General features: G+C 35.6%; 2 protein-coding genes and 1 long non-coding RNA gene across 7 annotated transcripts; 1 reads left to right on the forward strand and 2 right to left on the reverse strand.

The window, feature by feature from the left end:
• Positions 1–76176: 76176 nt before the first annotated feature.
• On the reverse strand, positions 76177–86368 carry LOC137490650 (uncharacterized). 4 transcript variants are annotated; one of them, XR_015944787.1, is made up of 6 exons: positions 85847–86368; positions 85665–85719; positions 85127–85193; positions 84276–84328; positions 78780–78895; positions 76177–78006 (listed from the first exon to the last, which is right to left on the reverse strand). It is a non-coding gene; the product is annotated as an uncharacterized LOC137490650 (long non-coding RNA). The 4 variants fall into 4 exon arrangements; XR_015944788.1 differs by lacking the exon at positions 85665–85719; XR_015944790.1 differs by lacking the exon at positions 85665–85719 and having other exon boundaries at positions 76776–78006; positions 84276–84323.
• A 5315-nt stretch (positions 86369–91683) lies between these two features.
• LOC147842305 (uncharacterized) lies at positions 91684–99185 on the reverse strand. 2 transcript variants are annotated; one of them, XM_087267649.1, is made up of 12 exons: positions 99129–99185; positions 98952–98997; positions 97336–97428; positions 97097–97261; positions 96533–96684; positions 96301–96437; positions 96135–96228; positions 95649–95972; positions 95179–95347; positions 94924–95045; positions 94753–94798; positions 91684–94502 (listed from the first exon to the last, which is right to left on the reverse strand). In XM_087267649.1, the coding sequence occupies exons 3-12, from the start codon at positions 97418–97420 to the stop codon at positions 94486–94488; spliced, it is 1311 nt and encodes a 436-aa protein (XP_087123775.1). In that variant the 5' UTR covers positions 97421–97428; positions 98952–98997; positions 99129–99185; the 3' UTR covers positions 91684–94485. The 2 variants fall into 2 exon arrangements, with proteins under 2 accessions (XP_087123775.1, XP_087123774.1); XM_087267648.1 differs by lacking the exon at positions 94753–94798.
• A 33991-nt stretch (positions 99186–133176) lies between these two features.
• znfl1b (zinc finger-like gene 1b) lies at positions 133177–137787 on the forward strand. The gene is given in 2 exon segments (NM_001113633.2): positions 133177–133564; positions 134800–137787. A coding segment is annotated over 1 exon segment (1518 nt). The 5' UTR covers positions 133177–133564; positions 134800–134819; the 3' UTR covers positions 136338–137787.
• Positions 137788–144179: the final 6392 nt, after the last annotated feature.

A 144179-nucleotide genomic window follows, 5' to 3' on the forward strand; every position in this document is an offset into this window, starting at 1 on the left:
GGACCTTGAAAATGAGCTTTTCCCAGCCAGCAGAGAGGTCAAATCAAGCAGTAATGCAAACTCAGTCAGAGACACAGATTTTCACTTGCAACTTGCTTTAACATGTTTAACAGTGCATGAAATGTTATCTAAAATAAAAAGAATGATGATTTTAAGTGGCTGAGAATGTTTTTATTACTTTCTGTATTGGACCTTGAAAATGAGCTTTTCTCAGCCAGCAGAGAGGTCAAAATAAGCAGTAATTCAAACTCAGTCAGAGACAAAGATTTTCACTTGCAACTTGCTTTAACATGTTTAACAATGCATGAAATGTTGTCTAAAATAAAAATAATGATGATTTTTAGTGGCTGAGAGTGTTTTTATCACTTTCTGTATTGGACCTTGAAAATGAGCTTTTCTCAGCCAGCAAAGAGATCAAAATAAGCAGTAATGCAAACTCAGTCAGAGACACAGATTTTCACTTGCAACTTGCTTTAACATGTTTAACAGTGCATGAAAAGTTGTCTAAAATAAAAAGAATGATGATTTTTAGTGGCTGAGGCTGTTTTATTACTTTCTGTATTGGACCTAGAAAATAAGCTTTTCCCAGCCAGCAGAGAGGTCTAATCAAGCAGTAATGCAAACTGAGTGAGAGACACAGATTTTCACTTGCAACTTGCTTTAACATGTTTAACAGTGCATGAAATGTTATCTAAAATAAAAAGAATGATGATTTTAAGTGGCTGAGACTGTTTTTATTACTTTCTGTATTTTACCTTAAAAATGAGCTTTTCCCAGCCAGCAGAGAGGTCAAATCAAGCAGTAATGCAAACTTAGTCAGAGACACAGATTTTTACTTGCAACTTGCTTTAACATGTTTAACTGTGCATGACTTGTTATCTAAAATAAAAAGAATGATGATTTTTAGTGGCTGAGACTGTTTTTATTACTTTCTGTATTGGACCTTGAAAATGAGCTTTTCTCAGCCAGCAGAGAGGTCAAAATAAGCAGTAATTCAAACTCAGTCAGAGACAAAGATTTTCACTTGCAACTTGCGTTAACATGTTTAACAATGCATGAAATGTTGTCTAAAATAAAAATAATGATGATTTTTAGTGGCTGAGAGTGTTTTTATCACTTTCTGTATTGGACCTTGAAAATGAGCTTTTCTCAGCCAGCAAAGAGATCAAAATAAGCAGTAATGCAAACTCAGTCAGAGACACAGATTTTCACTTGCAACTTGCTTTAACATGTTTAACAGTGCATGAAAAGTTGTCTAAAATAAAAAGAATGATGATTTTTAGTGGCTGAGGCTGTTTTATTACTTTCTGTATTGGACCTTGAAAATAAGCTTTTCCCAGCCAGCAGAGAGGTCAAATCAAGCAGTTATGCAAACACAGGCAGAGACACAGATTTTCACTTGCAACTTGCTTTAACGTGTTTAACAGTGCATGAAATGTTGTCTAAAATAAAAAGAATGATGATTTTTAGTGGCTGCGACTGTTTTTATCACTTTCTGGATTGGACCTTGAAAATGAGCTTTTCTCAGCCAGCAGAGAGGTCAAAATAAGCAGTAATGCAAACTCAGTCAGAGACAAAGATTTTCACTTGCAACTTGCTTTAACATGTTTATCAGTGCATGAAATGTTGTCTAAAATAAAAAGAATGATGATTTTTAGTAGCTGAGACTTTTTATCACTTTCTGTATTGGACCTTGAAAATGAGCTATTCCCTGCCAGCAGAGAGGTCAAAATAAGCAGTAATGCAAACTCAGTCAGAGACACAGATTTTCACTTGCAACTTGCTTTAACATGTTTAACAGTGCATGAAATGTTGTCTAAAATAAAAAGAATGATGTTTTTAGTGGCTGAGACTGTTTTTATTACTTTCTGTATTGGACCTTTAAAATAAGCTTTTCCCAGCCAGCAGAGAGGTCAAATCAAGCAGTAATGCAAACTGAGTGAGAGACAAAGATTTTCACTTGCAAATTGCTTTACATATTTAACAGTTCATGAAATGTTGTCTAAAATAAAAAGAATGATGATTTTTATTGGCTGAGACTGTTTTTATCACTTTCTTTATTGGACCTTGAAAATGAGCTTTTCTCAGCCAGCAGAGAGGTCAAATCAAGCAGTAATGCAAACTCAGTTAGAGACACAGATTTTCACTTGCAACTTGCTTTAACATGTTTAACAGTACATGAAATGTTGTCTAAAATAAAAAGAATGATGATTTTAAGTGGCTGAGACTGTTTTTATAACTTTCTGTATTGGACCTTGAAAATGAGCTTTTCTCAGCCAGCAAAGAGATCAAAATAAGCAGTAATGCAAACTCAGTTAGAGACACAGATTTTCACTTGCAACTTGCTTTAACATGTTTAACAGTGCATGAAATGTTGTCTAAAATAAAAAGAATGATGATTTTTAGTGGCTGAGGGTGTTTTATTACTTTCTGTATTGGACCTTGAAAATAAGCTTTTCCCAGCCAGCAGAGAGGTCAAATCAAGCAGTAATGCAAACACAGGCAGAGACACAGATTTTCACTTGCAACTTGCTTTAACGAGTTTACCAGTGCATGAAATGTTGTCTAAAATAAAAAGAATGATGATTTTTAGTGGCTGAGACTGTTTTTATCACTTTCTGTATTGGACCTTGAAAATGAGCTTTTCTCAGCCAGCAGAGAGGTCAAATCAAGCAGTAATGCAAACTCAGTCAGAGACACAGATTTTCACTTGCAACTTGCTTTAACATGTTTAACAGTGCATGAAATGTTGTCTTAAATAAAAATAATGATGACTTTTAGTGGCTGAGAATGTTTTTATTACTTTCTGTATTGGACCTTGAAAATGAGCTTTTCCCAGCCAGCAGAGAGGTCAAATCAAGCAGTAATGCAAACTCAGTCAGAGACACAGATTTTCACTTGCAACTTGCTTTAACATGTTTAACAGTGCATGAAATGTTATCTAAAATAAAAAGAATGATGATTTTAAGTGGCTGAGACTGTTTTTATTACTTTCTGTATTTTACCTTAAAAATTAGCTTTTCCCAGCCAGCAGAGAGGTCAAAACAAGCAGTAATGCAAACTCAGTCAGAGACACAGATTTTTACTTGCAACTTGCTTTAACGTGTTTACCAGTGCATGAAATGTTGTCTAAAATAAAAAGAATGATGATTTTTAGTGGCTGAGACTGTTTTTATCACTTTCTGTATTGGACCTTGAAAATGAGCTTTTCTCAGCCAGCAGAGAGGTCAAATCAAGCAGTAATGCAAACTCAGTTAGAGACACAGATTTTCACTTGCAACTTGCTTTAACATGTTTAACAGTACATGAAATGTTGTCTAAAATAAAAAGAATGATGATTTTAAGTGGCTGAGACTGTTTTTATAACTTTCTGTATTGGACCTTGAAAATGAGCTTTTCCCAGCCAGCAGAGAGGTCAAATCAAGCAGTAATGCAAACACAGGCAGAGACACAGATTTTCACTTGCAACTTGCTTTAACGTGTTAACCAGTGCATGAAATGTTGTCTAAAATAAAAAGAATGATGATTTTTAGTGGCTGAGACTGTTTTTATCACTTTCTGTATTGGACCTTGAAAATGAGCTTTTCTCAGCCAGCAGAGAGGTCAAAATGAACTGTAGTGCAAATTCAGTCAGAGACACAGATTTTCACATGCAACTTGCTTTAACATGTTTAACAATGCATGAAATGTTGTCTAAAATAAAAACAATGATGATTTTTAGTGGCTGAGACTGTTTTTATCACTTTCTGTATTGGACCTTGAAAATGAGCTTTTCTCAGCCAGCAGAGAGGTTAAAATAAGCAGTAATGCAAACTCAGTCAGAGACACAAATTTTCACTTGCAACTTGCTTTAACATGTTTAACGATGCATGAAATGTAATCTAAAATAAAAAGAATGATGATTTTTAGTGGCTGAGACTGTTTTTATCACTTTCTGTATTGGACCTTGAAAATGAGCTTTTCTCAGCCAGCAGAGAGGTCAAATCAAGCAGTAATGCAAACTCAGTTAGAGACACAGATTTTCACTTGCAACTTGCTTTAACATGTTTAACAGTACATGAAATGTTGTCTAAAATAAAAAGAATGATGATTTTAAGTGGCTGAGACTGTTTTTATAACTTTCTGTATTGGACCTTGAAAATGAGCTTTTCCCAGCCAGCAGAGAGGTCAAATCAAGCAGTAATGCAAACACAGGCAGAGACACAGATTTTCACTTGCAACTTGCTTTAACGTGTTTACCAGTGCATGAAATGTTGTCTAAAATAAAAAGAATGATGATTTTTAGTGGCTGAGACTGTTTTTATTACTTTGTGTACTGGACCTTGAAAATGAGCTTTTCTCAGCCAGCAGAGAGGTCAAAATAAGCAGTAATGCAAACTCAGTCAGAGACACAGATTTTCACTTGCAACTTGCTTTAACATGTTTAACAGTGCATGAAAAGTTGTCTAAAATAAAAAGAATGATGATCTTTAGTGGCTGAGGCTGTTTTATTACTTTCTGTATTGGACCTTGAAAATAAGCTTTTCCCAGCCAGCAGAGAGGTCAAATCAAGCAGTTATGCAAACACAGGCAGAGACACAGATTTTCACTTGCAACTTGCTTTAACGTGTTTAACAGTGCATGAAATGTTGTCTAAAATAAAAAGAATGATGATTTTTAGTGGCTGAGACTGTTTTTATCACTTTCTGGATTGGACCTTGAAAATGAGCTTTTCTCAGCCAGCAGAGAGGTCAAAATAAGCAGTAATGCAAACTCAGTCAGAGACAAAGATTTTCACTTGCAACTTGCTTTAACATGTTTATCAGTGCATGAAATGTTGTCTAAAATAAAAAGAATGATGATTTTTAGTAGCTGAGACTTTTTATCACTTTCTGTATTGTCCCTTGAAAATGAGCTATTCCCTGCCAGCAGAGAGGTCAAAATAAGCAGTAATGCAAACTCAGTCAGAGACACAGATTTTCACTTGCAACTTGCTTTAAAATGTTTAACAGTGCATGAAATGTTGTCTAAAATAAAAAGAATGATGTTTTTAGTGGCTGAAACTGTTTTTATTACTTTCTGTATTGGACCTTTAAAATAAGCTTTTCCCAGCCAGCAGAGAGGTCAAATCAAGCAGTAATGCAAACTGAGTGAGAGACAAAGATTTTCACTTGCAAATTGCTTTACATATTTAACAGTGCATGAAATGTTGTCTAAAATAAAAAGAATGATGATTTTTATTGGCTGAGACTGTTTTTATCACTTTCTTTATTGGACCTTGAAAATGAGCTTTTCTCAGCCAGCAGAGAGGTCAAATCAAGCAGTAATGCAAACTCAGTTAGAGACACAGATTTTCACTTGCAACTTGCTTTAACATGTTTAACAGTACATGAAATGTTGTCTAAAATAAAAAGAATGATGATTTTAAGTGGCTGAGACTGTTTTTATAACTTTCTGTATTGGACCTTGAAAATGAGCTTTTCTCAGCCAGCAAAGAGATCAAAATAAGCAGTAATGCAAACTCAGTCAGAGACACAGATTTTCACTTGCAACTTGCTTTAACATGTTTAACAGTGCATGAAATGTTGTCTAAAATAAAAAGAATGATGATTTTTAGTGGCTGAGGGTGTTTTATTACTTTCTGTATTGGACCTTGAAAATAAGCTTTTCCCAGCCAGCAGAGAGGTCAAATCAAGCAGTAATGCAAACACAGGCAGAGACACAGATTTTCACTTGCAACTTGCTTTAACGTGTTTACCAGTGCATGAAATGTTGTCTAAAATAAAAAGAATGATGATTTTTAGTGGCTGAGACTGTTTTTATCACTTTCTGTATTGGACCTTGAAAATGAGCTTTTCTCAGCCAGCAGAGAGGTCAAATCAAGCAGTAATGCAAACTCAGTCAGAGACACAGATTTTCACTTGCAACTTGCTTTAACATGTTTAACAGTGCATGAAATGTTGTCTTAAATAAAAATAATGATGACTTTTAGTGGCTGATAATGTTTTTATTACTTTCTGTATTGGACCTTGAAAATGAGCTTTTCCCAGCCAGCAGAGAGGTCAAATCAAGCAGTAATGCAAACTCAGTCAGAGACACAGATTTTCACTTGCAACTTGCTTTAACATGTTTAACAGTGCATGAAATGTTATCTAAAATAAAAAGAATGATGATTTTAAGTGGCTGAGACTGTTTTTATTACTTTCTGTATTTTACCTTAAAAATGAGCTTTTCCCAGCCAGCAGAGAGGTCAAGTCAAGCAGTAATGCAAACTCAGTCAGAGACACAGATTTTTACTTGCAACTTGCTTTAACGTGTTTACCAGTGCATGAAATGTTGTCTAAAATAAAAAGAATGATGATTTTTAGTGGCTGAGACTGTTTTTATCACTTTCTGTATTGGACCTTGAAAATGAGCTTTTCTCAGCCAGCAGAGAGGTCAAATCAAGCAGTAATGCAAACTCAGTTAGAGACACAGATTTTCACTTGCAACTTGCTTTAACATGTTTAACAGTACATGAAATGTTGTCTAAAATAAAAAGAATGATGATTTTAAGTGGCTGAGACTGTTTTTATAACTTTCTGTATTGGACCTTGAAAATGAGCTTTTCCCAGCCAGCAGAGAGGTCAAATCAAGCAGTAATGCAAACTCAGTCAGAGACACAGATTTTTACTTGCAACTTGCTTTAACACGTTTAACAGTGCATGAAATGTTATCTAAAATAAAAAAGAATGATGATTTTAGTGGCTGAGACTGTTTTTATCACTATCTGTATTGGACCTTGAAAATGAGCTTTTCTCAGCCAGCAGAGAGGTCAAATCAAGCAGTAATGCAAACTCAGTCAGAGACACAGATTTTCACTTGCAACTTGCTTTAACATGTTTAACAGTGCATGAAATGTTGTCTTAAATAAAAATAATGATGACTTTTAGTGGCTGAGAATGTTTTTATTACTTTCTGTATTGGACCTTGAAAATGAGCTTTCCCCAGCCAGCAGAGAGGTCAAATCAAGCAGTAATGCAAACTCAGTCAGAGACACAGATTTTCACTTGCAACTTGCTTTAACATGTTTAACAGTGCATGAAATGTTATCTAAAATAAAAAGAATGATGATTTTAAGTGGCTGAGACTGTTTTTATTACTTTCTGTATTTTACCTTAAAAATGAGCTTTTCCCAGCCAGCAGAGAGGTCAAATCAAGCAGTAATGCAAACTTAGTCAGAGACACAGATTTTTACTTGCAACTTGCTTTAACATGTTTAACTGTGCATGACTTGTTATCTAAAATAAAAAGAATGATGATTTTTAGTGGCTGAGACTGTTTTTATTACTTTCTGTATTGGACCTTGAAAATGAGCTTTTCTCAGCCAGCAGAGAGGTCAAAATAAGCAGTAATTCAAACTCAGTCAGAGACAAAGATTTTCACTTGCAACTTGCGTTAACATGTTTAACAATGCATGAAATGTTGTCTAAAATAAAAATAATGATGATTTTTAGTGGCTGAGAGTGTTTTTATCACTTTCTGTATTGGACCTTGAAAATGAGCTTTTCTCAGCCAGCAAAGAGATCAAAATAAGCAGTAATGCAAACTCAGTCAGAGACACAGATTTTCACTTGCAACTTGCTTTAACATGTTTAACAGTGCATGAAATGTTGTCTTAAATAAAAATAATGATGACTTTTAGTGGCTGATAATGTTTTTATTACTTTCTGTATTGGACCTTGAAAATGAGCTTTTCCCAGCCAGCAGAGAGGTCAAATCAAGCAGTAATGCAAACTCAGTCAGAGACACAGATTTTCACTTGCAACTTGCTTTAACATGTTTAACAGTGCATGAAATGTTATCTAAAATAAAAAGAATGATGATTTTAAGTGGCTGAGACTGTTTTTATTACTTTCTGTATTTTACCTTAAAAATGAGCTTTTCCCAGCCAGCAGAGAGGTCAAGTCAAGCAGTAATGCAAACTCAGTCAGAGACACAGATTTTTACTTGCAACTTGCTTTAACGTGTTTACCAGTGCATGAAATGTTGTCTAAAATAAAAAGAATGATGATTTTTAGTGGCTGAGACTGTTTTTATCACTTTCTGTATTGGACCTTGAAAATGAGCTTTTCTCAGCCAGCAGAGAGGTCAAATCAAGCAGTAATGCAAACTCAGTTAGAGACACAGATTTTCACTTGCAACTTGCTTTAACATGTTTAACAGTACATGAAATGTTGTCTAAAATAAAAAGAATGATGATTTTAAGTGGCTGAGACTGTTTTTATAACTTTCTGTATTGGACCTTGAAAATGAGCTTTTCCCAGCCAGCAGAGAGGTCAAATCAAGCAGTAATGCAAACTCAGTCAGAGACACAGATTTTTACTTGCAACTTGCTTTAACACGTTTAACAGTGCATGAAATGTTATCTAAAATAAAAAAGAATGATGATTTTAGTGGCTGAGACTGTTTTTATCACTATCTGTATTGGACCTTGAAAATGAGCTTTTCTCAGCCAGCAGAGAGGTCAAATCAAGCAGTAATGCAAACTCAGTCAGAGACACAGATTTTCACTTGCAACTTGCTTTAACATGTTTAACAGTGCATGAAATGTTGTCTTAAATAAAAATAATGATGACTTTTAGTGGCTGAGAATGTTTTTATTACTTTCTGTATTGGACCTTGAAAATGAGCTTTCCCCAGCCAGCAGAGAGGTCAAATCAAGCAGTAATGCAAACTCAGTCAGAGACACAGATTTTCACTTGCAACTTGCTTTAACATGTTTAACAGTGCATGAAATGTTATCTAAAATAAAAAGAATGATGATTTTAAGTGGCTGAGACTGTTTTTATTACTTTCTGTATTTTACCTTAAAAATGAGCTTTTCCCAGCCAGCAGAGAGGTCAAATCAAGCAGTAATGCAAACTTAGTCAGAGACACAGATTTTTACTTGCAACTTGCTTTAACATGTTTAACTGTGCATGACTTGTTATCTAAAATAAAAAGAATGATGATTTTTAGTGGCTGAGACTGTTTTTATTACTTTCTGTATTGGACCTTGAAAATGAGCTTTTCTCAGCCAGCAGAGAGGTCAAAATAAGCAGTAATTCAAACTCAGTCAGAGACAAAGATTTTCACTTGCAACTTGCGTTAACATGTTTAACAATGCATGAAATGTTGTCTAAAATAAAAATAATGATGATTTTTAGTGGCTGAGAGTGTTTTTATCACTTTCTGTATTGGACCTTGAAAATGAGCTTTTCTCAGCCAGCAAAGAGATCAAAATAAGCAGTAATGCAAACTCAGTCAGAGACACAGATTTTCACTTGCAACTTGCTTTAACATGTTTAACAGTGCATGAAAAGTTGTCTAAAATAAAAAGAATGATGATTTTTAGTGGCTGAGGCTGTTTTATTACTTTCTGTATTGGACCTTGAAAATAAGCTTTTCCCAGCCAGCAGAGAGGTCAAATCAAGCAGTTATGCAAACACAGGCAGAGACACAGATTTTCACTTGCAACTTGCTTTAACGTGTTTAACAGTGCATGAAATGTTGTCTAAAATAAAAAGAATGATGATTTTTAGTGGCTGAGACTGTTTTTATCACTTTATGGATTGGACCTTGAAAATGAGCTTTTCTCAGCCAGCAGAGAGGTCAAAATAAGCAGTAATGCAAACTCAGTCAGAGACAAAGATTTTCACTTGCAACTTGCTTTAACATGTTTATCAGTGCATGAAATGTTGTCTAAAATAAAAAGAATGATGATTTTTAGTAGCTGAGACTTTTTATCACTTTCTGTATTGGACCTTGAAAATGAGCTATTCCCTGCCAGCAGAGAGGTCAAAATAAGCAGTAATGCAAACTCAGTCAGAGACACAGATTTTCACTTGCAACTTGCTTTAACATGTTTAACAGTGCATGAAATGTTGTCTAAAATAAAAAGAATGATGTTTTTAGTGGCTGAGACTGTTTTTATTACTTTCTGTATTGGACCTTTAAAATAAGCTTTTCCCAGCCAGCAGAGAGGTCAAATCAAGCAGTAATGCAAACTGAGTGAGAGACAAAGATTTTCACTTGCAAATTGCTTTACATATTTAACAGTTCATGAAATGTTGTCTAAAATAAAAAGAATGATGATTTTTATTGGCTGAGACTGTTTTTATCACTTTCTTTATTGGACCTTGAAAATGAGCTTTTCTCAGCCAGCAGAGAGGTCAAATCAAGCAGTAATGCAAACTCAGTTAGAGACACAGATTTTCACTTGCAACTTGCTTTAACATGTTTAACAGTACATGAAATGTTGTCTAAAATAAAAAGAATGATGATTTTAAGTGGCTGAGACTGTTTTAATAACTTTCTGTATTGGACCTTGAAAATGAGCTTTTCTCAGATAGCAAAGATATCAAAATAAGCAGTAATGCAAACTCAGTTAGAGACACAGATTTTCACTTGCAACTTGCTTTAACATGTTTAACAGTGCATGAAATGTTGTCTAAAATAAAAAGAATGATGATTTTTAGTGGCTGAGGGTGTTTTATTACTTTCTGTATTGGACCTTGAAAATAAGCTTTTCCCAGCCAGCAGAGAGGTCAAATCAAGCAGTAATGCAAACTCAGTCAGAGACACAGATTTTCACTTGCAACTTGCTTTAACATGTTTAACAGTGCATGAAATGTTGTCTAAAATAAAAAGAATGATGTTTTTAGTGGCTGAGACTGTTTTTATTACTTTCTGTATTGGACCTTTAAAATAAGCTTTTCCCAGCCAGCAGAGAGGTCAAATCAAGCAGTAATGCAAACTGAGTGAGAGACAAAGATTTTCACTTGCAAATTGCTTTACATATTTAACAGTTCATGAAATGTTGTCTAAAATAAAAAGAATGATGATTTTTATTGGCTGAGACTGTTTTTATCACTTTCTTTATTGGACCTTGAAAATGAGCTTTTCTCAGCCAGCAGAGAGGTCAAATCAAGCAGTAATGCAAACTCAGTTAGAGACACAGATTTTCACTTGCAACTTGCTTTAACATGTTTAACAGTACATGAAATGTTGTCTAAAATAAAAAGAATGATGATTTTAAGTGGCTGAGACTGTTTTAATAACTTTCTGTATTGGACCTTGAAAATGAGCTTTTCTCAGATAGCAAAGATATCAAAATAAGCAGTAATGCAAACTCAGTTAGAGACACAGATTTTCACTTGCAACTTGCTTTAACATGTTTAACAGTGCATGAAATGTTGTCTAAAATAAAAAGAATGATGATTTTTAGTGGCTGAGGGTGTTTTATTACTTTCTGTATTGGACCTTGAAAATAAGCTTTTCCCAGCCAGCAGAGAGGTCAAATCAAGCAGTAATGCAAACACAGGCAGAGACACAGATTTTCACTTGCAACTTGCTTTAACGTGTTTACCAGTGCATGAAATGTTGTCTAAAATAAAAAGAATGATGATTTTTAGTGGCTGAGACTGTTTTTATCACTTTCTGTATTGGACCTTGAAAATGAGCTTTTCTCAGCCAGCAGAGAGGTCAAATCAAGCAGTAATGCAAACTCAGTCAGAGACACAGATTTTCACTTGCAACTTGCTTTAACATGTTTAACAGTGCATGAAATGTTGTCTTAAATAAAAATAATGATGACTTTTAGTGGCTGAGAATGTTTTTATTACTTTCTGTATTGGACCTTGAAAATGAGCTTTTCCCAGCCAGCAGAGAGGTCAAATCAAGCAGTAATGCAAACTCAGTCAGAGACACAGATTTTCACTTGCAACTTGCTTTAACATGTTTAACAGTGCATGAAATGTTATCTAAAATAAAAAGAATGATGATTTTAAGTGGCTGAGACTGTTTTTATTACTTTCTGTATTTTACCTTAAAAATTAGCTTTTCCCAGCCAGCAGAGAGGTCAAATCAAGCAGTAATGCAAACTCAGTCAGAGACACAGATTTTTACTTGCAACTTGCTTTAACGTGTTTACCAGTGCATGAAATGTTGTCTAAAATAAAAAGAATGATGATTTTTAGTGGCTGAGACTGTTTTTATCACTTTCTGTATTGGACCTTGAAAATGAGCTTTTCTCAGCCAGCAGAGAGGTCAAATCAAGCAGTAATGCAAACTCAGTTAGAGACACAGATTTTCACTTGCAACTTGCTTTAACATGTTTAACAGTACATGAAATGTTGTCTAAAATAAAAAGAATGATGATTTTAAGTGGCTGAGACTGTTTTTATAACTTTCTGTATTGGACCTTGAAAATGAGCTTTTCCCAGCCAGCAGAGAGGTCAAATCAAGCAGTAATGCAAACACAGGCAGAGACACAGATTTTCACTTGCAACTTGCTTTAACGTGTTAACCAGTGCATGAAATGTTGTCTAAAATAAAAAGAATGATGATTTTTAGTGGCTGAGACTGTTTTTATCACTTTCTGTATTGGACCTTGAAAATGAGCTTTTCTCAGCCAGCAGAGAGGTCAAAATGAACTGTAGTGCAAATTCAGTCAGAGACAAAGATTTTCACATGCAACTTGCTTTAACATGTTTAACAATGCATGAAATGTTGTCTAAAATAAAAACAATGATGATTTTTAGTGGCTGAGACTGTTTTTATCACTTTCTGTATTGGACCTTGAAAATGAGCTTTTCTCAGCCAGCAGAGAGTTTAAAATAAGCAGTAATGCAAACTCAGTCAGAGACACAAATTTTCACTTGCAACTTGCTTTAACATGTTTAACGATGCATGAAATGTTATCTAAAATAAAAAGAATGATGATTTTTAGTGGCTGAGACTGTTTTTATCACTTTCTGTATTGGACCTTGAAAATGAGCTTTTCTCAGCCAGCAGAGAGGTCAAATCAAGCAGTAATGCAAACTCAGCTAGAGACAGAGATTTTCACTTGCAACTTGCTTTAACATGTTTAACAGTACATGAAATGTTGTCTAAAATAAAAAGAATGATGATTTTAAGTGGCTGAGACTGTTTTTATAACTTTCTGTATTGGACCTTGAAAATGAGCTTTTCCCAGCCAGCAGAGAGGTCAAATCAAGCAGTAATGCAAACACAGGCAGAGACACAGATTTTCACTTGCAACTTGCTTTAACGTGTTTACCAGTGCATGAAATGTTGTCTAAAATAAAAAGAATGATGATTTTTAGTGGCTGAGACTGTTTTTATTACTTTGTGTACTGGACCTTGAAAATGAGCTTTTCTCAGCCAGCAGAGAGGTCAAAATAAGCAGTAATGCAAACTCAGTCAGAGACACAGATTTTCACTTGCAACTTGCTTTAACATGTTTAACAGTGCATGAAAAGTTGTCTAAAATAAAAAGAATGATGATTTTTAGTGGCTGAGGCTGTTTTATTACTTTCTGTATTGGACCTTGAAAATAAGCTTTTCCCAGCCAGCAGAGAGGTCAAATCAAGCAGTTATGCAAACACAGGCAGAGACACAGATTTTCACTTGCAACTTGCTTTAACGTGTTTAACAGTGCATGAAATGTTGTCTAAAATAAAAAGAATGATGATTTTTAGTGGCTGAGACTGTTTTTATCACTTTCTGGATTGGACCTTGAAAATGAGCTTTTCTCAGCCAGCAGAGAGGTCAAAATAAGCAGTAATGCAAACTCAGTCAGAGACAAAGATTTTCACTTGCAACTTGCTTTAACATGTTTATCAGTGCATGAAATGTTGTCTAAAATAAAAAGAATGATGATTTTTAGTAGCTGAGACTTTTTATCACTTTCTGTATTGGACCTTGAAAATGAGCTATTCCCTGCCAGCAGAGAGGTCAAAATAAGCAGTAATGCAAACTCAGTCAGAGACACAGATTTTCACTTGCAACTTGCTTTAACATGTTTAACAGTGCATGAAATGTTGTCTAAAATGAAAAGAATGATGTTTTTAGTGGCTGAGACTGTTTTTATTACTTTCTGTATTGGACCTTTAAAATAAGCTTTTCCCAGCCAGCAGAGAGGTCAAATCAAGCAGTAATGCAAACTGAGTGAGAGACAAAGATTTTCACTTGCAAATTGCTTTACATATTTAACAGTGCATGAAATGTTGTCTAAAATAAAAATAATGATGATTTTTATTGGCTGAGACTGTTTTTATCACTTTCTTTATTGGACCTTGAAAATGAGCTTTTCTCAGCCAGCAGAGAGGTCAAATCAAGCAGTAATGCAAACTCAGTTAGAGACACAGATTTTCACTTGCAACTTGCTTTAACATGTTTAACAGTACATGAAATGTTGTCTAAAATAAAAAGAATGATGATTTTAAGTGGCTGAGACTGTTTTTATAACTTTCTGTATTGGACCTTGAAAATGAGCTTTTCCCAGCCAGCAGAGAGGTCAAATCAAGCAGTAATGCAAACTCAGTCAGAGACACAGATTTTTACTTGCAACTTGCTTTAACACGTTTAACAGTGCATGAAATGTTATCTAAAATAAAAAAGAATGATGATTTTAGTGGCTGAGACTGTTTTTATCACTATCTGTATTGGACCTTGAAAATGAGCTTTTCTCAGCCAGCAGAGAGGTCAAATCAAGCAGTAATGCAAACTCAGTCAGAGACACAGATTTTCACTTGCAACTTGCTTTAACATGTTTAACAGTGCATGAAATGTTGTCTTAAATAAAAATAATGATGACTTTTAGTGGCTGAGAATGTTTTTATTACTTTCTGTATTGGACCTTGAAAATGAGCTTTCCCCAGCCAGCAGAGAGGTCAAATCAAGCAGTAATGCAAACTCAGTCAGAGACACAGATTTTCACTTGCAACTTGCTTTAACATGTTTAACAGTGCATGAAATGTTATCTAAAATAAAAAGAATGATGATTTTAAGTGGCTGAGACTGTTTTTATTACTTTCTGTATTTTACCTTAAAAATGAGCTTTTCCCAGCCAGCAGAGAGGTCAAATCAAGCAGTAATGCAAACTTAGTCAGAGACACAGATTTTTACTTGCAACTTGCTTTAACATGTTTAACTGTGCATGACTTGTTATCTAAAATAAAAAGAATGATGATTTTTAGTGGCTGAGACTGTTTTTATTACTTTCTGTATTGGACCTTGAAAATGAGCTTTTCTCAGCCAGCAGAGAGGTCAAAATAAGCAGTAATTCAAACTCAGTCAGAGACAAAGATTTTCACTTGCAACTTGCGTTAACATGTTTAACAATGCATGAAATGTTGTCTAAAATAAAAATAATGATGATTTTTAGTGGCTGAGAGTGTTTTTATCACTTTCTGTATTGGACCTTGAAAATGAGCTTTTCTCAGCCAGCAAAGAGATCAAAATAAGCAGTAATGCAAACTCAGTCAGAGACACAGATTTTCACTTGCAACTTGCTTTAACATGTTTAACAGTGCATGAAAAGTTGTCTAAAATAAAAAGAATGATGATTTTTAGTGGCTGAGGCTGTTTTATTACTTTCTGTATTGGACCTTGAAAATAAGCTTTTCCCAGCCAGCAGAGAGGTCAAATCAAGCAGTTATGCAAACACAGGCAGAGACACAGATTTTCACTTGCAACTTGCTTTACCGTGTTTAACAGTGCATGAAATGTTGTCTAAAATAAAAAGAATGATGATTTTTAGTGGCTGAGACTGTTTTTATCACTTTATGGATTGGACCTTGAAAATGAGCTTTTCTCAGCCAGCAGAGAGGTCAAAATAAGCAGTAATGCAAACTCAGTCAGAGACAAAGATTTTCACTTGCAACTTGCTTTAACATGTTTATCAGTGCATGAAATGTTGTCTAAAATAAAAAGAATGATGATTTTTAGTAGCTGAGACTTTTTATCACTTTCTGTATTGGACCTTGAAAATGAGCTATTCCCTGCCAGCAGAGAGGTCAAAATAAGCAGTAATGCAAACTCAGTCAGAGACACAGATTTTCACTTGCAACTTGCTTTAACATGTTTAACAGTGCATGAAATGTTGTCTAAAATAAAAAGAATGATGTTTTTAGTGGCTGAGACTGTTTTTATTACTTTCTGTATTGGACCTTTAAAATAAGCTTTTCCCAGCCAGCAGAGAGGTCAAATCAAGCAGTAATGCAAACTGAGTGAGAGACAAAGATTTTCACTTGCAAATTGCTTTACATATTTAACAGTTCATGAAATGTTGTCTAAAATAAAAAGAATGATGATTTTTATTGGCTGAGACTGTTTTTATCACTTTCTTTATTGGACCTTGAAAATGAGCTTTTCTCAGCCAGCAGAGAGGTCAAATCAAGCAGTAATGCAAACTCAGTTAGAGACACAGATTTTCACTTGCAACTTGCTTTAACATGTTTAACAGTACATGAAATGTTGTCTAAAATAAAAAGAATGATGATTTTAAGTGGCTGAGACTGTTTTAATAACTTTCTGTATTGGACCTTGAAAATGAGCTTTTCTCAGATAGCAAAGATATCAAAATAAGCAGTAATGCAAACTCAGTTAGAGACACAGATTTTCACTTGCAACTTGCTTTAACATGTTTAACAGTGCATGAAATGTTGTCTAAAATAAAAAGAATGATGATTTTTAGTGGCTGAGGGTGTTTTATTACTTTCTGTATTGGACCTTGAAAATAAGCTTTTCCCAGCCAGCAGAGAGGTCAAATCAAGCAGTAATGCAAACTCAGTCAGAGACACAGATTTTCACTTGCAACTTGCTTTAACATGTTTAACAGTGCATGAAATGTTGTCTAAAATAAAAAGAATGATGTTTTTAGTGGCTGAGACTGTTTTTATTACTTTCTGTATTGGACCTTTAAAATAAGCTTTTCCCAGCCAGCAGAGAGGTCAAATCAAGCAGTAATGCAAACTGAGTGAGAGACAAAGATTTTCACTTGCAAATTGCTTTACATATTTAACAGTTCATGAAATGTTGTCTAAAATAAAAAGAATGATGATTTTTATTGGCTGAGACTGTTTTTATCACTTTCTTTATTGGACCTTGAAAATGAGCTTTTCTCAGCCAGCAGAGAGGTCAAATCAAGCAGTAATGCAAACTCAGTTAGAGACACAGATTTTCACTTGCAACTTGCTTTAACATGTTTAACAGTACATGAAATGTTGTCTAAAATAAAAAGAATGATGATTTTAAGTGGCTGAGACTGTTTTAATAACTTTCTGTATTGGACCTTGAAAATGAGCTTTTCTCAGATAGCAAAGATATCAAAATAAGCAGTAATGCAAACTCAGTTAGAGACACAGATTTTCACTTGCAACTTGCTTTAACATGTTTAACAGTGCATGAAATGTTGTCTAAAATAAAAAGAATGATGATTTTTAGTGGCTGAGGGTGTTTTATTACTTTCTGTATTGGACCTTGAAAATAAGCTTTTCCCAGCCAGCAGAGAGGTCAAATCAAGCAGTAATGCAAACACAGGCAGAGACACAGATTTTCACTTGCAACTTGCTTTAACGTGTTTACCAGTGCATGAAATGTTGTCTAAAATAAAAAGAATGATGATTTTTAGTGGCTGAGACTGTTTTTATCACTTTCTGTATTGGACCTTGAAAATGAGCTTTTCTCAGCCAGCAGAGAGGTCAAATCAAGCAGTAATGCAAACTCAGTCAGAGACACAGATTTTCACTTGCAACTTGCTTTAACATGTTTAACAGTGCATGAAATGTTGTCTTAAATAAAAATAATGATGACTTTTAGTGGCTGAGAATGTTTTTATTACTTTCTGTATTGGACCTTGAAAATGAGCTTTTCCCAGCCAGCAGAGAGGTCAAATCAAGCAGTAATGCAAACTCAGTCAGAGACACAGATTTTCACTTGCAACTTGCTTTAACATGTTTAACAGTGCATGAAATGTTATCTAAAATAAAAAGAATGATGATTTTAAGTGGCTGAGACTGTTTTTATTACTTTCTGTATTTTACCTTAAAAATTAGCTTTTCCCAGCCAGCAGAGAGGTCAAATCAAGCAGTAATGCAAACTCAGTCAGAGACACAGATTTTTACTTGCAACTTGCTTTAACGTGTTTACCAGTGCATGAAATGTTGTCTAAAATAAAAAGAATGATGATTTTTAGTGGCTGAGACTGTTTTTATCACTTTCTGTATTGGACCTTGAAAATGAGCTTTTCTCAGCCAGCAGAGAGGTCAAATCAAGCAGTAATGCAAACTCAGTTAGAGACACAGATTTTCACTTGCAACTTGCTTTAACATGTTTAACAGTACATGAAATGTTGTCTAAAATAAAAAGAATGATGATTTTAAGTGGCTGAGACTGTTTTTATAACTTTCTGTATTGGACCTTGAAAATGAGCTTTTCCCAGCCAGCAGAGAGGTCAAATCAAGCAGTAATGCAAACACAGGCAGAGACACAGATTTTCACTTGCAACTTGCTTTAACGTGTTAACCAGTGCATGAAATGTTGTCTAAAATAAAAAGAATGATGATTTTTAGTGGCTGAGACTGTTTTTATCACTTTCTGTATTGGACCTTGAAAATGAGCTTTTCTCAGCCAGCAGAGAGGTCAAAATGAACTGTAGTGCAAATTCAGTCAGAGACAAAGATTTTCACATGCAACTTGCTTTAACATGTTTAACAATGCATGAAATGTTGTCTAAAATAAAAACAATGATGATTTTTAGTGGCTGAGACTGTTTTTATCACTTTCTGTATTGGACCTTGAAAATGAGCTTTTCTCAGCCAGCAGAGAGTTTAAAATAAGCAGTAATGCAAACTCAGTCAGAGACACAAATTTTCACTTGCAACTTGCTTTAACATGTTTAACGATGCATGAAATGTTATCTAAAATAAAAAGAATGATGATTTTTAGTGGCTGAGACTGTTTTTATCACTTTCTGTATTGGACCTTGAAAATGAGCTTTTCTCAGCCAGCAGAGAGGTCAAATCAAGCAGTAATGCAAACTCAGCTAGAGACAGAGATTTTCACTTGCAACTTGCTTTAACATGTTTAACAGTACATGAAATGTTGTCTAAAATAAAAAGAATGATGATTTTAAGTGGCTGAGACTGTTTTTATAACTTTCTGTATTGGACCTTGAAAATGAGCTTTTCCCAGCCAGCAGAGAGGTCAAATCAAGCAGTAATGCAAACACAGGCAGAGACACAGATTTTCACTTGCAACTTGCTTTAACGTGTTTACCAGTGCATGAAATGTTGTCTAAAATAAAAAGAATGATGATTTTTAGTGGCTGAGACTGTTTTTATTACTTTGTGTACTGGACCTTGAAAATGAGCTTTTCTCAGCCAGCAGAGAGGTCAAAATAAGCAGTAATGCAAACTCAGTCAGAGACACAGATTTTCACTTGCAACTTGCTTTAACATGTTTAACAGTGCATGAAAAGTTGTCTAAAATAAAAAGAATGATGATTTTTAGTGGCTGAGGCTGTTTTATTACTTTCTGTATTGGACCTTGAAAATAAGCTTTTCCCAGCCAGCAGAGAGGTCAAATCAAGCAGTTATGCAAACACAGGCAGAGACACAGATTTTCACTTGCAACTTGCTTTAACGTGTTTAACAGTGCATGAAATGTTGTCTAAAATAAAAAGAATGATGATTTTTAGTGGCTGAGACTGTTTTTATCACTTTCTGGATTGGACCTTGAAAATGAGCTTTTCTCAGCCAGCAGAGAGGTCAAAATAAGCAGTAATGCAAACTCAGTCAGAGACAAAGATTTTCACTTGCAACTTGCTTTAACATGTTTATCAGTGCATGAAATGTTGTCTAAAATAAAAAGAATGATGATTTTTAGTAGCTGAGACTTTTTATCACTTTCTGTATTGGACCTTGAAAATGAGCTATTCCCTGCCAGCAGAGAGGTCAAAATAAGCAGTAATGCAAACTCAGTCAGAGACACAGATTTTCACTTGCAACTTGCTTTAACATGTTTAACAGTGCATGAAATGTTGTCTAAAATGAAAAGAATGATGTTTTTAGTGGCTGAGACTGTTTTTATTACTTTCTGTATTGGACCTTTAAAATAAGCTTTTCCCAGCCAGCAGAGAGGTCAAATCAAGCAGTAATGCAAACTGAGTGAGAGACAAAGATTTTCACTTGCAAATTGCTTTACATATTTAACAGTGCATGAAATGTTGTCTAAAATAAAAATAATGATGATTTTTATTGGCTGAGACTGTTTTTATCACTTTCTTTATTGGACCTTGAAAATGAGCTTTTCTCAGCCAGCAGAGAGGTCAAATCAAGCAGTAATGCAAACTCAGTTAGAGACACAGATTTTCACTTGCAACTTGCTTTAACATGTTTAACAGTACATGAAATGTTGTCTAAAATAAAAAGAATGATGATTTTAAGTGGCTGAGACTGTTTTTATCACTTTCTGTATTGGACCTTGAAAATGAGCTTTTCTCAGCCAGCAAAGAGATCAAAATAAGCAGTAATGCAAACTCAGTCAGAGACACAGATTTTCACTTGCAACTTGCTTTAACATGTTTAACAGTGCATGAAATGTTGTCTAAAATAAAAAGAATGATGTTTTTAGTGGCTGAGACTGTTTTTATTACTTTCTGTATTGGACCTTTAAAATAAGCTTTTCCCAGCCAGCAGAGAGGTCAAATCAAGCAGTAATGCAAACTGAGTGAGAGACAAAGATTTTCACTTGCAAATTGCTTTACATATTTAACAGTGCATGAAATGTTGTCTTAAATAAAAATAATGATGACTTTTAGTGGCTGAGAATGTTTTTATTACTTTCTGTATTGGACCTTGAAAATGAGCTTTTCCCAGCCAGCAGAGAGGTCAAATCAAGCAGTAATGCAAACTCAGTCAGAGACACAGATTTTCACTTGCAACTTGCTTTAACATGTTTAACAGTGCATGAAATGTTGTCTAAAATAAAAAGAATGATGTTTTTAGTGGCTGAGACTGTTTTTATTACTTTCTGTATTGGACCTTTAAAATAAGCTTTTCCCAGCCAGCAGAGAGGTCAAATCAAGCAGTAATGCAAACTGAGTGAGAGACAAAGATTTTCACTTGCAAATTGCTTTACATATTTAACAGTGCATGAAATGTTGTCTTAAATAAAAATAATGATGACTTTTAGTGGCTGAGAATGTTTTTATTACTTTCTGTATTGGACCTTGAAAATGAGCTTTTCCCAGCCAGCAGAGAGGTCAAATCAAGCAGTAATGCAAACTCAGTCAGAGACACAGATTTTCACTTGCAACTTGCTTTAACATGTTTAACAGTGCATGAAATGTTATCTAAAATAAAAAGAATGATGATTTTAAGTGGCTGAGACTGTTTTTATTACTTTCTGTATTTTACCTTAAAAATTAGCTTTTCCCAGCCAGCAGAGAGGTCAAATCAAGCAGTAATGCAAACTCAGTCAGAGACACAGATTTTTACTTGCAACTTGCTTTAACGTGTTTACCAGTGCATGAAATGTTGTCTAAAATAAAAAGAATGATGATTTTTAGTGGCTGAGACTGTTTTTATCACTTTCTGTATTGGACCTTGAAAATGAGCTTTTCTCAGCCAGCAGAGAGGTCAAATCAAGCAGTAATGCAAACTCAGTTAGAGACACAGATTTTCACTTGCAACTTGCTTTAACATGTTTAACAGTACATGAAATGTTGTCTAAAATAAAAAGAATGATGATTTTAAGTGGCTGAGACTGTTTTTATAACTTTCTGTATTGGACCTTGAAAATGAGCTTTTCCCAGCCAGCAGAGAGGTCAAATCAAGCAGTAATGCAAACACAGGCAGAGACACAGATTTTCACTTGCAACTTGCTTTAACGTGTTAACCAGTGCATGAAATGTTGTCTAAAATAAAAAGAATGATGATTTTTAGTGGCTGAGACTGTTTTTATCACTTTCTGTATTGGACCTTGAAAATGAGCTTTTCTCAGCCAGCAGAGAGGTCAAAATGAACTGTAGTGCAAATTCAGTCAGAGACAAAGATTTTCACATGCAACTTGCTTTAACATGTTTAACAATGCATGAAATGTTGTCTAAAATAAAAACAATGATGATTTTTAGTGGCTGAGACTGTTTTTATCACTTTCTGTATTGGACCTTGAAAATGAGCTTTTCTCAGCCAGCAGAGAGGTTAAAATAAGCAGTAATGCAAACTCAGTCAGAGACACAAATTTTCACTTGCAACTTGCTTTAACATGTTTAACGATGCATGAAATGTTATCTAAAATAAAAAGAATGATGATTTTTAGTGGCTGAGACTGTTTTTATCACTTTCTGTATTGGACCTTGAAAATGAGCTTTTCTCAGCCAGCAGAGAGGTCAAATCAAGCAGTAATGCAAACTCAGTTAGAGACACAGATTTTCACTTGCAACTTGCTTTAACATGTTTAACAGTACATGAAATGTTGTCTAAAATAAAAAGAATGATGATTTTAAGTGGCTGAGACTGTTTTTATAACTTTCTGTATTGGACCTTGAAAATGAGCTTTTCCCAGCCAGCAGAGAGGTCAAATCAAGCAGTAATGCAAACACAGGCAGAGACACAGATTTTCACTTGCAACTTGCTTTAACGTGTTTACCAGTGCATGAAATGTTGTCTAAAATAAAAAGAATGATGATTTTTAGTGGCTGAGACTGTTTTTATTACTTTGTGTACTGGACCTTGAAAATGAGCTTTTCTCAGCCAGCAGAGAGGTCAAAATAAGCAGTAATGCAAACTCAGTCAGAGACACAGATTTTCACTTGCAACTTGCTTTAACATGTTTAACAGTGCATGAAAAGTTGTCTAAAATAAAAAGAATGATGATTTTTAGTGGCTGAGGCTGTTTTATTACTTTCTGTATTGGACCTTGAAAATAAGCTTTTCCCAGCCAGCAGAGAGGTCAAATCAAGCAGTTATGCAAACACAGGCAGAGACACAGATTTTCACTTGCAACTTGCTTTAACGTGTTTAACAGTGCATGAAATGTTGTCTAAAATAAAAAGAATGATGATTTTTAGTGGCTGAGACTGTTTTTATCACTTTCTGGATTGGACCTTGAAAATGAGCTTTTCTCAGCCAGCAGAGAGGTCAAAATAAGCAGTAATGCAAACTCAGTCAGAGACAAAGATTTTCACTTGCAACTTGCTTTAACATGTTTATCAGTGCATGAAATGTTGTCTAAAATAAAAAGAATGATGATTTTTAGTAGCTGAGACTTTTTATCACTTTCTGTATTGGACCTTGAAAATGAGCTATTCCCTGCCAGCAGAGAGGTCAAAATAAGCAGTAATGCAAACTCAGTCAGAGACACAGATTTTCACTTGCAACTTGCTTTAACATGTTTAACAGTGCATGAAATGTTGTCTAAAATAAAAAGAATGATGTTTTTAGTGGCTGAGACTGTTTTTATTACTTTCTGTATTGGACCTTTAAAATAAGCTTTTCCCAGCCAGCAGAGAGGTCAAATCAAGCAGTAATGCAAACTGAGTGAGAGACAAAGATTTTCACTTGCAAATTGCTTTACATATTTAACAGTGCATGAAATGTTGTCTAAAATAAAAATAATGATGATTTTTATTGGCTGAGACTGTTTTTATCACTTTCTTTATTGGACCTTGAAAATGAGCTTTTCTCAGCCAGCAGAGAGGTCAAATCAAGCAGTAATGCAAACTCAGTTAGAGACACAGATTTTCACTTGCAACTTGCTTTAACATGTTTAACAGTACATGAAATGTTGTCTAAAATAAAAAGAATGATGATTTTAAGTGGCTGAGACTGTTTTTATAACTTTCTGTATTGGACCTTGAAAATGAGCTTTTCTCAGCCAGCAAAGAGATCAAAATAAGCAGTAATGCAAACTCAGTCAGAGACACAGATTTTCACTTGCAACTTGCTTTAACATGTTTAACAGTGCATGAAATGTTGTCTAAAATAAAAAGAATGATGATTTTTAGTGGCTGAGGGTGTTTTATTACTTTCTGTATTGGACCTTGAAAATAAGCTTTTCCCAGCCAGCAGAGAGGTCAAATCAAGCAGTAATGCAAACACAGGCAGAGACACAGATTTTCACTTGCAACTTGCTTTAACGTGTTTACCAGTGCATGAAATGTTGTCTAAAATAAAAAGAATGATGATTTTTAGTGGCTGAGACTGTTTTTATCACTTTCTGTATTGGACCTTGAAAATGAGCTTTTCTCAGCCAGCAGAGAGGTCAAATCAAGCAGTAATGCAAACTCAGTCAGAGACACAGATTTTCACTTGCAACTTGCTTTAACATGTTTAACAGTGCATGAAATGTTGTCTTAAATAAAAATAATGATGACTTTTAGTGGCTGAGAATGTTTTTATTACTTTCTGTATTGGACCTTGAAAATGAGCTTTTCCCAGCCAGCAGAGAGGTCAAATCAAGCAGTAATGCAAACTCAGTCAGAGACACAGATTTTCACTTGCAACTTGCTTTAACATGTTTAACAGTGCATGAAATGTTATCTAAAATAAAAAGAATGATGATTTTAAGTGGCTGAGACTGTTTTTATTACTTTCTGTATTTTACCTTAAAAATTAGCTTTTCCCAGCCAGCAGAGAGGTCAAATCAAGCAGTAATGCAAACTCAGTCAGAGACACAGATTTTTACTTGCAACTTGCTTTAACGTGTTTACCAGTGCATGAAATGTTGTCTAAAATAAAAAGAATGATGATTTTTAGTGGCTGAGACTGTTTTTATCACTTTCTGTATTGGACCTTGAAAATGAGCTTTTCTCAGCCAGCAGAGAGGTCAAATCAAGCAGTAATGCAAACTCAGTTAGAGACACAGATTTTCACTTGCAACTTGCTTTAACATGTTTAACAGTACATGAAATGTTGTCTAAAATAAAAAGAATGATGATTTTAAGTGGCTGAGACTGTTTTTATAACTTTCTGTATTGGACCTTGAAAATGAGCTTTTCCCAGCCAGCAGAGAGGTCAAATCAAGCAGTAATGCAAACACAGGCAGAGACACAGATTTTCACTTGCAACTTGCTTTAACGTGTTTACCAGTGCATGAAATGTTGTCTAAAATAAAAAGAATGATGATTTTTAGTGGCTGAGACTGTTTTTATCACTTTCTGTATTGGACCTTGAAAATGAGCTTTTTTCAGCCAGCAGAGAGGTCAAAATGAACTGTAGTGCAAATTCAGTCAGAGACACAGATTTTCACATGCAACTTGCTTTAACATGTTTAACAATGCATGAAATGTTGTCTAAAATAAAAACAATGATGATTTTTAGTGGCTGAGATTGTTTTTATCACTTTCTGTATTGGACCTTGAAAATGAGCTTTTCTCAGCCAGCAGAGAGGTTAAAATAAGCAGTAATGCAAACTCAGTCAGAGACACAAATTTTCACTTGCAACTTGCTTTAACATGTTTAACGATGCATGAAATGTTATCTAAAATAAAAAGAATGATGATTTTTAGTGGCTGAGACTGTTTTTATCACTTTCTGTATTGGACCTTGAAAATGAGCTTTTCTCAGCCAGCAGAGAGGTCAAATCAAGCAGTAATGCAAACTCAGTTAGAGACACAGATTTTCACTTGCAACTTGCTTTAACATGTTTAACAGTACATGAAATGTTGTCTAAAATAAAAAGAATGATGATTTTTAGTGGCTGAGACTGTTTTTATCACTTTCTGTATTGGACCTTGAAAATGAGCTTTTCTCAGCCAGCAGAGAGGTCAAAATGAACTGTAGTGCAAATTCAGTCAGAGACACAGATTTTCACATGCAACTTGCTTTAACATGTTTAACAATGCATGAAATGTTGTCTAAAATCAAAACAATGATGATATTTAGTGGCTGAGACTGTTTTTATCACTTTCTGTATTGGACCTTGAAAATGAGCTTTTCTCAGCCAGCAGAGAGGTTAAAATAAGCAGTAATGCAAACTCAGTCAGAGACACAAATTTTCACTTGCAACTTGCTTTAACATGTTTAACGATGCATGAAATGTTATCTAAAATAAAAAGAATGATGATTTTTAGTGGCTGAGACTGTTTTTATCACTTTCTGTATTGGACCTTGAAAATGAGCTTTTCTCAGCCAGCAGAGAGGTCAAATCAAGCAGTAATGCAAACTCAGTTAGAGACACAGATTTTCACTTGCAACTTGCTTTAACATGTTTAACAGTACATGAAATGTTGTCTAAAATAAAAAGAATGATGATTTTAAGTGGCTGAGACTGTTTTTATAACTTTCTGTATTGGACCTTGAAAATGAGCTTTTCCCAGCCAGCAGAGAGGTCAAACCAAGCAGTAATGCAAACACAGGCAGAGACACAGATTTTCACTTGCAACTTGCTTTAACGTGTTTACCAGTGCATGAAATGTTGTCTAAAATAAAAAGAATGATGATTTTTAGTGGCTGAGACTGTTTTTATCACTTTCTGTATTGGACCTTGAAAATGAGCTTTTCTCAGCCAGCAGAGAGGTCAAAATGAACTGTAGTGCAAATTCAGTCAGAGACACAGATTTTCACATGCAACTTGCTTTAACATGTTTAACAATGCATGAAATGTTGTCTAAAATAAAAAAGAATGATGATTTTTAGTGGCTGAGAGTGTTTTTATCACTTTCTGTATTGGACCTTGAAAATGAGCTTTTCTCAGCCAGCAAAGAGATCAAAATAAGCAGTAATGCAAACACAGGCAGAGACACAGATTTTCACTTGCAACTTGCTTTAACGTGTTTAACAGTGCATGAAATGTTGTCCAAAATAAAAAGAATGATGATTTTTAGTGGCTGAGACTGTTTTTATCACTTTCTGGATTGGACCTTGAAAATGAGCTTTTCTCAGCCAGCAGAGAGGTCAAAATAAGCAGTAATGCAAACTCAGTCAGAGACAAAGATTTTCACTTGCAACTTGCTTTAACATGTTTATCAGTGCATGAAATGTTGTCTAAAATAAAAAGAATGATGATTTTTAGTAGCTGAGACTTTTTATCACTTTCTGTATTGGACCTTGAAAATGAGCTATTCCCTGCCAGCAGAGAGGTCAAATCAAGCAGTAATGCAAACTCAGTCAGAGACACAGATTTTTACTTGCAACTTGCTTTAACACGTTTAACAGTGCATGAAATGTTATCTAAAATAAAAAAGAATGATGATTTTTAGTGGCTGAGACTGTTTTTATTACTTTGTGTACTGGACCTTGAAAATGAGCTTTTCTCAGCCAGCAGAGAGGTCAAAATAAGCAGTAATGCAAACTCAGTCAGAGACACAGATTTTAACTTGCAACTTGCTTTAACATTTTTAACAGTGCATGAAATGTTATCTAAAATAAAAAGAATGATAATTTTTAGTGGCTGAGACTGTTTTTATTACTTTGTGTACTGGACCTTGAAAATGAGCTTTTCTTAGCCAGCAGAGAGGTCAAAATAAGCAGTAATGCAAACTCAGTCAGAGACACAGATTTTCACTTGCAACTTGCTTTAACATGTTTAACAGTGCATGAAATGTTATCTAAAATAAAAAGAAGGATGATTTTTAGTGGCTGAGACTGTTTTTATAACTTTCTGTATTGGACCTTGAAAATGAGCTTTTCTCAGCCAGCAGAGAGGTCAAATCAAGCAGTAATGCAAACTCAGTTAGAGACACAGATTTTCACTTGCAACTTGCTTTAACATGTTTAACAGTACATGAAATGTTGTCCAAAATAAAAAGAATGATGATTTTAAGTGGCTGAGACTGTTTTTATAACTTTCTGTATTGGACCTTGAAAATGAGCTTTTCTCAGCCAGCAGAGAGGTCAAATAAAGCAGTAATGCAAACTCAGTCAGAGACACAGATTTTTACTTGCAACTTGCCTAAACATGTTTAACAGTGCATGAAATGTTATCTAAAATAAAAAAGAAGGATGATTTTTAGTGGCTGAGACTGTTTTTATCACTTTCTGTATTGGACCTTGAAAATGAGATTTTCCCAGCCAGCAGAGAGGTCAAATTAAGCCGTAATGCAAACTCAGTCAGAGACACAGATTGTCACTTGCAACTTGCTTTAACATGTTTATCAGTGCATGAAATGTTGTCTAAAATAAAAAGAATGATGATTTTTAGTAGCTGAGACTTTTTATCACTTTCTGTATTGGACCTTGAAAATGAGCTTTCTCAGCCAGCGGAGAGGTCAAAATAAGCAGTAATGCAAACTCAGTCAGAGACAAAGATTTTTACTTGCAACTTGCTTTAACATGTTTAACAATGCATGAAATGTTGTCTAAAATAAAAAAGAAGGATGATTTTTAGTGGCTGAGACTGTTTTTATCACTTTCTGTATTGGACCTTGAAAATGAGATTTTCCCAGCCAGCAGAGAGGTCAAAATAAGCAGTAATGCAAACTCAGTCAGAGTCACAAATTTTCACTTGCAACTTGCTTTAACATGTTTAACGATGCATGAAATGTTATCTAAAATAAAAAGAATGATAATTTTTAGTGGCTGAGACTGTTTTTATTACTTTGTGTACTGGACCTTGAAAATTAGCTTTTCTCAGCCAGCAGAGAGGTCAAAATAAGCAGTAATGCAAACTCAGTCAAAGACACAGATTGTCTCTTGCAACTTGCTTTAACATGTTTAACAGTACATGAAATGTTGTCTAAAATAAAAAGAATGATGATTTTTAGTGGCTGAGACTGTTTTTATCACTTTCTGTATTGGACTTTGAAAATGAGCTTTTCTCAGCCAGCAGAGAGGTCAAAATAAACTGTAGTGCAAATTCAGTCAGAGACACAGATTTTCACATGCAACTTGCTTTAACATGTTTAACAATGCATGAAATGTTGTCTAAAATAAAAACAATGAGGATTTTTAGTGGCTGAGACTGTTTTTATCACTTTCTGTATTGGACCTTGAAAATGAGCTTTCTCAGCCAGCGGAGAGGTCAAAATAAGCAGTAATGCAAACTTAGTCAGAGACAAAGATTTTTACTTGCAACTTGCTTTAACATGTTTAACAATGCATGAAATGTTGTCTAAAATAAAAATAATGATGATTTTTAGTGGCTGAGAGTGTTTTTATCACTTTCTGTATTGGACCTTGAAAATGAGCTCTTCTCAGCCAGCAAAGAGATCAAAATAAGCAGTAATGCAAACTCAGTCAGAGACACAGATTTTCACTTGCAACTTGCTTTAACATGTTTAACAGTGAATGAAATGTTGTCTAAAATAAAAAGAATGATGATTTTTAGTGGCTGAGACTGTTTTTATCACTTTCTGTATTGGACCTTGAAAATGAGATTTTCCCAGCCAGCAGAGAGGTCAAATTAAGCCGTAATGCAAACTCAGTCAGAGACACAGATTGTCACTTGCAACTTGCTTTAACATGTTTAACAGTACATAAAATGTTGTCTAAAATAAAAAGAATGATGATTTTCAGTGGCTGAGACTGTTTTTATCACTCTCTGTATTGGACTTTGAAAATGAGCTTTTCTCAGCCAGCAGAGAGGTCAAAATAAACTGTAGTGCAAATTCAGTCAGAGACACAGATTTTCACATGCAACTTGCTTTAACATGTTTAACAGTGCATGAAATGTTGTCTAAAATAAAAACAATGATGATTTTTAGTGGCTGAGACTGTTTTTATCACTTTCTGTATTGGACCTTGAAAATGAGCTTTTCTCAGCCAGCAGAGAGGTTAAAATAAGCAGTAATGCAAACTCAGTCAGAGACACAAATTTTCACTTGCAACTTGCTTTAACATGTTTAACGATGCATGAAATGTTATCTAAAATAAAAAGAATGATGATTTTTAGTGGCTGAGACTGTTTTTATTACTTTGTGTACTGGACCTTGAAAATGAGCTTTTCTCAGCCAGCAGAGAGGTCAAAATAAGCAGTAATGCAAACTCAGTCAGAGACACAGATTTTCACTTGCAACTTGCTTTAACATGTTTAACAGTGCATGAAATGTTATCTAAAATAAAAAGAATGATGATTTTTAGTGGCTGAGACTGTTTTTATCACTTTCTGTATTGGACCTTGAAAATGAGCTTTTCTCAGCCAGCAGAGAGGTTAAAATAAGCAGTAATGCAAACTCAGTCAGAGACACAAATTTTCACTTGCAACTTGCTTTAACATGTTTAACGATGCATGAATTGTTGTCTAAAATAAAAATAATGATGATTTTTAGTGGCTGAGACTGTTTTTATCACTTTCTGTATTGGACCTTGAAAATGAGCTTTTCTCAGCCAGCAGAGAGGTCAAAATAAGCAGTAATGCAAACTCAGTCAGAGACACAGATTTTCACCTGCAACTTGCTTTAACATGTTTACCAATGCATGAAATGTTGTCTAAAATAAAAAGAATGATGATTTTTAGTGGCTGAGACTGTTTTTATCACTTTCTGTATTGGACCTTGAAAATGAGCTTTTCTCAGCCAGCAGAGAGGTCAAAATAAACAGTAATGCAAATTCAGTCAGAGACACAGATTTTCACATCCAACTTGCTTTAACATGTTTAACAATGCATGAAATGTTGTCTAAAATAAAAAGAATGATGTTTTTAGTGGCTGAGACTGTTTTTATTACTTTGTGTACTGGACCTTGAAAATGAGCTTTTCTTAGCCAGCAGAGAGGTCAAAATAAGCAGTAATGCAAACTCAGTCAGAGACACAGATTTTCACTTGCAACTTGCTTTAACATGTTTAACAGTGCATGAAATGTTATCTAAAATAAAAAGTATGATGATTTTTAGTGGCTGAGACTGTTTTTATTACTTTCTGTATTTTACCTTGAAAATGAGCTTTTCCCAGCCAGTAGAGAGGTCAAACCAAGCAGTAATGCAAACTCAGTTAGAGACACAGATTTTCACTTGCAACTTGCTTTAACATGTTTAACAGTACATGAAATGTTGTCCAAAATAAAAAGAATGATGATTTTAAGTGGCTGAGACTGTTTTTATAACTTTCTGTATTGGACCTTGAAAATGAGCTTTTCTCAGCCAGCAGAGAGGTCAAATAAAGCAGTAATGCAAACTCAGTCAGAGACACAGATTTTTACTTGCAACTTGCCTAAACATGTTTAACAGTGCATGAAATGTTATCTAAAATAAAAAAGAAGGATGATTTTTAGTGGCTGAGACTGTTTTTATCACTTTCTGTATTGGACCTTGAAAATGAGATTTTCCCAGCCAGCAGAGAGGTCAAATTAAGCCGTAATGCAAACTCAGTCAGAGACACAGATTGTCACTTGCAACTTGCTTTAACATGTTTATCAGTGCATGAAATGTTGTCTAAAATAAAAAGAATGATGATTTTTAGTAGCTGAGACTTTTTATCACTTTCTGTATTGGACCTTGAAAATGAGCTTTCTCAGCCAGCGGAGAGGTCAAAATAAGCAGTAATGCAAACTCAGTCAGAGACAAAGATTTTTACTTGCAACTTGCTTTAACATGTTTAACAATGCATGAAATGTTGTCTAAAATAAAAAAGAAGGATGATTTTTAGTGGCTGAGACTGTTTTTATCACTTTCTGTATTGGACCTTGAAAATGAGATTTTCCCAGCCAGCAGAGAGGTCAAAATAAGCAGTAATGCAAACTCAGTCAGAGTCACAAATTTTCACTTGCAACTTGCTTTAACATGTTTAACGATGCATGAAATGTTATCTAAAATAAAAAGAATGATAATTTTTAGTGGCTGAGACTGTTTTTATTACTTTGTGTACTGGACCTTGAAAATTAGCTTTTCTCAGCCAGCAGAGAGGTCAAAATAAGCAGTAATGCAAACTCAGTCAAAGACACAGATTGTCTCTTGCAACTTGCTTTAACATGTTTAACAGTACATGAAATGTTGTCTAAAATAAAAAGAATGATGATTTTTAGTGGCTGAGACTGTTTTTATCACTTTCTGTATTGGACTTTGAAAATGAGCTTTTCTCAGCCAGCAGAGAGGTCAAAATAAACTGTAGTGCAAATTCAGTCAGAGACACAGATTTTCACATGCAACTTGCTTTAACATGTTTAACAATGCATGAAATGTTGTCTAAAATAAAAACAATGAGGATTTTTAGTGGCTGAGACTGTTTTTATCACTTTCTGTATTGGACCTTGAAAATGAGCTTTCTCAGCCAGCGGAGAGGTCAAAATAAGCAGTAATGCAAACTTAGTCAGAGACAAAGATTTTTACTTGCAACTTGCTTTAACATGTTTAACAATGCATGAAATGTTGTCTAAAATAAAAATAATGATGATTTTTAGTGGCTGAGAGTGTTTTTATCACTTTCTGTATTGGACCTTGAAAATGAGCTCTTCTCAGCCAGCAAAGAGATCAAAATAAGCAGTAATGCAAACTCAGTCAGAGACACAGATTTTCACTTGCAACTTGCTTTAACATGTTTAACAGTGAATGAAATGTTGTCTAAAATAAAAAGAATGATGATTTTTAGTGGCTGAGACTGTTTTTATCACTTTCTGTATTGGACCTTGAAAATGAGATTTTCCCAGCCAGCAGAGAGGTCAAATTAAGCCGTAATGCAAACTCAGTCAGAGACACAGATTGTCACTTGCAACTTGCTTTAACATGTTTAACAGTACATAAAATGTTGTCTAAAATAAAAAGAATGATGATTTTCAGTGGCTGAGACTGTTTTTATCACTCTCTGTATTGGACTTTGAAAATGAGCTTTTCTCAGCCAGCAGAGAGGTCAAAATAAACTGTAGTGCAAATTCAGTCAGAGACACAGATTTTCACATGCAACTTGCTTTAACATGTTTAACAATGCATGAAATGTTGTCTAAAATAAAAACAATGATGATTTTTAGTGGCTGAGACTGTTTTTATCACTTTCTGTATTGGACCTTGAAAATGAGCTTTTCTCAGCCAGCAGAGAGGTTAAAATAAGCAGTAATGCAAACTCAGTCAGAGACACAAATTTTCACTTGCAACTTGCTTTAACATGTTTAACGATGCATGAAATGTTATCTAAAATAAAAAGAATGATGATTTTTAGTGGCTGAGACTGTTTTTATTACTTTGTGTACTGGACCTTGAAAATGAGCTTTTCTCAGCCAGCAGAGAGGTCAAAATAAGCAGTAATGCAAACTCAGTCAGAGACACAGATTTTCACTTGCAACTTGCTTTAACATGTTTAACAGTGCATGAAATGTTATCTAAAATAAAAAGAATGATGATTTTTAGTGGCTGAGACTGTTTTTATCACTTTCTGTATTGGACCTTGAAAATGAGCTTTTCTCAGCCAGCAGAGAGGTTAAAATAAGCAGTAATGCAAACTCAGTCAGAGACACAAATTTTCACTTGCAACTTGCTTTAACATGTTTAACGATGCATGAATTGTTGTCTAAAATAAAAATAATGATGATTTTTAGTGGCTGAGACTGTTTTTATCACTTTCTGTATTGGACCTTGAAAATGAGCTTTTCTCAGCCAGCAGAGAGGTCAAAATAAGCAGTAATGCAAACTCAGTCAGAGACACAGATTTTCACCTGCAACTTGCTTTAACATGTTTACCAATGCATGAAATGTTGTCTAAAATAAAAAGAATGATGATTTTTAGTGGCTGAGACTGTTTTTATCACTTTCTGTATTGGACCTTGAAAATGAGCTTTTCTCAGCCAGCAGAGAGGTCAAAATAAACAGTAATGCAAATTCAGTCAGAGACACAGATTTTCACATCCAACTTGCTTTAACATGTTTAACAATGCATGAAATGTTGTCTAAAATAAAAAGAATGATGTTTTTAGTGGCTGAGACTGTTTTTATTACTTTGTGTACTGGACCTTGAAAATGAGCTTTTCTTAGCCAGCAGAGAGGTCAAAATAAGCAGTAATGCAAACTCAGTCAGAGACACAGATTTTCACTTGCAACTTGCTTTAACATGTTTAACAGTGCATGAAATGTTATCTAAAATAAAAAGTATGATGATTTTTAGTGGCTGAGACTGTTTTTATTACTTTCTGTATTTTACCTTGAAAATGAGCTTTTCCCAGCCAGTAGAGAGGTCAAACCAAGCAGTATTGCAAACTCAGTCAGAGACACAGATTTTCACTTGCAACTTGCTTTAACATGTTTAACAGTGCATGAAATGTTATCTAAAATAAAAAGAATGATGATTTTTAGTGGCTAAGACTGTTTATCTAAAATAAAAATAATGATGATTTTTAGTGCCTGAGACTGTTTTTTTTACTTTGTGTACTGGACCTTAAAAATGAGCTTTTCTCAGCCAGCAGAGAGGTCAAAATAAGCAGTATTGCAAACGCAGTCAGAGACACAGATTTTCACTTGCAACTTGCTTTAACATGTTTAACAGTGCATGAAATGTTGTCTAAAATAAAAAGAATGATGTTTTTAGTGGCTGAGACTGTTTTTATTACTTTCTGTATTGGACCTTGAAAATAAGCTTTTCCCAACCAGCAGAGAGGTCAAATCAAGCAGTAATGCAAACTGAGTGAGAGACAAAGATTTTCACTTGCAACTTGCTTTACATATTTAACAGTGCATGAAATGTTGTCTAAAATAAAAAGAATGATGATTTTTATTGGCTGAGACTGTTTTTGTCACTTTCTTTATTGGACCTTGAAAATGAGCTTTTCTCAGCCAGCAGAGAGGTCAAATCAAGCAGTAATGCAAACTCAATTAGAGACACAGATTTTCACTTGCAACTTGCTTTAACATGTTTAACAGTACATGAAATGTTGTCTAAAATAAAAAGAATGATGATTTTAAGTGGCTGAGACTGTTTTTATAACTTTCTGTATTGGACCTTGAAAATGAGCTTTTCTCAGCCAGCAGAGAGGTCAAATCAAGCAGTAATGCAAACTCAGTCAGAGACACAGATTTTTACTTGCAACTTGCTTTAACATGTTTAACTGTGCATGAATTGTTATCTAAAATAAAAAGAATGATGATTTTTAGTGGCTGAGACTGTTTTTATTACTTTCTGTATTGGACCTTGAAAATGAGCTTTTCTCAGCCAGCAGAGAGGTCAAAATAAGCAGTAATGCAAACTCAGTCAGAGACAAAGATTTTCACTTGCAACTTGCTTTAACATGTTTAACAATGCATGAAATGTTGTCTAAAATAAAAATAATGATGTTTTTTTGTGGCTGAGAGTGTTTTTATCACTTTCTGTATTGGACCTTGAAAATGAGCTTTTCTCAGCCAGCAAAGAGATCAAAATAAGCAGTAATGCAAAGTCAGTCAGAGACACAGATTTTCACTTGCAACTTGCTTTAACATGTTTAACAGTGCATGAAATGTTGTCTAAAATAAAAAGAATGATGATTTTTAGTGGCTGAGGCTGTTTTATTACTTTCTGTATTGGACCTTGAAAATAAGCTTTTCCCAGCCAGCAGAGAGGTCAAATCAAGCAGTAATGCAAACACAGGAAGAGACACAGATTTTCACTTGCAACTTGCCTTAACATGTTTAACAGTGCATGAAATGTTGTCTTAAATAAAAAGAATGATGATTTTTAGTGGCTGAGACTGTTTTTATCACTTTCTGGATTGGACCTTGAAAATGAGCTTTTCTCAGCCAGCAGAGAGGTCAAATCAAGCAGTAATGCAAACTCAGTCAGAGACAAAGATTTTCACTTGCAACTTGCTTTAACATGTTTATCAGTGCATGAAATGTTGTCTAAAATAAAAAGAATGATGATTTTTAGTAGCTGAGACTTTTTATCACTTTCTGTATTGGACCTTGAAAATAAGCTATTCCCTGCCAGCAGAGAGGTCAAAATAAGCAGTAATGCAAACTCAGTCAGAGACACAGATTTTCACTTGCAACTTGCTTTAACATGTTTAACAGTGCATGAAATGTTGTCTAAAATAAAAAGAATGATGTTTTTAGTGGCTGAGACTGTTTTTATTACTTTCTGTATTGGACCTTGAAAATAAGCTTTTCCCAGCCAGCAGAGAGGTCAAATCAAGCAGTAATGCAAACTGAGTGAGAGACTAAGATTTTCACTTGCAATTTGCTTTACATATTTAACAGTGCATGAAATGTTGTCTAAAATAAAAAGAATGATGATTTTTATTGGCTGAGACTGTTTTTATCACTTTCTTTATTGGACCTTGAAAATGAGCTTTTCTCAGCCAGCAGAGAGGTCAAATCAAGCAGTAATGCAAACTCAGTTAGAGACACAGATTTTCACTTGCAACTTGCTTTAACATGTTTAACAGTACATGAAATGTTGTCTAAAATAAAAAGAATGATGATTTTAAGTGGCTGAGACTGTTTTTATAACTTTCTGTATTGGACCTTGAAAATGAGCTTTTCTCAGCCAGCAGAGAGGTCAAATCAAGCATTAATGCAAACTCAGTCAGAGACACAGATTTTTACTTGCAACTTGCTTTAACATGTTTAACTGTGCATGAATTGTTATCTAAAATAAAAAGAATGATGATTTTTAGTGGCTGAGACTGTTTTTATTACTTTCTGTATTGGACCTTGAAAATGAGCTTTTCTCAGCCAGCAGAGAGGTCAAAATAAGCAGTAATGCAAACTCAGTCAGAGACAAAGATTTTCACTTGCAACTTACTTTTTTTATATGTTTAACAATGCAAGAAATGTTGTCTAAAAAAATAATGATGATTTTTAGTGGCTGAGAGTGTTTTTATCACTTTCTGTATTGGACCTTGAAAATGAGCTTTTCTCAGCCAGCAAAGAGATCAAAATAAGCAGTAATACAAACTCAGTCAGAGACACAGATTTTCACTTGCAACTTGCTTTAACATGTTTAACAGTGCATGAAATGTTGTCTAAAATAAAAAGAATGATGATTTTTAGTGGCTGAGGCTGTTTTATTACTTTCTGTATTGGACCTTGAAAATAAGCTTTTCCCAGCCAGCAGAGAGGTCAAATCAAGCAGTAATGCAAACACAGGCAGAGACACAGATTTTCACTTGCAACTTGCTTTAACGTGTTTAACAGTGCATGAAATGTTGTCTAAAATAAAAAGAATGATGATTTTTAGTGGCTGAGACTGTTTTTATCACTTTCTGTATTGGACCTTGAAAATGAGCTTTTCTCAGCCAGCAGAGAGGTCAAAATAAGCAGTAATGCAAACTTAGTCAGAGACAAAGATTTTCACTTGCAACTTGCTTTAACAAGTTTATCAGTGCATGAAATATTTGTCTAAAATAAAAAGAATGATGATCTTTAGTAGCTGAGACTTTTTATCACTTTCTGTGTTGGACCTTGAAAATGAGCTATTCCCTGCCAGCAGAGAGGTCAAATCAAGCAGTAATGCAAACTCAGTCAGAGACACAGATTTTTACTTGCAACTTGCTTTAACACGTTTAACAGTGCATGAAATGTTATCTAAAATAAAAAAGAATGATGATTTTAGTGGCTGAGACTGTTTTTATCACTATCTGTATTGGACCTTGAAAATGAGCTTTTCTCAGCCAGCAGAGAGGTCAAATCAAGCAGTAATGCAAACTCAGTCAGAGACAAAGATTTTCACTTGCAACTTGCTTTAACATGTTTATCAGTGCATGAAATGTTGTCTAAAATAAAAAGAATGATGATTTTTAGTAGCTGAGACTTTTTATCACTTTCTGTATTGGACCTTGAAAATGAGCTTTTCTCAGCCAGCAGAGAGGTTAAAATAAGCAGTAATGCAAACTCAGTCAGAGACACAAATTTTCACTTGCAACTTGCTTTAACATGTTTACCGATGCATGAATTGTTGTCTAAAATAAAAATAATGATGATTTTTAGTGGCTGAGACTGTTTTTATCACTTTCTGTATTGGACCTTGAAAATGAGCTTTTCTCAGCCAGCAGAGAGGTCAAAATAAGCAGTAATGCAAACTCAGTCAGAGACACAGATTTTCACCTGCAACTTGCTTTAACATGTTTACCAATGCATGAAATGTTGTCTAAAATAAAAAGAATGATGATTTTTAGTGGCTGAGACTGTTTTTATCACTTTCTGTATTGGACCTTGAAAATGAGCTTTTCTCAGCCAGCAGAGAGGTCAAAATAAACAGTAATGCAAATTCAGTCAGAGACACAGATTTTCACATCCAACTTGCTTTAACATGTTTAACAATGCATGAAATGTTGTCTAAAATAAAAAGAATGATGTTTTTAGTGGCTGAGACTGTTTTTATTACTTTGTGTACTGGACCTTGAAAATGAGCTTTTCTTAGCCAGCAGAGAGGTCAAAATAAGCAGTAATGCAAACTCAGTCAGAGACACAGATTTTCACTTGCAACTTGCTTTAACATGTTTAACAGTGCATGAAATGTTATCTAAAATAAAAAGTATGATGATTTTTAGTGGCTGAGACTGTTTTTATTACTTTCTGTATTTTACCTTGAAAATGAGCTTTTCCCAGCCAGTAGAGAGGTCAAACCAAGCAGTATTGCAAACTCAGTCAGAGACACAGATTTTCACTTGCAACTTGCTTTAACATGTTTAACAGTGCATGAAATGTTATCTAAAATAAAAAGAATGATGATTTTTAGTGGCTAAGACTGTTTATCTAAAATAAAAATAATGATGATTTTTAGTGCCTGAGACTGTTTTTTTTACTTTGTGTACTGGACCTTAAAAATGAGCTTTTCTCAGCCAGCAGAGAGGTCAAAATAAGCAGTATTGCAAACGCAGTCAGAGACACAGATTTTCACTTGCAACTTGCTTTAACATGTTTAACAGTGCATGAAATGTTGTCTAAAATAAAAAGAATGATGTTTTTAGTGGCTGAGACTGTTTTTATTACTTTCTGTATTGGACCTTGAAAATAAGCTTTTCCCAACCAGCAGAGAGGTCAAATCAAGCAGTAATGCAAACTGAGTGAGAGACAAAGATTTTCACTTGCAACTTGCTTTACATATTTAACAGTGCATGAAATGTTGTCTAAAATAAAAAGAATGATGATTTTTATTGGCTGAGACTGTTTTTGTCACTTTCTTTATTGGACCTTGAAAATGAGCTTTTCTCAGCCAGCAGAGAGGTCAAATCAAGCAGTAATGCAAACTCAATTAGAGACACAGATTTTCACTTGCAACTTGCTTTAACATGTTTAACAGTACATGAAATGTTGTCTAAAATAAAAAGAATGATGATTTTAAGTGGCTGAGACTGTTTTTATAACTTTCTGTATTGGACCTTGAAAATGAGCTTTTCTCAGCCAGCAGAGAGGTCAAATCAAGCAGTAATGCAAACTCAGTCAGAGACACAGATTTTTACTTGCAACTTGCTTTAACATGTTTAACTGTGCATGAATTGTTATCTAAAATAAAAAGAATGATGTTTTTAGTGGCTGAGACTGTTTTTATTACTTTCTGTATTGGACCTTGAAAATGAGCTTTTCTCAGCCAGCAGAGAGGTCAAAATAAGCAGTAATGCAAACTCAGTCAGAGACAAAGATTTTCACTTGCAACTTGCTTTAACATGTTTAACAATGCATGAAATGTTGTCTAAAATAAAAATAATGATGTTTTTTTGTGGCTGAGAGTGTTTTTATCACTTTCTGTATTGGACCTTGAAAATGAGCTTTTCTCAGCCAGCAAAGAGATCAAAATAAGCAGTAATGCAAACTCAGTCAGAGACACAGATTTTCACTTGCAACTTGCTTTAACATGTTTAACAGTGCATGAAATGTTGTCTAAAATAAAAAGAATGATGATTTTTAGTGGCTGAGGCTGTTTTATTACTTTCTGTATTGGACCTTGAAAATAAGCTTTTCCCAGCCAGCAGAGAGGTCAAATCAAGCAGTAATGCAAACACAGGAAGAGACACAGATTTTCACTTGCAACTTGCTTTAACATGTTTAACAGTGCATGAAATGTTGTCTAAAATAAAAAGAATGATGATTTTTAGTGGCTGAGGCTGTTTTATTACTTTCTGTATTGGACCTTGAAAATAAGCTTTTCCCAGCCAGCAGAGAGGTCAAATCAAGCAGTAATGCAAACACAGGAAGAGACACATATTTTCACTTGCAACTTGCTTTAACATGTTTAACAGTGCATGAAATGTTGTCTAAAATAAAAAGAATGATGTTTTTAGTGGCTGAGACTGTTTTTATTACTTTCTGTATTGGACCTTGAAAATAAGCTTTTCCCAGCCAGCAGAGAGGTCAAATCAAGCAGTAATGCAAACTGAGTGAGAGACTAAGATTTTCACTTGCAATTTGCTTTACATATTTAACAGTGCATGAAATGTTGTCTAAAATAAAAAGAATGATGATTTTTATTGGCTGAGACTGTTTTTATCACTTTCTTTATTGGACCTTGAAAATGAGCTTTTCTCAGCCAGCAGAGAGGTCAAATCAAGCAGTAATGCAAACTCAGTTAGATACACAGATTTTCACTTGCAACTTGCTTTAACATGTTTAACAGTACATGAAATGTTGTCTAAAATAAAAAGAATGATGATTTTAAGTGGCTGAGACTGTTTTTATAACTTTCTGTATTGGACCTTGAAAATGAGCTTTTCTCAGCCAGCAGAGAGGTCAAATCAAGCATTAATGCAAACTCAGTCAGAGACACAGATTTTTACTTGCAACTTGCTTTAACATGTTTAACTGTGCATGAATTGTTATCTAAAATAAAAAGAATGATGATTTTTAGTGGCTGAGACTGTTTTTATTACTTTCTGTATTGGACCTTGAAAATGAGCTTTTCTCAGCCAGCAGAGAGGTCAAAATAAGCAGTAATGCAAACTCAGTCAGAGACAAAGATTTTCACTTGCAACTTACTTTTTTTTATATGTTTAACAATGCAAGAAATGTTGTCTAAAAAAATAATGATGATTTTTAGTGGCTGAGAGTGTTTTTATCACTTTCTGTATTGGACCTTGAAAATGAGCTTTTCTCAGCCAGCAAAGAGATCAAAATAAGCAGTAATACAAACTCAGTCAGAGACACAGATTTTCACTTGCAACTTGCTTTAACATGTTTAACAGTGCATGAAATGTTGTCTAAAATAAAAAGAATGATGATTTTTAGTGGCTGAGGCTGTTTTATTACTTTCTGTATTGGACCTTGAAAATAAGCTTTTCCCAGCCAGCAGAGAGGTCAAATCAAGCAGTAATGCAAACACAGGCAGAGACACAGATTTTCACTTGCAACTTGCTTTAACGTGTTTAACAGTGCATGAAATGTTGTCTAAAATAAAAAGAATGATGATTTTTAGTGGCTGAGACTGTTTTTATCACTTTCTGTATTGGACCTTGAAAATGAGCTTTTCTCAGCCAGCAGAGAGGTCAAAATAAGCAGTAATGCAAACTTAGTCAGAGACAAAGATTTTCACTTGCAACTTGCTTTAACAAGTTTATCAGTGCATGAAATATTTGTCTAAAATAAAAAGAATGATGATCTTTAGTAGCTGAGACTTTTTATCACTTTGTGTTGGACCTTGAAAATGAGCTATTCCCTGCCAGCAGAGAGGTCAAATCAAGCAGTAATGCAAACTCAGTCAGAGACACAGATTTTTACTTGCAACTTGCTTTAACACGTTTAACAGTGCATGAAATGTTATCTAAAATAAAAAAGAATGATGATTTTAGTGGCTGAGACTGTTTTTATCACTATCTGTATTGGACCTTGAAAATGAGCTTTTCTCAGCCAGCAGAGAGGTCAAATCAAGCAGTAATGCAAACTCAGTCAGAGACAAAGATTTTCACTTGCAACTTGCTTTAACATGTTTATCAGTGCATGAAATGTTGTCTAAAATAAAAAGAATGATGATTTTTAGTAGCTGAGACTTTTTATCACTTTCTGTATTGGACTTTGAAAATAAGCTATTCCCTGCCAGCAGAGAGGTCAAAATAAGCAGTAATGCAAACTCAGTCAGAGACACAGATTTTCACTTGCAACTTGCTTTAACATGTTTAACAGTGCATGAAATGTTGTCTAAAATAAAAAGAATGATGTTTTTAGTGGCTGAGACTGTTTTTATTACTTTCTGTATTGGACCTTGAAAATAAGCTTTTCCCAGCCAGCAGAGAGGTCAAATCAAGCAGTAATGCAAACTGAGTGAGAGACTAAGATTTTCACTTGCAATTTGCTTTACATATTTAACAGTGCATGAAATGTTGTCTAAAATAAAAAGAATGATGATTTTTATTGGCTGAGACTGATTTTATCACTTTCTTTATTGGACCTTGAAAATGAGCTTTTCTCAGCCAGCAGAGAGGTCAAATCAAGCAGTAATGCAAACTCAGTTAGAGACACAGATTTTCACTTGCAACTTGCTTTAACATGTTTAACAGTACATGAAATGTTGTCCAAAATAAAAAGAATGATGATTTTAAGTGGCTGAGACTGTTTTTATAACTTTCTGTATTGGACCTTGAAAATGAGCTTTTCTCAGCCAGCAGAGAGGTCAAATCAAGCAATAATGCAAACTCAGTCAGAGACACAGATTTTTACTTGCAACTTGCTTTAACATGTTTAACTGTGCATGAATTGTTATCTAAAATAAAAAGAATGATGATTTTTAGTGGCTGAGACTGTTTTTATTACTTTCTGTATTGGACCTTGAAAATGAGCTTTTCTCAGCCAGCAGAGAGGTCAAAATAAGCAGTAATGCAAACTCAGTCAGAGACAAAGATTTTCACTTGCAACTTGCTTTTTTTATATGTTTAACAATGCAAGAAATGTTGTCTAAAAAAATAATGATGATTTTTAGTGGCTGAGAGTGTTTTTATCACTTTCTGTATTGGACCTTGAAAATGAGCTTTTCTCAGCCAGCAAAGAGATCAAAATAAGCAGTAATACAAACTCAGTCAGAGACACAGATTTTCACTTGCAACTTGCTTTAACATGTTTAACAGTGCATGAAATGTTGTCTAAAATAAAAAGAATGATGATTTTTAGTGGCTGAGGCTGTTTTATTACTTTCTGTATTGGACCTTGAAAATAAGCTTTTCCCAGCCAGCAGAGAGGTCAAATCAAGCAGTAATGCAAACACAGGCAGAGACACAGATTTTCACTTGCAACTTGCTTTAACGTGTTTAACAGTGCATGAAATGTTGTCTAAAATAAAAAGAATGATGATTTTTAGTGGCTGAGACTGTTTTTATCACTTTCTGGATTGGACCTTGAAAATGAGCTTTTCTCAGCCAGCAGAGAGGTCAAAATAAGCAGTAATGCAAACTTAGTCAGAGACAAAGATTTTCACTTGCAACTTGCTTTGACAAGTTTATCAGTGCATGAAATATTTGTCTAAAATAAAAAGAATGATGATCTTTAGTAGCTGAGACTTTTTATCACTTTCTGTGTTGGACCTTGAAAATGAGCTATTCCCTGCCAGCAGAGAGGTCAAATCAAGCAGTAATGCAAACTCAGTCAGAGACACAGATTTTTACTTGCAACTTGCTTTAACACGTTTAACAGTGCATGAAATGTTATCTAAAATAAAAAAGAATGATGATTTTAGTGGCTGAGACTGTTTTTATCACTATCTGTATTGGACCTTGAAAATGAGCTTTTCTCAGCCAGCAGAGAGGTCAAATCAAGCAGTAATGCAAACTCAGTCAGAGACACAGATTTTCACTTGCAACTTGCTTTAACATGTTTAACAGTGCATGAAATGTTATCTAAAATAAAAAGAATGATGATTTTTAGTGGCTGAGACTGTTTTTATCACTTTCTGTATTGGACCTTGAAAATGAGCTTTTCTCAGCCAGCAGAGAGGTTAAAATAAGCAGTAATGCAAACTCAGTCAGAGACACAAATTTTCACTTGCAACTTGCTTTAACATGTTTAACGATGCATGAATTGTTGTCTAAAATAAAAATAATGATGATTTTTAGTGGCTGAGACTGTTTTTATCACTTTCTGTATTGGACCTTGAAAATGAGCTTTTCTCAGCCAGCAGAGAGGTCAAAATAAGCAGTAATGCAAACTCAGTCAGAGACACAGATTTTCACCTGCAACTTGCTTTAACATGTTTACCAATGCATGAAATGTTGTCTAAAATAAAAAGAATGATGATTTTTAGTGGCTGAGACTGTTTTTATCACTTTCTGTATTGGACCTTGAAAATGAGCTTTTCTCAGCCAGCAGAGAGGTCAAAATAAACAGTAATGCAAATTCAGTCAGAGACACAGATTTTCACATCCAACTTGCTTTAACATGTTTAACAATGCATGAAATGTTGTCTAAAATAAAAAGAATGATGTTTTTAGTGGCTGAGACTGTTTTTATTACTTTGTGTACTGGACCTTGAAAATGAGCTTTTCTTAGCCAGCAGAGAGGTCAAAATAAGCAGTAATGCAAACTCAGTCAGAGACACAGATTTTCACTTGCAACTTGCTTTAACATGTTTAACAGTGCATGAAATGTTATCTAAAATAAAAAGTATGATGATTTTTAGTGGCTGAGACTGTTTTTATTACTTTCTGTATTTTACCTTGAAAATGAGCTTTTCCCAGCCAGTAGAGAGGTCAAACCAAGCAGTATTGCAAACTCAGTCAGAGACACAGATTTTCACTTGCAACTTGCTTTAACATGTTTAACAGTGCATGAAATGTTATCTAAAATAAAAAGAATGATGATTTTTAGTGGCTAAGACTGTTTATCTAAAATAAAAATAATGATGATTTTTAGTGCCTGAGACTGTTTTTTTTACTTTGTGTACTGGACCTTAAAAATGAGCTTTTCTCAGCCAGCAGAGAGGTCAAAATAAGCAGTATTGCAAACGCAGTCAGAGACACAGATTTTCACTTGCAACTTGCTTTAACATGTTTAACAGTGCATGAAATGTTGTCTAAAATAAAAAGAATGATGTTTTTAGTGGCTGAGACTGTTTTTATTACTTTCTGTATTGGACCTTGAAAATAAGCTTTTCCCAACCAGCAGAGAGGTCAAATCAAGCAGTAATGCAAACTGAGTGAGAGACAAAGATTTTCACTTGCAACTTGCTTTACATATTTAACAGTGCATGAAATGTTGTCTAAAATAAAAAGAATGATGATTTTTATTGGCTGAGACTGTTTTTGTCACTTTCTTTATTGGACCTTGAAAATGAGCTTTTCTCAGCCAGCAGAGAGGTCAAATCAAGCAGTAATGCAAACTCAATTAGAGACACAGATTTTCACTTGCAACTTGCTTTAACATGTTTAACAGTACATGAAATGTTGTCTAAAATAAAAAGAATGATGATTTTAAGTGGCTGAGACTGTTTTTATAACTTTCTGTATTGGACCTTGAAAATGAGCTTTTCTCAGCCAGCAGAGAGGTCAAATCAAGCAGTAATGCAAACTCAGTCAGAGACACAGATTTTTACTTGCAACTTGCTTTAACATGTTTAACTGTGCATGAATTGTTATCTAAAATAAAAAGAATGATGATTTTTAGTGGCTGAGACTGTTTTTATTACTTTCTGTATTGGACCTTGAAAATGAGCTTTTCTCAGCCAGCAGAGAGGTCAAAATAAGCAGTAATGCAAACTCAGTCAGAGACAAAGATTTTCACTTGCAACTTGCTTTAACATGTTTAACAATGCATGAAATGTTGTCTAAAATAAAAATAATGATGTTTTTTTGTGGCTGAGAGTGTTTTTATCACTTTCTGTATTGGACCTTGAAAATGAGCTTTTCTCAGCCAGCAAAGAGATCAAAATAAGCAGTAATGCAAACTCAGTCAGAGACACAGATTTTCACTTGCAACTTGCTTTAACATGTTTAACAGTGCATGAAATGTTGTCTAAAATAAAAAGAATGATGATTTTTAGTGGCTGAGGCTGTTTTATTACTTTCTGTATTGGACCTTGAAAATAAGCTTTTCCCAGCCAGCAGAGAGGTCAAATCAAGCAGTAATGCAAACACAGGAAGAGACACAGATTTTCACTTGCAACTTGCCTTAACATGTTTAACAGTGCATGAAATGTTGTCTTAAATAAAAAGAATGATGATTTTTAGTGGCTGAGACTGTTTTTATCACTTTCTGGATTGGACCTTGAAAATGAGCTTTTCTCAGCCAGCAGAGAGGTCAAATCAAGCAGTAATGCAAACTCAGTCAGAGACAAAGATTTTTACTTGCAACTTGCTTTAACATGTTTATCAGTGCATGAAATGTTGTCTAAAATAAAAAGAATGATGATTTTTAGTAGCTGAGACTTTTTATCACTTTCTGTATTGGACCTTGAAAATAAGCTATTCCCTGCCAGCAGAGAGGTGAAAATAAGCAGTAATGCAAACTCAGTCAGAGACACAGATTTTCACTTGCAACTTGCTTTAACATGTTTAACAGTGCATGAAATGTTGTCTAAAATAAAAAGAATGATGTTTTTAGTGGCTGAGACTGTTTTTATTACTTTCTGTATTGGACCTTGAAAATAAGCTTTTCCCAGCCAGCAGAGAGGTCAAATCAAGCAGTAATGCAAACTGAGTGAGAGACTAAGATTTTCACTTGCAATTTGCTTTACATATTTAACAGTGCATGAAATGTTGTCTAAAATAAAAAGAATGATGATTTTTATTGGCTGAGACTGTTTTTATCACTTTCTTTATTGGACCTTGAAAATGAGCTTTTCTCAGCCAGCAGAGAGGTCAAATCAAGCAGTAATGCAAACTCAGTTAGAGACACAGATTTTCACTTGCAACTTGCTTTAACATGTTTAACAGTACATGAAATGTTGTCTAAAATAAAAAGAATGATGATTTTAAGTGGCTGAGACTGTTTTTATAACTTTCTGTATTGGACCTTGAAAATGAGCTTTTCTCAGCCAGCAGAGAGGTCAAATCAAGCATTAATGCAAACTCAGTCAGAGACACAGATTTTTACTTGCAACTTGCTTTAACATGTTTAACTGTGCATGAATTGTTATCTAAAATAAAAAGAATGATGATTTTTAGTGGCTGAGACTGTTTTTATTACTTTCTGTATTGGACCTTGAAAATGAGCTTTTCTCAGCCAGCAGAGAGGTCAAAATAAGCAGTAATGCAAACTCAGTCAGAGACAAAGATTTTCACTTGCAACTTACTTTTTTTATATGTTTAACAATGCAAGAAATGTTGTCTAAAAAAATAATGATGATTTTTAGTGGCTGAGAGTGTTTTTATCACTTTCTGTATTGGACCTTGAAAATGAGCTTTTCTCAGCCAGCAAAGAGATCAAAATAAGCAGTAATACAAACTCAGTCAGAGACACAGATTTTCACTTGCAACTTGCTTTAACATGTTTAACAGTGCATGAAATGTTGTCTAAAATAAAAAGAATGATGATTTTTAGTGGCTGAGGCTGTTTTATTACTTTCTGTATTGGACCTTGAAAATAAGCTTTTCCCAGCCAGCAGAGAGGTCAAATCAAGCAGTAATGCAAACACAGGCAGAGACACAGATTTTCACTTGCAACTTGCTTTAACGTGTTTAACAGTGCATGAAATGTTGTCTAAAATAAAAAGAATGATGATTTTTAGTGGCTGAGACTGTTTTTATCACTTTCTGTATTGGACCTTGAAAATGAGCTTTTCTCAGCCAGCAGAGAGGTCAAAATAAGCAGTAATGCAAACTTAGTCAGAGACAAAGATTTTCACTTGCAACTTGCTTTAACAAGTTTATCAGTGCATGAAATATTTGTCTAAAATAAAAAGAATGATGATCTTTAGTAGCTGAGACTTTTTATCACTTTCTGTGTTGGACCTTGAAAATGAGCTATTCCCTGCCAGCAGAGAGGTCAAATCAAGCAGTAATGCAAACTCAGTCAGAGACACAGATTTTTACTTGCAACTTGCTTTAACACGTTTAACAGTGCATGAAATGTTATCTAAAATAAAAAAGAATGATGATTTTAGTGGCTGAGACTGTTTTTATCACTATCTGTATTGGACCTTGAAAATGAGCTTTTCTCAGCCAGCAGAGAGGTCAAATCAAGCAGTAATGCAAACTCAGTCAGAGACAAAGATTTTCACTTGCAACTTGCTTTAACATGTTTATCAGTGCATGAAATGTTGTCTAAAATAAAAAGAATGATGATTTTTAGTAGCTGAGACTTTTTATCACTTTCTGTATTGGACCTTGAAAATAAGCTATTCCCTGCCAGCAGAGAGGTCAAAATAAGCAGTAATGCAAACTCAGTCAGAGACACAGATTTTCACTTGCAACTTGCTTTAACATGTTTAACAGTGCATGAAATGTTGTCTAAAATAAAAAGAATGATGTTTTTAGTGGCTGAGACTGTTTTTATTACTTTCTGTATTGGACCTTGAAAATAAGCTTTTCCCAGCCAGCAGAGAGGTCAAATCAAGCAGTAATGCAAACTGAGTGAGAGACTAAGATTTTCACTTGCAATTTGCTTTACATATTTAACAGTGCATGAAATGTTGTCTAAAATAAAAAGAATGATGATTTTTATTGGCTGAGACTGATTTTATCACTTTCTTTATTGGACCTTGAAAATGAGCTTTTCTCAGCCAGCAGAGAGGTCAAATCAAGCAGTAATGCAAACTCAGTTAGAGACACAGATTTTCACTTGCAACTTGCTTTAACATGTTTAACAGTACATGAAATGTTGTCCAAAATAAAAAGAATGATGATTTTAAGTGGCTGAGACTGTTTTTATAACTTTCTGTATTGGACCTTGAAAATGAGCTTTTCTCAGCCAGCAGAGAGGTCAAATCAAGCATTAATGCAAACTCAGTCAGAGACACAGATTTTTACTTGCAACTTGCTTTAACATGTTTAACTGTGCATGAATTGTTATCTAAAATAAAAAGAATGATGATTTTTAGTGGCTAAGACTGTTTATCTAAAATAAAAATAATGATGATTTTTAGTGCCTGAGACTGTTTTTTTTACTTTGTGTACTGGACCTTAAAAATGAGCTTTTCTCAGCCAGCAGAGAGGTCAAAATAAGCAGTATTGCAAACGCAGTCAGAGACACAGATTTTCACTTGCAACTTGCTTTAACATGTTTAACAGTGCATGAAATGTTGTCTAAAATAAAAAGAATGATGTTTTTAGTGGCTGAGACTGTTTTTATTACTTTCTGTATTGGACCTTGAAAATAAGCTTTTCCCAACCAGCAGAGAGGTCAAATCAAGCAGTAATGCAAACTGAGTGAGAGACAAAGATTTTCACTTGCAACTTGCTTTACATATTTAACAGTGCATGAAATGTTGTCTAAAATAAAAAGAATGATGATTTTTATTGGCTGAGACTGTTTTTGTCACTTTCTTTATTGGACCTTGAAAATGAGCTTTTCTCAGCCAGCAGAGAGGTCAAATCAAGCAGTAATGCAAACTCAATTAGAGACACAGATTTTCACTTGCAACTTGCTTTAACATGTTTAACAGTACATGAAATGTTGTCTAAAATAAAAAGAATGATGATTTTAAGTGGCTGAGACTGTTTTTATAACTTTCTGTATTGGACCTTGAAAATGAGCTTTTCTCAGCCAGCAGAGAGGTCAAATCAAGCAGTAATGCAAACTCAGTCAGAGACACAGATTTTTACTTGCAACTTGCTTTAACATGTTTAACTGTGCATGAATTGTTATCTAAAATAAAAAGAATGATGATTTTTAGTGGCTGAGACTGTTTTTATTACTTTCTGTATTGGACCTTGAAAATGAGCTTTTCTCAGCCAGCAGAGAGGTCAAAATAAGCAGTAATGCAAACTCAGTCAGAGACAAAGATTTTCACTTGCAACTTGCTTTAACATGTTTAACAATGCATGAAATGTTGTCTAAAATAAAAATAATGATGTTTTTTTGTGGCTGAGAGTGTTTTTATCACTTTCTGTATTGGACCTTGAAAATGAGCTTTTCTCAGCCAGCAAAGAGATCAAAATAAGCAGTAATGCAAAGTCAGTCAGAGACACAGATTTTCACTTGCAACTTGCTTTAACATGTTTAACAGTGCATGAAATGTTGTCTAAAATAAAAAGAATGATGATTTTTAGTGGCTGAGGCTGTTTTATTACTTTCTGTATTGGACCTTGAAAATAAGCTTTTCCCAGCCAGCAGAGAGGTCAAATCAAGCAGTAATGCAAACACAGGAAGAGACACAGATTTTCACTTGCAACTTGCCTTAACATGTTTAACAGTGCATGAAATGTTGTCTTAAATAAAAAGAATGATGATTTTTAGTGGCTGAGACTGTTTTTATCACTTTCTGGATTGGACCTTGAAAATGAGCTTTTCTCAGCCAGCAGAGAGGTCAAATCAAGCAGTAATGCAAACTCAGTCAGAGACAAAGATTTTCACTTGCAACTTGCTTTAACATGTTTATCAGTGCATGAAATGTTGTCTAAAATAAAAAGAATGATGATTTTTAGTAGCTGAGACTTTTTATCACTTTCTGTATTGGACCTTGAAAATAAGCTATTCCCTGCCAGCAGAGAGGTCAAAATAAGCAGTAATGCAAACTCAGTCAGAGACACAGATTTTCACTTGCAACTTGCTTTAACATGTTTAACAGTGCATGAAATGTTGTCTAAAATAAAAAGAATGATGTTTTTAGTGGCTGAGACTGTTTTTATTACTTTCTGTATTGGACCTTGAAAATAAGCTTTTCCCAGCCAGCAGAGAGGTCAAATCAAGCAGTAATGCAAACTGAGTGAGAGACTAAGATTTTCACTTGCAATTTGCTTTACATATTTAACAGTGCATGAAATGTTGTCTAAAATAAAAAGAATGATGATTTTTATTGGCTGAGACTGTTTTTATCACTTTCTTTATTGGACCTTGAAAATGAGCTTTTCTCAGCCAGCAGAGAGGTCAAATCAAGCAGTAATGCAAACTCAGTTAGAGACACAGATTTTCACTTGCAACTTGCTTTAACATGTTTAACAGTACATGAAATGTTGTCTAAAATAAAAAGAATGATGATTTTAAGTGGCTGAGACTGTTTTTATAACTTTCTGTATTGGACCTTGAAAATGAGCTTTTCTCAGCCAGCAGAGAGGTCAAATCAAGCATTAATGCAAACTCAGTCAGAGACACAGATTTTTACTTGCAACTTGCTTTAACATGTTTAACTGTGCATGAATTGTTATCTAAAATAAAAAGAATGATGATTTTTAGTGGCTGAGACTGTTTTTATTACTTTCTGTATTGGACCTTGAAAATGAGCTTTTCTCAGCCAGCAGAGAGGTCAAAATAAGCAGTAATGCAAACTCAGTCAGAGACAAAGATTTTCACTTGCAACTTACTTTTTTTATATGTTTAACAATGCAAGAAATGTTGTCTAAAAAAATAATGATGATTTTTAGTGGCTGAGAGTGTTTTTATCACTTTCTGTATTGGACCTTGAAAATGAGCTTTTCTCAGCCAGCAAAGAGATCAAAATAAGCAGTAATACAAACTCAGTCAGAGACACAGATTTTCACTTGCAACTTGCTTTAACATGTTTAACAGTGCATGAAATGTTGTCTAAAATAAAAAGAATGATGATTTTTAGTGGCTGAGGCTGTTTTATTACTTTCTGTATTGGACCTTGAAAATAAGCTTTTCCCAGCCAGCAGAGAGGTCAAATCAAGCAGTAATGCAAACACAGGCAGAGACACAGATTTTCACTTGCAACTTGCTTTAACGTGTTTAACAGTGCATGAAATGTTGTCTAAAATAAAAAGAATGATGATTTTTAGTGGCTGAGACTGTTTTTATCACTTTCTGTATTGGACCTTGAAAATGAGCTTTTCTCAGCCAGCAGAGAGGTCAAAATAAGCAGTAATGCAAACTTAGTCAGAGACAAAGATTTTCACTTGCAACTTGCTTTAACAAGTTTATCAGTGCATGAAATATTTGTCTAAAATAAAAAGAATGATGATCTTTAGTAGCTGAGACTTTTTATCACTTTCTGTGTTGGACCTTGAAAATGAGCTATTCCCTGCCAGCAGAGAGGTCAAATCAAGCAGTAATGCAAACTCAGTCAGAGACACAGATTTTTACTTGCAACTTGCTTTAACACGTTTAACAGTGCATGAAATGTTATCTAAAATAAAAAAGAATGATGATTTTAGTGGCTGAGACTGTTTTTATCACTATCTGTATTGGACCTTGAAAATGAGCTTTTCTCAGCCAGCAGAGAGGTCAAATCAAGCAGTAATGCAAACTCAGTCAGAGACAAAGATTTTCACTTGCAACTTGCTTTAACATGTTTATCAGTGCATGAAATGTTGTCTAAAATAAAAAGAATGATGATTTTTAGTAGCTGAGACTTTTTATCACTTTCTGTATTGGACCTTGAAAATGAGCTTTTCTCAGCCAGCAGAGAGGTTAAAATAAGCAGTAATGCAAACTCAGTCAGAGACACAAATTTTCACTTGCAACTTGCTTTAACATGTTTACCGATGCATGAATTGTTGTCTAAAATAAAAATAATGATGATTTTTAGTGGCTGAGACTGTTTTTATCACTTTCTGTATTGGACCTTGAAAATGAGCTTTTCTCAGCCAGCAGAGAGGTCAAAATAAGCAGTAATGCAAACTCAGTCAGAGACACAGATTTTCACCTGCAACTTGCTTTAACATGTTTACCAATGCATGAAATGTTGTCTAAAATAAAAAGAATGATGATTTTTAGTGGCTGAGACTGTTTTTATCACTTTCTGTATTGGACCTTGAAAATGAGCTTTTCTCAGCCAGCAGAGAGGTCAAAATAAACAGTAATGCAAATTCAGTCAGAGACACAGATTTTCACATCCAACTTGCTTTAACATGTTTAACAATGCATGAAATGTTGTCTAAAATAAAAAGAATGATGTTTTTAGTGGCTGAGACTGTTTTTATTACTTTGTGTACTGGACCTTGAAAATGAGCTTTTCTTAGCCAGCAGAGAGGTCAAAATAAGCAGTAATGCAAACTCAGTCAGAGACACAGATTTTCACTTGCAACTTGCTTTAACATGTTTAACAGTGCATGAAATGTTATCTAAAATAAAAAGTATGATGATTTTTAGTGGCTGAGACTGTTTTTATTACTTTCTGTATTTTACCTTGAAAATGAGCTTTTCCCAGCCAGTAGAGAGGTCAAACCAAGCAGTATTGCAAACTCAGTCAGAGACACAGATTTTCACTTGCAACTTGCTTTAACATGTTTAACAGTGCATGAAATGTTATCTAAAATAAAAAGAATGATGATTTTTAGTGGCTAAGACTGTTTATCTAAAATAAAAATAATGATGATTTTTAGTGCCTGAGACTGTTTTTTTTACTTTGTGTACTGGACCTTAAAAATGAGCTTTTCTCAGCCAGCAGAGAGGTCAAAATAAGCAGTATTGCAAACGCAGTCAGAGACACAGATTTTCACTTGCAACTTGCTTTAACATGTTTAACAGTGCATGAAATGTTGTCTAAAATAAAAAGAATGATGTTTTTAGTGGCTGAGACTGTTTTTATTACTTTCTGTATTGGACCTTGAAAATAAGCTTTTCCCAACCAGCAGAGAGGTCAAATCAAGCAGTAATGCAAACTGAGTGAGAGACAAAGATTTTCACTTGCAACTTGCTTTACATATTTAACAGTGCATGAAATGTTGTCTAAAATAAAAAGAATGATGATTTTTATTGGCTGAGACTGTTTTTGTCACTTTCTTTATTGGACCTTGAAAATGAGCTTTTCTCAGCCAGCAGAGAGGTCAAATCAAGCAGTAATGCAAACTCAATTAGAGACACAGATTTTCACTTGCAACTTGCTTTAACATGTTTAACAGTACATGAAATGTTGTCTAAAATAAAAAGAATGATGATTTTAAGTGGCTGAGACTGTTTTTATAACTTTCTGTATTGGACCTTGAAAATGAGCTTTTCTCAGCCAGCAGAGAGGTCAAATCAAGCAGTAATGCAAACTCAGTCAGAGACACAGATTTTTACTTGCAACTTGCTTTAACATGTTTAACTGTGCATGAATTGTTATCTAAAATAAAAAGAATGATGTTTTTAGTGGCTGAGACTGTTTTTATTACTTTCTGTATTGGACCTTGAAAATGAGCTTTTCTCAGCCAGCAGAGAGGTCAAAATAAGCAGTAATGCAAACTCAGTCAGAGACAAAGATTTTCACTTGCAACTTGCTTTAACATGTTTAACAATGCATGAAATGTTGTCTAAAATAAAAATAATGATGTTTTTTTGTGGCTGAGAGTGTTTTTATCACTTTCTGTATTGGACCTTGAAAATGAGCTTTTCTCAGCCAGCAAAGAGATCAAAATAAGCAGTAATGCAAACTCAGTCAGAGACACAGATTTTCACTTGCAACTTGCTTTAACATGTTTAACAGTGCATGAAATGTTGTCTAAAATAAAAAGAATGATGATTTTTAGTGGCTGAGGCTGTTTTATTACTTTCTGTATTGGACCTTGAAAATAAGCTTTTCCCAGCCAGCAGAGAGGTCAAATCAAGCAGTAATGCAAACACAGGAAGAGACACAGATTTTCACTTGCAACTTGCTTTAACATGTTTAACAGTGCATGAAATGTTGTCTAAAATAAAAAGAATGATGATTTTTAGTGGCTGAGGCTGTTTTATTACTTTCTGTATTGGACCTTGAAAATAAGCTTTTCCCAGCCAGCAGAGAGGTCAAATCAAGCAGTAATGCAAACACAGGAAGAGACACATATTTTCACTTGCAACTTGCTTTAACATGTTTAACAGTGCATGAAATGTTGTCTAAAATAAAAAGAATGATGTTTTTAGTGGCTGAGACTGTTTTTATTACTTTCTGTATTGGACCTTGAAAATAAGCTTTTCCCAGCCAGCAGAGAGGTCAAATCAAGCAGTAATGCAAACTGAGTGAGAGACTAAGATTTTCACTTGCAATTTGCTTTACATATTTAACAGTGCATGAAATGTTGTCTAAAATAAAAAGAATGATGATTTTTATTGGCTGAGACTGTTTTTATCACTTTCTTTATTGGACCTTGAAAATGAGCTTTTCTCAGCCAGCAGAGAGGTCAAATCAAGCAGTAATGCAAACTCAGTTAGAGACACAGATTTTCACTTGCAACTTGCTTTAACATGTTTAACAGTACATGAAATGTTGTCTAAAATAAAAAGAATGATGATTTTAAGTGGCTGAGACTGTTTTTATAACTTTCTGTATTGGACCTTGAAAATGAGCTTTTCTCAGCCAGCAGAGAGGTCAAATCAAGCATTAATGCAAACTCAGTCAGAGACACAGATTTTTACTTGCAACTTGCTTTAACATGTTTAACTGTGCATGAATTGTTATCTAAAATAAAAAGAATGATGATTTTTAGTGGCTGAGACTGTTTTTATTACTTTCTGTATTGGACCTTGAAAATGAGCTTTTCTCAGCCAGCAGAGAGGTCAAAATAAGCAGTAATGCAAACTCAGTCAGAGACAAAGATTTTCACTTGCAACTTACTTTTTTTTATATGTTTAACAATGCAAGAAATGTTGTCTAAAAAAATAATGATGATTTTTAGTGGCTGAGAGTGTTTTTATCACTTTCTGTATTGGACCTTGAAAATGAGCTTTTCTCAGCCAGCAAAGAGATCAAAATAAGCAGTAATACAAACTCAGTCAGAGACACAGATTTTCACTTGCAACTTGCTTTAACATGTTTAACAGTGCATGAAATGTTGTCTAAAATAAAAAGAATGATGATTTTTAGTGGCTGAGGCTGTTTTATTACTTTCTGTATTGGACCTTGAAAATAAGCTTTTCCCAGCCAGCAGAGAGGTCAAATCAAGCAGTAATGCAAACACAGGCAGAGACACAGATTTTCACTTGCAACTTGCTTTAACGTGTTTAACAGTGCATGAAATGTTGTCTAAAATAAAAAGAATGATGATTTTTAGTGGCTGAGACTGTTTTTATCACTTTCTGTATTGGACCTTGAAAATGAGCTTTTCTCAGCCAGCAGAGAGGTCAAAATAAGCAGTAATGCAAACTTAGTCAGAGACAAAGATTTTCACTTGCAACTTGCTTTAACAAGTTTATCAGTGCATGAAATATTTGTCTAAAATAAAAAGAATGATGATCTTTAGTAGCTGAGACTTTTTATCACTTTGTGTTGGACCTTGAAAATGAGCTATTCCCTGCCAGCAGAGAGGTCAAATCAAGCAGTAATGCAAACTCAGTCAGAGACACAGATTTTTACTTGCAACTTGCTTTAACACGTTTAACAGTGCATGAAATGTTATCTAAAATAAAAAAGAATGATGATTTTAGTGGCTGAGACTGTTTTTATCACTATCTGTATTGGACCTTGAAAATGAGCTTTTCTCAGCCAGCAGAGAGGTCAAATCAAGCAGTAATGCAAACTCAGTCAGAGACAAAGATTTTCACTTGCAACTTGCTTTAACATGTTTATCAGTGCATGAAATGTTGTCTAAAATAAAAAGAATGATGATTTTTAGTAGCTGAGACTTTTTATCACTTTCTGTATTGGACTTTGAAAATAAGCTATTCCCTGCCAGCAGAGAGGTCAAAATAAGCAGTAATGCAAACTCAGTCAGAGACACAGATTTTCACTTGCAACTTGCTTTAACATGTTTAACAGTGCATGAAATGTTGTCTAAAATAAAAAGAATGATGTTTTTAGTGGCTGAGACTGTTTTTATTACTTTCTGTATTGGACCTTGAAAATAAGCTTTTCCCAGCCAGCAGAGAGGTCAAATCAAGCAGTAATGCAAACTGAGTGAGAGACTAAGATTTTCACTTGCAATTTGCTTTACATATTTAACAGTGCATGAAATGTTGTCTAAAATAAAAAGAATGATGATTTTTATTGGCTGAGACTGATTTTATCACTTTCTTTATTGGACCTTGAAAATGAGCTTTTCTCAGCCAGCAGAGAGGTCAAATCAAGCAGTAATGCAAACTCAGTTAGAGACACAGATTTTCACTTGCAACTTGCTTTAACATGTTTAACAGTACATGAAATGTTGTCCAAAATAAAAAGAATGATGATTTTAAGTGGCTGAGACTGTTTTTATAACTTTCTGTATTGGACCTTGAAAATGAGCTTTTCTCAGCCAGCAGAGAGGTCAAATCAAGCAATAATGCAAACTCAGTCAGAGACACAGATTTTTACTTGCAACTTGCTTTAACATGTTTAACTGTGCATGAATTGTTATCTAAAATAAAAAGAATGATGATTTTTAGTGGCTGAGACTGTTTTTATTACTTTCTGTATTGGACCTTGAAAATGAGCTTTTCTCAGCCAGCAGAGAGGTCAAAATAAGCAGTAATGCAAACTCAGTCAGAGACAAAGATTTTCACTTGCAACTTGCTTTTTTTATATGTTTAACAATGCAAGAAATGTTGTCTAAAAAAATAATGATGATTTTTAGTGGCTGAGAGTGTTTTTATCACTTTCTGTATTGGACCTTGAAAATGAGCTTTTCTCAGCCAGCAAAGAGATCAAAATAAGCAGTAATACAAACTCAGTCAGAGACACAGATTTTCACTTGCAACTTGCTTTAACATGTTTAACAGTGCATGAAATGTTGTCTAAAATAAAAAGAATGATGATTTTTAGTGGCTGAGGCTGTTTTATTACTTTCTGTATTGGACCTTGAAAATAAGCTTTTCCCAGCCAGCAGAGAGGTCAAATCAAGCAGTAATGCAAACACAGGCAGAGACACAGATTTTCACTTGCAACTTGCTTTAACGTGTTTAACAGTGCATGAAATGTTGTCTAAAATAAAAAGAATGATGATTTTTAGTGGCTGAGACTGTTTTTATCACTTTCTGGATTGGACCTTGAAAATGAGCTTTTCTCAGCCAGCAGAGAGGTCAAAATAAGCAGTAATGCAAACTTAGTCAGAGACAAAGATTTTCACTTGCAACTTGCTTTGACAAGTTTATCAGTGCATGAAATATTTGTCTAAAATAAAAAGAATGATGATCTTTAGTAGCTGAGACTTTTTATCACTTTCTGTGTTGGACCTTGAAAATGAGCTATTCCCTGCCAGCAGAGAGGTCAAATCAAGCAGTAATGCAAACTCAGTCAGAGACACAGATTTTTACTTGCAACTTGCTTTAACACGTTTAACAGTGCATGAAATGTTATCTAAAATAAAAAAGAATGATGATTTTAGTGGCTGAGACTGTTTTTATCACTATCTGTATTGGACCTTGAAAATGAGCTTTTCTCAGCCAGCAGAGAGGTCAAATCAAGCAGTAATGCAAACTCAGTCAGAGACACAGATTTTCACTTGCAACTTGCTTTAACATGTTTAACAGTGCATGAAATGTTATCTAAAATAAAAAGAATGATGATTTTTAGTGGCTGAGACTGTTTTTATCACTTTCTGTATTGGACCTTGAAAATGAGCTTTTCTCAGCCAGCAGAGAGGTTAAAATAAGCAGTAATGCAAACTCAGTCAGAGACACAAATTTTCACTTGCAACTTGCTTTAACATGTTTAACGATGCATGAATTGTTGTCTAAAATAAAAATAATGATGATTTTTAGTGGCTGAGACTGTTTTTATCACTTTCTGTATTGGACCTTGAAAATGAGCTTTTCTCAGCCAGCAGAGAGGTCAAAATAAGCAGTAATGCAAACTCAGTCAGAGACACAGATTTTCACCTGCAACTTGCTTTAACATGTTTACCAATGCATGAAATGTTGTCTAAAATAAAAAGAATGATGATTTTTAGTGGCTGAGACTGTTTTTATCACTTTCTGTATTGGACCTTGAAAATGAGCTTTTCTCAGCCAGCAGAGAGGTCAAAATAAACAGTAATGCAAATTCAGTCAGAGACACAGATTTTCACATCCAACTTGCTTTAACATGTTTAACAATGCATGAAATGTTGTCTAAAATAAAAAGAATGATGTTTTTAGTGGCTGAGACTGTTTTTATTACTTTGTGTACTGGACCTTGAAAATGAGCTTTTCTTAGCCAGCAGAGAGGTCAAAATAAGCAGTAATGCAAACTCAGTCAGAGACACAGATTTTCACTTGCAACTTGCTTTAACATGTTTAACAGTGCATGAAATGTTATCTAAAATAAAAAGTATGATGATTTTTAGTGGCTGAGACTGTTTTTATTACTTTCTGTATTTTACCTTGAAAATGAGCTTTTCCCAGCCAGTAGAGAGGTCAAACCAAGCAGTATTGCAAACTCAGTCAGAGACACAGATTTTCACTTGCAACTTGCTTTAACATGTTTAACAGTGCATGAAATGTTATCTAAAATAAAAAGAATGATGATTTTTAGTGGCTAAGACTGTTTATCTAAAATAAAAATAATGATGATTTTTAGTGCCTGAGACTGTTTTTTTTACTTTGTGTACTGGACCTTAAAAATGAGCTTTTCTCAGCCAGCAGAGAGGTCAAAATAAGCAGTATTGCAAACGCAGTCAGAGACACAGATTTTCACTTGCAACTTGCTTTAACATGTTTAACAGTGCATGAAATGTTGTCTAAAATAAAAAGAATGATGTTTTTAGTGGCTGAGACTGTTTTTATTACTTTCTGTATTGGACCTTGAAAATAAGCTTTTCCCAACCAGCAGAGAGGTCAAATCAAGCAGTAATGCAAACTGAGTGAGAGACAAAGATTTTCACTTGCAACTTGCTTTACATATTTAACAGTGCATGAAATGTTGTCTAAAATAAAAAGAATGATGATTTTTATTGGCTGAGACTGTTTTTGTCACTTTCTTTATTGGACCTTGAAAATGAGCTTTTCTCAGCCAGCAGAGAGGTCAAATCAAGCAGTAATGCAAACTCAATTAGAGACACAGATTTTCACTTGCAACTTGCTTTAACATGTTTAACAGTACATGAAATGTTGTCTAAAATAAAAAGAATGATGATTTTAAGTGGCTGAGACTGTTTTTATAACTTTCTGTATTGGACCTTGAAAATGAGCTTTTCTCAGCCAGCAGAGAGGTCAAATCAAGCAGTAATGCAAACTCAGTCAGAGACACAGATTTTTACTTGCAACTTGCTTTAACATGTTTAACTGTGCATGAATTGTTATCTAAAATAAAAAGAATGATGATTTTTAGTGGCTGAGACTGTTTTTATTACTTTCTGTATTGGACCTTGAAAATGAGCTTTTCTCAGCCAGCAGAGAGGTCAAAATAAGCAGTAATGCAAACTCAGTCAGAGACAAAGATTTTCACTTGCAACTTGCTTTAACATGTTTAACAATGCATGAAATGTTGTCTAAAATAAAAATAATGATGTTTTTTTGTGGCTGAGAGTGTTTTTATCACTTTCTGTATTGGACCTTGAAAATGAGCTTTTCTCAGCCAGCAAAGAGATCAAAATAAGCAGTAATGCAAACTCAGTCAGAGACACAGATTTTCACTTGCAACTTGCTTTAACATGTTTAACAGTGCATGAAATGTTGTCTAAAATAAAAAGAATGATGATTTTTAGTGGCTGAGGCTGTTTTATTACTTTCTGTATTGGACCTTGAAAATAAGCTTTTCCCAGCCAGCAGAGAGGTCAAATCAAGCAGTAATGCAAACACAGGAAGAGACACAGATTTTCACTTGCAACTTGCCTTAACATGTTTAACAGTGCATGAAATGTTGTCTTAAATAAAAAGAATGATGATTTTTAGTGGCTGAGACTGTTTTTATCACTTTCTGGATTGGACCTTGAAAATGAGCTTTTCTCAGCCAGCAGAGAGGTCAAATCAAGCAGTAATGCAAACTCAGTCAGAGACAAAGATTTTTACTTGCAACTTGCTTTAACATGTTTATCAGTGCATGAAATGTTGTCTAAAATAAAAAGAATGATGATTTTTAGTAGCTGAGACTTTTTATCACTTTCTGTATTGGACCTTGAAAATAAGCTATTCCCTGCCAGCAGAGAGGTGAAAATAAGCAGTAATGCAAACTCAGTCAGAGACACAGATTTTCACTTGCAACTTGCTTTAACATGTTTAACAGTGCATGAAATGTTGTCTAAAATAAAAAGAATGATGTTTTTAGTGGCTGAGACTGTTTTTTATTACTTTCTGTATTGGACCTTGAAAATAAGCTTTTCCCAGCCAGCAGAGAGGTCAAATCAAGCAGTAATGCAAACTGAGTGAGAGACTAAGATTTTCACTTGCAATTTGCTTTACATATTTAACAGTGCATGAAATGTTGTCTAAAATAAAAAGAATGATGATTTTTATTGGCTGAGACTGTTTTTATCACTTTCTTTATTGGACCTTGAAAATGAGCTTTTCTCAGCCAGCAGAGAGGTCAAATCAAGCAGTAATGCAAACTCAGTTAGAGACACAGATTTTCACTTGCAACTTGCTTTAACATGTTTAACAGTACATGAAATGTTGTCTAAAATAAAAAGAATGATGATTTTAAGTGGCTGAGACTGTTTTTATAACTTTCTGTATTGGACCTTGAAAATGAGCTTTTCTCAGCCAGCAGAGAGGTCAAATCAAGCATTAATGCAAACTCAGTCAGAGACACAGATTTTTACTTGCAACTTGCTTTAACATGTTTAACTGTGCATGAATTGTTATCTAAAATAAAAAGAATGATGATTTTTAGTGGCTGAGACTGTTTTTATTACTTTCTGTATTGGACCTTGAAAATGAGCTTTTCTCAGCCAGCAGAGAGGTCAAAATAAGCAGTAATGCAAACTCAGTCAGAGACAAAGATTTTCACTTGCAACTTACTTTTTTTATATGTTTAACAATGCAAGAAATGTTGTCTAAAAAAATAATGATGATTTTTAGTGGCTGAGAGTGTTTTTATCACTTTCTGTATTGGACCTTGAAAATGAGCTTTTCTCAGCCAGCAAAGAGATCAAAATAAGCAGTAATACAAACTCAGTCAGAGACACAGATTTTCACTTGCAACTTGCTTTAACATGTTTAACAGTGCATGAAATGTTGTCTAAAATAAAAAGAATGATGATTTTTAGTGGCTGAGGCTGTTTTATTACTTTCTGTATTGGACCTTGAAAATAAGCTTTTCCCAGCCAGCAGAGAGGTCAAATCAAGCAGTAATGCAAACACAGGCAGAGACACAGATTTTCACTTGCAACTTGCTTTAACGTGTTTAACAGTGCATGAAATGTTGTCTAAAATAAAAAGAATGATGATTTTTAGTGGCTGAGACTGTTTTTATCACTTTCTGTATTGGACCTTGAAAATGAGCTTTTCTCAGCCAGCAGAGAGGTCAAAATAAGCAGTAATGCAAACTTAGTCAGAGACAAAGATTTTCACTTGCAACTTGCTTTAACAAGTTTATCAGTGCATGAAATATTTGTCTAAAATAAAAAGAATGATGATCTTTAGTAGCTGAGACTTTTTATCACTTTCTGTGTTGGACCTTGAAAATGAGCTATTCCCTGCCAGCAGAGAGGTCAAATCAAGCAGTAATGCAAACTCAGTCAGAGACACAGATTTTTACTTGCAACTTGCTTTAACACGTTTAACAGTGCATGAAATGTTATCTAAAATAAAAAAGAATGATGATTTTAGTGGCTGAGACTGTTTTTATCACTATCTGTATTGGACCTTGAAAATGAGCTTTTCTCAGCCAGCAGAGAGGTCAAATCAAGCAGTAATGCAAACTCAGTCAGAGACAAAGATTTTCACTTGCAACTTGCTTTAACATGTTTATCAGTGCATGAAATGTTGTCTAAAATAAAAAGAATGATGATTTTTAGTAGCTGAGACTTTTTATCACTTTCTGTATTGGACCTTGAAAATAAGCTATTCCCTGCCAGCAGAGAGGTCAAAATAAGCAGTAATGCAAACTCAGTCAGAGACACAGATTTTCACTTGCAACTTGCTTTAACATGTTTAACAGTGCATGAAATGTTGTCTAAAATAAAAAGAATGATGTTTTTAGTGGCTGAGACTGTTTTTATTACTTTCTGTATTGGACCTTGAAAATAAGCTTTTCCCAGCCAGCAGAGAGGTCAAATCAAGCAGTAATGCAAACTGAGTGAGAGACTAAGATTTTCACTTGCAATTTGCTTTACATATTTAACAGTGCATGAAATGTTGTCTAAAATAAAAAGAATGATGATTTTTATTGGCTGAGACTGATTTTATCACTTTCTTTATTGGACCTTGAAAATGAGCTTTTCTCAGCCAGCAGAGAGGTCAAATCAAGCAGTAATGCAAACTCAGTTAGAGACACAGATTTTCACTTGCAACTTGCTTTAACATGTTTAACAGTACATGAAATGTTGTCCAAAATAAAAAGAATGATGATTTTAAGTGGCTGAGACTGTTTTTATAACTTTCTGTATTGGACCTTGAAAATGAGCTTTTCTCAGCCAGCAGAGAGGTCAAATCAAGCATTAATGCAAACTCAGTCAGAGACACAGATTTTTACTTGCAACTTGCTTTAACATGTTTAACTGTGCATGAATTGTTATCTAAAATAAAAAGAATGATGATTTTTAGTGGCTGAGACTGTTTTTATTACTTTCTGTAATGGACCTTGAAAATGAGCTTTTCTCAGCCAGCAGAGAGGTCAAAATAAGCAGTAATGCAAACTCAGTCAGAGACAAAGATTTTCACTTGCAACTTGCTTTTTTTATATGTTTAACAATGCAAGAAATGTTGTCTAAAAAAATAATGATGATTTTTAGTGGCTGAGAGTGTTTTTATCACTTTCTGTATTGGACCTTGAAAATGAGCTTTTCTCAGCCAGCAAAGAGATCAAAATAAGCAGTAATACAAACTCAGTCAGAGACACAGATTTTCACTTGCAACTTGCTTTAACATGTTTAACAGTGCATGAAATGTTGTCTAAAATAAAAAGAATGATGATTTTTAGTGGCTGAGGCTGTTTTATTACTTTCTGTATTGGACCTTGAAAATAAGCTTTTCCCAGCCAGCAGAGAGGTCAAATCAAGCAGTAATGCAAACACAGGCAGAGACACAGATTTTCACTTGCAACTTGCTTTAACGTGTTTAACAGTGCATGAAATGTTGTCTAAAATAAAAAGAATGATGATTTTTAGTGGCTGAGACTGTTTTTATCACTTTCTGGATTGGACCTTGAAAATGAGCTTTTCTCAGCCAGCAGAGAGGTCAAAATAAGCAGTAATGCAAACTTAGTCAGAGACAAAGATTTTCACTTGCAACTTGCTTTGACAAGTTTATCAGTGCATGAAATATTTGTCTAAAATAAAAAGAATGATGATCTTTAGTAGCTGAGACTTTTTATCACTTTCTGTGTTGGACCTTGAAAATGAGCTATTCCCTGCCAGCAGAGAGGTCAAATCAAGCAGTAATGCAAACTCAGTCAGAGACACAGATTTTTACTTGCAACTTGCTTTAACACGTTTAACAGTGCATGAAATGTTATCTAAAATAAAAAAGAATGATGATTTTAGTGGCTGAGACTGTTTTTATCACTATCTGTATTGGACCTTGAAAATGAGCTTTTCTCAGCCAGCAGAGAGGTCAAATCAAGCAGTAATGCAAACTCAGTCAGAGACACAGATTTTCACTTGCAACTTGCTTTAACATGTTTAACAGTGCATGAAATGTTGTCTTAAATAAAAATAATGATGACTTTTAGTGGCTGAGAGTGTTTTTATTACTTTCTGTATTGGACCTTGAAAATGAGCTTTTCCCAGCCAGCAGAGAGGTCAAATCAAGCAGTAATGCAAACTCAGTCAGAGACACAGATTTTCACTTGCAACTTGCTTTAACATGTTTAACAGTGCATGAAATGTTATCTAAAATAAAAAGAATGATGATTTTAAGTGGCTGGGACTGTTTTTATTACTTTCTGTATTTTACCTTAAAAATGAGCTTTTCCCAGCCAGCAGAGAGGTCAAATCAAGCAGTAATGCAAACTCAGTCAGAGACACAGATTTTCACTTGCAACTTGCTTTAACATGTTTAACTGTGCATGAATTGTTATCTAAAATAAAAAGAATGATGATTTTTAGTGGCTGAGGCTGTTTTATTACTTTCTGTATTGGACCTTGAAAATAAGCTTTTCCCAGCCAGCAGAGAGGTCAAATCAAGCAGTAATGCAAACACAGGCAGAGACACAGATTTTCACTTGCAACTTGCTTTAACGTGTTTAACAGTGCATGAAATGTTGTCTAAAATAAAAAGAATGATGTTTTTAGTGGCTGAGACTGTTTTTATTACTTTCTGTATTGGACCTTGAAAATAAGCTTTTCCCAGCCAGCAGAGAGGTCAAAATAAGCAGTAATGCAAACTCAGTCAGAGACACAGATTGTCACTTGCAACTTGCTTTAACATGTTTAACAGTGCATGAAATGTTATCTAAAATAAAAAAGAATGATGATTTTTAGTGGCTGAGACTGTTTTTATTACTTTCTGTATTTTACCTTGAAAATGAGCTTTTCCCAGCCAAAAGAGAGGTCAAATCAAGCAGTAATGCAAACTCAGTCAGAGACACAGATTTTTACCTGCAACTTGCTTTAACATGTTTAACAGTGCATAAAATGTTATCTAAAATAAAAAGAATGATGATTTTTAGTGGCTGAGAATGTTTTTATCACTTTCTATATTGGACCTTGAAAATGAGATTTTCCCAGCCAGCAGAGAGGTCAAATCAAGCAGTAATGCAAACTCAGTCAGAGACACAGATTGTCACTTGCAACTTGCTTTAACATGTTTAACAGTACATGTAATGTTGTCAAAAATAAAAAGAATGATGATTTTTAGTGGCTGAGACTGTTTTTATCACTTTCTGGATTGGACCTTGAAAATGAGCTTTTCTCAGCCAGCAGAGCGGTCAAAATAAGCAGTAATGCAAACTCAGTCAGAGACAAAGATTTTCACTTGCAACTTGCTTTAACATGTTTATCAGTGCATGAAATGTTGTCTAAAATAAAAAGAATGATGATTTTTAGTAGCTGAGACTTTTTATCACTTTCTGTATTGGACCTTGAAAATGAGCTATTCCCTGCCAGCAGAGAGGTCAAAATAAGCAGTAATGCAAACTCAGTCAGAGACACAGATTTTCACTTGCAACTTGCTTTAACATGTTTAACAGTGCATGAAATGTTGTCTAAAATAAAAAGAATGATGTTTTTAGTGGCTGAGACTGTTTTTATTACTTTCTGTATTGGACCTTGAAAATAAGCTTTTCCCAGCCAGCAGAGAGGTCAAATCAAGCAGTAATGCAAACTGAGTGAGAGACAAAGATTTTCACTTGCAACTTGCTTTACATATTTAACAGTGCATGAAATGTTGTCTAAAATAAAAAGAATGATGATTTTTATTGGCTGAGACTGTTGTTATCACTTTCTTTATTGGACCTTGAAAATGAGCTTTTCTCAGCCAGCAGAGAGGTCAAATCAAGCAGTAATGCAAACTCAGTTAGAGACACAGATTTTCACTTGCAACTTGCTTTAACATGTTTAACAGTACATGAAATGTTGTCTAAAATAAAAAGAATGACGATTTTAAGTGGCTGAGACTGTTTTTATATCTTTCTGTATTGGACCTTGAAAATGAGCTTTTCTCAGCCAGCAGAGAGGTCAAATCAAGCAGTAATGCAAACTCAGTCAGAGACACAGATTTTTACTTGCAACTTGCTTTAACATGTTTAACTGTGCATGAATTGTTATCTAAAATAAAAAGAATGATGATTTTTAGTGGCTGAGACTGTTTTTATTACTTTCTGTATTGGACCTTGAAAATGAGCTTTTCTCTGCCAGCAGAGAGGTCAAAATAAGCAGTAATGCAAACTCAGTCAGAGACAAAGATTTTCACTTGCAACTTGCTTTAACATGTTTAACAATGCATGAAATGTTGTCTAAAATAAAAATAATGATGATTTTTAGTGGCTGAGAGTGTTTTTATCACTTTCTGTATTGGACCTTGAAAATGAGCTTTTCTCAGCCAGCAAAGAGATCAAAATAAGCAGTAATGCAAACTCAGTCAGAGACACAGATTTTTACGTGCAACTTGCTTTAACATGTTTAACAGTGCATGAAACGTTGTCTTCAATAAAAATAATGATGATTTTTAGTGGCTGAGAATGTTTTTATTACTTTCTGTATTGGACCTTGAAAATTAGCTTTTCCCAGCCAGCAGAGAGGTCAAAATAAGAAGTAATGCAAACTCAGTCAGATACAAAGATTTTCACTTGCAACTTGCTTTAACATGTTTAACAGTGCATAAAATTTTATCTAAAACAAAAAGAATGATGATTTTTAGTGGCTGAGACTGTTTTTATTACTTTCTGTATTTTACCTTGAAAATTAGCTTTTCCCAGCCAGTAGAGAGGTCAAATCAAGCAGTAATGCAAACTCAGTCAGAGACACAGATTTTCACTTACAACTTGCTTTAACATGTTTAACAGTGCATAAAATTTTATCTAAAACAAAAAGAATGATGATTTTTAGTGGCTGAGACTGTTTTTATTACTTTCTGTATTAGACCTTGAACATGAGCTTTTCCCAGCCAGCAGAGAGGCCAAATCAAGCAGTAATGCAAACTCAGTCAGAGACACAGATTTTCACTTGCAACTTGCTTTAACATGTTTAACAATGCATGAAATGTTGTCTAAAATAAAAATAATGATGATTTTTAGTGGCTGAGACTGTTTTTATTACTTTCTGTACTGGACGTTGAAAATGAGCTTTTTTCAGCTAGCAGAGAGGTCAAATCAAGCAGTAATGCAAACTCAGTCAGAGACACAGATTTTCACTTGTAACTTGCTTTAACATGTTTAACAGTGCATGAATTGTTATCTAAAATAAAAAGAATGATGATTTTTAGTGGCTGAGACTGTTTTTATTACTTTCTGTATTTTACCATGAAAATGAGCTTTTCCCAGCCAGTAGAGAGGTCAAATCAAGCAGTAATGCAAACTCAGTCATAGACACAGATTTTTACTTGCAACTTGCTTTAACATGTTTAACAGTGCATGAAAATTTATCTAAAATAAAAAGAATGATGATTTTTAGTGGCTGAGAGTGTTTTTATAACTTTCTGTATTGGACCTTGAAAATGAGATTTTCCCAGCCAGCAGAGAGTTTAAATCAAGCAGTAATGCAAACTCAGTCAGAGACACAGATTTTCACTTGCAACTTGCTTTAACATGTTTAACAGTACATGAAATGTTGTCTAAAATAAAAATAATGATGATTTTTAGTGGCTGAGACTGTTTATCTAAAATAAAAAGAATGATTATTTTTAGTGGCTGAGACTGTTTTCGTTACTTTCTGTATTTTATCTTGAAAATGAGCTTTTCCCAGCCAGTAGAGAGGTCAAATCAAGCAGTAATGCAAACTCAGTCAGAGACACAGATGTTTACATGCAACTTGCTTTAACATGTTTAACAGTGCATGAAATGTTATCTAAAATAAAAAGAATGATGATTTTTAGTGGCTGAGAGTGTTTTTATCTCTTTCTGTATTGGACCTTGAAAATGAGATTTTCCCAGCCAGCAGAGAGGTCAAATCAAGCAGTAATGCAAACTCAGTCAGAGACACAGATTTTCACTTGCAACTTGCTTTAACATGTTTAACAGTGCATGAAATGTTATCTAAAATAAAAAGAATGATGATTTTTAGCGGCTGAGAGTGTTTTTATCTCTTTCTGTATTGGACCTTGAAAATGAGATTTTCCCAGCCAGCAGAGAGGTCAAATCAAGCAGTAATGCAAACTCAGTCAGAGACACAGATTTTCACTTGCAACTTGCTTTAACATGTTTAACAGTACATGAAATGTTGTCTAAAATAAAAAGAATGATGATTTTTAGTGGCTGAGACTGTTTTTATCACTTTCTGTATTGGACCTTGAAAATGAGCTTTTCTCAGCCAGCAGAGATGTCAAAATAAACAGTAATGCAAATTCAGTCAGAGACACAGATTTTCACATGCAACTTGCTTTAACATGTTTAACAATGCATGAAATGTTGTCTAAAATAAAAATAATGATGATTTTTAGTGGCTGAGACTGTTTTTATCACTTTCTGTATTGGACCTTGAAAAAGAGCTTTTCTCAGCCAGCAGAGATGTCAAAATAAGCAGTAATGCAAACTCAGTCAGAGACACAGATTTTCACCTGCAACTTGCTTTAACATGTTTACCAATGCATGAAATGTTGTCTAAAATAAAAATAATGATGATTTTTAGTGGCTGAGACTGTTTTTATCACTTTCTGTATTGGACCTTGAAAATTAGCTTTTCTCAGCCAGCAGAGAGGTCAAAATAAGAAGTAATGCAAACTCAGTCAGATACAAAGATTTTCACTTGCAACTTGCTTTAACATGTTTAACAGTGCATAAAATTTTATCTAAAACAAAAAGAATGATGATTTTTAGTGGCTGAGAGTGTTTTTATTACTTTCTGTATTTTACCTTGAAAATTAGCTTTTCCCAGCCAGTAGAGAGGTCAAATCAAGCAGTAATGCAAACTCAGTCAGAGACACAGATTTTCACTTACAACTTGCTTTAACATGTTTAACAGTACATGAAATGTTATCTAAAATAAAAAGAATGATGATTTTAGTGGCTGAGACTGTTTTTATCACTTTCTGTAATGGACCTTTAAAAAAAAGCTTTTCTCAGCCAGCAGAGAGGTGAAAATAAACAGTAATGCAAACTCAGTCAGAGACACAGATTTTCACTTGCAACTTGCTTTAACATGTTTAACAGTGCATGAAATGTTATCTAAAACAAAAAGAATGATGATTTTTAGTGGCTGAGACTGTTTTTATCACTTTCTGTATTGGACCTTGAAAATGAGTTTTTTTCAGCCAGCAGAGAGGTCAAATCAAGCAGTAATGCAAACTTAGTAAGAGACACAGATTTTCACTTGCTACTTGCTTTAACGTGTTTAACTGTGGATGAAATGTTATCTAAAATAAAAAGAACGATGATTTTTAGTGGCTGAGACTGTTTTTATTACTTTCTGTATTAGACCTTGAACATGAGCTTTTCCCAGCCAGCAGAGAGGCCAAATCAAGCAGTAATGCAAACTCAGTCAGAGACACAGATTTTCACTTGCAACTTGCTTTAACATGTTTAACAATGCATGAAATGTTGTCTAAAATAAAAATAATGATGATTTTTAGTGGCTGAGACTGTTTTTATTACTTTCTGTACTGGACGTTGAAAATGAGCTTTTTTCAGCTAGCAGAGAGGTCAAATCAAGCAGTAATGCAAACTCAGTCAGAGACACAGATTTTCACTTGTAACTTGCTTTAACATGTTTAACAGTGCATGAAATGTTATCTAAAATAAAAAGAATGATGATTTTTAGTGGCTGAGACTGTTTTTATTACTTTCTGTATTTTACCTTGAAAATGAGCTTTTCCCAGCCAGTAGAGAGGTCAAATCAAGCAGTAATGCAAACTCAGTCATAGACACAGATTTTTACTTGCAACTTGCTTTAACATGTTTAACAGTACATGAAATGTTGTCTAAAATAAAAAGAATGATGATTTTTACTGGCTGAGACTGTTTATCTAAAATAAAAAGAATGATGATTTTTAGTGGCTGAGACTGTTTTTGTTACTTTCTGTATTTTATCTTGAAAATGAGCTTTTCCCAGCCAGTAGAGAGGTCAAATCAAGCAGTAATGCAAACTCAATCAGAGACACAGATTTTTACTTGCAACTTGCTTTAACATGTTTAACAGTGCATGAAATGTTATCTAAAATAAAAAGAATGATGATTTTTAGTGGCTGAGAGTGTTTTTATCTCTTTCTGTATTGGACCTTGAAAATGAGATTTTCCCAGCCAGCAGAGAGGTCAAATCAAGCAGTAATGCAAACTCAGTCAGAGACACAGATTTTCACTTGCAACTTGCTTTAACATGTTTAACAGTGCATGAAATGTTATCTAAAATAAAAAGAATGATGATTTTTAGTGGCTGAGACTGTTTATCTAAAATCAAAAGAATGATGATTTTTAGTGGCTGAGACTGTTTTTATTACTTTCTGTATTTTACCTTGAAAATGAGCTTTTCCCAGCCAGTAGAGAGGTCAAATCAAGCATTAATGCAAACTCAGTCAGAGACACAGATTTTCACTTGCAAGTTTCTTTAACATGTTTAACAATGCATGAAATGTTGTCTAAAATAAAAATAATGATGATTTTTAGTGGCTGAGACTGTTTTTAACACTTTCTGTATTGGACCTTGAAAATGAGTTTTTTTCAGCCAGCAGAGAGGTCAAAATATGCAGTAATGCAAACTCAATCAGAGACACAGATTTTCACTTGCAACTTGCTTTAACATGTTTAACAGTGCATGAAATGTTATCTAAAATAAAAATAATGATGATTTTTAGTGGCTGAGTCTGTTTTTAACACTTTCTGTATTGGACCTTGAAAATGAGTTTTTTTCAGCCAGCAGAGAGGTCAAAATATGCAGTAATGCAAACTCAGTCAGAGACACAGATTTTCACTTGCAACTTGCTTTAACATGTTTAACAGTGCATGAAATGTTATCTAAAATAAAAAGAATGATGATTTTTAGTGGCTGAGACTGTTTTTATCACTTTCTGTAATGGACCTTGAAAAAAAGCTTTTCTCAGCCAGCAGAGAGGTCAAAATAAACAGTAATGCAAACTCAGTCAGAGACACAGATTTTCACTTGCAACTTGCTTTAACATGTTTAACAGTGCATGAAATGTTATCTAAAATAAAAAGAATGATGATTTTTAGTGGCTGAGACTGTTTTTATCACTTTCTGTATTGGAACTTGAAAATTAGTTTTTTTTCAGCCAGCAGAGAGGTCAAATCAAGCAGTAATGCAAACTTAGTCAGAGACACAGATTTTCACTTGCTACTTGCTTTAACGTGTTTAACTGTGCATGAAATGTTATCTAAAATAAAAAGAATGATGATTTTTAGTGGCTGAGACTGTTTTTATTACTTTCTGTATTGGACCTTGAACATGAGCTTTTCCCAGCCAGCAGAGAGGCCAAATTAAGCAGTAATGCAAACTCAGTCAGAGACACAGATTTTCACTTGCAACTTGCTTTAACATGTTTAACAGTGCATGAAGTGTTATCTAAAATAAAAGGAATGATGATTTTTATTGGCTGAGACTGTTTTTATCACTTTCTGTATTGGACCTTGAAAATTAGTTTTTTTCAGCCAGCAGAAAGGTCAAATCAAGCAGTAATGCAAACTTAGTCAGAGACACAGATTTTCACTTGCTACTTGCTTTAACGTGTTTAACTGTGCATGAAATGTTATCTAAAATAAAAAGAATGATGATTTTTAGTGGCTGAGACTGTTTTCATCATTTTCTGTATTGGACCTTGAAAATGAGCTTTTCTCAGCCAGCAGAGAGGTCAAAATAAGCAGTAATGCAAACTCAGTCAGAGACACAGATTTTCACTTGCAACTTGCTTTAACATGTTTAACAGTGCATGAAATGTTGTCTAAAATAAAAAGAATGATGATTTTTAGTGGCTGAGACTGTTTTTATTACTTTCTGTACTGGACGTTGAAAATGAGCTTTTTTCAGCTAGCAGAGAGGTCAAATCAAGCAGTAATGCAAACTCAGTCAGAGACACAGATTTTTACTTGCAACTTGCTTTAACATGTTTAACAATGCATGAAATGTTGTCTAAAATAAAAATAGTGATGATTTTTAGTGGCTGAGACTGTTTTTATTACTTTCTGTACTGGACGTTGAAAATGAGCTTTTTTCAGCTAGCAGAGAGGTCAAATCAAGCAGTAATGCAAACTTAGTCAGAGACACAGATTTTCACTTGTAACTTGCTTTAACATGTTTAACAGTGCATGAAATGCTATCTAAAATCAAAAGAATGATGATTTTTAGTGGCTGAGACTGTTTTTATTACTTTCTGTATTGGACCTTGAACATGAGCTTTTCCCAGCCAGCAGAGAGGCCAAATCAAGCAGTAATGCAAACTCAGTCAGAGACACAGATTTTCACTTGCAACTTGCTTTAACATGTTTAACAATGCATGAAATGTTGTCTAAAATAAAAATAATGATGATTTTTAGTGGCTGAGACCGTTTTTATTACTTTGTGTACTGGACCTTGAAAATGAGCTTTTCTCAGCCAGCAGAGAGGTTAAAATAAGCAGTAATGCAAACTCAGTCAGAGACACAGATTTTCACTTGCAACTTGCTTTAACATGTTTAACAGTACATGAAATGTTGTCTAAAATAAAAGGAATGATGATTTTTAGTGGCTGAGACTGTTTTTATCATTTTCTGTATTGGACCTTGAAAATGAGCTTTTCTCAGCCAGGAGAGAGGTTAAAATAAACAGTAATGCAAATTCAGTCAGAGACACAGATTTTCACATGCAACTTGCTTTAACATGTTTAACAATGCATGAAATGTTGTCTAAAATAAAAATAATGATGATTTTTAGTGGCTTAGACTGTTTTTAACACTTTCTGTATTGGGCCTTGAAAATGAGCTTTTCTCAGCCAGTAGAGAGGTCAAAATAAGCAGTAATGCAAACTCAGTCAGATACACAGATTTTCACTTGCAACTTGCTTTAACATGTTTAACAGTGCATGAAATGTTGTCTAAAATAAAAAGAATGATGTTTTTAGTGGCTGGGACTGTTTTTATTACTTTCTGTATTGGACATTGAAAATAAGCTTTTCCCAGCCAGCAGAGAGGTCAAATCAAGCAGTAATGCAAACTGAGTGAGAGACAAAGATTTTCACTTGCAACTTGCTTTACATATTTAACAATGCATGAAATGTTGTCTAAAATAAAAAGAATGATGATTTTTATTGGCTGAGACTGTTTTTATCACTTTCTTTATTGGACCTTGAAAATGAGCTTTTCTCAGCCAGCAGAGAGGTCAAATCAAGCAGTAATGCAAACACAGTCAGAGACACAGATTTTCACTTGCAACTTGCTTTAACATGTTTAACTGTGCATGAAATGTTGTCTAAAATAAAAAGAATGATGATTTTTATTATCTGAGACTGTTTTTATCACTTTCTTTATTGGACCTTGAAAATGAGCTTTTCTCAGCCAGCAGAGAGTTCAAATCAAGCAGTAATGCAAACTCAGTTAGAGACACAGATTTTCACTTGCAACTTGCTTTAACATGTTTAACAGTACATGAAATGTTGTCTAAAATAAAAAGAATGATGATTTTTAGTCATCATATGAGACTGAGACATGAGACTGTTTATCTAAAATAAAAAGAATGATGATTTTTAGTGGCTGAGACTGTTTTTGTTACTTTCTGTATTTTATCTTGAAAATGAGCTTTTCCCAGCCAGTAGAGAGGTCAAATCAAGCAGTAATGCAAACTCAGTCAGAGACACAGATTTTTACTTGCAACTTGCTTTAACATGTTTAACAGTGCATGAAATGTTATCTAAAATAAAAAGAATGATGATTTTTAGTGGCTGAGAGTGTTTTTATCTCTTTCTGTATTGGACCTTGAAAATGAGATTTTCCCAGCCAGCAGAGAGGTCAAATCAAGCAGTAATGCAAACTCAGTCAGAGACACAGATTTTCACTTGCAACTTGCTTTAACATGTTTAACAGTGCATGAAATGTTATCTAAAATAAAAAGAATGACGATTTTTAGTGGCTGAGACTGTTTATCTAAAATCAAAAGAATGATGATTTTTAGTGGCTGAGACTGTTTTTATTACTTTCTGTATTTTACCTTGAAAATGAGCTTTTCCCAGCCAGTAGAGAGGTCAAATCAAGCATTAATGCAAACTCAGTCAGAGACACAGATTTTCACTTGCAAGTTGCTTTAACATGTTTAACAATGCATGAAATGTTGTCTAAAATAAAAATAATGATGATTTTTAGTGGCTGAAACTGTTTTTATCACTTTTTGTATTGGACCTTGAAAATAAGCTTTTCTCAGCCAGCAGAGAGTTCAAAATATGCAGTAATGCAAACTCAGTCAGAGACACAGATTTTCACTTCCAACTTGCTTTAACATGTTTAACAGTGCATGAAATGTTATCTAAAATAAAAAGAATGATGATTTTTAGTGGCTGAGACTGTTTTTATCACTTTCTGTATTGGACCTTGAAAATGAGTTTTTTTCAGCCAGCAGAGAGGTCAAATCAAGCAGTAATGCAAACTCAGTCAGAGACACAGATTTTCACTTGCTACTTGCTTTAACGTGTTTAACAGTACATGAAATGTTGTCTAAAATAAAAAGAATGATGATTTTTAGTGGTTGAGACTGTTTTTATCACTTTCTGTATTGGACCTTGAACATGAGCTTTTCCCAGCCAGCAGAGAGGTCAAATTAAGCAGTAATGCAAACTCAGTCAGAGACACAGATTTTCACTTGCAACTTGCTTTAACATGTTTAACAATGCATGAAATGTTGTCTAAAATAAAAATAATGATGATTTTTAGTGGCTGAGACTGTTTTTATTACTTTCTGTACTGGACCTTGAAAATGAGCTTTTTTTCAGCTAGCAGAGAGGTCAAATCAAGCAGTAATGCAAATTCAGTCAGAGACACAGATTTTCACTTGCTACTTGCTTTAACGTGTTTAACTGTGCATGAAATGTTATCTAAAATAAAAAGAATGATGATTTTTAGTGGCTGAGACTGTTTTTATTACTTTCTGTATTGGACCTTGAACATGAGCTTTTCCCAGCCAGCAGAGAGGCCAAATCAAGCAGTAATGCAAACTCAGTCAGAGACACAGATTTTCACTTGCAACTTGCTTTAACATGTTTAACAATGCATGAAATGTTGTCTAAAATAAAAATAATGATGATTTTTAGTGGCTGAGACCGTTTTTATTACTTTGTGTACTGGACCTTGAAAATGAGCTTTTCTCAGCCAGCAGAGAGGTCAAAATAAGCAGTAATGCAAACTCAGTCAGAGACAGATTTTCACTTGCAACTTGCTTTAACATGTTTAACAGTACATGAAATGTTGTCTAAAATAAAAAGAATGATGATTTTTAGTGGCTGAGACTGTTTTTATCATTTTCTGTATTGGACCTTGAAAATGAGCTTTTCTCAGCCAGGAGAGAGGTCAAAATAAACAGTAATGCAAATTCAGTCAGAGACACAGATTTTCACATGCAACTTGCTTTAACATGTTTAACAATGCATGAAATGTTGTCTAAAATAAAAATAATGATGATTTTTAGTGGCTGAGACTGTTTTTAACACTTTCTGTATTGGACCTTGAAAATGAGCTTTTCTCAGCCAGTAGAGAGGTCAAAATAAGCAGTAATGCAAACTCAGTCAGAGACAGATTTTCACTTGCAACTTGCTTTAACATGTTTAACAGTGCATGAAATGTTGTCTAAAATAAAAAGAATGATGTTTTTAGTGGCTGGGACTGTTTTTATTACACTCTAAAAACTGCTGGGTTGAAAACAACCCAATTTGGGTTGTTTTGGTAACCCAGCGCTGGGTAAAAAAGGGACAAACCCAACGCTGGGTTACAAGTTTAACCCAGCATGCTGGGTTGTGATTTTAACCCAACTATTAGTTAAAAATTACTACACTGCTGGGTTGAATGTAACCCAAAATGGGTCAGAAATTTAATCTAGAAACTGATGATTAAAATCACTAAAATAAAAACAATTCTACAGCAATACATAGTTGTTCAGTAATGGAATTTTATTTATGACAAAAGATAAAATGTGTCCAAATGAATTTGAGATTTTTCCCATCTGTACCTCAGCATTAACCCTTTGACTGCCTGCTCTACCAAATGGTTGACCTCGTTTTTACTGTTTTAAATAATGACTGTTAAAGTCATAAGAAAAAAGATGATTTAGTGTTCAAAATATTTCTTTTAAATATATATATATATATATATATATATATATATATATATATATATATATATATATATATATATATATATATATATATATATATATATATATATATAATTTTTTTTTTTTAACTGGTCTTACACATAATTTTTCAGATTTTTCATAATTCTGGTACTTTTACCATAAACATACATATCAATCATTTGGTAGAGGTTGATATTTTAGAAGTTATAACATGTGTTAAAATGTACTGATTGTGTTCAATAGCGACATTAGCAGTTGAGAAATGCAATCCAATTTTTTTTCTTGAAAGGGTAGTTAAAGGGTTAAGACGATTTCTGTGAAAATTTATCAAACTGTATCACAGAAACACTGACTAAAGTTCAGTAACAATGCATCAGACTGAAATCAGACAAATTACCTTAAGAAAATGCATATTTGAAATACATTCAAAAACATTTGCATCATTTATAAATCAGGAATCATCAGTAAGGCAATTGCAATGTTATTGCAGAGTAGAGAAAAACAATAGTATAAGGAAGTAATAATGAAAATGCATCTAAATGACTGAAGTCAGAAAGTAATTTGAGCACAAACATCAACATATTCTCATATAAATCATCAACTGCAATGCAGAAAAAAATATGTGAAAGTAATCATGAAAAGGCATCAAACAGCTTGAAAAAACAAAACAAACAATAAAAACTAAGAAAATACAAATTTTATATTAAGAAAAAATAAGAAAACATTTTATAACTTTCCCTTTAACAATTATATGCAAACATCAATATATGAGCTATAAAGCAATCATCAGTAAGGATGATCAAGTTCAATGTAAATGCAGTTTTGAAGAAAAAACAGATATAAAACTTAAAATGAAACCTGAGGATGGAAGCATTTTAAAACAAATTTGAAATAGGAAAACTTTTTTTAACTTTTACTCGAACAATCATGTGCAAACATCAATCCTGAGATATAAAAGAGTCTGTAAGAAACATTAGTTGCAATGTAACTGCAGTGTAGAGTGTCTTAAAAAATATCTAGTCCATTATTATGTGCCGTCATCATAGCAAAGAGAAAAGAAATCAGTTATTAGAAATGAGTTATTAAAACTATTCTTTAGAAATGGGTGTCATGGTGGCACAGTGGGTAGTATGATTGCCTCACAGCAACAAGGTCGGTGGTTTAAGCCTCAGCTGGGTCAGTTGGTGTTTCTGTGTGGAGTTTGCATGTTTTCCCCGTGTTCGTGTGGGTTTTCTCTGGGTGCTCCTTTTCCCCCACAATCCAAAGTACAAGTTAAAGAACACAGAATCCAAGGAAGCAGTGAGGTCACAGTATTAATGATTACTGTTTGTCAGCAAAAATTAATGCTAGCAGAACCCTTACTGCTAGTGTCTCCTCCCCAGGATGTCCATAAACCACAGTCTGCCACACCAGGGAACACTGCTTGGGGTAGTTCACACCAAAGATGTAGAATGCTTTATAGCAAACGTCCACTTTGGCAAGTAATGTACTTTGCAATAATAAATAGCACAACACGTGAGCAAAGGCTTGAAAGAAGTGGTGGTCTCCAAGGATGAGAACATGAGGAAACTCAATAGATTCTTGAATTCAATGGATGAAGATACTCAGCAATATTGGTCCCAATCTGAAAAAATAAATAGAATTAGGATTTATTAAAAACTCAAAAGTGTAAAAGTTAAATATCTTTAGAGTTAACTTTAGAACACCTAAAATACCTTTAGAAGCAATTAAGGCCATAACACACCAAGCTATCAGCCAGTGTTGGCATTAGTTAACCACTGACCATGGCACCATGCTGCAATTTTTTGGCCCGAGTGAAGATGACAATGCAACAACAGGTTTGCCTAAGGAACTTTTTTTAATAAGTAATAGTAAGGCAAGATGAGCATTTGAAATTATTAAGTATTTAATTGTGTTTTCTTAATGAGAATAGATAAGACCCTTCTTCCTGAGCTGGGACTGTTTGCAACCGTATTTGTATCATTTGAAGCCGCATTTAAATTTTCTTTAAAAACTTCAAAAATGAGGCACAATCTCAGTTCAAGATGGATAAAATTGCTGAAATATTTTCCTAAAAAAAAAAAAATCTTTCTGACTGAAGAAAGAATGACATGAACATCTTGGGTGACAAGGGGGTGAGTACATTATGTGTGAATCTTTTGTTGGAAGTGGACTTCTCCTTAAATGAAAATAATTGGCTTACAGGCCATTTAGAGTTTGTTGCATTCACTATCTATATAAAGCATCTTATCACTAAAAATTTGAGAAACCATAGCTGTGACCAAATCACAACTTTCACAAAACCGTCATCTTTTTATGTTTTACGCAGCAGATGCTCTTTCAACTGCAACCCATCACACTCTCATTTACACACACACTATGGACAATTCAGCTTACCCAATTCAGCTACACCGCATGTCATTGGACTGTGGAGGGGAAACCCATCCAAGGCTCAAACCAGCGACCATCTTGCTGTGAGGCGACAGCACTACCCACTGCGCCCCCATGCCACCCTAATAACAAACATAAAAATAACATTCCCCTTCTAGGGAACTTCAACACTGCGTCTAACCAGAACGCTAGGGGAACACCTCTTTTATACGCGTCTTGAAGCACATGTGAAATCAATCTAATGTAATTAAGCAGGTGTCGTCAGACCAGAGAGTATAAAAGCCTGTACTGAGCATTCAGTATCAACTTCTTTGCTTTCAAGAAGCACGCACGTGAAAATACACCCTCTTTCTGTGATCTTTCATTACTGATTTGCATACACAAAATACAAAAAAACTGACAACTTACTTTTTTATTTTGGTATGGCAGAGAAAAACTTTAAACGTTGTGTGCCTCCATGCCCTCGCTTTATTACGGCTGGTGACTCACATGATTTGTGTTTAGAGTGTTTGGGAGAAGAGCATGCCCTGGTAGCATTTGAGAATGCTGACTGTGGACACTGTGACGTTCTCTCCCGTAAAGAGCTGCGCAGTCGGAGAGAGTTCTTTAATAAAGCTTCCGTGGCGCACGCTCCTCGCGGTTCGGGTCCCGCTCGTGCTGAGGCTGAGCGTCGACTTCGGTCGTGGGGTTCGCAGCTAGATCTGGCGGATGAGATGGAGACGGACTCTGTCCTTTCTCTCTCTGGATCCGTGAGATCTAATCCTCCTTCGGGAGCGTCAGAAGCACGCTCTGCGGTTTCTTCTGCGCCTCGTGAGAGGGCGGCGTCCTCCGTTTCCGAGGAAACCGAGGCGCCGCAGCAACAAATAAAAAGAGGGTCGGGGAATCTGCCGCCCCAGTCAGCGGAATATGAGGAGTTAGTGGAGGTGATTTCACGTGCTGCTGACCGGTTCGATGTAATAGATTGGCAGCCAGCACGTGAGCAGCAGCAGCTGCGTCTGACAGGAATGCTGGATGAGAGAGAATTACCCAGCAGAGTAGATCCTCCACTAAGGGACCTCCCCTTTTGTCCCGAGCTACATGATGCGGTTTCTAAATCATGGAAAAATCCGTATTCAGCATGGTTAATGACACCAAAAACAGCTATTTATTCAGCAGTTCGTGGGCTAGGGGAAAAGGCATGTACAGTAATGCCAATGATAGAAGAGGACTTAGCGTGTCATCGTAGTTCAGATCTAAAATCTGCAAGGGTCCCTCCTTTGTTGTCGAGACCATTAAGATTAACATCGGGTCTAGTCAGTAAAGCATATATGACGGCTGGTCAGTCTGTTGGATGCCTGCACACCATGTCAGTGCTGCAGGCATATCAGGCTGACCTAATTAAAGAGTGCCTAGATGGTGGGGGAGCAACACCCGAACAGCTTCGAGAAGCTCTTCGGGCGTCAGATCTAGCTTTAAGAGCTACTAAAGAGGCAGCCTCTAGTTTGGGGCGATCTATGGCTACCCTGGTGGCTACTGAGCGGCACCTCTGGCTGACACAAGCAGAAGTGTCAGAAACCGATAGAGCTATTCTTATGGACGCTCCAATATCGAGCTCAGGGCTCTTCGGTGACGCCGTTGATCGCGTCACCGAATCCCTCGACAGAGTTAAAAAACGCTCTAGCTCCCTCGGGGACTTTCTCCCCCCAAGATCAAAAAGTCTGGGCCAGCCGTCAACCAGCTCCTCATATCATGAAGTTCAAAGGATAAAACAAAGTCCTGACGTGTTGGGAGTCAGGCTTTCCAGGGCCCCCCCTGGACGCCGAGAGCACCATTCAGCGCTCTCACTGAACCAGGGTCCGCGGAGAAAGGGAGAGACCACCTCACCACGTATGCTGGTGGGGGGCTCTGTGTCTCCCGGGGTGGGCGTTCCTCAGTGTCTGAGGGCATTGGGGGCCCCACCCCCTCTGCAGGGGGGTCAAAGAACAACCAGAGGCCAGTCTCGAGAGGCTGGTACCCCTAGCACATTTTTTGGCAGCGTGGAAACACCTGCCGATGGTGTCCCAGTGGGTCCTGTTCACAGTAGAACACGGCTACAAAATACAGTTTTGTGCACGCCCACCTCGCTTCAACGGTATTGCACCCACCATAGTGAAGCCAGAACAGGCTCTGGTTATGGAACAGGAAGTACTGGCCTTATTAATAAAAGGCGCAATAGAGCGTGTTCTCCCACTCGACAAAGAGTCAGGGTTTTACAGCCGGTATTTTATAGTTCCCAAAAAGGATGGGGGATTGCGTCCCATATTAGATCTGAGAAATCTAAATCGGTCCGTCGAGGCCCTCAGGTTCAGGATGTTAACCATCAAAAACGTGGTGTCACAAATTCAGTCCGAGGACTGGTTTGTGACGATAGACCTGAAAGACGCATACTTCCATATTTCCATCCTTCCCCAACACAGGAAATACCTGAGGTTCGCTTGCGGGGGCGAAGCGTTCCAGTATCGGGTTCTTCCATTCGGCCTAGCTCTGTCACCTCGAACCTTTACCAAAATAGTCGAAGCGGCACTAGCTCCACTTCGTATGCAGGGGATACGTATCCTAAACTGCATAGACGATTGGCTAATTCTAGCTCAGACTCAAGATATGGCAGTTCGGCATCGAGATGTCGTTCTCACCCATATCAGAAGGTTGGGGTTTCGGTTAAACACCGCAAGAAGTGTGCTTGTTCCAGCCAGGACGACCATTTCTTTAGGTGTGCTATGGGACTCCATGACGATGCGAGCACGTCTGTCCCCGCCATGAATCGAATCGATTCAGTCAACCGTACACAGAGTCAAACTAGGCCAGTTCATCACTGTGAAACACTTTCAGAGGTTGTTGGGTCTCAGGGCAGCAGCAGCCAGCTTGATTCCGTTCGGTCTGCTGTACATGAGACCCCTGCAGTGGTGGCTCAAATCCAGGAGGTTTTCCCTCAAGGGGAATCCTTTCCGCATGATCAAGGTCTCGCGGCACTGCCTTCGAGCCTTAAGTATGTGGAAAATACCCTGGTTCCTGTCCCAGAGCCCAGTGTTGGGGGCTGTCTGTCATCGCGTCATGCCTATGACAAATGCTTCTCTGACGGGCTAGGGAGCAACGGGCTTGATCCGCATGATCAAGGTCTCGCGGCGCTGCCTTCGAGCCTTAAGTATGTGGAAAATGCCCTAGTATCTGTCCCAGGGCCTAGTGTTGGGGGCTGTCTGTCATCGCGTCATGCTTATGACAGATGCTTCTCTAACGGGCTGGGGAGCAACCCTGAGGGGGCTTCCCGCAGCGGGACGATGGGGAGAACATCATCGTTACTGGCACATAAACTGCCTGGAGATGATGGCCGTGTTTCTGGCCTTAAAACACTTTCTCCCAGATCTAAGGGGCCATCATGTTTTAGTCTGCACAAACAACACATTGGTGGTCGCTTACATCAACCAGCAGGGGGGTCTGAAGTCTCGAATGCTATGCAAACTAGCACATCGGATCCTCCTGTGGGCCCAGAACAAAATCCTGTCCATCAGGGCAATGTATGTCCCGGGCCATCTGAACATGGGAGCAGATCTCCTGTCGAGGCAGGGGGTGATATCCAGGGAATGGAAACTTCTTCACCCCGAGGTGGTGGAGTCCATTTGGGAAAGATTAAGGAAAGCGCAGGTAGACCTGTTTGCTTCCCAAGAGACCACGCATTGCGTACTATGAGTTTCTCTCTCGCATCCAGCCCCTCCGTGACTGGTTGCCATGGTTCAGACATAGCCGAGGCTACGTCTGTATGCTTTTCCCCTGATCGCTCTGCTCCCAGGAGTCCTGGAGAGGGTCCGTCAAGACTGAGTACGGTCACTGCTGGTAGCCCCGGTTTGGCCTACCAGGATTTGGTTATCGGACCTCATAGCCCTGCTGGCGGGTCTCTCGTGGGAGATCCCCATCAGCAGGGACCTTCTGTCCCAGGGGGGAGGAATGATACTTCATCCCCTACCCGACCTGTGGAAACTGTGGGTGTGGCCTCTGAGGGGGCCCACCTCATAGAGTATGGACTGTCAACCGAGGTTGCTCAGACCATTCTAAGCTCCAGGGCTCCCTCCACAAGGAAGCTTTATGCCCTAAAATGGGCTCTCTTTTCAGCTTGGTGCAGAGAACACCAGCTGAACCCAGTCAGCTGCCAGGTAGCCTCAGTGCTGGAATTTCTCCAAGATCGCCTGTCTGCTGGGTTAGCTGCATCCACTCTGAGAGTGTACGTGTCAGCTATAGCGGCCTACCGTTCTCCCCTAGATGATGAGTCACTAGGACAGGATCCGCTAATTCGTCGCTTCCTTCGTGGAGCCATAAGGCTAAGGCCTGTCAGCACACACAGGGTACCGACATGGGATTTAACATTGGTGCTCGAGGGCATCTCTGTTCCCCCATTTGAGCCACTGCAGGAGGCGTCAGATAAGTTTCTGACACTAAAAACAGCTTTCTTATTAGCTATTTCTTCCTTAAAAAGGGTTGGTGACCTCCAGGCTTTGTCGGTTGCACCTTCATTTCTGGAGTTTGCTCCAGGCATGTCCAAAGCCTTTCTTTATCCCAGACCGGGGTACGTGCCTAAGGTGCCCACTCATGTGGCGAGACCTGCTGTGCTACAGGCCTTTAACCCGCCCCCATTTCAGTCGTCGGACCAAGAGAAGTTAAACTTACTCTGCCCAGTTAGAGCTCTGAATACATATGTTAACCGGGTTATCAACTGGAGAAAGAGTGAACAGTTACTGGTCTGCTTCGGACCCTCAAAAAGGGGGAGTCCGGCAAATAAGCAGACAATAAGTAATTGGATAGTTGAGACTATCTCATTTACCTATCAGGCTGCTGGACGCCCTGCACCTAAATTTGTTAAGGCCCACTCCACAAGGGCTGTCGGGGCCTCCAAAGCTTCTATTTCGGGCTCAGCCCTTTCTGACATTTGTTTGGCGGCAGGATGGTCGACTCCACATACATTTGTGCGTCACTATCAACTCGATGTAGACCCCTCACCAGGGTCCTCTATTCTCACTGCGTAGTGTGCGTTCACAGTCAGCAGTGAGTCTGGCCTAGTGGGTATTGCGTTCCCCTAGCGTTCTGGTTAGACGCAGTGTTGAAGTTCCCTAGAAGGGGAACGTCTCGGGTTACGTATGTAACCATAGTTCCCCGAGAGGGAACGAGACACTGCGTATTCCGCCATACTCTCTTCTGCCTGTTACTTCTTTCAAGCAAATTCGAAGTTGATACTGAATGCTCAGTACAGGCTTTTATACTCTCTGGTCTGACGACACCTGCTTAATTACATTAGATTGATTTCACATGTGCTTCAAGACGCGTATAAAAGAGGTGTTCCCCTAGCGTTCTGGTTAGACGCAGTGTCTCGTTCCCTCTCGGGGAACTATGGTTACATACGTAACCCGAGACGTTTTCATTGTTAATAAAATAACTAAGACAATCATTATGCATTAAATGCATCATTATGCATCGAGAAACCTTTAATTGAATCCTTACCCTCTGAATTGTATTCAAATTGACCTAAAAACGAGGAAAGGTTCGCTCCTGTGCTAAAAATAAAACAAGAGAATGTCACTGGTTGCATGAACAGCAGATTTTAAAAAATAACCAGACAAAAACAAATTGGCATTAGAGTTTAATCTCTCAGTTTAAAGTGTTGAAGTGGCTAATGATTACTAGGGCTGCCCCCTAATAATTGAATAACCATTAGTCAACTAAAAATTTATTATTCATTCATTCATTTTCTTATTAGCTTTGTCGCTTTATTAATCTGGGGTAACCACAATGGAATGAACCACCAACATATCCAGCATAAGTTTTATGCAGCGAATGCCCTTTCAGCTGCAACCCATCACTGGGAAACAAATACTCATTCACACACATACACCATTGACAATTTAGTCTACTTAATTCACCTTTACCACGTCTTTGGAAACCGGGGCACCTGGAGGAAACCCACGCGAACACGGGGAGAACATGCAAACTCCACACAGAAAGGCCTATTGACCCAGCCAAGGATCGATCAAGTGACCTTGTTGCTATGAGGCGAATGTGCTACCCACTAGTTGCAGAAAAAAAGTCCACACTGGCAAAGTCAATGTATGCTGCATGAATCCGCTGTGTAAAAAATATGCTGGATAAGTTGGCGGTTCATTCCGCTGTGGCGACCCCAGATTAATAAAGGGACTGAGTCAAAAAGAAAATGAATTAATGAATAAATGGTTTATTAATAAATCTGTAATTATTCAACTAATGCTTCAAATGAACATCACAAGTCAACCAGACAAATGTTTAGACAAGGGCAGCCCTAATGATTACAATGAACCAAGTAAAATATTATTACATACCTTCAAATGTGGGGATTAACTCCTCAAGATTGCATTCTTTTAGTTTGATTTTCACGCAATTATCCATCTGAAAAAGAATAACAGATAAAAGCGTTTAAGCAAAATTAAGTAAAAAAAGATCATGTTAGCCAAAAGTCACTATATCACAAAAATACTCCTAAATGATAATAATTATCCAGGGTGTCACATAAAACGGTGGTCAAACTTTTTCTTTTTGCAGTCGAAGATGATTAGGTTGGAATTAGCCTTAGCTCAGACATTTCCGTTAGCATGAAACGACCCTTACATACAGGATTAATTAAAGATATCTCAAATCACGTCTAGAATGTAAAATGCTCATAGTAAATTAATAACATTTGCTATTCAATGTACAGATGTACAGCTAAACAAAATGTACATGCAGAGCAGGACAATTATTGTATATATTTTGATTAAAAAAAAACATTGTTAGAAGCTGAATTCAACACTTATGCATCAAAGTATTGTCACAAAAATCCATGAACAAACTTAAGAAATACAAGAGTAAAATACTACTTACTGCTTTACAGTTAACACCCCAGAAAGATCACAGTACCGTTACTTACTGTCATCACCTAGCCAACATAAAAATCTGTGTCATTCAAAAGGCATTTTATTACAATAAAAAGCTCCTAAATTATCCTAGGTGTTGTGTTTATAAAGTGGTCATCAAACATGCTTCACGTTAGTTTCATTAGTTACCTTATACTTTTCGAGCTCCTTCCGATGCCATGCGTGCTTACCCGTCCACCGATCAACAGGCTGGGCGTGAGGCGGAGCAACAGGTCGGGCGTGAGGCGAGCACAGGTCAGGCGTTAGGCGGAGCAACAGCTCGGGCGTTAGGCGGAGAAACAGGTCCGGAGAAACAGGTCGCCGTTAGGCGGAGAAACAGGTCCGGAGAAACAGGTCCGGAGAAACAGGTCGCCGTTAGGCGGAGAAACAGATCCGGAGAAACAGGTGGCTCGTCAGGCGGACTCGGAGCAACAGTTCAGCCATAAGGCGAGCACAGGTCAGCGTGAGGCGGAGCAACAAGTCGGCCATCAGGCGGAGAAACAGAAAAAAAAGCGCGTGTATATTATACTAAGTAAACTAAGTGTGTTATTTCTTATGAAAATTGTTAAATACACACTAAATAACTTACGTCTCACACAGAATTTCACTCGCTTCCCCTCAAAGACAGCGCAAAGAAAATGGCGGTTTCTCACGTTGATGTCCCTGCATGTTGACGTGACGTGCGTGCTCTCTTTCACGTCCGCGTTCCCAACCCAGCACTGCTGGGTTATAGATAAAGATCGATTTTCAACCCAAATTGGGTTGAATCAACCCAATTTTGTTACCCAGCAGTCTCAACCCAGCATTTGGGTTAAAAAACCAACCCAGCGTTTTTTAGAGTGTACTTTCTGTATTGGACCTTGAAAATAAGCTTTTCCCAGCCAGCAGAGAGGTCAAATCAAGCAGTAATGCAAACTGAGTGAGAGACAAAGATTTTCACTTGCTTTACATATTTAACAGTGCATGAAATGTTGTCTAAAATAAAAAGAATGATGATTTTTATTGGCTGAGACTGTTTTTATCACTTTCTTTATTGGACCTTGAAAATGAGCTTTTCTCAGCCAGCAGAGAGGTCAAATCAAGCAGTAATGCAAACACAGTCAGAGACACAGATTTTCACTTGCAACTTGCTTTAACATGTTTAACTGTGCATGAAATGTTGTCTAAAATAAAAAGAATGATGATTTTTAGTCATCATATGAGACTGAGACATGAGACTGTTTATCTAAAATAAAAAGAATGATGATTTTTAGTGGCTGAGACTGTTTTTGTTACTTTCTGTATTTTATCTTGAAAATGAGCTTTTCCCAGCCAGAGAGGTCAAATCAAGCAGTAATGCAAACTCAGTCAGAGACACAGATTTTTACTTGCAACTTGCTTTAACATGTTTAACAGTGCATGAAATGTTATCTAAAATAAAAAGAATGATGATTTTTAGTGGCTGAGAGTGTTTTTATCTCTTTCTGTATTGGACCTTGAACATGAGCTGTTCCCAGCCAGCAGAGAGGTCAAATCAAGCAGTAATGCAAACTCAGTCAGAGACACAGATTTTCACTTGCAACTTGCTTTAACATGTTTAACAGTGCATGAAATGTTATCTAAAATAAAAAGAATGATGATTTTTAGTGGCTGAGACTGTTTATCTAAAATCAAAAGAATGATGATTTTTAGTGGCTGAGACTGTTTTTATTACTTTCTGTATTTTACCTTGAACATGAGCTTTTCCCAGCCAGTAGAGAGGTCAAATCAAGCATTAATGCAAACTCAGTCAGAGACACAGATTTTCACTTGCAAGTTGCTTTAACATGTTTAACAATGCATGAAATGTTGTCTAAAATAAAAATAATGATGATTTTTAGTGGCTGAAACTGTTTTTATCACTTTTTGTATTGGACCTTGAAAATAAGCTTTTCTCAGCCAGCAGAGAGGTCAAAATATGCAGTAATGCAAACTCAGTCAGAGACACAGATTTTCACTTGCAACTTGCTTTAACATGTTTAACAGTGCATGAAATGTTATCTAAAATAAAAAGAATGATGATTTTTAGTGGCTGAGACTGTTTTTATCACTTTCTGTATTGGACCTTGAAAATGAGTTTTTTTCAGCCAGCAGAGAGGTCAAATCAAGCAGTAATGCAAACTCAGTCAGAGACACAGATTTTCACTTGCTACTTGCTTTAACGTGTTTAACAGTACATGAAATGTTATCTAAAATAATAAGAATGATGATTTTTAGTGGTTGAGACTGTTTTTATCACTTTCTGTATTGGACCTTGAACATGAGCTTTTCCCAGCCAGCAGAGAGGCCAAATTAAGCAGTAATGCAAACTCAGTCAGAGACACAGATTTTCACTTGCAACTTGCTTTACATATTTAACAGTGCATGAAATGTTGTCTAAAATAAAAAGAATGATGATTTTTATTGGCTGAGACTGTTTTTATCACTTTCTTTATTGGACCTTGAAAATGAGCTTTTCTCAGCCAGCAGAGAGGTCAAATCAAGCAGTAATGCAAACACAGTCAGAGACACAGATTTTCACTTGCAACTTGCTTTAACATGTTTAACTGTGCATGAAATGTTGTCTAAAATAAAAAGAATGATGATTTTTAGTCATCATATGAGACTGAGACATGAGACTGTTTATCTAAAATAAAAAGAATGATGATTTTTAGTGGCTGAGACTGTTTTTGTTACTTTCTGTATTTTATCTTGAAAATGAGCTTTTCCCAGCCAGAGAGGTCAAATCAAGCAGTAATGCAAACTCAGTCAGAGACACAGATTTTTACTTGCAACTTGCTTTAACATGTTTAACAGTGCATGAAATGTTATCTAAAATAAAAAGAATGATGATTTTTAGTGGCTGAGAGTGTTTTTATCTCTTTCTGTATTGGACCTTGAACATGAGCTGTTCCCAGCCAGCAGAGAGGTCAAATCAAGCAGTAATGCAAACTCAGTCAGAGACACAGATTTTCACTTGCAACTTGCTTTAACATGTTTAACAGTGCATGAAATGTTATCTAAAATAAAAAGAATGATGATTTTTAGTGGCTGAGACTGTTTATCTAAAATCAAAAGAATGATGATTTTTAGTGGCTGAGACTGTTTTTATTACTTTCTGTATTTTACCTTGAACATGAGCTTTTCCCAGCCAGTAGAGAGGTCAAATCAAGCATTAATGCAAACTCAGTCAGAGACACAGATTTTCACTTGCAAGTTGCTTTAACATGTTTAACAATGCATGAAATGTTGTCTAAAATAAAAATAATGATGATTTTTAGTGGCTGAAACTGTTTTTATCACTTTTTGTATTGGACCTTGAAAATAAGCTTTTCTCAGCCAGCAGAGAGGTCAAAATATGCAGTAATGCAAACTCAGTCAGAGACACAGATTTTCACTTGCAACTTGCTTTAACATGTTTAACAGTGCATGAAATGTTATCTAAAATAAAAAGAATGATGATTTTTAGTGGCTGAGACTGTTTTTATCACTTTCTGTATTGGACCTTGAAAATGAGTTTTTTTCAGCCAGCAGAGAGGTCAAATCAAGCAGTAATGCAAACTCAGTCAGAGACACAGATTTTCACTTGCTACTTGCTTTAACGTGTTTAACAGTACATGAAATGTTATCTAAAATAATAAGAATGATGATTTTTAGTGGTTGAGACTGTTTTTATCACTTTCTGTATTGGACCTTGAACATGAGCTTTTCCCAGCCAGCAGAGAGGCCAAATTAAGCAGTAATGCAAACTCAGTCAGAGACACAGATTTTCACTTGCAACTTGCTTTAACATGTTTAACAATGCATGAAATGTTGTCTAAAATAAAAATAATGATGATTTTTAGTGGCTGAGACTGTTTTTATTACTTTCTGTACTGGACCTTGAAAATGAGCTTTTTTCAGCTAGCAGAGAGGTCAAATCAAGCAGTAATGCAAACTCAGTCAGAGACACAGATTTTCACTTGCAACTTGCTTTAACATGTTTAACAGTGCATGAAGTGTTATCTAAAATAAAAAGAATGATGATTTTTAGTGGCTGAGACTGTTTTTATCACTTTCTGTATTGGACCTTGAAAATTAGTTGTTTTCAGCCAGCAGAAAGGTCAAATCAAGCAGTAATGCAAACTTAGTCAGAGACACAGATTTTCACTTGCTACTTGCTTTAACGTGTTTAACTGTGCATGAAATGTTATCTAAAATAAAAAGAATGATGATTTTTAGTGGCTGAGACTGTTTTTATTACTTTCTGTATTGGACCTTGAACATGAGCTTTTCCCAGCCAGCAGAGAGGCCAAATCAAGCAGTAATGCAAACTCAGTCAGAGACACAGATTTTCACTTGCAACTTGCTTTAACATGTTTAACAATGCATGAAATGTTGTCTAAAATAAAAATAATGATGATTTTTAGTGGCTGAGACCGTTTTTATTACTTTGTGTACTGGACCTTGAAAATGAGCTTTTCTCAGCCAGCAGAGAGGTCAAAATAAGCAGTAATGCAAACTCAGTCAGAGACACAGATTTTCACTTGCAACTTGCTTTAACATGTTTAACAGTACATTAAATGTTGTCTAAAATAAAAAGAATGATGATTTTTAGTGGCTGAGACTGTTTTTATCATTTTCTGTATTGGACCTTGAAAATGAGCTTTTCTCAGCCAGGAGAGAGGTCAAAATAAACAGTAATGCAAATTCAGTCAGAGACACAGATTTTCACATGCAACTTGCTTTAACATGTTTAACAATGCATGAAATGTTGTCTAAAATAAAAATAATGCTGATTTTTAGTGGCTGAGACTGTTTTTAACACTTTCTGTATTGGACCTTGAAAATGAGCTTTTCTCAGCCAGTAGAGAGGTCAAAATTAGCAGTAATGCAAACTCAGTCAGAGACACAGATTTTCACTTGCAACTTGCTTTAACATGTTTAACAGTGCATGAAATGCTGTCTAAAATAAAAAGAATGATGTTTTTAGTGGCTGGGACTGTTTTTATTACTTTCTGTATTGGACATTGAAAATAAGCTTTTCCCAGCCAGCAGAGAGGTCAAATCAAGCAGTAATGCAAACTGAGTGAGAGACAAAGATTTTCACTTGCAACTTGCTTTACATATTTAACAGTGCATGAAATGTTGTCTAAAATAAAAAGAATGATGATTTTTATTGGCTGAGACTGTTTTTATCACTTTCTTTATTGGACCTTGAAAATGAGCTTTTCTCAGCCAGCAGAGAGGTCAAATCAAGCAGTAATGCAAACACAGTCAGAGACACAGATTTTCACTTGCAACTTGCTTTAACATGTTTAACTGTGCATGAAATGTTGTCTAAAATAAAAAGAATGATGATTTTTATTGGCTGAGACTGTTTTTATCACTTTCTTTATTGGACCTTGAAAATGAGCTTTTCTCAGCCAGCAGAGAGGTCAAATCAAGCAGTAATGCAAACTCAGTTAGAGACACAGATTTTCACTTGCAACTTGCTTTAACATGTTTAACAGTACATGAAATGTTGTCTAAAATAAAAAGAATGATGATTTTAAGTGGCTGAGACTGTTTTTATAACTTTCTGTATTGGACCTTGAAAATGAGCTTTTCTCAGCCAGCACACAGCAAATTTCGAAGTGTTATTTTCACTCTCAAAGTGTGAAAATTAACACTTCTTCAGTGTTTATATAGGTCCACACTAAATCGAGTTAAATTTACACTTGAAAAAGAGTAACTTTTTTACACTTGCATAGTGTTAAAAAAAAGCACTGTTAGTGTTAATTTAACACGGCGTTTTAAACTCCCCTTCCATATTTGCACGGAATTAATGTGTTAAAACTACACTCTCAGTGTTAATAGCTTAACACTAACAGTGCCCTTTTTAACAGAAATAAGGTTCATTGTAGTGTTCATATAGACTTAGGTTTTTATTTAAATGTATTTTAGCCATATAAATTGTTTTCTGCATAACAGGAGAGTGCATTGATCATTTAAAAAAAGTCAAAACAATGTACAAGTTGAATTTTTTTTATTTTTAACAATGCATCTTAAATGTAAGTTAAACCAACATAAACAAAGGTACAACATATTCACTATTATCTGATCCATATGAACTCTGCAGATCAAATGGCCTGTAGAACTTCAATTCACTTGCTTTTATAAGTTCACCCAACTCACAGTATCTCTGTACTTTAAATGCATGATGATGCTCTGAGAAATGTTCTGTCAAAAGCTTGTCAGCAATGAAATATACAGTGTTGTTAACTAAAAGTATTTTCCGAATCTGACTAAATACAGGAATTTCATTCTCAATTTCATTGCATATAAGGAGGTCCAGCCTATATTCAGTCCCATCAATCTTAACCCAGTTCATGGAACACATGCTTGTTTCTATGGGGTTTTGCATCATTCTAGCCAACTTCTCACCTTCATCAATTTCATCCCAACAGAATTTTTTCATTGGGCCACACTCAACTTGGTTTAAAGGAGTTGTTTCCCAAAGATAGCCAATTGACATCTGATGATTTTTTGCGAGAGATTTTGTAACATTTTTGAAATTTTTTAACATATTTTTAAAAACTTTGTGTTTTGCCTCAAACCTCATACTCCACATGTGCACTAACGGACCAATTTTTCGAATGCAGGCAGGGTAATGCGTCATAAAATGATGTTTGGGCAGCAAGTTTTTGTGTGGGTACAACTCTTTGAATAATTCATGGTGTTCAGATATCAAATATTTTAAAAGAACAGTCATGCCTTCTGAAATGCTAGGGGAAAACACTAGATTTAAAATCTGAAGTAAGAGCAAAAGTAAAAGCCAATTCTTGTCTCCAATAGGGACAACATCACCAAATAGTAATGGAATGTTTTTGATGAGACAAAGAGCCTGGATAGAATTAAGTCCGATGCTATTTCCGCTGTGCTCCAAGTTCACTTTTGTAGGACGATTTTTTCTCTCCAAATATCCATAGTCAAATGAATATATCCTAGACAGCAATTCACTTTGGGTTACAAATTTTTCAGACAGATTCTCAAACAGCAGTTTCATTTCAAATTGTGCAACTCCTTCAAGGAGATCATGCATCACATCAACAGAATAGTTGTGGCACACATGAAAATACCGTAAACTATTCAGTGTTGAGGTTCTTTTGAGGCCATGTGTTGACTTGAGTTGAGGGTCAGATTCCAACTCTCTGCAGTGCTGTTCATAAACAGCACGATCACGCAAAACAACCCTATGATCATCCTCACTGTAAACAAACTGCACATCATCTTTTTTAGTCAAACATAAACGACAAAAGTAGTGGCCACTAAAAGATTCTGTAAAACCAAGGATTGAGTGCATCCCCAAGTTGTCTCCAGTGACTTGACATATTGTGCCATAAACTCTTCTTGTGGACATTGGCAATTCAATACCATCTGTCTCTAGTATCTTTATGTCTCGAATCAGTGGTTCCAGGATTGGATCAAACCCATACCTTTTCAGGTCTTGTGCATGAAACAGCGCTATCAAATGTATATTCATGAGTCTTGAATTCACTTTTGGGGGCAAATTTCTCACTACAAAATAAAGAGCACCAACTTTGTGTACACCACGTTTAGAGCCTAGAGGGTTTGCGGTTTCAAATTCGTCAAAGTACACCTGGATCTGTAAGGCATTTGGATATTTAGAGAACAATGGATGATTATGGAAGTAACTTCCATCACAAAAGTCTTCAAAATGTGATGTCTGTCTTCCTGTAAATTCCTTTAGCAGTTTACATACATCTGCATTTTGACACATGAATTTCAGCGTTTCCAAAATTGGGACATAAACATATGTGTCTTTTACTGGGACCTGATCATAACATCCTGTTGTTTTGTTTCTCCTATTGTCATATCTCATGCCAAGCATAATTTCTACAGGATCTACAACACCCCATTTGTCAGTGAAATAACTAGCTCTTTTAGTTTCCGTGTTAAACAGAGTAAAGGGGTTTTCAAAGTTATCCATACTATTTTCGACTGCTGATCTGTCAGGGTTATTAAGAGGAATTACAGACATTACATCTTGACGAGTTTGGTTATGTAGTTCTGTGGTGAGTTCCTCAAGCTCTGAAACAACCGATGCTACCAAGCTATTGGCTACTCCGCTGCACTGTAGTTTGGCCACAATAGATGCACATATATCTGCCGTCTCTCTCCTTGAAACAGTGAAATTATTCTCAACAGTCTCAATGAGATCAACTTGGGAATCACTCTCTCCAACAAACAAAGAACTTGATTGATCGGGACAAACATTTTGTGCTAACATTTCACTGGAAGGTGAATTACATGCTGCACTAACATCAGTAACATGAGTGCTGTTCAAATGCTTTCGAAAACCAGAGTATGTACAGAACTGTCGACAACAGCCTTCCTGTGCACATAACAACTTAAACTTCAGTGAAGGATAAAAACTGTGTGAGAGTCTTAAATGAGAAATTAAAGAGGTGCTGCTTGCATGCAAGCTTTGGCAACAAAAACACTTTAACATTTAGTTTAAAATCTTTGCACGCAGTTCTTTTACCCTGGGTGACTCGCTGGTAAGTCCAACATCAATGTTGTAGACTGTAGTGTGCAAAAAGGTGAAGATGTTGACAAGTGCTTCCTCATACGTCAAGTTGAACACGTAGTGGATTTTAAAGAGTTCATCAACGGCACTCAAGGAGCTGGTTCCTGCACAAGGAATGAGATGTTTGTCCATAACCACATAGAAATTGTCGATCCTCCCCTTGATCCTTCCTGTTCCAAGTAGATATGGCTGGTGGCCTTCCCTCTTACTTAGATGGCCTTCAATACTGGTGCAAGACTGCATTAAAACAAAAAACAACAATAAATGCAGGAAACCAGTTAGGATATTTTCATTCAACTTTTGTTAATAAAAAAACACACTAAATATAAAACCAAACCACAAAAAAAAACTTCACCCAAAGTGCAAAAATAAAAAAAGTCTCCATATCCCTCATTGTGTAGTAGTGTGAAACGAAATTAGTTATTTTTTACCACAAAGAATTAAAAAAAGATTTGAATACACCAAGTCAATCCAAGATATAACTTACTTTCTTCATCACAATCTAAACGAAGAATTGTGTAAAAATCCAAGTGCTGCAAGTTAACAGCATTTAAGTGAATGCACACATTTTTATAAGTTTAAAAAAATGTAAGTGTGACATTATGGTTAACAAAACTAAAAATAACAATTAAAAGACTTAAAGTCTTGTGAATTTTACCTTATGGAAATGCACAAGTCTTTCAACGGCCTCTGTTGGACTAATCTTAGTCCTCTTTCTCCCTGAAGAAGGAGGTAGGAGATGCAACAGGAGTAGGACAGCTGACATATCACTATCCCAGTCTGAATTAATGATAGTAAAACAAATAAGACATTAATATTACAATACAACATGCACACATATGTTCTTAAGGCCCCCAAATACAAAAAAAAAAAAACTAAAGCAAATTTAAACTACAAAATCCTCAAATTGTACCATTTTCAGATCCTTGTCCCTCTGTTGAATTGATAAGACCACGAATTTCTGCAGTTGAAGTTAGAGATTTGGCCTCATTGATGATCTTGTGCTTAAATGAGGTCTCCCATCTCTCAAGCAACTTGTTGGATGTTTCAGCATTGAACAGCAAACCAAAGTCTTGATTTATCTATAGAAGAAGATATTAGATTAGAAGCTGACTCGTCACACTTTAGATTCTAACACCAAAGATTTTTTTGTTGCTTGATAAACTTATAAGTCATGATCATGCACAAATGTAAATGTTTTTGACGTAGTTCTGAAAACTACTACAATGATGTTTAAGGGGTAAGTGTTAGCATGTATCAAATCTGTGACTAAGGCCAAATAGTAATAATGTGCAGAATTAATTATTTACACTTGATAAAAATATATATAAACACTCATTAACACACAAACACATTTAAAACCAAAAAATAATTCATATTTACCAATCCTTTCACATCCAAAAATCTTGGAAAGATGTTGAGGATGTCAGCTGATTTTTTAGGATCATGCACCAGTTCTTGTCTATGCTTAAAGGTTTCCTTCATTTTTAGCAAAACTTCACTTTCATCAGCTGTGTGGACAAAAAAAGAAATTGCCTCCCTGCATGCATCCCCTTCAAGTTGTTGCCCAGTGTCTATCCTTCGTTTGAGACTTGGTCCTCCAACTTCAGATACCTCCAAGCGAACACGTTTTGGGTTCTTCCTTGATAAAGTTTTAAGGCGCCAGGCAATGAAACCTGTTCCCTTTTCCGGATCGTAGAAATGTTCCTGTAAGAGACAAGAAAAAACATTTAAGATGTGTATAATCTTAATATATAATACAACATTTAACTGTATGACATAAAACACTAAATAAAAAAAGCCACAAACCTTTAAATAATTAAAACAGACGAACATGTTTGTGTTAAGTATACTAAGACAAATTCTTACATAGCCTTTTGCTGAAAACGGGTCTCTCAGGCTGGGAAAGAGAGAAATAATACCCAAGGCATAAGTCTCCCGTTGCTTGCGGGTGGGAATTCTCCTAAAAATCAGTAAAATACTTGATTAAGGACAGTACTTAACCTGCTAAAACAATGTTTTAATGAAATCTTACCCATGAATCTCTGTCATGTGACTGACAACAATATTAACCAGTTGCCGTCTAGTGCTGTGCTTTAAAGTTTTTGTGGCCTTGTATTCATCAAGCACTTCATCACCACCAGATTGCTTTTCCAAAGCATCTTGGACAATCTGATAAAGTGACCACAAAATGTAATATTTGTGAAATAATAAAAGTGAATTTTTATATCACCAAATTAACTATAACAAACAACATATGCATATACCCGTTTTGCCCTTTCAGCATCTACCATCAAGCACCTGCTGGCCCTTGTCATTTGATTCTGCATTGGTTGCTCTGGATCATCATGATACGTAGAAGAGATTGAAACTGTATCAGTACATGTGCTGGCTGTTGATGATCTTGTGGGTGAAATCACTGAAAAAAAAATTATAAATTACCCTTTACAGTATATTTCTTTTATATTTCCTTAAATCAATATACCTTTTATTTCTATGTTATTAAACAGCGCTTTACAAATAGCCTTTACTGTACAATCATTCTAAATGTTTTCTTCCTTTTTAGACAGACTATTTTGACCAACTTTTCATCACTCGGCATAATGTGAACTCACTGTTAGGTTCAAATATTAAACCAGACAAATGCGTGACAATATTCAAGAAATATATAAAAACCCTTAATTTCTGTACACAATTCACTGTACAGTAGGCTCTTCTATGGGTTTTACAGTTCTCTTTTAAGTCTTTCTACTTAATTTTCCCTGTTCTAAACTATAATATTGCAAAATAGAGGGCTTTAAAGAATGTCCATAATTTAATTGAATATTTACCCTCAGGCAGGCCAGCAGACATATTTTCTTCCAAGCATCTTACAGTTAAGCATACATGTGGACTGCTTTCCATTAACTCGTGGAAGATGTCCTCTTCTACATTAGTGTCCGTGTCATCAAAAACTTGAAGATCTGCAGTTGTTGGTAATCCAAATTTGCTTTTCACTGAAATAAATAAATAAATTATAGACTCAAAACTTTAATAAGCACATTTCTGAACTGCACAATTTTAAACTTACCTTCACTGATAAAATATTGGAATGTAAAATCAGTAAGCAATTTTACATATTTTTTCACTCCTTGATATTGAACTTTCACCAACATGATGGAAGCTGTATAAAATACATATATCACTTAATTAATCAAGAGAACCCATCTCACAAACTAGACATTAGTAAAATTAAATCACTTTTATTTCAATGTGATATAGAAGCTGGTGTTATTATAATTAGTACATAGAGAACACATAAGTTTTTTAATCACATTCAATTTTTTGATTGATTTTTGTTTTAGTTTTTGTATTGAGGGTTTTGAATACAATGTATAGTTAGACATTATAGTTAGCAAAGTAGTAGTATAGAAGAATTATAAGTTACGTCTACAAAAGCACATTGATTAAAAACACGAGAATAACAATGTTAAGTCTAACTTTAAGGAGTTCTTACAGTTCTACTTACAAATGTCAGGTCTTCATACAATGTAATATTATATTGAACAGCACCACTTTTGCATATTTATACTATGCGACTACCTTAAAATCGAAAACCGGTGTCTCCCGTTCGTCTCTTCTGAGTTTAGCTGCTTCGATCGTTCTCACTGGAGCTTAGCTTCCTCTTATGGCGAAGATATCACTATTCGACTCGTGCTCATCATTATCAGTCCTTTACACAACAGTTCTGTCAGTGTATTGTTACAGTGACTGAATAAATCGAAATACTGTTTTACCTTCAACCAGACGGCGTGTCAGACAGGTTATAAAGTAAGCAATTTGTGGATTTGTGTTTACTTGAAAAAGCGAGCCGTTCAAATGATTCAGTTCGGTTAAGTGAACTGAATCGACCGGTTGAAAAGACTCATTTATGCATCATCGGCTATCCCCTCTTGCTAACAATCGAGACTAACTCTTTTACAGCGACTGTATTTTTGCGTACAAATCGAAATACAATTTTACTTTGAATCAGACAGAGTCTCAGACAGGTTATAAAGAGAGCGATTTGTGGATAAGTTTTCAATGTTACCGAATAAGCGAGCCGTTTTAAATGATTCCGTTCGATTAATTGAACTGATTCGATCGGTTCACTAATATGAGCCGGTTTAAAAGATTCATTTGTAATCCGGCTAACGTTACCCCTCTTGCTAACAATAACCTCTGTTTTTACAGCGAGTCTATTTTTACATGTTTTAAATGTAATATGAAAATCAGATCTGTTCACTTGAAACGTATATTCGCTGTTTCATGTAAAAGAACAAAAGAAAGCGAGTGCATGCTGCCCGCGACTCCATGCGGCTCGCGCCACAAATCACTGAACATGAATAATTTAGTTCATTAACTTGTTACACCGAAGCTATGAAGTTCAACTAAGCCTTCACAGACGCCGCTTTACAGCTATTTTTTTAGAAAGTTAAATTCTAAACTACATAGGTTTGGAGAATGTAAGATTAACGGTGCTAACGTTAAATGCTCATCTGGCCATTCTGCGTTCATTTCTAGCGCACGTAGGCTAGCCACAACAAAGGGAAACGCGATGACAGTTAAATTATCAGGTTAAATTAAGTATAACCGCAAATTTCTAACAACGCAAAACCCCGAATCAAATGCAAACACTGGTTCAAACTGTTAAATGTTTGTCTTTACCTTTATTTTCCTGCTAACCAACTTGTCTCGTGGCTCCCGTGATTGTCTGTCGTGTAAAAATTGACAAGTGGTTAAAATTAGAACTTGAAAACCCGGTTAAAAAATGTACAATAGCTAGTTAAACATGAAGCAAGTGTAGAATTGTATTGAATATTTGTGATTAAATAAATTGTATACCTGTTTGAAAACTGCTCTCCATGTGCTGTCCGCCATTAATCAAAAAGGAAGTAAAGTGAAGCGACCGGAAATGAAAATAGCACTTATCTAGTGTCAATTATATCAACTCGCTGTAATAACACATACTCTGACCACAGAGTTACACTGCAGGTGTTTATGCCATGTAAATCAACTCAACAAGTAACACTTTTTAACTCAAAAAATTTAACACCTTAAAAACAACTCAAAACAACACTGGAAATTTTGCTGTGCAGAGAGGTCAAATCAAGCAGTAATGCAAACTCAGTCAGAGACACAGATTTTTACTTGCAACTTGCTTTAACATGTTTAACTGTGCATGAATTGTTATCTAAAATAAAAAGAATGATGATTTTTAGTGGCTGAGACTGTTTTTATTACTTTCTGTATTGGACCTTGAAAATTAGCTTTTCTCAGAAAGCAGAGAGGTCAAAATAAGCAGTAATGCAAACTCAGTCAGAGACAAAGATTTTTACTTGCAACTTGCTTTAACATGTTTAACAATGCATGAAATGTTGTCTAAAATAAAAAGAATGATGATTTTTAGTAGCTGAGAGTGTTTTTATAACTTTCTGTATTGGACCTTGAAAATGAGCTTTTCTCAGCCAGCAAAGAGATCAAAATAAGCAGTAATGCAAACACAGGCAGAGACACAGATTTTCACTTGCAACTTGCTTTAACGTGTTTAACAGTGCATGAAATGTTGTCCAAAATAAAAAGAATGATGATTTTTAGTGGCTGAGACTGTTTTTATCACTTTCAAGATTGGACCTTGAAAATGAGCTTTTCTCAGCCAGCAGAGAGGTCAAAATAAGCAGTAATGCAAACTCAGTCAGAGACAAAGATTTTCACTTGCAACTTGCTTTAACATGTTTATCAGTGCATGAAATGTTGTCTAAAATAAAAAGAATGATGATTTTTAGTAGCTGAGACTTTTTATCACTTTCTGTATTGGACCTTGAAAATGAGCTATTCCCTGCCAGCAGAGAGGTCAAATCAAGCAGTAATGCAAACTCAGTCAGAGACACAGATTTTTACTTGCAACTTGCTTTAACACGTTTAACAGTGCATGAAATGTTATCTAAAATAAAAAAGAATGATGATTTTTAGTGGCTGAGACTGTTTTTATTACTTTGTGTACTGGACCTTGAAAATGAGCTTTTCTCAGCCAGCAGAGAGGTCAAAATAAGCAGTAATGCAAACTCAGTCAGAGACACAGATTTTAACTTGCAACTTGCTTTAACATTTTTAACAGTGCATGAAATGTTATCTAAAATAAAAAGAATGATAAGTTTTAGTGGCTGAGACTGTTTATCTAAAATAAAAAGAATGATGATTTTTAGTGGCTGAGACTGTTTTTATTACTTTGTGTACTGGACCTTGAAAATGAGCTTTTCTTAGCCAGCAGAGAGGTCAAAATAAGCAGTAATGCAAACTCAGTCAGAGACACAGATTTTCACTTGCAACTTGCTTTAACATGTTTAACAGTGCATGAAATGTTATCTAAAATAAAAAGAAGGATGATTTTTAGTGGCTGAGACTGTTTTTATAACTTTCTGTATTGGACCTTGAAAATGAGCTTTTCTCAGCCAGCAGAGAGGTCAAATCAAGCAGTAATGCAAACTCAGCTAGAGACACAGATTTTCACTTGCAACTTGCTTTAACATGTTTAACAGTACATAAAATGTTGTCTAAAATAAAAAGAATGATGATTTTAAGTGGCTGAGACTGTTTTTATAACTTTCTGTATTGGACCTTGAAAATGAGCTTTTCTCAGCCAGCAGAGAGGTCAAATCAAGCAGTAATGCAAACTCAGTCAGAGACACAGATTTTTACGTGCAACTTGCTTTAACATGTTTAACTGTGCATGAATTGTTATCTAAAATAAAAAGAATGATGATTTTTAGTGGCTGAGACTGTTTTTATCACTTTCTGGATTGGACCTTGAAAATGAGCTTTTCTCAGCCAGCAGAGAGGTCAAAATAAGCAGTAATGCAAACTCAGTCAGAGACAAAGATTTTTACTTGCAACTTGCTTTAACATGTTTATCAGTGCATGAAATGTTGTCTAAAATAAAAAGAATGATGATTTTTAGTAGCTGAGACTTTTTATCACTTTCTGTATTGGACCTTGAAAATGAGCTATTCCCTGCCAGCAAAGAGGTCAAATCCAGCAGTAATGCAAACTCAGTCAGAGACACAGATTTTTACTTGCAACTTGCTTTAACACGTTTAACAGTGCGTGAAATGTTATCTAAAATAAAAAAGAATGATGATTTTTAGTGGCTAAGACGGTTTTTATTACTTTGTGTACTGGACCTTGAAAATGAGCTTTTCTCAGCCAGGAGAGTCAAAATAAGCAGTAATGCAAACTCAGTCAGAGACACAGATTTTAACTTGCAACTTGCTTTAACATTTTTAACAGTGCATGAAATGTTATCTAAAATAAAAAGAATGATAATTTTTAGTGGCTGAGACTGTTTATCTAAAATAAAAAGAATGATGATTTTTAGTGGCTGAGACTGTTTTAATTACTTCGTGTACTGGACCTTGAAAATGAGCTTTTCTTAGCCAGCAGAGAGGTCAAAATAAGCAGTAATGCAAACTCAGTCAGAGACACAGATTTTCACTTGCAACTTGCTTTAACATGTTTAACAGTGCATGAAATGTTATCTAAAATAAAAAGAAGGATGATTTTTAGTGGCTGAGACTGTTTTTATCACTTTCTGTATTGGACCTTGAAAATGAGATTTTCCCAGCCAGCAGAGAGGTCAAATTAAGCCGTAATGCAAACTCAGTCAGAGACACAGATTGTCACTTGCAACTTGCTTTAACATGTTAAACAGTACATGAAATGTTGTCTAAAATAAAAAGAATGATGATTTTTAGTGGCTAAGACTGTTTTTATCACTTTCTGTATTGGACTTTGAAAATGAGCTTTTCTCAGCCAGCAGAGAGGTCAAAATAAACTGTAGTGCAAATTCAGTCAGAGACACAGATTTTCACATGCAACTTGCTTTAACATGTTTAACAATGCATGAAATGTTGTCTAAAATAAAAACAATGATGATTTTTAGTGGCTGAGACTGTTTTTATTACTTTGTGTACTGGACCTTGAAAATGAGCTTTTCTCAGCCAGCACAGAGGTCAAAATAAGCAGTAATGCAAACTCAGTCAGAGACACAGATTTTCACTTGCAACTTGCTTTAACATGTTTAACAGTGCATGAAATGTTATCTAAAATAAATAGAATGATGATTTTTAGTGGCTGAGACTGTTTTTATCACTTTCTGTATTGGACCTTGAAAATGAGATTTTCCCAGCCAGCAGAGAGGTCAAATTAAGCAGTAATGCAAACTCAGTCAGAGACACAGATTGTCTCTTGCAACTTGCTTTAACATGTTTAACAGTACATGAAATGTTGTCTAAAATAAAAAGAATGATGATTTTTAGTGGCTGAGACTGTTTTTATCACTTTCTGTATTGGACTTTGAAAATGAGCTTTTCTCAGCCAGCAGAGAGGTCAAAATAAACTGTAGTGCAAATTCAGTCAGAGACACAGATTTTCACATGCAACTTGCTTTAACATGTTTAACAATGCATGAAATGTTGTCTAAAAAAAAAAACAATGAGGATTTTTAGTGGCTGAGACTGTTTTTATTACTTTCTGTATTTTACCTTGAAAATGAGCTTTTCCCAGATAGTAGAGAGGTCAAATCAAGCAGTAATGCAAACTCAGTCAGAGACACAGATTTTCACTTGTAACTTGCTTTAACATGTTTAACAGTGCATGAAATGTTATCTAAAATAAAAAGAATGATGATTTTTAGTGGCTGAGACTGTTTTTATCATTTTCTGTATTGGACCTTGAAAATGAGCTTTTCTCAGCCAGCAGAGAGGTCAAAATAAACAGTAATGCAAATTCAGTCAGAGACACAGATTTTCACATGCAACTTGCTTTAACATGTTTAACAATGCATGAAATGTTGTCTAAAATAAAAATAATGATGATTTTTAGTGGCTAAGACTGTTTTTATCACTTTCTGTATTGGACTTTGAAAATGAGCTTTTCTCAGCCAGCAGAGAGGTCAAAATAAACTGTAGTGCAAATTCAGTCAGAGACACAGTTTTTCACATGCAACTTGCTTTAACATGTTTAACAATGCATGAAATGTTGTCTAAAATAAAAACAATGATGATTTTTAGTGGCTGAGACTGTTTTTATTACTTTGTGTACTGGACCTTGAAAATGAGCTTTTCTCAGCCAGCAGAGAGGTCAAAATAAGCAGTAATGCAAACTCAGTCAGAGACACAGATTTTCACTTGCAACTTGCTTTAACATGTTTAACAGTGCATGAAATGTTATCTAAAATAAATAGAATGATGATTTTTAGTGGCTGAGACTGTTTTTATCACTTTCTGTATTGGACCTTGAAAATGAGATTTTCCCAGCCAGCAGAGAGGTCAAATTAAGCAGTAATGCAAACTCAGTCAGAGACACAGATTGTCTCTTGCAACTTGCTTTAACATGTTTAACAGTACATGAAATGTTGTCTAAAATAAAAAGAATGATGATTTTTAGTGGCTGAGACTGTTTTTATCACTTTCTGTATTGGACTTTGAAAATGAGCTTTTCTCAGCCAGCAGAGAGGTCAAAATAAACTGTAGTGCAAATTCAGTCAGAGACACAGATTTTCACATGCAACTTGCTTTAACATGTTTAACAATGCATGAAATGTTGTCTAAAATAAAAACAATGAGGATTTTTAGTGGCTGAGACTGTTTTTATCACTTTCTGTATTGGACCTGGAAAATGAGCTTTTCTCAGCCAGCAGAGAGGTTAAATAAAAAAAGCAGTAATGCAAACTCAGTCAGAGACACAAATTTTCACTTGCAACTTGCTTTAACATGTTTAACAGTGCATGAAATGTTATCTAAAATAAAAAGAATGATGATTTTTAGTGGCTGAGACTGTTTTTATTACTTTCTGTATTTTACCTTGAAAATGAGCTTTTCCCAGCCAGTAGAGAGGTCAAATCAAGCAGTAATGCAAACTCAGTCAGAGACACAGATTTTCACTTGCAACTTGCTTTAACATGTTTAACAGTGCATGAAATGTTATCTAAAATAAAAAGAATGATGATTTTTAGTGGCTGAGACTGTTTATCTAAAATAAAAAGAATGATGATTTTTAGTGGCTGAGACTGTTTTTATTACTTTCTGTATTGGACCTTGAACATGAGCTTTTCCCAGCCAGCAGAGAGGCCAAATCAAGCAGTAATGCAAACTCAGTCAGAGACACAGATTTTCACTTGCAACTTGCTTTAACATGTTTAACAATGCATGAAATGTTGTCTAAAATAAAAATAATGATGATTTTTAGTGGCTGAGACCGTTTTTATTACTTTGTGTACTGGACCTTGAAAATGAGCTTTTCTCAGCCAGCAGAGAGGTCAAAGAAAGCAGTAATGCAAACTCAGTCAGAGACACAGATTTTCACTTGCAACTTGCTTTAACATGTTTAATAGTACATGAAATGTTGTCTAAAATAAAAAGAATGATGATTTTTAGTGGCTGAGACTGTTTTTATCATTTTCTGTATTGGACCTTGAAAATGAGCTTTTCTCAGCCAGCAGAGAGGTCAAAATAAACAGTAATGCAAACTCAGTCAGAGACACAGATTGTCTCTTGCAACTTGCTTTAACATGTTTAACAGTACATGAAATGTTGTCTAAAATAAAAAGAATGATGATTTTTGGTGGCTGAGACTGTTTTTATCACTTTCTGTATTGGACTTTGAAAATGAGCTTTTCTCAGCCAGCAGAGAGGTCAAATTAAACTGTAGTGCAAATTCAGTCAGAGACACAGATTTTCACATGCAACTTGCTTTAACATGTTTAACAATGCATGAAATGTTGTATAAAATAAAAACAATGAGGATTTTTAGTGGCTGAGACTGTTTTTATTACTTTCTGTATTGGACCTTGAAAATGAGCTTTTCTCAGCCAGCAGAGAGGTTAAAATAAGCAGTAATGCAAACTCAGTCAGAGACACAAATTTTCACTTGCAACTTGCTTTAACATGTTTAACAGTGCATGAAATGTTATCTTAAATAAAAAGAATGATGATTTTTAGTGGCTGAGACTGTTTTTATTACTTTCTGTATTTTACCTTGAAAATGAGCTTTTCCCAGGCAGTAGAGAGGTCAAATCAAGCAGTAATGCAAACTCAGTCAGAGACACAGATTTTCACTTGCAACTTGCTTTAACATGTTTAACAGTGCATGAAATGTTATCTAAAATAAAAAGAATGATGATTTTTAGTGGCTGAGACTGTTTATCTAAAATAAAAAGAATGATGATTTTTAGTGGCTGAGACTGTTTTTATTACTTTCTGTATTGGACCTTGAACATGAGCTTTTCCCAGCCAGCAGAGAGGCCAAATCAAGCAGTAATGCAAACTCAGTCAGAGACACAGATTTTCACTTGCAACTTGCTTTAACATGTTTAACAATGCATGAAATGTTGTCTAAAATAAAAATAATGATGATTTTTAGTGGCTGAGACCGTTTTTATTACTTTGTGTACTGGACCTTGAAAATGAGCTTTTCTCAGCCAGCAGAGAGGTCAAAATAAGCAGTAATGCAAACTCAGTCAGAGACACAGAATTTCACTTGCAACTTGCTTTAACATGTTTAATAGTACACGAAATGTTGTCTAAAATAAAAAGAATGATGATTTTTAGTGGCTGAGACTGTTTTTATCATTTTCTGTATTGGACCTTGAAAATGAGCTTTTCTCAGCCAGCAGAGAGGTCAAAATAAACAGTAATGCAAATTCAGTCAGAGACACAGATTTTCACATGCAACTTGCTTTAACATGTTTAACAATGCATGAAATGTTGTCTAAAATAAAAATAATGATGATTTTTAGTGGCTGAGACTGTTTTTAACACTTTCTGTATTGGACCTTGAAAATGAGCTTTTCTCAGCCAGTAGAGAGGTCAAAATAAGCAGTAATGCAAACTCAGTCAGAGACACAGATTTTCACTTGCAACTTGCTTTAACATGTTTAACAGTGCATGACATGTTGTCTAAAATAAAAAGAATGATGTTTTTAGTGGCTGAGACTGTTTTTATTACTTTCTGTATTGGACCTTGAAAATAAGCTTTTCCCAGCCAGCAGAGAGGTCAAATCAAGCAGTAATGCAAACTGAGTGAGAGACAAAGATTTTCACTTGCAACTTGCTTTACATATTTAACAGTGCATGAAATGTTGTCTAAAATAAAAAGAATGATGATTTTTATTGGCTGAGACTGTTTTTATCACTTTCTTTATTGGACCTTGAAAATGAGCTTTTCTCAGCCAGCAGAGGGGTCAAATCAAGCAGTAATGCAAACACAGTCAGAGACACAGATTTTCACTTGCAACTTGCTTTAACATGTTTAACTGTGCATGAAATGTTGTCTAAAATAAAAAGAATGATGATTTTTATTGGCTGAGACTGTTTTTATCACTTTCTTTATTGGACCTTGAAAATGAGCTTTTCTCAGCCAGCAGAGAGGTCAAAATAAGCAGTAATGCAAACTCAGTCAGAGACAAAGATTTTTACTTGAAACTTGCTTTAACATGTTTAACAATGCATGAAATGTTGTCTAAAATAAAAAGAATGATGATTTTTAGTGGCTGAGAGTGTTTTTATCACTTTCTGTATTGGACCTTGAAAATGAGCTTGTCTCAGCCAGCAAAGAGATCAAAATAAGCAGTAATGCAAACTCAGTCAGAGACACAGATTTTCACTTGCAACTTGCTTTAACATGTTTAACAGTGAATGAAATGTTGTCTAAAATAAAAAGAATGATGATTTTTAGTGGCTGAGGCTGTTTCATTACTTTTTGTATTGGACCTTGAAAATAAGCTTTTCCCAGCCAGCAGAGAGGTCAAATCAAGCAGTAATGCAAACACAGGCAGAGATACAGATTTTCACTTGCAACTTGCTTTAACGTGTTTAACAGTGCATGAAATGTTGTCCAAAATAAAAGGAATGATGATTTTTAGTGGCTGAGACTGTTTTTATCACTTTCTGGATTGGACCTTGAAAATGAGCTTTTCTCAGCCAGCAGAGAGGTCAAAATAAGCAGTAATGCAAACTCAGTCAGAGACAAAGATTTTCACTTGCAACTTGCTTTAACATGTTTATCAGTGCATGAAATGTTGTCTAAAATAAAAAGAATGATGATTTTTAGTAGCTGAGACTTTTTATCACTTTCTGTATTGGACCTTGAAAATGAGCTATTCCCTGCCAGCAGAGAGGTCAAAATAAGCAGTAATGCAAACTCAGTCAGAGACACAGATTTTAACTTGCAACTTGCTTTAACATTTTTAACAGTGCATGAAATGTTATCTAAAATAAAAAGAATGATAATTTTTAGTGGCTGAGACTGTTTATCTAAAATAAAAAGAATGATGATTTTTAGTGGCTGAGACTGTTTTTATTACTTTGTGTACTGGACCTTGAAAATGAGCTTTTCTTAGCCAGCAGAGAGGTCAAAATAAGCAGTAATGCAAACTCAGTCAGAGACACAGATTTTCACTTGCAACTTGCTTTAACATGTTTACCAGTGCATGAAATGTTATCTAAAATAAAAAAGAAGGATGATTTTTAGTGGCTGAGACTGTTTTTATCACTTTCTGTATTGGACCTTGAAAATGAGCTTTTCCCAGCCAGCAGAGAGGTCAAATTAAGCCGTAATGCAAACTCAGTCAGAGACACAGATTGTCACTTGCAACTTGCTTTAACATGTTTAACAGTACATGAAATGTTGTCTAAAATAAAAAGAGTGATGATTTTTAGTGGCTGAGACTGTTTTTATCCCTTTCTGTATTGGACTTTGAAAATGAGCTTTTCTCAGCCAGCACAGAGGTCAAAATAAACTGTAGTGCAAATTCAGTCAGAGACACAGATTTTCACATGCAACTTGCTTTAACATGTTTAACAATGCATGAAATGTTGTCTAAAATAAAAACAATGATGATCTTTAGTGGCTGAGACTGTTTTTATTACTTTCTGTATTGGACCTTGAAAATGAGCTTTTCTCAGCCAGCAGAGAGGTCAAATCAAGCAGTAATGCAAACTGAGTGAGAGACAAAAATTTTCACTTGCAACTTGCTTTACATATTTAACAGTGCATGAAATGTTGTCTAAAATAAAAAGAATAATGATTTTTATTGGCTGAGACTGTTTTTATCACTTTCTTTATTGGACCTTGAAAATGAGCTTTTCTCAGCCAGCAGAGAGGTCAAAATAAGCAGTAATACAAACTCAGTCAGAGACAAAGATTTTTACTTGAAACTTGCTTTAACATGTTTAACAATGCATGAAATGTTGTCTAAAATAAAAAGAATGATGATTTTTAGTGGCTGAGAGTGTTTTTATCACTTTCTGTATTGGACCTTGAAAATGAGCTTGTCTCAGCCAGCAAAGAGATCAAAATAAGCAGTAATGCAAACTCAGTCAGAGACACAGATTTTCACTTGCAACTTGCTTTAACATGTTTAACAGTGAATGAAATGTTGTCTAAAATAAAAAGAATGATGATTTTTAGTGGCTGAGGCTGTTTTATTACTTTCTGTATTGGACCTTGAAAATAAGCTTTTCCCAGCCAGCAGAGAGGTCAAATCAAGCAGTAATGCAAACACAGGCAGAGACACAGATTTTCACTTGCAACTTGCTTTAACGTGTTTAACAGTGCATGAAATGTTGTCCAAAATAAAAGGAATTATGATTTTTAGTGGCTGAGACTGTTTTTATCACTTTCTGGATTGGACCTTGAAAATGAGCTTTTCTCAGCCAGCAGAGAGGTCAAAATAAGCAGTAATGCAAACTCAGTCAGAGACAAAGATTTTCACTTGCAACTTGCTTTAACATGTTTATCAGTGCATGAAATGTTGTCTAAAATAAAAAGAATGATGATTTTTAGTAGCTGAGACTTTTTATCACTTTCTGTATTGGACCTTGAAAATGAGCTATTCCCTGCCAGCAGAGAGGTCAAAATAAGCAGTAATGCAAACTCAGTCAGAGACACAGATTTTAACTTGCAACTTGCTTTAACATTTTTAACAGTGCATGAAATGTTATCTAAAATAAAAAGAATGATAATTTTTAGTGGCTGAGACTGTTTATCTAAAATAAAAAGAATGATGATTTTTAGTGGCTGAGACTGTTTTTATTACTTTGTGTACTGGACCTTGAAAATGAGCTTTTCTTAGCCAGCAGAGAGGTCAAAATAAGCAGTAATGCAAACTCAGTCAGAGACACAGATTTTCACTTGCAACTTGCTTTAACATGTTTAACAGTGCATGAAATGTTATCTAAAATAAAAAAGAAGGATGATTTTTAGTGGCTGAGACTGTTTTTATCACTTTCTGTATTGGACCTTGAAAATGAGCTTTTCCCAGCCAGCAGAGAGGTCAAATTTAGCCGTAATGCAAACTCAGTCAGAGACACAGATTGTCACTTGCAACTTGCTTTAACATGTTTAACAGTACATGAAATGTTGTCTAAAATAAAAAAGAATGATGATTTTTAGTGGCTGAGACTGTTTTTATCCCTTTCTGTATTGGACTTTGAAAATGAGCTTTTCTTAGCCAGCAGAGAGGTCAAAATAAACTGTAGTGCAAATTCAGTCAGAGACACAGATTTTCACATGCAACTTGCTTTAACATGTTTAACAATGCATGAAATGTTGTCTAAAATAAAAACAATGATGATTTTTAGTGGCTGAGACTGTTTTTATCACTTTCTGTATTGGACCTTGAAAATGAGCTTTTCTCAGCCAGCAGAGAGGTTAAAATAAGCAGTAATGCAAACTCAGTCAGAGACACAAATTTTCACTTGCAACTTGCTTTAACATGTTTAACGATGCATGAAATGTTATCTAAAATAAAAAGAATGATGATTTTTAGTGGCTGAGACTGTTTTTATTACTTTCTGTATTTTACCTTGAAAATGAGCTTTTCCCAGCCAGTAGAGAGGTCAAATCAAGCAGTAATGCAAACTCAGTCAGAGACACAGATTTTCACTTGCAACTTGCTTTAACATGTTTAACAGTGCATGAAATGTTATCTAAAATAAAAAGAATGATGATTTTTAGTGGCTGAGAGTGTTTTTATCACTTCTGTATTGGACCTTGAAAATGAGATTTTCCCAGCCAGCAGAGAGGTCAAATCAAGCAGTAATGCAAACTCAGTCAGAGACACAGATTTTCACCTGCAACTTGCTTTAACATGTTTACCAATGCATGAAATGTTGTCTAAAATAAAAATAATGATGATTTTTAGTGGCTGAGACTGTTTTTATCACTTTCTGTATTGGACCTTGAAAATGAGCTTTTCTCAGCCAGCAGAGAGGTCAAAATAAGAAGTAATGCAAACTCAGTCAGATACAAAGACTTTCACTTGCAACTTGCTTTAACATGTTTAACAGTGCATGAAATGTTATCTAAATTAAAAAGAATGATGATTTTTAGTGGCTGAGACTATTTTTATTACTTTCTGTATTTTACCTTGAAAATGAGCTTTTCCCAGCCAGTAGAGTGGTCAAATCAAGCAGTAATGCAAACTCAGTCAGAGACACAGATTTTTACTTGCAACTTGCTGTAACATGTTTACCAATGCATGAAATGTTGTCTAAAATAAAAATAATGATGATTTTTAGTGGCTGAGACTGTTTTTATCACTTTCTGTATTGGACCTTGAAAATGAGCTTTTCTCAGCCAGCAGAGAGGTCAAAATAAGAAGTAATGCAAACTCAGTCAGATACAAAGACTTTCACTTGCAACTTGCTTTAACATGTTTAACAGTGCATGAAATGTTATCTAAAATAAAAAGAATGATGATTTTTAGTGGCTGAGACTATTTTTATTACTTTCTGTGTTTTACCTTGAAAATGAGCTTTTCCCAGCCAGTAGAGAGGTCAAATCAAGCAGTAATGCAAACTCAGTCAGATACAAAGACTTTCACTTGCAACTTGCTTTAACATGTTTAACAGTGCATGAAATGTTATCCAAAATAAAAAGAATGATGATTTTTAGTGGCTAAGACTGTTTTTATTACTTTGTGTACTGGACCTTGAAAATGAGCTTTTCTCAGCCAGCAGAGAGGTCAAAATAAGCAGTAATGCAAACTCAGTCAGAGACACAGATTTTCACTTGCAACTTGGTTTAACATTTTTAACAGTGCATGAAATGTTATCTAAAATAAAAAGAATGATGATTTTTAGTGGCTGAGACTGTTTATCTAAAATAAAAAGAATGATGATTTTTAGTGGCTGAGACTGTTTTTATTACTTTCTGTATTTTACCTTGAAAATGAGCTTTTCCCAGCCAGTAGAGTGGTCAAATCAAGCAGTAATGCAAACTCAGTCAGAGACACAGATTTTTACTTGCAACTTGCTTTAACATGTTTAATAGTGCATGAAATGTTATCTAAAATAAAAGGAATGATGATTTTTAGTGGCTGAGACTGTTTTTATCACTTTCTGTATTGGACCTTGAAAATGAGATTTTCCCAGCCAGCAGAGAGGTCAAATCAAGCAGTAATGCAAACTCAGTCAGAGACACAGATTGTCACTTGTAACTTGCTTTAACATGTTTAACAGTACATGAAATGTTGTCTAAAATAAAAAGAATGATGATTTTTAGTGGCTGAGACTGTTTTTATCACTTTCTGTATTGGACCTCGAAAATGAGCTTTTCTCAGCCAACAGAGATGTCAAATTAAACAGTAATGCAAATTCAGTCAGAGACACAGATTTTCACATGCAACTTGCTTTAACATGTTTAACAATGCATGAAATGTTGTCTAAAATAAAAATAATGATGATTTTTATTGGCTGAGACTGTTTTTATCACTTTCTGTATTGGACCTTGAAAATGAGCTTTTCTCAGCCAGCAGAGAGGTCAAAATAAGCAGTAATGCAAACTCAGTCAGAGACACAGATTTTCACCTGCAACTTGCTTTAACATGTTTACCAATGCATGAAATGTTGTCTAAAATAAAAATAATGATGATTTTTAGTGGCTGAGACTGTTTTTATCACTTTCTGTGTTGGACCTTGAAAACGTCTTGGGTTACGTATGTAACCATAGTTCCCCGAGAGGGAACGAGACACTGCGTCTAACCAGAACGCTAGGGGAACACCTCTTTTATACGCGTCTTGAAGCACATGTGAAATCAATCTAATGTAATTAAGCAGGTGTCGTCAGACCAGAGAGTATAAAAGCCTGTACTGAGCATTCAGTATCAACTTCGAATTTGCTTGAAAGAAGTAACAGGCAGAAGAGAGTATGGCGGAATACGCAGTGTCTCGTTCCCTCTCGGGGAACTATGGTTACATACGTAACCCGAGACGTTCCCCTTCTAGGGAACTTCAACACTGCGTCTAACCAGAACGCTAGGGGAACGCAATACCCACTAGGCCAGACTCACTGCTGACTGTGAACGCACACTACGCAGTGAGAATAGAGGACCCTGGTGAGGGGTCTACATCGAGTTGATAGTGACGCACAAATGTATGTGGAGTCGACCATCCTGCCGCCAAACAAATGTCAGAAAGGGCTGAGCCCGAAATAGAAGCTTTGGAGGCCCCGACAGCCCTTGTGGAGTGGGCCTTAACAAATTTAGGTGCAGGGCGTCCAGCAGCCTGATAGGTAAATGAGATAGTCTCAACTATCCAATTACTTATTGTCTGCTTATTTGCCGGACTCCCCCTTTTTGAGGGTCCGAAGCAGACCAGTAACTGTTCACTCTTTCTCCAGTTGATAACCCGGTTAACATATGTATTCAGAGCTCTAACTGGGCAGAGTAAGTTTAACTTCTCTTGGTCCGACGACTGAAATGGGGGTGGGTGAAAGGCCTGTAGCACAGCAGGTCTCGCCACATGAGTGGGCACCTTAGGCACGTACCCCGGTCTGGGATAAAGAAAGGCTTTGGACATGCCTGGAGCAAATTCCAGAAATGAAGGTGCAACCGACAAAGCCTGGAGGTCACCAACCCTTTTCAAGGAAGAAATAGCTAAAAAGAAAGCTGTTTTTAGTGTCAGAAACTTATCTGACGCCTCCTGCAGTGGCTCAAATGGGGGAACAGAGATGCCCTCGAGCACCAATGTTAAATCCCATGTCGGTACTCTGTGTGTGCCGACAGGCCTTAGCCTTATGGCTCCACGAAGGAAGCGACGAATTAGCGGATCCTGTCCTAGTGACTCATCATCTAGGGGAGAACGGTAGGCCGCTATAGCTGACACGTACACTCTCAGAGTGGATGCAGCTAACCCAGCAGACAGGCGATCTTGGAAAAATTCCAGCACTGAGGCTACCTGGCAGCTGACAGGGTTCAGCTGGTGTTCTCTGCACCAAGCTGAAAAGAGAGCCCATTTTAGGGCATAAAGCTTCCTTGTGGAGGGAGCCCTGGAGCTTAGAATGGTCTGAGCAACCTCGGTTGACAGTCCATACTCTATGAGGTGGGCCCCCTCAGAGGCCACACCCACAGTTTCCACAGGTCGGGTAGGGGATGAAGTATCATTTCTCCCGCCCGGGACAGAAGGTCCCTGCTGATGGGGATCTCCCACGAGAGACCCGCCAACAGGGCTATGAGGTCCGAAAACCAAATCCTGGTAGGCCAAACCGGGGCTACCAGCAGTAACTGTACTCAGTCTTGACGGACCCTCTCCAGGACTCCTGGGAGCAGAGCGATCGGGGGAAAAGCATACAGACGTAGCCTCGGCTATGTCTGAACCATGGCAACCAGTCCCAGAGGGGCTGGATGCGAGAGAGAAAACCATAGTACGCAATGCGGGGTCTCTTGGGAAGCAAACAGGTCTACCTGCGCTTTCCCTAATCTTTCCCAAATGGACTCCACCACCTCGGGGTGAAGAAGTTTCCATTCCCTGGATCTCACCCCCTGCCTCGACATGAGATCTGCTCCCATGTTCAGATGGCCCGGGACATACATTGCCCTGATGGACAGGATTTTGTTCTGGGCCCACAGGAGGATCCGATGTGCTAGTTTGCATAGCATTCGAGACTTCAGACCCCCCTGCTGGTTGATGTAAGCGACCACCAATGTGTTGTTCGTGCAGACTAAAACATGATGGCCCCTTAGATCTGAGAGAAAGTGTTTTAAGGCCAGAAACACGGCCATCATCTCCAGGCAGTTTATGTGCCAGTAACGATGATGTTCTCCCCATCGTCCCGCTGCGGGAAGCCCCCTCAGGGTTGCTCCCCAGCCCGTTAGAGAAGCATCTGTCATAAGCATGACGCGATGACAGACAGCCCCCAACACTAGGCCCTGGGACAGGAACCAGGGCATTTTCCACATACTTAAGGCTCGAAGGCAGCGCTGCGAGACCTTGATCATGCGGATCAATCCCGTTGCTCCCTAGCCCGTCAGAGAAGCATTTGTCATAGGCATGACGCGATGACAGACAGCCCCCAACACTGGGCCCTGGGACAGGAACCAGGGCATTTTCCACATACTTAAGGCTCGAAGGCAGCGCCGCGAGACCTTGATCATGCGGAAAGGATTCCCTTTGAGGGAAAACCCCCTGGATTTGAGCCACCACTGCAGGGGTCTCATGTACAGCAGACCGAACGGAATCACGCTGGCTGCTGCTGCCATGAGACCCAACAACCTCTGAAAGTGTTTCACAGTGATGAACTGGCCTAGTTTGACTCTGTGTACGGTTGACTGAATCGAAGCGATTCATGGCGGGGACAGACGTGCTCGCATCGTCATAGAGTCCCATAGCACACCTAAAGAAATGGTCGTCCTGGCTGGAACAAGCACACTTCTTGCGGTGTTTAACCGAAACCCCTTCTGATATGGGTGAGAACGACATCTCGATGCCGAACTGCCATATCGTGAGTCTGAGCTAGAATTAGCCAATCGTCTATGTAGTTTAGGATACGTATCCCCTGCATACGAAGTGGAGCTAGTGCCGCTTCGACTATTTTGGTAAAGGTTCGAGGTGACAGAGCTAGGCCGAATGGAAGAACCCGATACTGGAACGCTTCGCCCCCGCAAGCGAACCTCAGGTATTTCCTGTGTTGGGGAAGGATGGAAATATGGAAGTATGCGTCTTTCAGGTCTATCGTCACAAACCAGTCCTCGGACTGAATTTGTGACACCACGTTTTTGATGGTTAACATCCTGAACCTGAGGGCCCCGACGGACCGATTTAGATTTCTCAGATCTAATATGGGACGCAATCCCCCATCCTTTTTGGGAACTGTAAAATACCGGCTGTAAAACCCTGACTCTCTGTCGAGTGGGAGAACACGCTCTATTGCGCCTTTTATTAATAAGGCCAGTACTTCCTGTTCCATAACCAGAGCCTGTTCTGGCTTCACTATGGTGGGTGCAATACCGTTGAAGCGAGGTGGGCGTGCACAAAACTGTATTTTGTAGCCATGTTCTACTGTGAACAGGACCCACTGGGACACCATCGGCAGGTGTTTCCACGCTGCCAAAAAATGTGCTAGGGGTACCAGCCTCTCGAGACTGGCCTCTGGTTGTTCTTTGACCCCCCTGCAGAGGGGGTGGGGCCCCCAATGCCCTCAGACACTGAGGAACGCCCACCCCGGTAGACACAGAGCCCCCCACCAACATAAGTGGTGAGGTGGCCTCTCCCTTTCTCCACGGACCTTGGTTCAGTGAGAGCGCTGAATGGTGCTCTCGGTGTCCAGGGGGGGCCCTGGAAAGCCTGACTCCCAACACGTCAGGACTTTGTTTTATCCTTTGTATTTCATGATATGAGGAGCTGGTTGACGGCTGGGACTGTCTTTTAAAAGCCCCCTGACTTTTTGATCTTGGGGGGAGAAAGTCCCCGAGGGAGCTAGAGCGTTTTTTAACTCTGTCGAGGGATTCGGCGACGCGATCGACGGCGTCACCGAAGAGCCCTGAGCTCGATATTGGAGCGTCCATAAGAATAGCTCTATCGGTTTCTGACACTTCTGCTTGTGTCAGCCAGAGGTGCCGCTCAGTAGCCACCAGGGTAGCCATAGATCGCCCCAAACTAGAGGCTGCCTCTTTAGTAGCTCTTAAAGCTAGATCTGACGCCCGAAGAGCTTCTCGAAGCTGTTCGGGTGTTGCTCCCCCACCATCTAGGCACTCTTTAATTAGGTCAGCCTGATATGCCTGCAGCACTGACATGGTGTGCAGGCATCCAACAGACCAGCCGTCATATATGCTTTACTGACTAGACCCGATGTTACTCTTAATGGTCTCGACAACAAAGGAGGGACCCTTGCAGATTTTAGATCTGAACGACGATGACGTGCTAAGTCCTCTTCTATCATTGGCATTACTGTACATGCCTTTTCCCCTAGCCCACGAACTGCTGAATAAATAGCTGTTTTTGGTGTCATTAACTATGCTGAATACGGATTTTTCCATGATTTAGAAACCGCATCATGTAGCTCGGGACAAAAGGTGAGGTCCCTTAGTGGAGGATCTACTCTGCTGGGTAATTCTCTCTCATCCAGCATTAGTGTCAGAAGCAGCTGCTGCTGCTCACGTGCTGGCTGCCAATCTATTACTTCGAACCTGTCAGCAGCACGTGAAATCACCTCCACTAACTCCTCATATTCCACTGACCTCCCACGAGGTGCAGAAGAAACCGCAGAGCGTGCTTCTGACGCTCCCGAAGGAGGATTAGATCTCACGGATCCAAAGAGAGAAAGAACAGAGTCCGTCTCCATCTCATCCGCCAGATCTAGCTGCGAACCCCACGACCGAAGTCGACGCTCAGCCTCAGCACGAGCGGGACCCGAACCGCGAGGAGCGTGCGCCACGGGAGCTTTATTAAAGAACTCTCTCCGACTACGCAGCTTTCTACTTGCTTTAACGTGTTTAACTGTGCATGAAATGTTATCTAAAATAAAAAGAATGATGATTTTTAGTGGCTGAGACTGTTTTTATTACTTTCTGTATTGGACCTTGAACATGAGCTTTTCCCAGCCAGCAGAGAGGCCAAATCAAGCAGTAATGCAAACTCAGTCAGAGACACAGATTTTCACTTGCAACTTGCTTTAACATGTTTAGCAATGCATCAAATGTTGTCTAAAATAAAAATAATGATGATTTTTAGTGGCTGAGACTGTTTTTATTACTTTGTGTACTGGACCTTGAAAATGAGCTTTTCTCAGCCAGCAGAGAGGTCAAAATAAGCAGTAATGCAAACTCAGTCAGAGACACAGATTTTCACTTGCAACTTGCTTTAACATTTTTAACAGTGCATGAAATGTTATCTAAAATAAAAAGAATGATGATTTTAGTGGCTGAGACTGTTTTTATCACTTTCTGTAATGGACCTTTAAAAAAAAGCTTTTCTCAGCCAGCAGAGAGGTCAAAATAAACAGTAATGCAAACTCAGTCAGAGACACAGATTTTCACTTGCAACTTGCTTTAACATGTTTAACAGTGCATGAAATGTTATCTAAAACAAAAAGAATGATGATTTTTAGTGGCTGAGACTGTTTTTATCACTTTCTGTATTGGACCTTGAAAATGAGTTTTTTTCAGCCAGCAGAGAGGTCAAATCAAGCAGTAATGCAAACTTAGTAAGAGACACAGATTTTCACTTGCAACTTGCTTTAACGTGTTTAACTGTGCATGAAATGTTATCTAAAATAAAAAGAATGATGATTTTTAGTGGCTGAGACTGTTTTTATTACTTTCTGTATTAGACCTTGAACATGAGCTTTTCCCAGCCAGCAGAGAGGCCAAATCAAGCAGTAATGCAAACTCAGTCAGAGACACAGATTTTTACTTGCAACTTGCTTTAACATGTTTAACAATGCATGAAATGTTGTCTAAAATAAAAAATAATGATGATTTTTAGTGGCTGAGACTGTTTTTATTACTTTCTGTACTGGACATTGAAAATGAGCTTTTTTCAGCTAGCAGAGTGGTCAAATCAAGCAGTAATGCAAACTCAGTCAGAGACACAGATTTTCACTTGTAACTTGCTTTAACATGTTTAACAGTGCATGAAATGTTATCTAAAATAAAAAGAATGATGATTTTTAGTGGCTGAGACTGTTTTTATTACTTTCTGTATTTTACCTTGAAAATGAGCTTTTCCCAGCCAGTAGAGAGGTCAAATCAAGCAGTAATGCAAACTCAGTCATAGACACAGATTTTTACTTGCAACTTGCTTTAACATGTTTAACAGTGCATGAAATGTTATCTAAAATAAAAAAATGATGATTTTTAGTGGCTGAGAGTGTTTTTATCACTTTCTGTATTGGACCTTGAAAATGAGATTTTCCCAGCCAGCAGAGAGTTCAAATCAAGCAGTAATGCAAACTCAGTCAGAGACACAGATTTTCACTTGCAACTTGCTTTAACATGTTTAACAGTACATGAAATGTTGTCTAAAATAAAAATAATGATGATTTTTAGTGGCTGAGACGGTTTATCTAAAATCAAAAGTATGATGATTTTTAGTGGCTGAGACTGTTTTTATTACTTTCTGTATTTTACCTTGAAAATGAGCTTTTCCCAGCCAGTAGAGAGGTCAAAATAAGCAGTAATGCAAACTCAGTCTGAGACACAGATTTTCACTTGCAAGTTGCTTTAACATGTTTAACAGTGCATGAAATGTTATCTAAAATAAAAAGAATGATGATTTTTAGTGGCTGAAACTGTTTTTAGCACTTTTTGTATTGGACCTTGAAAATAAGCTTTTCTCAGCCAGCAGAGAGGTCAAAATATGCAGTAATGCAAACTCAGTCAGAGACACAGATTTTCACTTGCAACTTGCTTTAACATGTTTAACAGTGCATGAAATGTTATCTAAAATAATAAGAATGATGATTTTTAGTGGTTGAGACTGTTTTTATCACTTTCTGTATTGGACCTAGAAAATGAGCTTTTCTCAGCCAGCAGAGAGGTCAAAATAAGCAGTAATGCAAACTCAGTCAGAGACACAGATTTTCACTTGCAACTTGCTTTAACATGTTTAACAGTGCATGAAATGTTATCTAAAATAAAAAGAATGATGATTTTTAGTGGCTGAGACTGTTTTTATCACTTTCTGTAATGGACCTTGAAAAAAAGCTTTTCTCAGCCAGCAGAGAGGTCAAAATAAACAGTAATGTAAACTCAGTCAGAGACACAGATTTTTACTTGCAACTTGCTTTAACATGTTTAACAGTGCATAAAATGTTATCTAAAATAAAAAGAATGATGATTTTTAGTGGCTGAGACTGTTTATCTAAAATCAACAGTATGATGATTTTTAGTGGCTGAGACTGTTTTTATTACTTTCTGTATTTTACCTTGAAAATGAGCTTTTCCCAGCCAGTAGAGAGGTCAAATCAAGCAGTAATGCAAACTCAGTCAGAGACACAGATGTTCACTTGCAACTTGCTTTAACATGTTTAACAGTGCATGAAATGTTGTCTTAAATAAAAATAATGATGATTTTTAGTGGTTGAGACTGTTTTTATCACTTTCTGTATTGGACCTAGAAAATGAGCTTTTCTCAGCCAGCAGAGAGGTCAAAATAAGCAGTAATGCAAACTCAGTCAGAGACACAGATTTTCACTTGCAACTTGCTTTAACATGTTTAACAGTGCATGAAATGTTATCTAAAATAAAAAGAATGATGATTTTTAGTGGCTGAGACTGTTTTTATCACTTTCTGTAATGGACCTTGAAAAAAAGCTTTTCTCAGCCAGCAGAGAGGTCAAAATAAACAGTATTGCAAACTCAGTCAGAGACACAGATTTTCACTTGCAACTTGCTTTAACATGTTTAACAGTGCATGAAATGTTATCTAAAATAAAAAGAATGATGATTTTTAGTGGCTGAGACTGTTTATCTAAAATCAACAGTATGATGATTTTTAGTGGCTGAGACTGTTTTTATTACTTTCTGTATTTTACCTTGAAAATGAGCTTTTCCCAGCCAGTAGAGAGGTCAAATCAAGCAGTAATGCAAACTCAGTCAGAGACACAGATTTTCACTTTCTACTTGCTTTAACGTGTTTAACTGTGCATGAAATGTTATCTAAAATAAAAAGAATGATGATTTTTAGTGGCTGAGACTGTTTTTATTACTTTCTATATTAGACCTTGAACATGAGCTTTTCCCAGCCAGCAGAGAGGCCAAATCAAGCAGTAATGCAAACTCAGTCAGAGACACAGATTTTCACTTGCAACTTGCTTTAACATATTTAACAATGCATGAAATGTTGTCTAAAATAAAAATAATTATGATTTTTAGTGGCTGAGACTGTTTTTATTACTTTCTGTACTGGACGTTGAAAATGAGCTTTTCTCAGCCAGCAGAGAGGTCAAAATAAGCAGTAATGCAAACTCAGTCAGAGACACAGATTTTCACTTGCAACTTGCTTTAACATGTTTAACAGTGCATGAAATGTTATCTAAAACAAAAAGAATGATGATTTTTAGTGGCTGAGACTGTTTTTATCACTTTCTGTATTGGACCTTGAAAATGAGTTTTTTTCAGCCAGCAGAGAGGTCAAATCAAGCAGTAATGCAAACTTAGTAAGAGACACAGATTTTCACTTGCTACTTGCTTTAACGTGTTTAACTGTGCATGAAATGTTATCTAAAATAAAAAGAATGATGATTTTTAGTGGCTGAGACTGTTTTTATTACTTTCTGTATTAGACCTTGAACATGAGCTTTTCCCAGCCAGCAGAGAGGCCAAATCAAGCAGTAATGCAAACTCAGTCAGAGACACAGATTTTCACTTGCAACTTGCTTTAACATGTTTAACAATGCATGAAATGTTGTCTAAAATAAAAATAATGATGATTTTTAGTGGCTGAGACTGTTTTTATTACTTTCTGTACTGGACGTTGAAAATGAGCTTTTTTCAGCTAGCAGAGAGGTCAAATCAAGCAGTAATGCAAACTCAGTCAGAGACACAGATTTTCACTTGTAACTTGCTTTAACATGTTTAACAGTGCATGAAATGTTATCTAAAATAAAAAGAATGATGATTTTTAGTGGCTGAGACTATTTTTATTACTTTCTGTATTTTACCTTAAAAATGAGCTTTTCCCAGCCAGTAGAGAGGTCAAATCAAGCAGTAATGCAAACTCAGTCATAGACACAGATTTTCACTTGCAACTTGCTTTAACATGTTTAACAGTGCATGAAGTGTTATCTAAAATAAAAAGAATGATGATTTTTAGTGGCTGAGACTGTTTTTATCACTTTCTGTATTGGACCTTGAAAATGAGTTTTTTAGCCAGCAGAGATGTCAAATCAAGCAGTAATGCAAACTCAGTCAGAGACACAGATTTTAACTTGCAACTTGCTTTAACATGTTTAACAGTACATGAAATGTTGTCTAAAATAAAAAGAATAATGATTTTTAGTGGCTGAGACTGTTTTTATCACTTTCTGTATTGGACCTTGAAAATGAGCTTTTCCCAGCCAGCAGATAGATCAAATCAAGCAGTATTGCAAACTCAGTCAGAGACACAGATTTTCACTTGCAACTTGCTTTAACATGTTTAACAATGCATGAAATGTTATCTAAAATAAAAAGAATGATGATTTTTAGTGGCTGAGACTGTTTATCTAAAATAAAAAGAATGATGATTTTTAGTGGCTGAGATTGTTTTTATTGCTTTTTGTATTGGACCTTGAACATGAGTTTTTCCCAGCCAGCAGAGAGGCCAAATCAAGCAGTAATGCAAACTCAGTCAGAGACACAGATTTTCACTTGCAACTTGCTTTAACATGTTTAGCAATGCATGAAATGTTGTCTAAAATAAAAATCATGATGATTTTTAGTGGCTGAGACTGTTTTTATTACTTTGTGTACTGGACCTTGAAAATGAGCTTTTCTTAGCCAGCAGAGAGGTCAAAATAAGCAGTAATGCAAACTCAGTCAGAGACACAGATTTTCACTTGCAACTTGCTTTAACATTTTTAACAGTGCATGAAATGTTATCTAAAATAAAAAGAATGATGATTTTAGTGGCTGAGACTGTTTATCTAAAATAAAAAGAATGATGATTTTAGTGGCTGAGACTGTTTTTATTACTTTCTGTATTTTACCTTGAAAATGAGCTTTTCCCAGCCAGTAGAGAGGTCAAATCAAGCAGTAATGCAAACTCAGTCAGAGACACAGATTTTCACTTGCAACTTGCTTTAACATGTTTAACAGTGCATGAAATGTTGTCTTAAATAAAAAGAATGATGATTTTAGTGGCTGAGAATGTTTTTATTACTTTCTGTAATGGACCTTTTAAATGAGCTTTTCCCAGCCAGCAGAGAGGTCAAATCAAGCAGTAATGCAAACTCAGTCAGAGACACAGATTTTCACTTGCAACTTTCTTAAACATGTTTAACAATGCATGAACTGTTGTTAAAAAAATAATGATGATTTTTAGTGGCTGAGACTGTTTTTATCACTTTCTGTATTGGACCTTGAAAATGAGCTTTTCTCAGCCAGCAGAGAGGTCAAAATAAGCAGTAATGCAAACTCAGTCAGAGACACAGATTTTCACTTGCAACTTGCTTTAACATGTTTAACAGTGCACGAAATGTTGTCTAAAATAAAAGAATGATGATTTTTAGTGGCTGAGACTGTTTTTATTTATTTCTGTATTGGACCTTGAAAATGAGCTTTTCCCAGCCAGCAGAGAGATCAAAATAAACAGTAATGCAAATTCAGTCAGAGACACAGATTTTCACATGCAACTTGCTTTAGCATGTTTAACAATGCATGAAATGTTATCTAAAATAAAAATAATGATGATTTTTAGTGGCTGAGACTATTTTTATTACTTTCTGTATTTTACCTTGAAAATGAGCTTTTCCCAGCCAGTAGAGAGGTCAAATCAAGCAGTAATGCAAACTCAGTCAGAGACACAGATTTTCACTTGCAACTTGCTTTAACATGTTTAACAGTGCATGAAATGTTATCCAAAATAAAAAGAATGATGATTTTTAGTGGCTAAGACTGTTTATCTAAATTAAAAATAATGATGATTTTTAGTGGCTGAGACAGTTTTTATTACTTTGTGTACTGGACCTTGAAAATGAGCTTTTCTCAGCCAGCAGAGAGGTCAAAATAAGCAGTAATGCAAACTCAGTCAGAGACACAGATTTTCACTTGCAACTTGGTTTAACATTTTTAACAGTGCATGAAATGTTATCTAAAATAAAAAGAATGATGATTTTTAGTGGCTGAGACTGTTTATCTAAAATAAAAAGAATGATGATTTTTAGTGGCTGAGACTGTTTTTATTACTTTCTGTATTTTACCTTGAAAATGAGCTTTTCCCAGCCAGTAGAGTGGTCAAATCAAGCAGTAATGCAAACTCAGTCAGAGACACAGATTTTTACTTGCAACTTGCTTTAACATGTTTAACAGTGCATGAAATGTTATCTAAAATAAAAAGAATAATGATTTTTAGTGGCTGAGACTGTTTTTATCACTTTCTGTATTGGACCTTGAAAATGAGCTTTTCTCAGCCAGCAGAGATGTCAAAATAAACAGTAATGCAAATTCAGTTAGAGACACAGATTTTCACCTGCAACTTGCTTTAACATGTTTACCAATGCATGAAATGTTGTCTAAAATAAAAATAATGATGATTTTTAGTGGCTGAGACTGTTTTTATCACTTTCTGTATTGGACCTTGAAAATTAGCTTTTCTTAGCCAGCAGAGAGGTCGAAATAAGAAGTAATGCAAACTCAGTCAGATACAAAGATTTTCACTTGCAACTTGCTTTAACATGTTTAACAGTGCATAAAATGTTATCTAAAATAAAAAGAATAATGATTTTTAGTGGCTGAGACTGTTTTTATTACTTTCTGTATTTTACCTTGAAAATGAGCTTTTCCCAGCCAGTAGAGAGGTCAAATCAAGCAGTAATGTAAATTCAGTCAGAGACACAGATTTTCACTTACAACTTGCTTTAACATGTTTAACAGTGCCTGAAATATTATCTAAAACAAAAAAAATGATGATTTTTAGTGGCTGAGACTGTTTTTATCACTTTCTGTATTGGACATAGAAAATGAGCTTTTCTCAGCCTGCAGAGAGGTCAAAATAAGCAGTAATGCAAACTCAGTCAGAGACACAGATTTTCACTTGCAACTTGCTTTAACATGTTTAACAATGCATGAAATGTTGTCTAAAATAAAAATAATGATGATTTTTAGTGGCTGAGACTGTTTTTATTACTTTGTGTACTGGACCTTGAAAATGAGCTTTTCTCAGCCAGCAGAGAGGTCAAAATAAGCAGTAATGCAAACTCAGTCAGAGACACAGATTTTCACTTGCAACTTGCTTTAACATTTTTAACAGTGCATGAAATGTTATCTAAAATAAAAAGAATGATGATTTTAGTGGCTGAGACTGTTTTTATCACTTTCTGTAATGGACCTTTAAAAAAAAGCTTTTCTCAGCCAGCAGAGGTCAAAATAAACAGTAATGCAAACTCAGTCAGAGACACAGATTTTCACTTGCAACTTGCTTTAACATGTTTAACAGTGCATGAAATGTTATCTAAAACAAAAAGAATGATGATTTTTAGTGGCTGAGACTGTTTTAATCACTTTCTGTATTGGACCTTGAAAATGAGTTTTTTTCAGCCAGCAGAGAGGTCAAATTAAGCAGTAATGCAAACTTAGTAAGAGACACAGATTTTCACTTGCTACTTTCTTTAACGTGTTTAACTGTGCATGAAATGTTATCTAAAATAAAAAGAATGATGATTTTTAGTGGCTGAGACTGTTTTTATTACTTTCTGTATTAGACCTTGAACATGAGCTTTTCCCAGCCAGCAGAGAGGCCAAATCAAGCAGTAATGCAAACTCAGTCAGAGACACAGATTTTCACTTGCAACTTGCTTTAACATGTTTAACAATGCATGAAATGTTGTCTAAAATAAAAATAATGATGATTTTTAGTGGCTGAGACTGTTTTTATTACTTTCTGTATTGGACGTTGAAAATGAGCTTTTCTCAGCCAGCAGAGAGGTCAAATCAAGCAGTAATGCAAACTCAGTCAGAGACACAGATTTTCACTTGCAACTTGCTTTAACATGTTTAACAGTGCATGAAAAGTTGTCTAAAATAAAAAGAATGATGCTTTTTAGTGGCTGATACTGTTTTTAATATTTGCTGTAATGGACCTTGAAAATGAGCTTTTCTCAGCCAGCGGAGAGGTCAAAATAAGCAGTAATGCAAACTTAGTCAGAGACACAGATTTTCACTTGCAACTTGCTTTAACATGTTTAACAGTGCATGAAATGTTGTCTAAAACAAAAAGAATGATGCTTTTTAGCTTTTCCCAGCCAGCAACGAGGTCAAAATAAGCAGTATTACAATCTCAGTCAGATACACTGGTTATAACTTGCAACTTGCTTTAACATGCTTAACACTGCATGAAATGTTGTCTAAAACAAAACGAATGCTGCTTTTAATTGGTTGAAGCTGTTTTTATCACTTGCTGTACTAGGCCTCCAAACGAGTTTTAATGAACACTAATGAGTGAATTCAGACACTGATGAACACCTGCTGTTAATAATTACAATTACTTAAGAAAATAAACAAGAAACACAAACAGTGACTTGAGTTACAACATTAAATAAAATAAAATAAAATAAAAAAAATCAAAATAAAATAAAATAAAACACCTTCAGTCTCAGCAGAGGATCATTAAACAACTCCACAAACAACAGCAGACACACTTATTACTGACTGATTTGACGTCCATACAATTCTCATTGAGATCCAACAGAAATTAAGGTGTTTTTTGTGTCACCGTAATGGAGTGAGGGGCTGATTTAGTTGGGTTCTTCACCCTTGAACTCATTTAAGAAGACTTTCCAACTGCTGTAATACAGAGTTTACAAAACGTTTGTACTATAGCAATAAAGTTGGGAAGTCAATAAATGAAGAAATCTATTTATCTGAAATTAGTTCTGATAAATGTTTTGGTATAAATCTGGATGAAGGGTCTCATGCAATAGATTTTATGCTTAGTTGCAGGTATTAATTTAATTAATGAGAAGTGGAAACAGAAAAGATACCTCTGAAATTACTTAACAGTTAAGAAATAACATACAAAAACAGTTCAGTTATGACAAATACACACCCAGACCTCATGAATCTGACCTTGTATCTCAACAATGGTAACATCTCAAATGTTTCATGCTGCAATGCATGCTGGGAGTGGCACTGTACAAATATCCCAGCATGCATTGCGGTATAAATAAATGTTGTATAATGGTCTAACGGTTTTCTTTATTTGTGTTTGATTCTGCTGTTGTTTATGTTTAGACTTTCAGTTGCCTGTTTGTGAGTTAAACTGTTAATTTTGTTAAATTTGTTGTCACCATTATTGAGGTTCATATTCTGATTATTGATGTCTCTTTGAGTGCGATTTACACCATAGAGCAGTGTTATTGTCCAAGATATTCTTAAAAACTTCCAGAAATCATTGCAATATATATACATATAATGTAAAACAATAGATTTAACATTGAATAGGAGCAGTACATTTTATAATACTAAATGAGAACAGACTCTGCCATTTAATAGCAATATGAACATCACCAGATCTTATTTAGGTTTTTGGCTGGCTTGCCTCAACAAAGGAGCTTTTTAAACAAAGTTCTTAACAATTGCAGCAGCCAAGATAAATAAATGTTAAAAATGACAGGGCTAAGAGCCCAACTAAAGCAAACTCTGTTCTCCATGATGGTGACGTAAAACTTTAACTTTTTCTCAAGAAGAACTTTAGTAGATGTTATACAAAAATACATGTATTAAGTAATAAGCGTAGCTGGTGATGATGTTTGTAGAGTTGTTTAATCATCTGCTGATCATTTAAATGATTTAATCATTTGTTGTTCTTCAGGTTATTTCATTATAAAGCTGTGACTAAAGTTTTGTATGTTCTGTTCTTGTTTTTTCCCTTCAGTATTTCTTCATTTGTTCATTGTTAATCCTCAATTATCATTTAATTAGTAAGTTAATTAATGAATTTACTTCAGCTTTGCTCCATGTTTCTTGAACACTCAGTAGTGTGGACACTTCAATTAAAACTGAAGTATAGGCTCTGGGGTTTAAAGGGTTAAAGGTGTGAGAGGTAAAAACGCAGTGTAAAAATGTATTTTAACAGTAATATACTGTTAATTTACACAACGGAAGTAGACTGTAAAAAAACAGTATATTGCTGGCAACCACAGCTGCCAGTAGATTACTGTTAAATCAAGGAAAAACAGTATTTTACTGTAAAACCTGAAGCTAATTTCTTCTGTGTGTCACCGTTGTGGAGGACAGTAGAGCTAGTGTATGAGTTAAAGATGAACAATGAACTGCTGATGTTATTCTGCATGTTTCTCTATTTAAAGATAGCGGCTGTTTAGTGGCTGATGCAGTCAGAATCTCTCTGGTGATTCCAGATTTACATGTATGTGTGCTGTTGTGAAAAATAAGACATTAGAGTTAAACCGAACTTTTCTAATTAACTAAAATAAGTTATCATTATAAGTATGCTTCTAAGCATATGTAGCACATTACTTCATAAACTCATTCAGCAGTTGACCAAGTTGAGGCAGTTGCTTTCAGTGAGCAAAATGAGTTCACTTGAGTATTGTGTAAATCAATGTAGTCCATGTATTTTTACAGCAACATACTGTAAAATAACAGCACATTGCTGGCAACTGCAGCTGCCAGTATTTTACTGTTTTTTAACGGGATAATTTTTAACAGTGTACTTACACACCTTTAACCTTTTAAACCCCAGAGCATATACTTCAGTTTTAATTAAAGTGTCCACACTACTGAGTGACTAATTAAATGATCATTGAGGATTAGCAGTGAACAAATGAAAAAATACTGAAGGGAAAAAACAAGAACAGAACAAACAAAACTACAATTTTAGTCACAGCTTTGAAATGAAATAACCTGAAGGTCAACAAATGATTAATTCATTTAAATTATCAGTGGATGATTAAACAACTCTACAAACAACAACACTAGCTACACTTATTACTGAAACATTTATTTTTGTATAACATCTACTAAAGTTCTTCTTGAGAGAAATGTTAACATTTTACGTCACCATTATGGAGAACAGAGTTTGCTTTAGTTGGGCTCTAAGCCCTAACATTTTCATGATTAAAATAATTTGGCTGCTGCAATTGTTAAGAACTTTGATTAATAAGCTCTTTTTAATGTGGTAAGCCAGCCAAAAACCTATATAAGATCTGGTGATGTTTATGTTGCTATTAAATGGCAGAATCTGTTCTAATATAATTTACTGCTCCTATTTAATGTTTAATCTATTGTTTCACATCATTTGTGGCAATGATTTCTGAAAGTTTTTAAGAATGTCTTCGACAAAAACACTGCTCTATGATGTAATTTGCACTCAAACAGACATCAATCATCAGCGTATAAACCTCAATAATGGTGACAACTAACAAAATTAACAGTTTAACTCACAAACAGGCAACTGATAGTCTAAACATAAACAACAGCAGAATAAAACGCAAATAAAGAAAACTGTAAAACCATTATACTACATTTATTCATGACGCAATGCATGCTGGGATATTTGTACTGTGGCACAACCAGCATGCATTGCAGCATGAAACATTTGAATTGTTACTATTGTTGAGGTACAAGGTCTGATTTATGAGGTCTGAGTGTGTCTTATATCGGAAATGTTTTTGTATGTTATTTTTAACTGTAAAGTAATTACATCTTTTCTGTTTTCACTTATTAATTAAATGAATATCTGCAACTAAGCATACAAATTATTGCATGAGGCTCTTCATCCAGACATATACCATAACACTCATTCAAACAATTTTCAGACAACTAGATTCATTTATCTATTGACTTTCCCACTTTATTGTTATAGTACAAATATTTTGTAAACTCTGTATTACAGCAATTGGAAAGCCTAATTAAATGAGATCAAGGGTGAACAGCCCAACTAAATCAGCCCCTCACTCCATTACAGTGACACAAAAAAACACCTAAATTTCTGTTGGCTCTCAATGAGAATAGTAGGGAAGTCCAAGCAGTCAGCAATAAGTGTATCTGATGTTGTTTGTGGAGACTGAAGGTGTTTTATTGATTTTATTTAATGTTGTAACTCAAGTCACTGTTTGCGTTTGTTGTTTCTTTCCTTCAGTACTTGAGATGATTAACAGCAGGTGTTCATCAGTGTCTGAATTCACTCATTAGCATTCATTAACTCTGTCAGGTGAACTATATTGGTGAACTAGTTGATGGAATAGTGAACAAGGGCACAAAATGTGATTTCAAAAACAGACTTCAAAACGTCAAATCTAAACTCTATTAGCTCACAGTTTTCTGCAGTTGGTTACTTTCTCAAAAAACAAAAATGTTACCCAGAATGCACTGTTTTTAACAGAATATTACTGTTTTAGTGAAAAAACATTATTTTACCGTATAATCTGACCATTTTTAACAGCAATTTTTTATAGTGTACATAATTACAGAATATGTTTTTTCCACCATGTCATAGGTTTTACACTGATGTATTTTGTTTAATTTTGTATTTATAACAATTTAATAGTTACAAAACTATAATGAAGTCACAAAATTATTTTTTGATTACTGGAAAGGAATACAATATACTGATGCCCTGTTTCTCTGGGCTTTATTGGTGATAATGATCTTTAATGTTGGACCGTCACTGCCTTACAGACTTAGAAACTGGCCAGACAGTAATGTGTGAATTGTGGAGCAGGTTAAACCAAAAAAAAAAAAAAAAAATCAGTATTTTTTAGTAAGTGTACTTTTTTGTTTTTATTTTTGCGATAATAAAACATATATTTGTAGAGCAACTCATGTTCTGTTGTCATTAATATTTTAATAAACTTAAATTGGTATAACTGTTCGAGATATAAACAAAAGCAAGTGATGACCAATAATTATTTGCTAGAAATAGCAACAGCAGTGGGAAGGGAGGAAAGTTTATGTTAAAAAGTTTGGAAAAACCTGAGGGATAAGTTTGTTTATGCCAAAAGAGGCCATGACAAAAGTGGAGACCAGGTATACTTTTACAATGATGTATATTTGTGGATTGGGCTAAATCTAAAAAAAAAAAAAAAACATCAGTATTTTTTTTTTTTTTTAGTAAGTGTACTTTTTTTGCTTTTATTCTTGCCGTAATAAAAATATATTTGTAGAGCAACTCATGTTTTCTTGTGATTAACATTGTAATAAACTTTAAATGATAAAACTGTTCGTGATATGAACAAAAGCAAGCCATGCATCAAAGTTTGTTAAAAACAAAAATGGAATGGTATCGTCACAATATTGTTAACAAAAAATTCCAGATCAGAATTCTGACAAAAATATAAATATTTTATAGTTTTAAAATCAAAATCAGGTATTACATATTTTATTCTTAACAAAACAGAAATGTCATCCCATAATTATTTTGAAAATTTGATAAATAAAACATATGTTCCAATGACTCTATGTCTCCTCTACAAAAGGTACAAACGTTACAATCCATATTAAATCTATGTCTGAGGAACTCATTTCAAGGGTAAATATCGTTAATAAATTTAAACTGAACTTCTTTTGCCATTGGTAGAAGTGCAAGAGAGAGAAATCTTGTTCGAATTCGAACCACCTTGTCTTCAGGAAAATCTAAAACAAGGGGTCTTTTCTTAACTTTAGAAGGGAAAATCTGTTTATTATAACTAACATTCTTAAAGTTTTATTATAACAGCTCTGCCCATAAAATTAATACAAAAAATAATAAGATTGCCCAATCTTGGTATCACAGAAGAATAACCCAATTACCCTTTGATCAGCTGAACCAAACCACCAGGAATAGCTTTCAACAAAGACATATACAATTTCTGAGTACAAATAATATGGTATTTTTCACAAAAATCAACATAACTGAGGAAATTTCCAACCCCATCCAAAATTTGTATAATAGACCAAACACGTTTGTCCACACACTCCTGAAAAAACACATATTTCCTCTTAATAAGTAAATACTTATTATTCCACAAAGAACAACTATGTGGCAAAAAAAAAAAAAAAAAATTGTATATTAACTTCCAATACAGCAATACCTGACTATGAAAAGATTAAAATTTACACTTTAACTTTGATGGCTCAAAATCGCATCTTAATAGATAGTCTATGCCCCCAAAGGAATCAAATAGTTTAGAAAAAAAACTAAACCAGAAAGAATGTTTATGTCGAATGAAGGTTTGAAGCCACTTCAGCTTAAGGAAACCATTCATAACATCAAAATTAATTACATATAATCCTCCCTCATTGATTGGTTTCACTACATCTGATTTCCTAGGATAATGATGCTTATTTATCCATAAAAACTTTATATTGCATTTGATTCTGATTTTTAATGCACCTATTAGCTATACTTAAAGAAAAAGCAGGGTAAATCATCCTGGAAAGTGCTTCTGACTTTTTGTAAAACAGTTCTACCAAAAATAGATTGATCCCACAAATTTTGTATTTTGTTCTACTTTTTATCATATTACCAATCAGATTATTCCCTTACTTTAGGGTCTTTAGAAATAACAACACCCTTTAACCTAAATTTTAACTGGAATATTGAACAGTTGTTTGGAGTGCCATCAGCTTACTTTTTTCTTTTTTTATTCAATTGCAGACCAGAAGCATTTGAAAAATGAGACACCAGAATAATGGCAACTGGAATCTGCTCTGCATTACTGAGAAACAGGGTGGTATCATATAGTTGACTTATTATTATTTGACTCCCTAAAGCATTCAAAGGTCTGATAACATACAGTGCTAACAATTCAACTACTAAAATAAAATAAATATGGACTTGTCGGATCCCCTTGTCTAATCCCCTTGTCTTGTGTCTTTATACAGCATTTCTATTATGTTAACAAATTTATTACCAAAACCAAAAAATTTCAATGTATGTAAAATAAATTTGTGTTCTACAGTATCAAATGCCTTGTAGATGTCGAGAAATAAAACAAACCCATCCTCTTTAATTAAATGTCCATAATTAATTAGATCTAAAAAGTCTAATGTTGTTCTGAATTAGCCTTCCTTTAATAAAACCACACTGTTAAAAATTGTCCCGTTAAAAAACAGTAAAATACTGGCAGCTGCAGTTGCCAGCAATGTACTGTTATTTTACAGTATATTGCTGTAAAAATACATGGACTACATTGATTTACATAATACTCAAGTGAACTCATTTTGCTCACTGAAAGCAACTGCCTCAACTTGGTCAACTGCTGAATGAGTTTATGAAGTAATGTGCTATATATGCTTAGAAGCATACTTATAATGATAACTTATTTTAGTTAATTAGAAAAGTTCGGTTTAACTCTAATGTCTTATTTTTCACAACAGCACACATTCATGTAAATCTGGAATCACCAGAGAGATTCTGACTGCATCAGCAACTAAACAGCCGCTATCTTTAAATAGAGAAACATGCAGAATAACATCAGCAGTTCATTGTTCATCTTTAACTCATACACTGGCTCTACTCTCCTCCACAACGGTGACAGACAGAAGAAATTAGCTTCAGGTTTTACAGTAAAATACTGTTTTTTCCTTGATTTAACAGTAATCTACTGGCAGCTGTGGTTGCCAGCAATCTACTGTTTTTTACAGTCTATTTCCGTGGTGTAAATTAACAGTATATTACTGTTAAAATACATTTTTACACTGTGTTTTTACCTCTCACACCTTTAACCCTTTAAACCTGAAAGATTATGTGCATTTTAGTTCACTTGCATTTACATTGATTAAACTCTGATGTGATATGATGGGGTGACCTGTGCCTCGACCCCCACAAACTGATAGGTGTGAACTAAATGACCCTTTTACAATCTCAATGGGTATTAGCAAAACAACAGCTGAAACATCTGAAGAGGGTCCTGCTGAGCTTCGTGAACAGAATGGTTTGTTTGATGCTAATATAAAGTACTGTCTCACAGACAGTACTTTGAGTTAAGTTACTTGAAGACCGACGGGTTAACATCACTGCTGAGGAACTGCACTATTCATTGTCTTCAATAAAGTCTTCTCTCCATAAGAACTTTGGTCAGCTTACTGATTTTATGTATTAGAGTCATCTGATACATTGGCGAGCCACCCAAGAACGGTTAAGCCAAATACAGCAAAATCTAACAATTTGGCGAGCCAGCCAGGAGAGACTGAAAAGAGGAAAACTCATCAACTGCAACAAGAAATGAACTGAAGAATCTTGGAGAATCTACAGTTAAAGCTGAAGATAAACGGATTTTGTTTGTGGACGAGTCCTGGATCTACATATTGTATCTGTGGACACACTTTATTTTAATCAACTGGATCTCATCTCAAAGATCCTAGTTTGGTGAGTGAAACTTATCAGCTCTCTTAAAGAACCCTTAAAAGATACATCTTTTATAAGTAACCATTAAAGTAAGCAGATCGACCTGTATATGTAGTGCAGTAATAAACTACAGTGATAGTATTGCTGAAATTTCAGGCTTTTTCTCAATATTTGCAGAAATTGTTAAAGAAACAATTTGGTCCATTTATCAAAAGATTTTGAAAGAGCAGTGGAAATTTTAGGCTTAGTCCATTCTCAGGGTACTTGTAGGAATTATTTAAACAATTTGGTCCTTTCTCATGGAGATTGTAGGAATTGTTGAAAATAATTTGGTCCATTTCCCCAGGGGACTGTAGGAGCCGTAAAATAGTTTGGGACTGATGTTGCTGCAAGAATTAGGAATTCTTGACTGGGTGCTAATTCAGTAGCCACTATTTTAATTTTGAAGGTAACAGAGCCTTCTGTGATAGAATTCTTAAAACATTGTAGGTTTGGTTCGTTTTCTAGAGTTTGCATGAACTGTTAAATAATCATTCTGGTCCAATCACTATATGCAGAAGCAGAGCTTGGTCCATTCTCAGCTGTGTTTGTAGAGATTGAAAAATAACAGTTTAGCTTATTTGTCCAAAGATGGTTATGAGCCATATAAAGCAAACATAAATAGTTTGCGACTGATATTGCTGCGAGAATTAGGAATTCTTGACTGTGGGCTTATTCAGTAGCCAGTATTGGAATTTTGAAAATTCTAACTGTGTTAAAATATGATGGCATGAAACTGTAATCTGTTTGCCTTAGGTTTAAGGATACAGTAAGATTTAAGTACATTGTATTAGGGACAAATCCTAAAGAAAGTTACTTAGCCTTCTAAGATAATGCTCAGAAAGAATTGTTATTAGACAGAAGCTTTCAGACAATTTTAGGCTTGATTCTTGCTTTGAAGATTGTAGAAACTGTGAAAAAATAATTCTGGTCAAATCACTAAGAATGCAGAAGCAAAGCTTGACACATTCTCTGTTGGGATTGTAGAGATTGTAAAAGTAATAGTTTAATACATTTGTTCAAAGATTGTTAGAAGCCAAATAAGATTTGGGACTGAAAGAACGAAAGTGCTAATTTAATAGCCACTATTTTAGCTTTGAAACAAATGTTGAATCTGTCTATGTATTTGTAATGGTTTAACAGACTGCTGTGAATTTAAATTGGAATAAGCACCTTTGATAGCTCTAACACCTTTTGTTCTGTTTCACACCTCTGAGGGCACTGTCCTGTACTTCCCATGGCTGAGTCTGCAAGGAACTATGCTAATGGAGCTACCCTGAGAACAACATCAGAAAAGAATGGAACAGAACCTCCATGTGTTACCATTGATCAGATGTTGGAAAATCTGAATGAATATTTGGACAAAAGGCTGGGACTGAGGAAGTGTCGTGATGACGTGTGCAAGAAGTACAGCATCAAGCACTCAGAGAGTGGATTATGGGCATTGCCGGACATTAAAAGGGCTTATGGAAAGACACAGCGCTTATGCACAACCACCAAGAAGGATGGATTGTCTGTGATTTTGGTTAAGCAAATTCTTCAACATGAGCATAAGTGTAAGATTGACAGATTGGAACGTGAGAACAAAGCGGAGAAAGCTAAAGTTCGAGCACTGGCTGAACAATTGCAAAACTTAAAGAAGGATAAAGAAAGACTGGAAAAGGAAAACAACAAGCTATTGACTTTGATCTCTAAACAGCTGGAATCAAGATCTTCGAGCAGCTTTGTTGACAGTGAGGCTGATCTTTCCATCAACACCTGTGTTCATGACCCAGTGAACTCAAAGATTAGATTAGCTCCTGTGATTGTCAAACACAGAAGGACTAACGTTGAAATTGACAATGAGGAGGGCTATGAAGACAATGGAGAGAGACGAACTCGCACTGTGACAAAAGTGGTAAAGAAGTATGTTCCATACAGGACATACCATCCAGCTACTCCAGAGCAAGTTGACAAATGGACAAAAGAGCTGCCAGATGTATACAAACAACCACGAAAGGTTTGGCAGTTTCTTCAACGACTGCAGAAAATCTACATTTTACATCCACTAGACGGTGTGATGATTCTTAATGTCACCCTAAGAGAAAGTGACCAAAAGAGACTCACAGAAAGTGTTGAAAGAAGGATTGGTGAATCACAAGAAAACATAGAGGATGGATGGGAAGCCATAAAAAACTTCTTGTTTGAACTGAAACCTGCAGAGGTCAATTGGGCAAGAATTACCTCATGCATGCAGAAAACTGGAGAAAGTGTTGCAGAGTTTGAAGAACGCTTCAGACAAATATGGACGGAACATTCTGGTCTGAATACAAGTGAAGATCTTGACAAAGACACTGGAATTCCCCTGAAAACAGCATTTGTCAATGGACTCAATCCTGAGATTTCTAAAGATCTTAAAATCAGGTATGATGACTGGGACAGCACTGTAACAACTTTCATCCAGATTGTTGAATGGTCAGCTAAACTGGAGAGAGCACAAGATGTCAGACTCAGATCTTTGCAATCGGAAAGTTTGTTTTACAAGAACAGAAGAATTGAGGATGAGCAAAAAGAACGTGAGTATATGGGATACTCAAAACTACGAACTAAAGGAAGATGCAGAAATTGCAATGAAGAAGGACACTGGGCCCGTGAGTGCAAGCTCAGTTTAAAACATCAAAGTAAGGATGATGACCACCTGTTCAAGCAGTTTCAGCAGCTAACAATACAACAAAAACAGACTCTGCTAAATGCTGTACAGCCGCAGGGAAACTGAAGAACCTCTCTCTGCAGCACCAGCTAGTGACGTCTTTTCCAGAAGCTGATGAACTGAATGTGTATGCAAACAGTAATATAAAAGCTGACACAGAAGTCTCAACAGATGAAGACAAGTTTGATGTCCTAGTAGATGGTGTTGCCAAACAAGCCGTAAAGGAGAGAGGTGAACATACAGCGGCATTAAGACAGCTTCAGCAAGACCACGGATCAGTCTTAGACAGAAAGCAGACTGCAAATGAAAACTCAACAAAAGAAATGCTGATGGACGGTGCAATAGAACTGCATGATGGCAACCAATGCAGTACAGATGGAAATAGACTATGCCTATTTGAACATGCCCTAAACCAGCCCATGTCCACAGAAAATCTTACATCTGACAGCCTTGTCCAAAACAAAGCAAGACTCAGCCTGGCAGTACATGAGGACATTAATCAAGTTTTGTCACCTCTGAAGAGGGGCCATAGTTTAGATCCCAGAAAATGGGTAAAGATACGACAACCTCAGATATTAACATTAAAATCTAGGAGTGAGAGCTCACATGAGAAGGTTTTAGTATCTGATTCAATAAATAAAGTTCAGGGACTTGATGAATGGATCAATGTGAGTTTGCCTAGAGACGAGGGATAGATGACAGTAGTGTTTTTCAGAGTCCAGATATGGCGGGACTAGAGTTTTTAGGCTCTAGCTTGTCACCTGAGGATGAAGACATAAACCACCACTGATAAACACTGTAGTGTCCTGTCAATATTAAATAGGGACAGTTTCTATAGTTTCTATAGGCAGTTTGACAATTTCTCTAAAATCTTTTTTTGGGCAAGATACGTTTCCCTTTTCTCTTTTGTGTGATTGCAGGTGTTCCGATGTTCCAGAGAATGACCAGAGACACACAACACCAGACACCTAGATGAACACACCTGAACATTCACAGAACACAACCACATCCGCTTCTTCCACAACATCACAACTTCAAATAGAAATGGACTCAGGCATATAAGGAATTGCAAGCTTCACCATGCCTTGTTATTCTGTCACTTTAAGTTATATAGCCTGTATTGCAGATTGCTGTATACATGATTAACTTGTTTTATGATCAAAAATGATCAGAGGAGGGATTGAAAGATTATGTGCATTTTAGTTCACTTGCATTTACATTGATTAAACTCTGATGTGATATGATGGGGTGACCTGTGCCTCGACCCCCACAAACTGATAGGTGTGAACTAAATGACCCTTTTACAATCTCAATGGGTATTAGCAAAACAACAGCTGAAACATCTGAAGAGGGTCCTGCTGAGCTTCGTAAACAGAATGGTTTGTTTGATGCTAATATAAAGTACTGTCTCACAGACAGTACTTTGAGTTAAGTTACTTGAAGACCGACGGGTTAACATCACTGCTGAGGAACTGCACTATTCATTGTCTTCAATAAAGTCTTCTCTCCATAAGAACTTTGGTCAGCTTACTGATTTTATGTATTAGAGTCATCTGATACATTGGCGAGCCACCCAAGAACGGTTAAGCCAAATACAGCAAAATCTAACAAACCCCAGAGCATATACTTCAGTTTTTATTGAAGTGTCCACACTACTGAGTGTTCAAGAAACATGTAGCAAAGCTGAAGTAAATGTATTAATTAACTGACTAATTAAATGATAATTGAGGATTAACAATGAACAAATGAAGAAATACTGAAGGGAAAAAACAAGAACAGAACATACAAAACTTTAGTCACAGCTTTATAATGAAATAACCTGAAGAACAACAAATGATTAAATCATTTAAATGATCAGCGGATGATTAAACAACTCTACAAACATCATCACCAGCTACACTTATTACTTAATACATGTATTTTTGTATAACATCTACTAAAGTTCTTCTTGAGAAAAAGTTAAAGTTTTACGTCACCATCATGGAGAACAGAGTTTGCTTTAGTTGGGCTCTTAGCCCTGTCATTTTTAACAGTTATATATCTTGGCTGCTGCAATTGTTAAGAACTTTGTTTAAAAAGCTCCTTTGTTGAGGCAAGCCAGCCAAAAACCTAAATAAGATCTGGTGATGTTCATGTTGCTATTAAATGGCAGAGTCTGTTCTCATTTAGTGTAATAAAATCTACTGCTCCTATTCAATGTTAAATCTATTGTTTTACATTTTATGTCTATATATGGCAATAATTTCTGGAAGTTTTTAAGAATATCTTGGACAATAACACTGCTCTATGGTGTAAATCGAAGAGACTCAAAGAGACATCAATAATCAGCATATGAACCTCAATAATGGTGACAACTAACAAAATTAACAGTTTAACTCACAAACAGGCAACTAAAAGTCTAAACATAAACAACAGCAGAATCAAACACAAATAAAGAAAACTGTGAGACCATTATACAACATTTATTTATACCGCAATGCATGCTGGGATATTTGTACCGTGCCACTCCCAGCATGAAACATTTGAGATGTTACCATTGTTGAGATACAAGGTCAGATTCATGAGGTCTGAGTGTGTATTTGTCATAACTGAACTGTTTTTGTATGTAATTTCTTAACTGTTAAGTAATTACGGAGGTATATTTTCTGTTTCCACTTCTCATTAATTAAATTAGTACCTGCAACTAAGCATATAATCTATTGCATGAGGTCCTTCTTCCAGATTTATAACAAAACATTTATCAGAACTAATTTCAGACAAATAGATTTCTCTATTTATTGACTTCCCAACCTTATTGCTATAGTACAGATGTTTTGTAAACTCTGTATTACAGCAGTTGGAAAGTTTTATTAAATGAGTTCAAGGGTGAAGAGCCCAACTAAATCAGCCCCTCACTCCATTACGGTGACACAAAAAACACCTTAATTTCTGTTGGATCTCAATGAGAATAGTATGGCAGTCAAATCAGTCAGTTATAAGTGTGTGTCTGCTGTTGTTTGTGGAGTTGTTTAATGATCCTCTGCTGGGACTGAAGCTGTTTTATTTTATTTGATTTTATTTAATGTTGTAACTCAAGTCACTGGTTGTGTTTCTTGTTTATTTTCTTCAGTAATTGTAATTATTAACAGCAGGTGTTCATCAGTGTCTGAATTCACTCATTAGTGATCATTAAAACTGTCAGGTGAACAATATTAGTTAACTAGTGTATGAAATAGTGAACAAGGACACACAGTGTGATTTCAAACACAGACTTCAAAACATCGAATCTGAACTCTGTTAGCTCACAGTTTTCTGCTGTTGGTTACTTTCTCGAAAACAAAAATGTTACCCAGAAAGCACTGTTTTTAACAGAATATTACTGTTTTAGTGAAAAAACATTATTTTACCGTAGAATCTGACCGTTTTTTAACAGCAATTTTTTACAGTGCAGACTGAGTTACACTTATAACTAGAATCAATCTAAATTTAAATTTATTAACTATTGCATACATAAGAATTTTATAATCCACATTGAGTAATCGGCCTCAAATTCTCAATAATTCTTTATTCCTTGTTTGACTTTAAAATAAGAATAATTAAACCCTGTTTCATAGTTGGAAGTAAAGTATAAGAATTAAAACACTCTTTTAATGCTTCAAATATCAAACATTTTATATCCTGCCAAAAATGTTTGTAGAAGTTAGTAGTTAAACCATCCTGACCAGGAGACTTACCCAAACACATCTTTTTAATAGCTACTTCAAGTTCCTCTAGCTTCAAATCCTCATCACATTTCTTTAAATTTAGTATCTGGGATATAATCTTTAACCTTTTCTAGAAATTTAATAGCATTATTTTCAGAAAATGATGAAGAGTAAATATTACTAGAAAATTTATATATTTCCTTAGATATCAGTTTAGAATTCGGAATTATTGCATCCTTAATAACTAAAGTGTGAATTGCATTACTTCGCTGTGTCCTCTTTTCTAATTGACAAAAATAGGATGTGTTCTTCTCTCCTTCCATCCATTTTCCACGAGACCTTACAAATGCTTCTTGTTCTTTCATTACATACATGCTGTCTAATTTAGCTTGAAGAGTAATTAACTTTTTCACATCTTTAACTTTATCTTGTATGTTACAGGAAGCATTAATTTCCTGAATTATCCTAAATTCTTTTTGCATTATATCACTTCTCTTTTGATCACCAAATCGAATTGAAGTTCCCCTTGTTTTAAATTTAAAGTACCCCATTTTAATTCCATTGGAACTTACAGTTTTTTTTACAATGGCTCTGACACTTTGATCAATACATTTAACAACTTTCCTAAACTCTTAACACAGTTAGCACAACATCGGTGGCCCTTTGGCCTATTATGTTTCTCCTACGGTGACACCTTTTGGCCAAGTTGAAGCCAGCCTCATCAACAGATAATTTCATGTGGGACTTGATTGGCCTCCAACTCCATGACTCTCTAAAAGTAATTAGACACAGTGTAAATGCTTCACTGTACTGTATAACTAATGTATGTACTAATGAACGCCAGGTTTATAGAGTAGTTTACTGCAAAACACATTGTGCATAGTAAAGTAATCACTATATTGCATAACCTTACCTGGACGTATTGCTTTCAAAAACCTCATGAGTCCTCTTTTAGAACATATAGTATGATCATGTGATTTGAAAAACCTCAACACATGAGTGTGGTTTCTAGATGGAAATCAGCTGTGACATATATATATATATATATATATATATATATATATATATATATATATATATATATATATATATATATATTTGCGCTGTCAAAATTAGTGCGTCAACGCATGCAATTAATTTTAAATAATTAACGCGTTAAAAAAATTAACGCAATTAATGCAGTTGCAGGTTTTTTTTTACTTCCTGTTGTGGTGGACGTGTGTTTAACATGCAAGAAATGTGGATAAGACCAAGGAAGCACTTTTTGAAGGCAAGTTTCAGTATAAAACAATTAGTCGCATCACCAGGCTCTCCAGAGTTTCATGCAATTTCAGGTGTTTCATTTTAAACTTTCGACTTCTGTTGTAAGCTGATACCGCATGGCGAACAGAAAGAAAATCCTCTGCATTTCGTGACTCGGTGTTCCTTTAAGGTAATAAAATCACTGCTTAGGCTACACTGTAGAATTTTAATAAGAGTATAATCTTAATCGTATTAAAATCGGAGTATTGGTGTCTTATGTGAATGTACTCAGAAAGTCTCTGGTGAAGTTGCGAGCTGTCAAAGACAGGGCATTACTCTGCCTTTCAGCATGAGCCCTCCAAGTTTAGCGTGTTTCCTCAGTAAACGCAACGAAAGCAAATGCTTCGTGTTGTTGTGTCAGAATCCTTGTCAAATACAGTAATACTTTAGGACGCTTAGTTTAAGAAAATTTGATGAACATGATCATGCATGTTGAATCTGAGGTGTGTTTGTCTGTCTGTGTGTCTGTCAGGCCTGTTGAGGGGTGTCAAGGGTGGAGTGAGTGGCGTATCTGAGTAGGGGCGTGTGCGCGCGAGACGAACCTGAAGGACGGTGGGGGTGAGTTGCGCGCGACATAAGCTACCTGAATAGCAAACAGGGATGTGGTGGAGAGGGGTGTGCAATGTTTTTAACGTCCGGTTTGTGAGAAATTATCATTCATTTGCTGGCTTCCGGGAGTCTCTGGGCACTTTTTAGATACTCCTAGTATTAGCAACTGGATGAATGTAAAGGAGGATTAAGCTAAATTGTTTCTAATGTAACAGAAATAAGCTCATTCTATGAATATAAATAATCAACAATAGCAGTTTATTCCTAATTATTAATATTCCGGCTTAAGCTTCAGTCAATTTGGTCAAACAAACATATAATTGTATATGATCATGCTCGCGCGACCGAGCAGATTCCCAGATTATGAATATTAATTATCAACAATAACAAATTATTATTAAACATTAATATTCCGGATCAATTTATTGTTAATTTGACCAAACAAACACAAGCAGAGCCGCCGCTCTTCCGAGCGGACACAGCAATGATCGATTCATATAGAAAAAGGGAATTTAATTGCTACTTCTTGCGAAGTAGATTAATCATTCAAAAGTTTTAAACAACTTATAATAGCTAGGCAGGGGAATCTGTATTTCAGTGACATTTTCTCGTGAGGCAAACAATACAATTCATTTGATTATAATGGGATTTATTGACTAGTCAGACAGATAACGAACAACGCACAAACATACATTAAACACAGAACAAAGGTAAACCACGTGGAGATATCGGGTCTATAGAACGTGTAACAACAAAGAGAAATAGTAAAGCGAGGAAATAGAGATTTCAGATAAAAGAGTGACAAAACTTTCAGTTCCACACGCACCATTAAGGACCACCAAGATTATAAAGACAAAAACACCTTTTTTTGATAAAAGGGGCACAGCTTAATCGCATAACTAAAATCACCTGGACTTTCATGTCTGGAGGTCTCTCTTATGCAAGTCTTTCTTCTGTCGTGATGAAAACTCCTTTTGGATGTCCTTCTTGATGCGTGGAGTTTGTAATGCAGTTTGGACGAACACGATCGCAAACTTTAAACTGAGTTTACTTTGCCGGGAAATAAAGAAAAGCCTGGCGGGAAAAGTCCATGCGGCTTAGAAGAGCTGCTTGGCCCGAGGGGCCACCTTTTTTTGTGATGTTCTTTGTTCGGACGTTCTCCAGGATGTTTGGGGAGAAGTCTGGTTATACCTGCGGGTCACGTGACAACCCGTTCAGCATTCTGACCAATGATTTTAGGGGAAAGTTTAAGCGCGAATCCTTCCTTTGTCTTGAGGCTGCTCGTTTGCAAATTTGAGTGTCCGCCCAAAGCATGCGGACAGGCATTTAATACAGAGAATTAAAGAATAAAGCAATGCGAGTTATGATCTTGCTCTATGCATCATGTGTTGTAAAATGTCAGCAGAAACCCATCAGTACCAAACATGGGGGGTTTAAAAGTACATCAACATAATTTTTCATATCCTTACATTATTTATGCTTTAAAAAGGCCTAAAGGGAACAGGCATACAGGTTATAAGAGAGGTTACACAGGTAAGAAAAGTCAGAAATGAGATACAAAGTTTGCAAACATAACATTTTAGTTCTGTGCTGGTCCCTGATTTCTCAGTCAATTTCTCCTTGGACTAGTGTCCTTTGGGTGTGGGGGAGTTGAGTGTGTGTGTAAAAAAGGAATGTCTTTGAAGATCTAGGCTTATCTGTCCAGTCTCCCTTGATTACGTAAGCTGTCACGAAAATCCAGACTTCATGGAGCCAGGAGTCGTAAACCGTCCTGTCGACTGAACCTAGACTGTGATAAAATCAATAAGTAATTTTATCTGTGGACTGTACGCTACACAACTTTATAATTAATGTTTTCAACTCACAGCAAAAAAACTTTACAATGAGTGCAACTGTTTGTATTCTATAGTTTATTATTATAATTTTTCATTTTCCATATCTGCAATGCCTGTATTTTGGCATTTTTTTTGCAGTCCACTTAGAATCCAACATGAAAACCAATGTTTTCTTTATTGGCATTGTGTATATATATATATATATATATATATATATATATATATATATATATATATATATATATATATATATATATATATATATATACATACATATATCTTCTCTTTCTCTTCTATGGCCTCAGTCCCGTATGATTGCGGGGTCGGCAATTTTTGGAACAAGTCCTCCATTTTTAGACTTGTCCATATGATAACAACTTTTTTACACCTTCCGGCCGGCCTGTCAGATGGGCCTGTCACACTCATACACTGTTCACCTGTAGCATGTCTTTGGACTGTGGGGGAAACTGGAGCACCTAGATGAAACCCACGCAGGGAGAACATGCAAACTCCTCAAAGAAACGCCATTTATATATATA

Source organism: Danio rerio, chromosome 9 (genome assembly GCF_052040795.2).
Source record: "Danio rerio strain M-AB ecotype USA chromosome 9, GRCz13ab, whole genome shotgun sequence".
Taxonomy (NCBI): Eukaryota; Metazoa; Chordata; class Actinopteri; order Cypriniformes; family Danionidae; genus Danio; species Danio rerio.

What these genes read in the sequence shown, in the direction of transcription:
- LOC147842305 (XM_087267648.1), bottom strand. Translation starts at nt 97,420, where the DNA reads ATGTTGGTGAAAGTTCAATATCAAGGAGTGAAAAAATATGTAAAATTG. An exon ending in ATGCTGAAAGGGCAAAACGG is followed by an intron (nt 96,438 to 96,532) that starts GTATATGCATAT and finishes TCACTTTATCAG; the next exon opens with ATTGTCCAAGATGCTTTGGA. An exon ending in TTTTGGATGTGAAAGGATTG is followed by an intron (nt 95,348 to 95,648) that starts GTAAATATGAAT and finishes CTTCTTCTATAG; the next exon opens with ATAAATCAAGACTTTGGTTT.